Here is a 134,178-nt window from a genome sequence, read left to right as displayed (position 1 = left end):
ACCACATCTGTTCTCTTTCTTCTTGGCCAGTCTGATGGAGTTCATTCCTTTTGAAAAAGACAAGTGCTTGCACCTTTTTATAATTCAAAATCCTTTTGTTTATGCCTGTTACAACATTTGACTTGACCTTGATCTAGAATAGGTCTTATTTGCGTGGCACTTCACAATTAGCATTTCTTCTCCTCTACAGAAGACTGGCTTTTACAGTATATGGTTTTGAGGAATTAAAATGGTAAAAATCAATTGGTGGTGGTAGTAGTAGTATGGTTTCATTTTTGCTAACCAACCGTAACAGCAGGCACAAGTGCAGTTTTAACCACTAACTGCATTTGAATGTAGCAATGGCTTTGAGTGTACCTCAAGGGCTATACATGTATATTGATGAATTATCTCTGCAAGCATGTGGCTGTTTGTGCCAGCCTGCTAGCAGCTCAGTGTGTTCTTGAGGATCTGAAGTACCTCCCACTGAGACAGGCTAATTTCCTTCCCCAGGGAGCCACTTCTTGTGTAGCTTTGTTTACTTCCCAATCCTTGGGATTTGTTGCTTGGGCAGTTTGTTTCCCTGACGGAATCCTGCAGAGCCCCGGTAATGTTTACAGGTTCTGTATTGAGTTCAGTGGGTTTGCTAGACTTGCACTTAGATTTAAGAATCTTCTTTTAGTAAAGCGATCAAATTTGAAGGTTCCTTGGATTTGACCAATTTAAGAGGTGTAAGATGCATTGCAATGTTTTACTTCCTTTATCAGCTCTTGTGTGGTAATATTCCTAGGCACCAGCACACTTACCATAGTCCTTTATTGAAATATTTACAGACAGTGCTGTTTTGCTTTTCTGAATATTCCTTCTTGACTGAATCTGTGATCTTTAATTTAGGCTCCATGTTCAGTCTTTATTCAGAAAGGTAGTGACTATCCCTTAAATGTGCAGGGAGGAGACTGGGTGTTATGGTACTAAACAGGTTACTTGCAGTCCTTCCATGAAGGGAAAAATTGCATCTTATTTTAACTTCAGCACCCTAAATAGATGATATGGGAAACATCAATAGTGGACATAATTTCCTGGTTAAAAGGGAAAACTATTGCTGCAGGTGCTCTTTAAGTACATGAGCTATTGAAACCACAGATGTGGACAAAAGGCCAATTCTCTAAAATGGGCATCTTAAATGCCTAAGGAGGAGAGCTCTTTCTGTCCTATCCAGTTCCACTGGATGTGAACATGCATCTTTTATTCAAATGTGAATGAACAAAAGCTTAGAGAATCATTGTGGCTAATGAATCACATCCTTTTTGTTTAGTTAAATGTATGACATGTATTAAGTCTTTTGTCCTGGCTAACTTGCCAGTGAAGTGTTGACGCATGACATGGCCACCAAGAAAAAGGGTTACATATTTGTCACTTTAAATTAATACATTTTATAATTATAGAGCTTAATATAAATAGTGGGTACCTAGTTTTTCCTCAACTTGAGTTCAATTGAAATATTGGATTTATTCTTTCAGGCTTAATTCTATTACTATTAAGTTTGTTATTATAAAGTCCTTTTTCTTCCTTACAGGAGTGAAAAGCAGTACTGCTGGAACAGTGCAAGTGTGGTATCGGATATCATGCATGCATTACTAATTGCAACTCCTTTTGCAGAAAATGCAGAATTGATGTCTTTAGATGCCTGCAAAATAACCTGTTAGTCAGCATTTCGATGCCAGTATCCAGGAGGAACTGGGCAGCTATAAACTATTGGTTCCTTTCCTTCCCTCCACCTTTTAATCTTGGCTTTTGCCTTTCCTAGCCTTCACTCCAGTTGAACCAAACTAACCAGTGTACTTGATAAATTATGAAGGCCATCGAGGAGGTTTTAACCCATCAGGCTCATTTGGTTTCAGGTCTGTTTAGTCTCATGGACATTACTGGGTCCATCCCTTCTCTTGAAAAGCATTTTTTGAGCTGCCAATCTAATTGACCCTGAATATGCAAACTCCACGCTAGTACTTGACCCTGGAGTGGCAAGGTATTGGTGTTGAGCACAACCCTGTACTGCCCTGTATATAGTGAGCATCAGGAAATGCACTTCTTATACATGTGCTTCTGGGGAAAAACTGTATTTCCTTTGAGGGAATCCTAGAAGTTTAGTTGCAGGCTGCTGGAACTCAAGCCCAGTGGAAAAACAATTATCCAATATCCTAGCAGCACGTGACCAACAGACCAATTGACAGGGTGGTCCAAGTGCAGTGGTCTAGGCAGGAGTGACTAGTTGCTGTAGATCTATATAGTGTTTGGTGGCAACCTGACTGCAGGGTACCACTCTGATCAGGTCCTGGGAGTCTTGCTTGCTCCCTTTTCTGTGGGCTCGTGATGCTGCAGTATTCCAATGGCTGTGAATTGCCCTGCTCAATATCCCCGAGCTTCATTTAACAAGTACAATGGGATTTGTCATACAGGGCTCAGTAAGCACTGACATTTAAGGCATGGCTTTGGCATTGTTTAACTGAACAATATAAATTCTCAATCTGAACTTGTTGTATTGCTTTAATGATTATGTGGGGGGCTCTTACTTTGGTGTGGAGTGGCCATCCTGCTGGGCTTCTGATAAGAATCCTGCTGTATGGAAGGTGTGTTAAGGTTAGAGACATGATCAAAATAACCCCTACAGAGACTCTTAAAATTAAATGGTGTATTAGCTGAAGCATGGGAGGTCCTTCTGACATTTATTCCCCTGTAAATGTAAAGAAAAATGTACTTTGTACTAAGGTAGGTTTTCATTGCAGTTCTTGGGCTTTGTCCTGGAGTTCTCTTTAAAATGCATTTTTTGTTTTATATGTAGTTTACCATTCCTTTGTACTGTATGTTAAGTGAACACTCGTCAGCACTTTAATTCCTTGCTTCATGCCTTGTGTTGGAGACCAACAGCTGGCTGGTGTATTAAAATGGGGTACATTGTTAAAGCTTAAAGGTGCATTTAACCAACTATAAAGATGACGTTGTCAAACTTCCCATTCTTGTACTCTTATACTGGAGTCCTTTAGTTTCCGAGCTCCCTAGAGAACTATGGAAGATGCAAAGGTTTGATGTGTGATTCCAAAATGGATATTGAAAATGCAAGGTGGCTTAGAATAAGCTGGTAACATCCCGAAACTCTGACCATAGTGAAATAAACCCTAGTGCTATCCAATGCATCTTTCCACAGCCACTACAAAAATGCTTATGCTAAAATTTTTAACATTGCATTGATGCAGAATGGAGTTTGGGGGGGGGGGGGGTGGTTTAAACTGCTGAGGTGATGACTGATCTTGGGATCCTCTCACTGTTGCAGAAATGTCTCTTACTGCCTTCACAACCAGCTGTAGTTGAAGTCCCTCCCCCTGTTCTGAAATTGTCAATAACATTTCTAGTTCTATTGTTTCCTTGACCTATATTTTATTGTACCTGAAAGTGTCAAGTTCTCTGAATGCATGGATTTGGCCACTTTGCGCATGAGTGCATAATTCAGGTGTTATGGAATTTAATTCCTGTTTGTCATATACTTAAAGATGTGCATTGAACAGGGGAAACTGGCCTCTTTTCCTGCTTGCCAGTCAGCTTTGTTACATATTTGCATGTTGAAAAATCCTTGACCATGAGTTATAGCCTTTTTTTCCTTGTGCCATTACAGCAGAAATTCATGGTCGTGAAAGGTAAAGTTCAAAATGCCACATTAGCAGAAAATCCTTTATCTCCAGCATTTTTTTTTAATGTCCTGCCAGTGCTTAAAATAGCATTTTATTTAAGTCTCCATAAAAGGCCAGCTCAGAAAATTTACTTTTTATCAGTCTTGGCTTATGTTTTATGTGCCATATAAACAGCTACTACAAGAGCTAATTTATGTCCAGAGCTTTAGATCTGCCCCAGCCTTATGGGATACCCCCTTCTAGCCTTTACATGGTTATCTATGTGGAGCATAGTTTTTTGTCCTGAAACTTAAAATAAAAAACAGCCAGCAGTTTATACCAGGTCCTAGTTCTTTTTGCTTAGAAAAGCATCTTAAGTGAATTCTTTTTAGTGCTTCTGGATTTAGGTCAAATATTACATCTTGTAGTGCTGTCACATTACGGTTCAACTAAAGGCAAAATACTATACCTTGTACTTCAGACTGCTGAGCAAAGAATTATGGGCATAAATACACACCTTTTCACCATTCCTCTTGCCCCATTTGTAATGGTCACTTGATTTTCTGTTGGCATGCAAAATACCTATTCTTTTTACCACAAGAAGTGTTGCCCTCTGCTTAATGTGGAATGTGCACTTAACTACTGTCAATTTAGGCAGTAACTTTTCTTTTTGAGTTTATAGTGCTCAAAAAGCATATTAACTGATTATGGATCACTTATAAAATGTAGATGCATGTTTGGCAATAGATGCCTTACAAAAACATATTAATAGGTTCAGGGACATCACTTATGTGGGTTGACTAAACCTACAAAATAAATGCCAAATAGATTATGCACATTTTTATCTGGTCTTTTCAAGAACAGTCTTGCATGATCTCTTGCTCAGATACTTCTAGTCTGTTTAACTATTGAGAGATTTAAAGATCTTCAATACAAGCTGCAATGCCTTAACATCTGCATATAGGTAGATGTGCTGTGTTTTTTTTTTAATGCTTCTTGAAAACACCATCCTGCGACACTTTCTGGAATAACCAGAATGAATCCTGTTTATACTGTGTGTATGAGTAGCTTAAGGTCTGGAAAGGTGTTAGTATTTAGTCGATAATGTTATGGTGGTAACTGCCATTTAACACTCAAATAAAGCTGAATGTTATTGCCTGTGGTGGACCTGAAAATGTCTGTAAGATCCATTTTATCCAATACAGGGTTGTGTGGGAGCCAGAGTCTAGCCTGGCAAGCAATGGGTTCAAGGCCGCATTCACCCCGGATGGGATGCCAGTCCATGATAGGGCACACTCGCACCAACCCATTTGTGTTTCTAGTTAACTAAGCCACCAGTCTATTTATAGACTGTGGATGGAAACCATTGTGAACATGGTGAGGAAGTGCTGGGGCCTCTGTGTGGAGTTTTCACAGTGAGGCAGAAATGCAAACCACTGTACCATCATGCATCCTATAGATCTGTGACATCTCATTACTCCTTCAGTACCTACATTTCTTGAAGATGCTGAATATTGAATGGGCATTCACCACACAGATATTTAGTTGCTCTATACTGTAAGACCACACTTGCACCACTGATTCATCCCCCAACATTCAAGTTGGAGTGGTGCTTACCCATCTTGTACTGGTGACTGTCCTGCCAGAATCAATTTTCAGAACTAGTATTGTTGCCATCCCTTGGGATTAGACTTCCTGTAATTGTCCATTGTGGACAACTCATGGGGGGTGATATGGTTTTTGTATCCTCATCATACAAAGGTGAGCCTGCAGGCACCTCGAGAGTCCCATGCTGGTGCTAAACAATCGGTTTCTATTTGTGGATTCCTGGTTATGGCTGGCTGGTGACAAGACACAATCTTATACTCAATGACCCAGATATCATGAGTTCAACTTGCACTCAGAGGGCATGTCTTTACAGACTTGGGTCATAAGTGGCTTATTAGCTGATTCAAGGGAGTACATAACCAAATGTAAGGGTGAAATACTGTAGTTGAGAAATGTCCTAAATTCTCTCAAGTAGTACTTTTGCTGTAGCATGTTTTTTGTGATGGTGCTAGATTACTTTATTTCCCTGTTAAAAACTGATCCCATTTATATATGCAGAAGCTTGCTCAGTGTCTGGGTTTTATGTGCATTTTGTAGCAGTGCTTTTACCCTTTCAGAAAAGGAGTTGCAGAATAAAGTATTTATCCAAAGAGCCATGATCCGCCCCTGCCACCTACCCACCCACACACCCGTTTCATATTACTGCGCAGTATGGGCTTGTGCACTGTGATGAATGTGCCTTCATATTCTTGTTCTTTTAGGTACGAACTCTCTTTGTCAGCGGCCTGCCAGTTGACATCAAACCACGGGAACTCTACCTGCTATTCAGACCATTCAAGGTAAACAAGTCTTCAAGTGATACTATTGTAGGTCAAGTGGGTTTACATGAGGACTGCAGAGTAACACTGCCTCTCAGCAATGTTTTTGCCATCCTGGTTCAGAATGTGTCCGTGGTAGTGATCCCTTGTTTTTATTCTGCTATTGTCTCCAATCCTTACCACAAACGGGAAACCCAAACTGAAAGCAGTATTCTTGCTCAGGATTATGTAAACTGTTTTTCTAAAACAATGTAAGTGATTTACTATATTCTCTGTTGAAATACTGAAGTTATCGCCCAAGCAAAACCGCTGAACCTACCTTTGCTTATGGTAGTTGTTTTCTATTGCACACTTCACTGCCATTCATAACTGAAGTATATTAAATGAAAACTACTTTTCTGGTCTTTTTAAAACCCCACTGAAGAACTGAAGGTAAGGATGTTCATATTGAAGTGGCTGATCCTAAACTTGATATCCCTCATCAGTTTGTGGACTTCTGTGGTTACACTGGTTTTAGTGTTGTGCCAAAAGCTACAGTGTTGGTAAAAGTCCTTATTGCAAGGTGTAAACATTGCTGGCAAGTGTTTGAGGTGCTTATTGGGAAAAATTGCACCAGGAAGAGCTATTCTTTTGTGAAATCCATTTTTTTTTGTTGTGGGGGGGAAAGGAAGAAATGGGATGAGCTGGATTTTACGGTGATCATTAGATAACGGGGTAATCTGAACTGCAATCACTGTGAGCACTGGTCATATCCGGCATTGCTCAAGATTCTGTTAATGGCCTAGTTTCCTTAACCTGTTATCATTGGATGTCATCAACATAGAAACAAAGCTGATGCCAAAAAGAGTAACTGGAAGTTCTTGACATGAAACCAAGACTGCATAGATGTTGCAACCAGATTGAATAATTCTTACAGTACATCTGGACTTGGGCAAGATTAAAGTTGATTTGACTTAACTCCACTTTCATTTTGCCATTAATGGTCCCAAAATCTGTTCAAGAATTTGGGTGGAAAAACCACCCCAGGATTCTTCATCTGAGGCTCATTAAGTTACACGTATGAAGACCTCATCCAGTGTGAATTGCAATTTGAAGGGATGTGTATGGATGCTGCTTAGCTAATGCATGCTTTACCATTTTCTGTCTTGATGCTCTTACTGTAGAACTTGCTGGTGCATCCAAACTGTTTTAGCCTGTTCAAGACTTGGCTTCTTGGTCTAGAGCAATTTATGATCTGTTTTAGCTTCCTTGCACTGGTTCACTGTGGATTCTGTTGTAATGGCTTGAACAGTGTGACTCCCTACTACAACAGTGAAGTAATCCATTTACATCTACTGTACATAGTTCATGCTTTTTGACTTCTGGAGGGATTGGCAACTGAAAAAAGGCTCAATAGTGGGGAAAATCTTGTTGCTTTAGGACCGTGGAATGATCTTCAGATCCATTCAATCTTAAGCTGGTAACTCTGATCTTAAATTTCTTTTAGCTTTCAATTTCCATTTTGGTGGACACCTTAATGTGTTGTGAAAGATGACGCAAAAAAAAGTCCAGGCTGCGTAATTAGAACTTGATGTGATTTGTATTCAAGTGCTCCTGTTTTTAATGATTCTAACATTTTAGACATACAGTGGGACTTTCTATTTAAGCTGAATGAAATTGCAATTTGCTTTTGAAATGTGATCAATCAATTTACTTGCAGATTTTCTATAGTGTGGTTAAGCATCTGTGGTGGTGTTGAAAGCATAGGACTAAATTATCTAAATCTGCACTGCAATGTAAATCCCCATTTACCAGAATTGTGGACTTTATCCTGTGCTCACTTCAGTTTTTTTACATTTTTCCTATCTTGCTCACCTTCATCTTCATTTATTGTATACTGCTTTAGATTATATCTGCCCTAGGGTCCCACTTAACATTGAAATAAGCAAATTAAAGCTTTCACATCTTGGCTCAAATGTAACCGTCCTGATGACCTATAATATACAGGCACCCTAAAGATATTAGAACTTTCCCCTGTGTTGTGTATTGGAGGAAATTACTCCATAGTCTATTACCGTTTGAGTCCCAGTCAAGATGTCCTGATGTTAATGACATGGGGAACTTTAACCATTATTTTGGTATGGAGTCTGAAATTGGTAGAACACTGTACAATTGACTTTTTTTGAAGGTTTGGGTATAAAATCCAATTTTTGTATAGAGAGTTGTCTAGTGAGGTGTTTAATAGCTGTTAATAACATGTATTTTGCTTTTACAGGGTTATGAAGGTTCACTGATTAAGTTAACATCCAAGCAGGTAGGCCACTTTTTTTCCCCAAGTAAAATTATCTAAATTTTTTCACATCAAACCCATTTTCTCCTGTTTTATCCCACAACTAATGCATCAATCTTTCTAAACTTTGAAAATGCTGAAATATTCTATAGAATTGCTGTATTAACCAAAATGTTCTTAAGTTGTACCACCTAAGGTTATAGAATTGCATACAAACTTGTCATCCATATATAGACACCTCATCGGCCTGTTGTATGTTAATGTTAAGTGTCCAGTTGGGCACTTGGATTTAATATTGCTCGCTAGGCTCAAGTTTTAACCAACAAAGATTCCTCCTTCAGCAGTACGATTGGGTAGTCTACCGGAGAACATGAGTTTGGAGTCGACAATCTGTGGGTTACTGGTTGTGGTCTTTATGGCAGATTTTTTGCTAATGGATGGCAGGCTGTCAAACTATAAACCCTTGAGGTCCTGCAAATGTCCCGAGCAGTGAGTTTAATGCTCCAGGCCTCCTTCGCCAGGTAGAAATGTTGAGTAAAATGCTGACTGCTATGATCCACCCACCTTTTAAATCTAACCTGGGTCCTCTGAGGACTGTTTCTTGCTTTTCCACTTGGCTCCTAATCACGGAGACAATTCATTTTATTTTAAATTCCATGCTTTGGAGAGTAGCAAAATGTGGAATACAGTAATTATGAATTATTGTAAATAGTCTTTGAGCAGTAGAACTTGAACTGAAATAGCTGCCTTCTGCATGGATCTGGATGGCTTCTGTCATCAATACATCAGGAGGGTGTTCATTCTCTGACGGCAATGAACAGGCCAACCAAAATTATTGGGAAATCAGTCTCCTCTTGTACTTCATGCTGTTTTGACCTTTTTTAGTTGGTCATAATTCCGTGACTGTGCAGATGTTGGTGTCAATTAGTTTGATTATGTGGCATTCAGCTATATGCGGTTTCTTTAAACTTTAGGTTTAAAAGTCTAGATTGCTTTTGGTGCTTGTGCATATTGCATTTTAAAATAAGTGAGTTAAGAACTATACATCAGATGTGCATTTGGGGTTCTGTAAATGTTTAATCTACACGTTGCTGCTCAAGAGGCAGTCTCTGCCATTCCACATCCCCAATATAAACTGTTGGGCTTTTAAAAGTTTCTCTGTGGAAGACTGAATTCCAGATGGAGTCTTGTAAAATTGCTCTTAGTGCAACATGTAAACTGGGAAGCAACTGATCCAAATGGGTTTAAACACATGTGACAGATGGGTATTTTTATTGCCTCTTTCCCCCCCTATCTAGTATCTCTTTAGTCTTGCACTGATTTTGTTCATTTTGATTAGAAACGAGGAGGGGGTCAATGTTAATTCCCTGTTTGCTGTTAATGGCTCTTAATTGTAGGATCTAGCAAGGTCTGGTAAGAACTATTACTAAACCTTTCTCTCTTTCTTCCAGCCTGTTGGGTTTGTTACCTTTGACAGCCGTTCTGGTGCTGAAGCGGCAAAAAATGCATTAAATGTAAGCACCCATCCGGCAGTAACACGACGCGAAGGAACCTCTGAATTATTGAGTGGGAGCTTGTCCACATCTTGCTAGGATTGAAAAAGAAAAGATTAAGATGGAACATGTGAGGTTCTTCTGAATGATGCTGGCTTTTTGAAGAAACTTCAGACTGGGGAACTGGTCTCCACACTGATACTACAGAGAAATAAGAAGCCAACAAATTCCTTGCATAGAGTTAGCCTTCTCTCCTTACCAGTGGCTTGGATTTATTTGGATCAAGCAGGCTTCGTGGTGAACTCTGAAACCTCACCCAGGCTTTACTTTGTTAGTATTTCATTTGAATAGTCAAAGGAGGAATGCTGCCATCTTAGATTCTAAGACTTCCCCTCCTTGCTATCCGTTTTAGCCTTATGACCACCTATTCTGTTAATTGAATACCTGTTCTCTATTGAAATGTTACTCCTTAATTTGCCTTCTAGTCTACTTGAAAAGTAGACCTAAAATGAAAGAATAGAAGGTGACTTCTGACTCATTCACAAAGCACAACTCCCTCCCCCTTTCCCACGCACACGTGTGCACTTTTTAAATGTGTAGCTTTGAATGCTGTGGAATGAATCTGAATTGTACAATTTCAAGCAATTATGATGGCGCTTTTAATTTGTTCCTACTAGCTAAATGGCCCATAAGACCAGATTCTTTCTAGCTGCTAAAGTGAGAATACTAAAGCTGTCTGTTCAGATGGACATCCAGGATGCTGTTAAGGGAAATCTATCTAAACAGCAGTTTATCATCCCCATGACCAAACACTGTCCAGACAAGATTTGGGCATTCACTGCCAATAAATGTGTGCATGCATGCAGGCACAAATCAAGGGCACCATTCACATCGGGGTCTGCCAAGGCTGGCTCTGCCCACTTCCTTCATTTTGTCCCTTTCTTCCCAGGGAATTCGCTTTGACCCAGAAAGCCCACAGACCCTGCGGTTAGAGTTTGCAAAAGCCAATACGAAGATGGCAAAGAGTAAGCTGATGGCTACACCGAACCCCACAAATATCCACCCAGCTCTAGGAGCACACTTCATTGCACGGGACCCATGTAAGTGTACAGCTGCACACGGAGCTCACTCTTGCACCGCGGTCCGAGTCGTGCCCTCGGGGCCTGTAACGAGGTCAAACGGATTCACTCCCACGTGCATGTCTTTGGCTGCAGGAGGCCTTTGCTTCATCGGTACAAAACCTCTAGTCACATTTAACACTGACACATGACGGAGCAACTGGCTTGAAGTGGAACAGGGGCTACTGGGTATTCCTCATGTGAAGATCTAGCACGATCTGCTTTCTGAATCTAGGGGGACTCTAGAGGAAAAGGAAATTTGCAGCACCAGCTCTGATTCTTGCAAACTGTCTCAAGGGACCCCCCCTTCCTTCAGGATATTACGGTTTAGTGCTGCTGTAGCATTTGCAGGCTCTCGGATGCCCTGCTGGTTGCCGACTCCTCTGAGAAGCTGGAATTGAATCAACCGATTCGGCAGGAAAACTCCACATCTTTTAAGGGGGTTCAAAGAAGTGGTTGAGTGGGGAAACCGAAGGCCTTGTTGGCGTGGTGGCTAGTTATAAATCTAGAGGTTATGAGCCAGGCGTGAGTGATGGGGTGGGGGTGAAGGTGGGTCGCCAGCTGGGGTTACCGTCCCTCTCCGCTTGACGATGGGGGAATCTGGCTGCCGACTGACCGGGGAGCTTTTGTTTGCAGATGACTTGACAGGAGCAGCACTCATCCCTGCCTCTCCGGAGGCGTGGGCCCCCTATCCCCTGTACACCACGGAGCTGACCCCTGGCATCCCTCATGCCGCCTTCACCTACCCCGCGGCGGCGGCGGCGGCTGCAGCCCTTCACGCCCAGGTGAGGCCAGGTCCCCGTGTGCGCGCACTTGCTCGCTGCTGCGGACCCCCGTCTGGCTGGGAGCGGGCAGCCTCTCATCTTGAGGCCGGGTTATGTGCTGATGGCTGTTGCTGATTATTATCTTGCTACTGATGAACAACTTCTAGTTAGGATAGGAAGCAGATTGGTTTACCAGCAGACTCCAGTAAATGTTCTCCAGTAGCAATATTAACCTAAAGAGCTTTTTAAAAAAAACTTAAGGGTAAATTCATTCAGCTAGAAAAGTATGGCTTTAGTCCTGGGTGTTTGCTCCATTTTCTGGGAAACTCTAGAAGAATTTCCTGAACATGGTAAGTTACTCATGCCCATTTATTTGTCTGTATTGCACACTTCAATCTCAGAAGTTCATTTTTTTTTACTTCTAAATACAGGTTCATTTTTAATGAAGATGCATAGAATGAAATGTACCACATGCATGGAAGTTATGGCTTCTTTCCATGCAAATTGCACCCACTGTTTGATCTAAGGCTACGAAGCCTCAAATAAGGTCTTCCTGCAGCAGTCTCGGCTGAATTAATATTTAATGCTGCTCACTTTAAAGAGTTAATCAAAGGTGACTGGCTATGCAAGAGCAGGCCTGTGAGCTATAAAGATTGATCGACCAGTCAGTTTGAAATTGTTGCCTTGGCAATGACCTATAAAAAGCAAAAGGTCAAAGATGAAAAGGGTTGACCAAGCATTGCCTTAACGGCGTGTCTTAACATGGGGAGGGATTTTCCACCCCACTGCATTATTTCTGTGCAGCTCCAATACTGTATATTTAGAAATGTTAGCTTAACATCTTTGGGAATTTACAGACTACACCAGTAGATGCCTTCCACCCACAACATCACTGTGGGCTGATAGTGGGTAAACTGCAGAACTAAGATCTTCAGTCTGATTTTAGTTTTGACATTTCCCTCTTGTAGGCAAATGTGAAGAAAAGCTATTTTTTCTCTAGCTTGTCTGCTTAAGGCTCCATTACAGTGCCTTGCAAAAGTATTCAGACATTCCTATTGTGTATACTTGAATATGGTCTTCAAAACCTGAAAGCTCAAGTTGAAGACTAAGGGACAATAAGTCAGTTAGCAGAAACTGAGATGTTTGACCAAGCATTTGTACCTGTGGCACCTTGGGCAGCAGTTTTTGTTGGTTATGTCACTGTCTTTAGACAAAAAGTGCAATAGGCCAGCGTGCATTATTCTTGGCCGATTAATTTGGGAGTTGCTTATGGACGACTGTTTCTTTCCGCAGCTTCTCAGGATTTAAGTCGGGGTGTTGACTGGGTCACTCGAGGCCATTTAGTCTTATTCTTAAGCTGCTACAATGCACTTTTTGATCTTGTACTTGTATAGCTGTTGAAAATTGAATTGTCCCTTTTATTTTATCCCCTTTAAAGAGGAAAACCAGTTGAGAATTGCCCTACTTTTTCATCCATGTCCCCATCGGTCTTGACAAGTTTCCCAGCCCCGGGTAATGAGAGAGAACTATAACAATCCTGCCATCACCTTGCTTTAACTGCAAGGCTGGTGTTGACTGGGAGAGGTTGCATCTGATCATATCTTCTGCCACACTTCTTACAGGATGGGATCATGGGTGCTTTGTTGCAAACCCCATGTGATATTTGAGATGGGGGGGGGGTCTCCACTTTACCATACAGGCCAGGATTGCAGTGACCAAGAAATTTGAAGTTTTTTTTTTGTCCCCTTCTCCTGATCAGGGCCTTTCAATTGCTTTATACCTGATTTTTGCCTTGAAGTCTCTTTGGTCTTCATGGTGAACTCTTGCTTGAAATTTAATTTCCTAACCAAAGAATCTCAGACCATGATTTCAAAATAAGAACTTCTATTAATGCACATCTACAGAGACCATAAACTAGGTGCTCAAAATTCTTAGGCCATAGGATAAAATTTTGGTTTGCCATCTTATCACAGCTTAAAGATTATCACTTTTAAATTTTTCATTTGTATCATCCATGTGCTTTTTTGCTTTGAGTGGAGTAGGTTAGATATAAACCTTGTTGCCACTTTAAAACAAAATGTGAAAACCAGACGTTTGTATCCTTTTGCAGAGCACTGTAGATATGTTATAGTTTCACAAATCCAGGCATTGTACCTACAGAATGACTACTGTATCTTAGCTGTGGTCATCCTTTTAAATTGTGAATTGGCACTTTCTCACTTTTACTGTACTGTAGGTGTTCTTGCGAGTGCTTAACCTGTTGCAAGTGATTTTTAAAGTAACATGATGCTTAATATGCAGTTTAAAACAAGAGTCAGTCTTCCTGCAAGAAACAACACTGAAGCACAATTCTTTAGAAAATACTCTTGGATCTTTCTTGATCCCCTGAGGAAGGCTGTCACTACAGTGTGCAAGTCTACTTCTGTGAACCTACAATCTTCTTGCTTAGCTGGCTGTAAGGCTTATGGTTCTGCATGAATGACTAATTGGGAATGGTCTGGAGGAGCTGGTTTTTTAATAAGGCTGTGGTCTTGAGTTTTAGCGTGTAACCCCCTAGCTACAATAATGTCTTATTGGAAATGTATTATGGAGAATACTTGAGCATGATGTAGAAAACTTAATTGTTAAATGATCTGGTTTCTACTTAATCTGTTTTGCTTGTATAACATTAACAGATCTTGTAATCAGGGTTCTAAAAGGACAATAGGTGCCTTGACAATGCTACATGTTTAAAGGAAGTTCTTAAATAAGTAGATCCAGTGCCCAGTGTTCTGAACTGAATGTGACATCTCTTTGGGGGGGGAATGCTTTGTCTTGCTCAAGTACCAGTTATTGTACAGCAATTTCCCATGTCCTTAAATGGACAAGATCGGTCTTAAGAAGTGATGGAGAATGCAAGTCTCGTAATTTGAATTTAGTGAGATTCAGAAACTGGGAAGAGCCATCAAAACCATACAGTGCTCCTCCCATCTCTGTCCACATAATCTTCTGATGCCACAAAGGTCATTATCTCCCCCACTTGTTCTTACACAGAATTCCTTCATGTCCTCGTACCGCTGGTCCAAGCCTTAAGTGTTCTCTTCCAGTGCTGATTAGTGATACTCAACCAGCCTGTACTGGAAGGGAATCATTTTTGCTATAAGTGCAGCAAATTATGGTGTTAACTTCATAGCACTTCACTATAAATAACTTTTCAATGTAGTTTTTCTGACATGTTGATTTTGTCTTCAGTCATTACTTGGTGAGATTCATATAGGTATCACTGGTATAGGCAGCACAATGTTCTGTAGTCTGAAACCTAAGTGACAAAAGGACTGATCCTCAAAGCAGGATGCATGTTCTAGGGTCCTAAATATTGTAATAGGATGTTCCTGGCCAGGAGCCCGATCTGATAATGGGATCTGCTCACGTCTTGTGGGTGCACTGGCTGCTTGACTCTTTGAACAGGGCTGACAAATGTAGTTTCCATGGCCATGTTCCTGGGGAAGTTAAGACCCAATTCAAACCAGATGTTATAGTGGAATGGAGGGCAGGGGGTTGAGGTTTTAACTCCCAAGTTTTTAAATCTGTTGCCATGACATCTTCCTTGACTCAGCCTTTGAGGCATCACTTTAAGAGGCAGTATCTGAAGATCAAGTTGCCTTCCAAGATGCATGCTTGAACTTTGGAATCGTAGGATCTCACTTTTTCTCAACCCCCCCCAAATCTTTTCAGATGCGCTGGTACCCTTCCCCCTCTGAAGCAACCCAGCAAGGATGGAAATCCCGTCAGTTTTGTTAAGTATTTAGTAAGTATTCCCATCCCTCTTTTTTTTTTTAAATCAATGTTCTGGTTTACAAAATGTAATCGGGGAGTCCTGTGTTTAACAGTAAATGAAGTGCTATACAAAGACAGTACCTCTGTCTTAAGGCACGGTTAAGATGCAGTGTAGGCGTTTCAACCATGTGTTTTGTACAAGCTTTATATAACTTTCTTCATAACCTTAAGCCTCTTATGGAACTTTCTTTAAATTGTTTTGATGCATCTTCCTTTTGAAAAATAAGCGTAAAAGTGTTCTTGGCTTTTTAGCTCTGCCTTTTCAGAATGTCACTGGCACCAACTGATTTTTTTTTTCTTCTCCCCCTTTGAATTGCAGATACCATTCAGTACCTGAGTTTTTTCTGTGGAGTGAAGTGACAGGATGTACGGAGCTCTGCGTTAATTTAATCAGGTTTATTTAATGGACAAAGGTGCATTATGGACTTTTTTCTTTTCCTTCAGATCTTTCTGAAGGTGTTTTGAACTGAAACCATCTTGTGGACTACAAAAAATGAAGCTGAGGCCTATCTGGCTAATTACTACGGTACAAACTTTGCACTTAAAACCCTGTGCAAGGCCACGTTACTGCAGAAATGGACCTGTTTTGCTGACAAAAATGATATAGCTGCTCTTCTGGGGGGGATGTGAGACAATCATTGTGCATGTTAAAGTATCTGGCATGAATTAGAATGCAAAGTTGTGTATCCTTGTTTTATAGTGCTTGTGTTGCCTTAGCAACAGGTCTCGGCCTAGTCAACTGACCCTTTGTTTTCTGTATCTTAGGCTTGCTTCTGTGAAGGTTTTTGGCTTGAGTTGCTTAAGATGTTACTTGCAAGATAGAGGCCAATTTCTAGTTAGTTTTTTTTTGTTCAATGTGGACAACTTATGCACTGGGTATTTTTCTTTTACAATATCAACAGTCAAACGTGTCCAGGATGGGCAACTACTTCAATGACCCAGCTTCTACAGACAATATGAATGCATCTTCATTTGACAAAACCTGGTCTTGCCAAAATATCAGACAGCTGTTTGGAGTATATTTGAACAAAAGTAGTACAAGTATTTTTGTACTTTTGTGTAATTAATAAATATTTATGCATTTTGTGCAATTAAGTAATCTGTATAAGTTAATGTTTAGACTTTTTTTGAAAAATGCTGATTCTATCTATATCCTGTTTGAAGTAGTTAAGTGCAATTGTATTTTTTTTTGGGCTTGGTGTTAAATAAGTATTGACAGTGGCTGAACTGTTGGATTTAAAAGGACTGCTGACATGAGATTGCTGTAAAATTGCTGATCAGAGAATGTGAAACTGGATAATAAACAGATAAACCTAAAATGCTTTATTTTTGGGGGGGAGGGAGGGTTATTTGGTTGCAATCCAAAAGGATTTTTACTTTTAGCAACATTTTAGTATAGAAGGAACCTGCCAGGCCGCCAAAATTCGTTTAGTTTAAAACGAATTGGTTGGATTTCCCCCACCCATGGGTGAGTATTGCTCGGAGGTTTAGTTTTGGAATCCCAAGTTCAGCATTCCGATGTAGGGGTTGCTTAGTGGTTTAAAGAAATTAAAAGGTTTAAATGATGAGCTCTAATCAATTTACATGCTGAAAAGTGGCATCTTAAATTTGATAGTCTATATGATGATGCTTGCTGATGCTAAGCCTTATTGGTAGGAGAGTATAAAAATTGATCCATCATATACTCTAGAATTTCATAAAAGTTAAAAGGCAGCCCTCTGCACATTAAGGAGCTGAAAGCAAGGGGTTAAAATTAAGCCAAATTATGCAATAGGTTTAAGTGTATTAATGGACAGTTCTGGTAAAACTAGTATGTGGGTCCCCATTGTAATACTGTAGGTAGAATACTTGGATTATGTAATGAAGTATTTAAAGGAGAAACACTGACAGTTTTCACTTGGGGTATAATAAACCAGTGTGAGCTGCTGAGGTGCAGCTAGTTGTATGTGCCCTAAGGAGGAAGCATTGGCTCTATCAGTATAAAATTCACTGTCTCTGTATGTAGAGTAAATGGAGAAACCCAAATGGAAAGTAGTTTAAACAGAAGGGAGAGTCTAGTACTAAACATTCTTAAAATGCAGCTCTTTAAGGAACATCTATTCTTGATTTAGTTTACAGCTTTGACTATCACTATAATTTAGTCTGAGTGATTATGCCCAGTTAAACTTGCACTGTAGAATATCATATGTGGCTTAAATGTAAAGGAATGATTACAGAATCACCTTTGCCATATTTATAATTATAATAATTGCTTACACTTATAGTGCTTTTCTGGACACTCCACTCAAAGCGCTTTACAGGTAATGGGGATCCCCTCCACCACCACCACCAATGTGCAGCAACGGCAGCCATAGTGCAGCAGAACGCTCCCCACACATCAGCTATTAGTGGGGAGTAGAGCAGAGTAATGAAGCCAGTTCATAGATGGGGATTATTAAGAGGCCATGATTAGTAAGGGCCAATGGGAAATTTGGCCAGGATGCTGGGGTTACACCCCTACTCTTTTCGAGAAACACCCTGGGATTTTTAATGACCACAGGAGTCAGGACCTCAGTTTTACATCTCATCCGAAGGACAGCACCTGTTTACAGTATAGTGTCCCCATCACTATACTGGGACCCATGTGGACCACAGGGTGAGTGCCCCCTGCTGGCCCCACTAACACCTCTTCCAGCAGCAACCTTAGTTTTTCCTAGGAGGTCTCTCATCCAGGTACTGACCAGGCTCACACCTGCTCATACTGCTTAGCTTCAGTGGGTTGCCAGTTGTGAGTTACAGGGTGATATGGCTGCTGGCCGTTTATCTTGAAGGGGAAGTAAATGGTTAAACCCATCTGTTTTAATTTTTTTTTTCTCCTGTGTCATGTTTTCTCAAATTAACCTAACGGAATGAGTCTGGTTCCAGAACTTTTGTTCTACGGTGATTCTGCTGTGAGATGTTACTGTATGTAAAAGGATTAAAAAAAAAAGTTTGCATCAGTTTTCTAGTGGATAAGCCTGCCATGCCTTGGAATTGTTAGAGATACTGTATGCTGAGATAGTTGTACTGTTGTCCACCTTAGAAGCAGTATCGTCTGTTATAGCTTAGGTTGTTTTCAACCGAGTTAATGGAACATCTGTTAGAAATAAGTGCGGTCACTGGGCCTCCCCTTTTCTTGAGGATTTGAGCTTTTAGCAGTTACACAATTAATGTGGCTGATAGTGTGCACACTGCATAAGTCATCCAACCTAATTCTTAAACATTAGGATTCCTAAAAAGGTAATGTGAGGTTATGTGCTGAATGTTCTTAGCCTGCCTGCCACATTATGCTATCCAGAGATAAACTGTGAGAGGATCTTATTACTTGTTGCACTAAAAAGGGGCTTTCGTCTCATTGGTGAGTGCTGAGAGCATATTTTCCAAATTGCAGAATGTAGAGGTGATTTGCTTTTAATTTCAGTAAGGCACTGCAGGCTGTAATCGGATAACCTGCTTTGTTGAAGACCATTTTTGGTGATCAGAAAGATAAGCATGCTCTAATTAAATTATTTAAATTTTTAAATGAAGATTAAGAACAAGACTGTAGCCATTTAATCAAGTGGTTTGCCTGTCTGATTTTAATGGTGTTGGATATACTTGATAGGCATTGCTTAAAGTTTAGTGTGTCTGCCCTGTAAGAACATTGGTATGTTCTTTGGAGATCCTTTATTTTCTAGATGTGTGACTGACATTACTGTGCTGCCTGTAAATGTAAAAATGTCTTAAGTGTTTTGCTTTACATTTGCAAGTTACTCTATTTTTTAAAATATGCCCCTTGACCCTGGCAAATGGTACTACAGATTTTTTTTAATCTTGTGGTAATATTCAAAATTAGGGATGTCAGTTTTCATAGACAACCCTGTCCTGTATACAACTCTAATATAGAATACAGCATCCTATCTACTGTAATAGTGTATGGGCTGGTAAACAATTCCACCCAGCCCTTCACAGAGGCCAGTACCACAATTATGTATTTTAAAACTGTTAAGAGGGCATCAGGCCAGACATTGACCAATGTGATATGTTGTCAATATTAAAACCTTGAGAATGTTCTTTTTAAATATATCCAGGGATTCCTGGGGCCTATTATGGTTAAAAGGTAGTGTTCCCTCGGGTCTGTCATTGTTGATGTTCTTTGGCCCTATGTTTTGCTCTTTTATTTTGCAGTTCTGTAATTCTCAAAATAGTTTAACAGTACACTGACACTGATTTATCCTTTTCTTTTCTTTTTTTAAAGGGTGAGAGGTCTGGAAAGACATGGACAGGGCAAGTAGTAATCACACTTTAGACATTAGTTACAATTTTTTCTTTGCTAAAAGATTCCTTTTATCAGTTTTTTTTAGAGCTTTTCTAAAGATTTCCCAAACAGTCATTTACATGAACATCTCATTTATAGCCATTGTGATTTTGTGTGCTTCTTGTGGACCAGAAGCACACTTTACACTAATTAGAAGGAATAACAAAGGCCTTGTTCTCTGGCTCATTTCTGTCAAAACCCATTTCAGAGTTTCACAACCGCTAAATCAGCAGCTCAATTTTATCCTTAAAAGGTCAAGATGCATGCGATTTTTCCCTTATTCTAACTATAGCAATGCTGCATTGAATTTTAATAACTCCACTGCACAGAAGAAAACCTTGATTGCTATCCTGGTTTGGTTTAGATGTTTTCATGTGTGAATAAATCGTGTTTTGGCAGAAAGTGTGGACCTTTACTGGTGGATGATGTGCAAATACTGTAAGTCTTCACTTAGACTATAAGCAATGCCATTTCCTAAATGGGGCAATTCCCAAAAACTTTTTTAAATCATTTCTTGTACAAGATATCCCAAGCCTGTGTCTGATTGGGGGGGAGGCACATCTACTTCTGCAAGCTTTCATAACACAATATGTAATATAACATTACTTTGTTATAGGGATATATAATTATCAATACATATTTTATTGTGCTGTAAATAGGATAATTGCAGATTGAATGCTAACATTTTATTTCACATTTCACAAACTTTGAGTCAGACATGTTCCTTGTTTATTACTTATTTTTAGTTCTCCAGATAATTACCCTTCTTTATACAGTAGGTGATGTGTATTGAATGAGAACAAAAACAACAAATGGAGCTCTGACTGTACTTTTATTATTTGTGATTGAGAGGTTCCAAAATAAGTTAATGAAGTACTGTATAAAAAATACTTTAGCTTTGCGAGACATAATCCATCTGTTATAAAACTGAAGTGACAATGAAAAGTTTAAACTTTTTATTGTGACATAGATGCCGGAAAATATTTTAATTTTACTTTGCAGCATAGAATTAGATAAGAGATTAATTAATCCCCTATACCACCAAGAACTCCAAAATAGAGATGAAAGTGAAGATTTTTTTCAGAAGTGCCCCTTTTTTGGACATTTCACAGCTGATTTGTTAGTTAATTCAACTCCGTTCTAGAAACTAGAAGTGTTATTTGGCAGGTTGTGGTCATGTTGCATTTTCCTTCTTTTCAAATTGTTCTGTCTTTACCCTTCACACTTTTTACCCACAAAAGCCCGAAGTCGTGTCTCATGTATATTTCGAGGACAAGATCAAATACAGGCCTGGGCTTTCGTTGTTTTTCCGGAACCATCTTGTAGTAGCATACTGTGTTCAGTGGCGCCCTGCCAATGTAATCGTCAGCAAAAAGAAGAGATCCTTTTCTGCTTCACAGTTTGCCCTTGCACTTTGTTCTGTGTTTAAAAAACTTCTTCATAATCATTTAAATCGAAGGATATAGTGTACAGTGTTCTTGTAGATATTATAAAAATAACTTTCCTCCCCTCTTAATACAGATAATAAGGGGCATCCTAACTGAGTCCCCCAACAGCAGCTGAGATTTCTCAGACGGACAGGAGCATGACTCCACAAAGAACATGCAAACTCCACACCCTGGCCCGACTGGCACCAGGGTCCAGAATGAAACTCAACCCAAGACCTGAGAGGCATTACTGCCGAACAGCATGCTACAGTGCAACCCTAAGTGAACTTCATGATGCCAGGAATCCCTTCTTATTAAAACCGTCTGAAAACACTCCTGTTTTTTATGATAAAGCATACTCCATGTTCCTCCATGCTGGATAATCCATTGAACATCATACCACTACTGTATGTAGATGTGTTTTGAGAGGGAGATATTGTTTGCCATGGCTAACATCTAACAGTTTAGCACATACATATGCATATCGTATCAAAGCTTCATGATAAAACTAGCCTCTTTTCCATTGTCAACTTTTTTTTTGAAAAATAGAAATCCAAGTCCCTGGCCAAATTAATGATTAAATACATGATTATGAATTATATATCCTTATCATTCCCGCATGAGCGACTGTTGCATTAACTGTAGGGCTGAAGAGTGTTCACTGGCCTCTTAGACACTGAAACATTCCTGCTCAGCGGAGCGCATACCCCATTCAGAGACTCCTTAAAGCTTTTATTTTCAATGGGGCCAGCTGCCTAATTAAAGTGTCTGATAAAATATTTGTGGTCGTTCTCTGCAAACTGTCAGAGCCCATTTAAATCAACAGGGCTTAATTGAAGTCAGTTGTCTGACGGTATGGAGGAAAGGATTTGCCGCTGAAGATGGCCTAGCTTATACAGTATGTACTGTAAGTGTTTTGCTTTTGTGGGGCGATCACCATGGTGACAGACAGGACCAACCTCACGTACTGTACAATAAAAGCACTACAAGCTTTAGAATGAGGGGCACTCGCAGGTACACAGAACACACCACAACTTTTTGTTCTGCACGTTAGGCAGTTAAATGCTAGAAAAAGCTTTGGTATAAGGATGGCATGCTGGATAACGAACACAGCGTCACACCTTTGAAAATCTCCCTATTTTTTCAAGAGTGTCCAAACATTTGATTTATATTTTAAAAGTGAAATTGTTTCCATTTTCCCAGGAACTGAAATATTTTCTGAACGCACTGTAGGGATGGGAGTAGACACAGAGCAGTTCAGTGAAGGTTTGAAAAGTGATGTGTTCTGTAACAGAGAGGCCTGGAGATCAAACTGACTTTGAGTATTTTTCTCTCCCTGTCTGATCTGCATACCATTGTTCATTACCACTTTGTATACTCCAAAACATCTCCCTTTAATTGCCCTAAATGGCATCTAGAAAAGCACACATTTTAGTACCAGTATATTTAAAGACAACGGCACTCAGCCGAGCTCTTATGTTCATTTGTGAATACAACAGGTTTCTATACAGCAGGTCTGGCCCACAAGAAATTTCTACACACTAAAATCATAGAAATCTACAAGATCCTCAGTAGTGTTCTGTGTTTACATGCAGTCTTTCTCCCTTAATTAAATTATTTTACAAAGTAAAATGCACATACATGAATAGTCTTGAAATGTTTCAGAAAACAGAAATGTGACAGGAACAATTGAGAAAGGTTCTGGATGGAATAAAGGGTCTTACTGTGTAAATTAAGAACCAGCATGTTTATTGAAATCAGCAACAGATCCAGTGAAGCAAAATAGGCCAAATACTGTACATACTGTACGATATCAACAGATTCGTCTTGCCTGGTAGGCTGTTACTTGGGAACTTTTTAAACTAAGATTTTGGATCCTCTGGCTGAACTTTTTTAAATCACAAACTTAGTTTTGATCTTAATGACTCGCTGACCTAGAAGAATCTATTTGGAATGCCACTTAGTATTGTGCAGGTTCCTGGGAGGGAAGATGAAGACCCACCTTTCCCCATTTACAAGAACCGCGTGCACGGATTGACTTCAGAAGAATATTGCGAGACACTGGGTGATTTTCGATCTCGTGTTTTATCATGGAAAACCTTAGAACTTGGTTAAACTGCATGCTGGAACATACTGTTCTTTTCTCCTCTGAAAATCTATTGCATGTTCCCTTTTACTGTTTCATATTCACTGAACTGCATATGTGCAACTTAGGATTTAAGAGCACAGTTAAAAAAAACATGCTGACAAATTCAACAGGAACAGTAAAAATACAAATAAAAACTAATTTCTGTGAGCATTTTTACAAAGGCCTCATAGCTTGAAAGTGATTTTTTTCCCTTATAATCACTAAAATGAATTAGGATCCTTTATTCACGATGATACAAAATATTTGGTTGTTTCTTTTTAAGTGCCAGATGTGTGAAAAGCAGAAGCACAGCAGGTTTGGTATACAATATGTTTTTATGTTCGTGAAAAGCTAAGAGTACATTTAATTTAACTCAGGGGAGATGTTCTGTATTTTAACCATCATATTAGACCTAATTAATCTATACATTCTGGAGGCAAGGCCATATACACCCAGCTGTAACCCATAGCTCTTGGCACAGGGGTTCAGTCCTGTGCTGGAGCACACTCTGTGTGGAGTCTGCATGTTCTCTCAAGATCTATGTGAGGTTTTTTTCCTCTTCTTCTCCAGAGGCATACTCTGTCTCTTAATTGGTCATTTGCACTTGTACAGTATGTGTGTGAGTCCCTGAAAAATATTCTGAGAAATTCACTGTGTTACCAGGGAGGGATCGTTATAATAATTAATAATAATTGCATACACTTATATAACGCTTTTCTGGACACTCCACTCAAAGTGCTTTACAGGTAATGGGGATCCCCTCCACCACCACCAGTGTGCAGCTTCACCTGGATGATGCGACAACAGCCAGAGTGCACCAGTACGTTCAACACTCATCAGCTCTCAGTGAGGAGGAGAGCAGAGTGATGAAGCCACTTCAAAGATGGGGATTATTAGGAGGCCATTATTGGTAAGAGCCAATGGGAAATTTGGCCAGGACAGCGGGGTTACACCCCAACTCCTTTCGAGAAACACCCTGGGATTTTTAATGACCACAGAGAGTCAGGAACTCCATTTTACGCCTCATTCGAAGGACGGCGCCTTTTTACAGTATAGCGTCCCCATCACTATACTGGGGCATTAGGACCCACTTGGACTGCAGGGTGAGCGCCCCCTGCTGGTCCCACTAACACCTCTTCCAGCAGCCGCCTTAGTTTTTCCCAGGAGTCTCCTATCCAGGTACTGACCAGGCTCACACCTGCTGAGCTTCAGTGGGCTGCCAGATGTGAGTTGCAGAGTGATATGGCTGCTGGTATAAATAATAAGACCCATAAATAATAATAAATAAGTTTAAATAATAAGAAATTGTTATCATGGATAGATTAAAGAAGCTCATGGTGAATTGCAGGTAACTATCAAAACTCTATTGTCTATCGCCACCATTCCGAACAGGTGGACATTTAGATTTAGACCACAATTGAAATGGCTTTCCCTGGAAAAAATGTACTCCTGAACTACTTCCGCTTCTGAAACCAAAGGTAGTGAATTGGAACATAGACAATGTAGTCATGATATAGAATCGACTACATACAGGACCTTACTGTTTCTACATGGAATACCATTCGAGCAAGGAAAAACAATTATGCCTTATTTACAGGGTGTTCTCTCTTGAGGAGCTTTGCCAACATTTTTCTTCTCTAGTCTTATTCATGCCGACAGCCTTTTGTGCTCTTCAGGTACTTTTTAATGATACTTTTTAATATCTGCGGCAAAGGACATAGCAATTTGCATACATTATTGTTACAAACAATTAGGAAACAGGAAAAAGGAGAAAAACAGAAAATTACCAAGCAGATAAATCAATAAGTAAATAACCATAGCCCTTTGCTTGTAAATGATTTATCCAGGAATATACTGAAGCACTTAGTATAGTTAGAGGAACGTGGTTTCTTAGTTTTCTGGCACAGATTTGGTGAAAAGAGTAATAACTCAGGCAACTAGGTTGACAAATATTTATTAAAAATTACAATACACACTTAACTACACACAACATAAACATGCAACATACAAGTAACACTATATAAAATGTACAAATGAGACATCCCAGAGGCCTTCTTTCTAACCAACCAGAAAAACCCCAGACTGTTACCAAGTATTCCACTTTAAATAGCTCCTACAAAGGCCAAAATAAGAGGTAAGCTGCCATCTAAACTAAATAGAATACAACCTGCTGTTAAATCTCTTTCTGTTAACCACATGAATGGGAATATTTCCATATTTAAAAATGCACCCACAGGAAATCAGAGTTTGTCAGAGTCTGTCAGTTGATACTTAATAATAATCACTTATAACTCAATAATAATAATAGTTGCTTTTACTTATATAGCACTTTTCTGGACACTCTACTCAAAGTGCTTTACAGGTAATGGGGATCCCCTCCACCACCACCAGTGTGCAGCCCCACCTGGATGATGCGACAGCAGCCAGAGTGCACCAATACTATCCCCACACAGCAGCTCTCAGTGGGGAGGAGAAAAGAGTGATGAAGCCACTCATGGGGATTATTAGGAGGCCATGATTGGTAAGGGCCAATGGGAAATTTGGCCAGCACACCCCTACTCTTTTCAAAAAACACCCTGGGATTTTTAATGACCACAGAGAGTCAGGAACTCGATTTTACGTCTCATCCGAAGGACGGGGCCTTTTTACAGTACAGTGTCCCCGTTTCTATACTGGGGTATTAGGATCAAAACAGACCACAGGTTGAGCGCCCCCTGCTGGCCCCACTAACAACCCCTTCCAGCAGCAACCTTAGTTTTTCCCTGGAGGTCTCCCATCCAGGTACTGACCAGGCTCACACCTGTTGAGCTTCAGTAGACTGCCAGCTGTGAGCTGTGAGCTGCAGGGTGATATAGCTACTGGCTAACTTAATTAAGGTAAACCAAGATAAACATTAGGGCAACATCCCTTTGCTTTGAAGCTGGAAATGTTGACACAAGGCAGGTGATACCCATTTGTATCTAGATTCTTAGAGACACTTTCATAGTCACCTTTAACTGTAACAATATGAATAAAGGTTTACTGAAAAGAAAGATAGTAAACACACCCTGTGCCTTGCACATTATATCTAAGGTCCAATCAAGACAGGTTGTGTGTTCTTTGTGATTTCCTGACCAATATATGGTAGGTTAATGAATAACAGCTTTTTTTTCTTTTTAACTTGTAAAGTCAGCATTTAAAACCACTATACACATTTCAGGAAAACATTCTGAAAAAGTTTCACATGCTCCACGTGCTTGGCCTGGCTCACTGTGCTACAAGACACCATACAGAAGGGGAACAAAGGACAGAGGTTGTTTTCACTTGGTGGAGGTGGAAATTGAAGCCCCTTTTCCTCCCTAGATGTTGAATAGTGCCAAAATCTGTCATATATTGTGTCTGCATGTGGACAGGTGGAAGAAGAGCTTTTCACCTGCTGTCACCTTTTTGAGTGTTGAACCCTTCTCCCATCTCTTTAGATGACCGTCCGGGCCTGATAGAGGGTCTCGACCCCTGGACACCCACTGGAGCTGTCCTTTCATCTGGCCTTGTTCAAACCCTCAGCCCGGAGACTGGTGAGCTTTGACTGTGCACATCAAACTCTTCACATTTCCATTGATGCAGCCTGCTATAAAAAGGCACCCAGTGGCTCATAAAACCAAAGCCAAACAAAGAGTATAAGCACAGATTTATATTTAAAATAGCACTTTATACAGTAGTACAGTAATTCCAAATCAACTGTCAGATTGCATATACCCATAAACACATTTACACCATATGAGCATGTTTAACAAATAAGAGTTAGAGACATTTCAAGGAGTGTTATTAACCTTTATTTTATTTATATTGTAAAGTGCACTGCATACAAAGAGCTTTCTGATGAAAACAACACTGTACTACTTTACAATGTTACTAGAAGGTATTATTTAAAACAAAATAATGTGAGGATTGTCTCAGCTATGGGGAGTCATAATGAGAGCCTAGTGCTCATAACCACAGGCTGGACAGGTCAACAGATCGCTGCTGATCTCAGCAGCTGAGGGTGGCGGGTTTAACAGTCTACCAGGAATGGCTGAGCTCATCTCACTGAGCGCATTCAAGCAACAGGAGAAATAATTTTATGGAACAAGCCTGCCCCCTGGTGGGGAAAACAAGGTACTTCAGCGACACCTGAAAAATTCTCCACAGCCGAAATGTTTTCCCTTTTCCTTTCAGCATGGAATAAACCTTTACCTGCTTCTTTCCCGCCTATGCATGCAGATGCAGCTACCTCCTCGAGCTACTTCAGAGAAATACTAGATCAGTATAAGGAATTATACTCATCAAGAGCTGTTTCAGCTCTTTAGAATGTACTCATAGAGAACACAGTGGCATGGTGGGTAGTGCTACTGTACTGCTTCTTTGGTAGTGAGTTTCAGCCCAGAATGTGGATCCTTCTGTGTAGAGTCTGTGTGTTCTCCATGTATTCACATGGATTTTCTCTGCATTGCTCGGGTTTTTTCCTGATTTCCAAAGATATGCTGGCCGGTTTAATCGCTCTGCTTTTAATCGACTGGTATCCCATCCTGATGTGTTCCATCCGTGTGTTCTACGCATCTAGGCTAGGCTCCAAAGTGCCATAACTCTTCCCAAAAAACAGCAGCTTTCTGACAGTGAATACAAGATCCAATTCACCATCTAATTCAAATACACGACCAATATCATCCAGATCAGTTACCTACAGATAACATAACCTAATAAAACCAAATAAATCACCTTTTTCTCTTCCTTCCTTTCTGCCCTGCACTGCCACTCTCCATCAGACCAGGAAAGAAGGTTAATTAGCAGCGTTTGTACTCAATCATACTTATAGTATTTGATGTTTCGTGATGACTGGCAACTTTTTTTTTCTTGTATGTAATTCTTGTATATCAGAAAAAGGAAAACTAATAAAATACAAGTAAAAGAATGTGGGATCCATATTAATCCCTCACAAGAACCAATGTTGTACTGAAGCTGTGATTTTTGTTCGCTAATGTAAAATATTCAGATAATAAATTCCCAAAAGCTTTCAGAATACAGAGTTGAATTTGCCCTGCTTATTTACAGTCCTCCCAAGTGTTTGTAAAATGGCACTGACGGTGTTTGGGAAATTGAGGAACATTGTGTGGAGTCTGTATGTTCTCCTCATTCCAAAAGTCCAAAGACACACTGGTAGGGTAATTGTCTTCTGGGAAACTGGCCCTGCTGTGAGTGAGTGTGAGTGTTTGTGTCTGTGTCTGTATGTGCCCTGTGACGGACTGGAGTCCTTTTTGGGATGTAACCTGCCTTGTGCTCATCGTTTGTCTGTATGGGCTCTGGGTCCCTTGCCTGAATTGGACAAAGCCAGTAGAAAATGGATGGGTGAATGTTTCTGTGTGGTAAAAGAGGCTTTGCTAAAACTGTTTCACATGCTATCCAGTTCCATGGAATTTATACAGACCTCCCAGAAACAGTGCTATTTTTATTTGACTGAAAAAAAAATGTCAGTGAAAAGCGCTTCTGGAAAACATTTTTAGTAGGCATGCAGGGAATAGACATCTTCACTGGCAAGTGAAATCTTATCTTCACACTTCAAACATTCTTCGGATTCTCACTTTGAGACGTGTTCTGTGACACACTTCTTCGCTGTGGATGCAGCAGGTCTATTTGAAGCTGCCTTGCTGCTTAACTGCTTCCCGTTCAGCAAATGGAGCTGTTTAGCTCTTACAGAGGGAGTACCGCAGTGCACCTGGAAAGGCAGAATTTACTTCTGTTCCAATGCCAAAGAAATGTCTCTTCTGTACTGTTGGAGGAAAGCACGCTGTATCCTTTGATGCACTGTAAAGCAGAATTTAATATTTGTGTCAGTGCTTCAGAATGAGCTTTAATCCTTTACATAAATTTAAGGGAACCAAAACCTTATTATGCACACTGCATTAACTCTTTGGTATTTCCTTATCCCGCCATTCCTAATCCATTAAAGTGGGTTCAACAAAGGACAAAGGACACACATACTGTATATGAATATACTGTATATAGAACACAAAACTATAATTGAGAAAATTATTTCTGGCTGCTGTTATGATCAGTAATTGATTATAACTGCATTTTACAATCACCAGTTTAATAACAAAGGGGCTTTTGTAACTGAACACAAGATACGTGTCCCTATCAGGTCAAGCTGCTTTGAGGATTCACTGTATAATGCTATCTGTGTGATGACTGCAATTAAAGCAGTAACATACTGTAAAGCTTCCATCTGGTTTCATTATCAATGTTAAAATGAGCATTTCCCAGATGTTTCTACAGCATGTACCGCATTAGTCATGCTTAATTTGTAAAAATTGTATAAGTACAATTTCAACCTCTATTATTGTCCAAAATGGGAACATTGTGAACAAGTAACATTTCGCAACTTACACAACATTTCGCAAAGGTTTCTGTCAATCGCAAGGCAAAGAGAAATATTTCAATGAGGGTTTATTAAGGTTTCTGGAAACAGATTCTAAGTTTCTGTCAAGTTTTGTCAGCTCCTTGACATTTCTCAAATCTAAATTAAGTCTTGATTTTCTTTACAGATGAGATGCGTTTTAATATGTGTGTTTGAATGGTGGGTTACGAATGAAGGGTTCTTTAAAAATCCCCCTTTCCGAAATGAAATATATTGCAATATACCAGAAAAAAATGTGTAGACATAACTTTCAATACAATGTAAAATATATTTAGTTCAAATTGTATTTTCTTAGATTATACGTGCAATATACAGTAATTAAAATATATTTTCAATAACATATTTTAACAAGCATATATCCAATTATTCCACAATATACTGCTCATAACATATGCAATATACTGTGTTGAATCTCAGATATTTTCCTTATCTATGCATTTATCTGGGAAGAGATCACACAGTCTTCCATATGAATCCACTTTTTTAATTCCATGTAATTCATTAATGTTGAATACATCTAATTAGGTGGGTGTGTAGAACATTTAAGACGTTTTATTTGATTTAGAGCCTTAGATCTCTTTATTGCAGGTACAGTATCTATGCAAGTTTGTTCAGGAAGATTTTGTGTGGAAATTTCATTTTTCAAAGCAATTAATACAAGATTCCAATCAATTTTTGGACATTTACATTTATTGCAGCATTTTCAGGGAGCGTATCCATAGGTATCTGATGCTTGGATATCCAGTAATGATCCTGGAGAGAACAAATTATTTTCAGAACAAATTCTTTGTTATCAACAAAGCAAATGAATTGTTAATTTGTTTTAAAAATAATTTGCAAATAACAACTGAATACCCTCCTTCTCTCAATTGTAGTCTCAAGTCTCAACAGAAAAAATACTTTTGACAGCTTCTAAAATTTACATACAGGTAATATACAGTGATTTGCAATCCAGGATGTCATTTGATTATTAAAACTTTATTTAAAACGTTATTTTGATATTACTGGTGAATGTGAACCTTTAAAGCATCAGTCTGCTTGTTTTGAAATACAATCAATATTTATGCTTACAAAATATTGTTACATTCTCGTTGTTCAAACGTCAATGGTTACCAGATCTTTTCCAAGTAATGTTGCAGATAAGATTAAGCTATATTAAATCATTAAAATACATATAAGTGTGTATTTTATCTGTCCCCCAGCTGGCTGAAGGATACGGTCAGGTTAAAAACGATGACATGCCCTTTAAGAACTTTGCCCTGCACCTTGTTTACGCACGACAGCTCAACGAGAGAAAAGACAGCTGTTTACACAAATACAGTATGTGCACGAAGGTCGATCAAAACAGATTATGGACAGATTAAAAAAAAACGTTTCCTTTTTGCGGTGGTTCAGAAAACAAGGCGTCTCAGCTGAGAACGAAATTGGGGCATCCATATCTTGTCACATGACCGCAGCATCACCGGGGATCGGTACAGTTGATCACAGCTATAGGAAATCGCTGTTAGTGCGCCTTTAAGAAGAGCCCCGATCTCTGCTCTAAATCTCCATCATTGTATTCCGTACGAAAGCTGTAGCTATGTCTGCCAGCTCTGCCTACAATGATGAAAAGGGGGGTTCCTCTAGCCTCGGGGAACCCGAGTACGGGCACGATCCCGCCAGCGGAGGGATTTTCTCCTCCGATTATAAAAGGTAAAGGCGAAAATCCGCGACTTGCAGCGTTACTGTTATTATTTTATTTTCTGATATGGAAAATCAAGGAAAGCCGGTGGGGGAGGTGCGCGGGGCATGCAATTTCCTGCTAGTGAAGGTGGAGAGCCGGCAGAGACTGCGGGGGTTTGATTGGGCGGGGGTTGCCTCCGAATAAACATTCAATCATTTATTATTACAATTGTTAAGCGGCGGGTATTTAATTGATGGCGCTTTGCTAGTGGAAACTGTCCGGCAATTCGGGGGAAGAAAATGCAGCCCAGTGGGCCAGACCAGTTCTCACAACCACTGCGATTCGATGTTTCATCTTGTGAAGAATATATGCACGCGTCAGTGCACGTACCGTTTGTCCCAGAAAATATTGAGAGATTGGGTTTACACATGATACAGCATATGCGGAGACCGGCAAACCCTGATAAGTCAGTTTCCCAACCGCCGCGATGAAATAAAGTCCGTGCATAAAACACTGAGCATTGAGCTAAAAAAGCATGGAAGTCAGTACAATCGAGCCTTGTGAAACACATCTCCCTAAAGCTGAGCTCGCCTCTTTGTGGGAAAGAGGTCTCGGCATGCTGCTCGTTTGGGAAGTGTTTTCAGAACTGGCGGCTGGACAGCGCAGTGGTGCTGCAAGCAGACGGAGCTGCGCTAGGACTCTGCCGCGGGGAACCATTGAATAGATGCTGCCCGCTTTAGAAACGTTTGAACACACGCAAATATTGACGTGTTCCGTCAGCGTCCCGAAGCTTGTTTCACTGACAAAGGCGCATGGACACTGTTTTTCATCCCGTCTCTTTTGAGCTTGAACGATGTGATGTTTTACAAACCGGATTTCGTTTAAATGCTCTCCCCGATTACACATTTAGCTCCACGCTCCACGCCTAGAAACTCGCTCTGCAATCTGCCCTTATTGTAGTGTGTTCAGTAAAAGTGCTAGAAATGTCCATTTCGAATAAATGTATCTGTTAAGGCACATTTTAGGAAGGATTGTGTACATGAAAAATATTTTTTACAATAGTTATGTGGTTTGTATAGTAAAAAGATATCCTGCATGACATGATTATAATTTAGCATAATAGCAATAAGTGAACCTTATATATACGTGGGAACAAGTAATAGGTGTATTCCATGCTGAAATAACACCTAAAGAAGGCTCCAAAGCCAAAACGTTGTGTTTCCTTTCTTCTCTTTTCAGCAGGAATAAACCTTTACTTGTTCCTTTGCAGCCTACGCACGCTGACGCAACTCCCCACCTAAACTACTTATATATACATAACCCTAATAGGTTAACACATTCCCAAATAACCCAGCATTTTAGGATTCTTGTTATTTTAAATCTTTTAGTTATTGATCGTGAAAGGGTGGAGCAGTGGGGTGGCTCTGTGGCTACGGATCTGTGCCTGTGGCTGGAAGGTTGCCAGTTCAATCCCGTGGCCGGCAGAGGAATCCTACTCTGTTGGGCCCCTGAGCAAGGCCCTTAACCCTACCTGCTCCAGGGGCTCTGTGTGAAATGGCTGACCCCGTGCTCTGACCCCAAGCTTCTCTCCCTGTCTGTGTGTCTCATGGAGAGCAAGTTGGGGTCTGCAAAAAGACAAATTCCTACTGCAATAAATTGTATAGGGCAAAGAAAGTGATCTAAAGATCTAATCTAAATTAAATACAATGCACAACATGTAGGACCATACAGGAAAGACTATACCTTAAAATATTAAAGATAACTGATGTACCTCTGTAAAATTTGTCAGTTGGAAAGTGGTTATATCTACTTGATAAAATACAGTACACATGTATGCAGATAAATGTAGTGTCAGTACAACAGATGCACCTACTAAAACACTGTAATAATATTGTCATTTTAATACATCACACATTATTTAAATGTTAGTGTTTTTATGTCCTGCTCCTCTACACATTCATCATATTATATGGGAGCATTTCAAGTTATATGAGACCTTATCGGTCTGTGAAGTTCTACGACTGTAGTAAATTCAGTGACTCTCTCATGACCACACATATCCTCCCAGTTGTCAGAACACTGAAAACAAAGAGAACCAAGTACAATGAGTATTCCAGAACTGCCAGGTACCTTGAGATATTTGCATTACAGTTTAGCTGTTCTGTGGCAGAAAATAAATGTAATAAGGAATAACAGCACTCGAGAATGAGATGCGCTGAGTATACAGTATTTCTTGTCAGGTGGCATGGTGCCGCAGTGGATTGCATTGCTGCCCCACAGCACTGGGGCCCTGGGTTTAATTCCTGGAGTGCTGTCTGCATGACATTTGTATGTTCTCCCCCTCTTTGCATTCCCATTCCAGAAACCTACTTGTAGGTTACTTGGCTTCTGGGCAGATTGGTTCTGTTGTGAGTGTGTGTGTGCCCTGCAATGGACTGGTGTCCCATCCAGGGTGTATCCTGCCTTGCACCTGTTGCTTTCCAGGATAGCCAGCACTCCCCTGTGGCCCCATATTGAGTTTTTCTTAGAAGATGGATAGAGATGTGGTTAAACTCACTCAGCTGTGGCCCAGCCTACCTGACCATAGGAGGCGGGGTCCCCCATTCAGAGTGAGGAGTTGACCAAGAGGTTACTGCAGATATAGAGTGGAGTTGGGGTGCATGAGACAAAAAGAGTGGGATTTGAATGTGTTATATAGAGCTTTAGAGAAATTAGGTCTCCAATGATGATGATTGAGAAGACATGTAGATGAGAGTGGCTTGGTTGTTCACATGCCACTCTCATGCACATGATCATCAGTGAAGATCTTATATCTCAAAAACACAGAACCAGACAGAGGAGGTTGATTACATTGTGAGGCTGTATCAGAAAGTAGTACATTTTGTACCAAGAAAGCAGATGGATTTGACCAGTTCTAGCTAAAACTAAAAAGTTTTATAAATGAGAGCAAATCCATGGGCTGTTGAGTGTGCCACACTGTGTTACACCGCGCTCCCGAAGGACTTGTCATTCCACCTCGCATTCCAGCACACTTCCCAATTAGCACATTTACCCCAGACTATTAAATGCTGCTTCACACTCTCCCCTGTGCTCAGTATGAGGGTTTTCCTGGCTAGAGCTACTTCCATTTTCGCTGTGACTTACTGCTTGGTTTTTGGCTTCCCGACCCTGGTTTGTTCTCCGACCACGTCTCCTGGTTTTGGTTTTGTTACTTTGGTTATCATTCTGGTTTCGACTCTCGGCTTCCGGCTTCACTTCTGTTTTTGCACTTTTGCACCGCCTTGTTTACCTATGGCTTTCGGAGCTCAGATTGCTATATCGACTGCGCCTCTGGAGATTACGCCTCATTACTATTTCCTAACACACTGTGCCAGCTGCAAAGCTGTGTGAGACAGCTTCTAGACCCATCCCTTCAGATGAACAAGATATCAGATGCAGTTTCCCAATAATATATCAATGTAAATGTGAGCCAGAGGGCAAACAGCTGTGTATTGCTCAATATGCCCTTCTAGTATTAAATATCTCAAATAATTCAAAACAGTAGTTACCTGTGAATCAAAGCTGTTAATAAGAAAGTTTTCTACAGTCAGGATATGGACATGAAATCTGAACTACATGGTATTCAAATTTGATTTTTGTGTGTCTGAATGTTCACTGCAATACGTTAGTTCAAGTCAGCTTAATAAAATACTGTGTCATGTGTATGATGCAGATGTCAAATTGAACCACTGGCTTTAATTCTTATTTTGACATACCGTACACTGTCATTCTGGAGAGGATTGGTTTGAAATATGGCATAATAAACATATTATAAGTACTGCTAATGGTCTATGAGCAAGACAAAGTGGAAACAGACTATCTGTACTAGTGCATAACAGAATAGGTATAATATAATGATTTTCATAATAAATCTTTTATGTTACTACTCCATACTGTATATCCCTTTTGGTAGAGAGAAAGCGATTGCACATAAAAAGAAAGGAGTCTCTCATATTTTAAAAAGAAAGGGATCACCTCACTAGTTTTGTTTCTGTGCTATTAACCTCAACCACCTGGAGGGTGAATTATCAACACACTGCTAGTAGGAGGTTTGAGCTTCACCTGAGGTGTTGCTTTCTTATGTGTTTGATTATGGAAATATTATTTATTGACATTTGTTACGGATATCTATATACGGTGAATTTGTGTGGTGCTGCTGCATAGTATTTTTCATAAATTCACTAGTGTATATTTCTACATTTTAAAAAGTTGTGGTTTGCTTTTTTAAATATAAGGAGGAAGAATAACCACATTCCTTTACTATTAACAATACTTCTGTTATTAGACTAAGACGTATCAATAACATTTTTTATCATTTCATTTGTATTTAAACCTAGGATTGTGATATTGGCTCAATAGAACACTTTGTCTGGAGTTAATGGGTTAATAATTATTGGGACTGTTATTTTTAGAAACTGCTATATATGGATTCCTGTGAAAATCTTTATGCATCAAAAATGCATGAAATTGTTTCATTGCACACCCACAGAAAAGACCTTTTGAATTGTTTCAAATTTTTTTTGAAAGTCCTTTTTAAATGCGGGTCATTAAATATTCTTAAATATGTACTGTATAAAACAAATGCTGATATAGTTTATTAATAACTGTATCATTTTGTTTTGTTTATTTAACTGATTTAATTAAGATTAAGATTGTTATTTTTGGGATGACAGATATTACATATTTTATAAGTAGTTCAGGTGGGCAGCTGCTTCAGCATGTGTAGGCTGCAAAGAAGAACACCTGAAGAAGGCTTCACAGCCGAAACGTTGTGTTTTCTCTCTTCTCTTTTCAGCAGGGAATAAACCTGTTACTTGTTCCTGTTACATATTCTGTTTCTCTATACAGTGTCAAAGTAATTGTTCATGGCTGTCACTTGGCAACTTAATTTCTAACCTCATTTTAGTTTTTGAAGGTGGTTTTGATGCCTGTCACCTGGGATCCTTCCTTTAACTTTAACTTTAGTACTATTTAACAAGTATGCCTACTGTCTGATTTTGCTTTTGTCTCCCTAACAAATGAAAATAAATTGACAGATCCATATGATAGTGAGTGTTTATCGAGTGTTTCGACAGGCAAGTCAGTTGGTCTCCAGCAGTGCAGTTAGGTTATTGGTCTGCTGGTACAATGAGATGCATTTGCAGTAAAAATCAGTATCAGTGTTCACAGAGCGGCCAATTTCAATTTTAACGATTCATTCTGCAGCTCATTTTCAGCACTCAGAAACTTGTGCCGTGCTAATTTACAAAAAATGTCCTGCCAAATTTGAAATACACGCAGAACATTGGACATGTCATATTCAAAACCATGATGAATAATCAGTTTCATATTGCAGTGTATAATGTTTTTGGCAGATAAATCAGGATAATTCAAGCCCTAGATCTCTTTCTTTGACTAGTCTTTTCCCAGTCTAATGTAGAGTTGTTATGACAGATAAATGCTATACTGCATATCTCAACCCCAAGTATCATTGAAGGCATTATTCCAGGTTCAGAACCCTGCAAGTTTTATATCTAATATGTACATCTTCATCTTCTTCATGTGACTTGGAAATAATGTTTGAAATTAAATAGGAATTGGAAAATCCAACACTATAAATCCAGAACCAATTCAAACATAATTCCAAACCTGGCATGGACTTTCCCATGAATAGGCAAGTTTTATTAATTTTGTATTAATGTCATTAATAAGCAGTAATGACACGGGTTGTGGAAATGCATGTGCTTTCAAGATGTGCTGCAATGATTCGTATTAATTAGTGACATTGTGGAGATACAGGGTGTCGGCTACCAAGACACGTACAATTCATATTTGCCAACATCATAGTGTTGTTAAATAAAACCAGGTTAACAGTGAGAATACGAGCTGCATATCAACATTTTTATATAATCCATGATGGATTGTTTGCTGTTTTAACATAGCATGTTAATAATTTAGTTGATTATTAAAAATATATCAAAACTTTTTTTCAACATTGTACTTTGTAACTATCATTCATTAAAACAATATTTAAAAACTACAATTATTTGTTTGTAGATTGTGCAGAGGAGTGTTTTATGTGTAGTTATAGATCAAAACATGAAGATTCTTTACAGTTTAAAGTTCATATAGTATCTCCATGTAATTTTGCGTGGCATACTGTACATTTAAAAGGCTGGAACAGAAGGTGGCAGTAGTCTCCTTCACTGTACAAGTGAAATAGGGTAAATTAGAGTAGTACAGCATATAGTTATAATTAATATTTCAGATAACTCTTCAACTTAAAACCAATGAAAATAAGCAATTGCAAAGTATACGAGTTTACTCATTGATGATATTTTAGTGACCGGTTGAGCAAGAAATGGAAGAAATGCTAAAACTGTATGTTACTGTGACACGATTAAATTCCTGACATGTTTTGGTTTTGTCTGTTCTCTGTGATTTCAGAGCTGCTGGACAGATAGCTTTAACATGACAGAGTTAACATGGTTAAGCTGTCATTAAAGCAGATTAATCATAACAAATGTAATCAGAAGCAGAACTTAGTTGCAATAACAAACCTTTAAATGGGCTGCATTTTATGATTTTAAAAAGTGTTTTTAAGCTTCATTATTTATGGAAAACTAAATAGATTTCACACAATAATTCTTAACAGAGTCTCTTTAATAAAATGACCAATTTATGACAAGCTTGCTTTCTAGTTTGGCTTTGTCTGCTTTAGACTGTTTTGTAAGACTTCCTAGGGCAGTAACCTTTATTTGAATACATTATGAATATACTAGAAAGTGATTTTAAACCATCTCTCAAAATCAGACTCTAGGTGTTTGCTTAATGGTAAGAAACGGCTAAGAGACTAGAAATGGCTGTAACCAGTGGTGTTGTGTTGCCACACAGACAGAAGAGGGCACCCACAATCAGTTATAACAATAAGCAAGCCATAGGTGTCTTCAGAATGCTTGAAACCACAAGTAAATGTACACCAGTGGTTTGTTGCAAGTTATTTTTTTAACCAGAAGAGTCCATGCAATTAAACATTTACATTATTAATCTACTTGCTGACACTTCATTATATCACCAGCTTTGAACATTGGACATTGTAAAAATGTTATTTTATTTTGTGCTTTTGACTTGGATAGATTGTAAAGAGTTAATCTGAGTCTTGTACGTCTGTATAGTAAATGTATTTTGTTTTGGAGTTTCTAATTTGACAGTAAGAAGAGAAATAAACCTGATCTCTGCCTGCAAAATCATCACTGAGGAGGAGATTGAAAAGAAGGGGAACATGATATGATTAGAAAATAAATCATGGTCATAAGAACCTAAATACGTTGCTAAAATTTGAGAGTAAGATCTGTGTTCGATCAGTTTCTTACCAGTTGGTCGCTTTTTTATGTTGTCTTAAATTGGTGAGTTAAACAGTGCAGCTTCCTTGACCTACCAGTGCTTTTACACAGTTTCCTTGGAAACCTGTCTTTACAGACAAAGGGAGAATCACCATATAATGTAGGTATAGGGAATGTAAAGTAAAATACAGAGGGTATCTATTAAGCATCTATATTTCATCCAAGAGGGACTGCATTTCCAATAGCCTGGCTTCAAAAATATACTCTGATCCATTAATCTGTATTTTTCCCTCAAAAGTATTGAATGGCAAATTAAAAATCACTGATTTTTTTCTCATTTTATATGGGATATACAGTATGAATATACAGTATATCTCACATGTAATGAAATGTGAATAATATCGGTTACAGTTTTTAACTGCTCTTAGCACTTTTCGGTTAAAATGCTAGTTACAAATATAGCTCTAATGTGGCTTTTTAAATTATTATTAAGTTAAATACTACAATACTGCACATACTGTATCTACTGCAACAGTTGTTCTGTTCCGGCAAGTCAATCTGAAGTGTCAACATTCCAGCAAGATGTGTTATTAAGTATTTTGTTAAAAGTAAAAGTATTAAATTAAACATAAGTGTATGATTTGATACAAGTACCCATTTTGCTTAATCTTAATTCAAGTGTGTAATTCTAAGAAATTGTGAAATAGGTGTTACTGTCACAAATAAATTTGTCAGAACCAGTGAGATATGCTGGATCTGGAACTGGTTTGTTTAAGTGTTTCTTGTAGTGTAGCTTGGTTAACAAGCCTGAATACAGAGCTGCACTTAAACATTGGTAAAAGCCTAAATGCTTTAGGGCTAGTGGTTTGAAATACATTGTTTTTGCAAAATAGTGAGCAAGTGCCTGGATTATTGGTTTGGAACCACCAAGTGTCCGTGTTATCAAATCTCCTGAGACACCAAGCTAGAGCTGTTTTCATTTTTTGGCAGACTCATTCCACAATGATAGTGTTTTCGGGTGTATAAGCAAGATTAGCACTTTTCTTTTTCAAGTGGGCGGTTTCTCTAAATTCTGAATGAAAACTTAGGTTTGGTATGGTATACAGTATGACAGTACTTTAGGTTCTCCATCTGTTTGTTTTCTGCTGCTTTCAGTTGCACGTAAGTGTGAATAGAAACTATGCTTGAAGCTTAGCGTTTGTACTGTTGATAGCTGTATGACATAGTTCCAGGCACCCCTGTGAGAAATGTTTAAGTGAGCTGAATAAACAAGGGGGCTGATGTTTGTTCTGGCAAATTAAAACAAATATCAGCAGGATACTGTAACCAAAACCTAAGAGATAAATGAGACACTAGGCAGTGTTTAAAAGACTGTGGACTTCAAATATTCTGCCATTTAGATTGTAATGCAGAGTGGGAAAGGCATTGTTTTGACCAGAGGTTTGACCCAGAAGACAATAAGAGTCCATTAATCCTACTTACTCTTGTGTCCCTAATTTCTGTTTCAAATTTTAGTTTAAATACGACTATAGCAAAATGAATGTGTGGAAATGGTCTAAGTTTGCAATTACATTGACTATGTGCAGTTCAAGAGACATAAAGCTCTCTTTAAGTAGCCCAGCAGCCCCCTAACTAACACAGTGAGAATAGCGTGCATAATTGAGTCAATGTCCCCTTGTGTCACACATTTAAAATCGAAAAGCACCCTCAGGCAGTACTGGAGTTCAGAAGGTCAAGAGCAGGGAGTTTGAAGCATGCAATAGTCAGTCAATGAGCTGGTCTTACCTCAAAGCACTATAACCCAATTAAGCCTGCCAGGGCTGAATGGCTCTGTGTTATCCAGGGTCTGCTCTTTGCTGCTCTCATTGAAATCTGATGGTTTGCCAGTACAGCAGCTCAGATCTGAAAAAACTGCTCATCTCTACCTGCTCGTGAGGATATCAGAGCAGCCTATGTGGTGTAAGGTTTCCTCAGGCAGGTGTTGTATGTCAGTGGACAGCTGGAAGAGACGATAGCTTTTTTCTTGGAAAGGGGGAGAGTGTCAGGGTACCACCGCTACAGCACTGGCCTGAAAGCTGAGTCATATCAGGCAAACTGCAGGGAGCGAGAGAGAGAATCGAGAGAGAGAGAGAAACGGGGAGGGGAGGGGGAGTGCGAACGTGGCTGAGGGAGTGGGCTGTGCCGTCTTCACACAATAAAGACAAGCATTAGAAGCTGAGCTGTCAGCCTTGAGCAGGGTGAAACCAAGGCAGATGGAGCGAGCTCCCCAGAGAGGAAAAGGAGAAGAGACTGAGTGGACAGGGTGTGTGCAGAGAGGAGACTGACGTCGCCACGCTTTGCTTCCGCACAACCAATCAACACTCAGAATTCAAATTATAGCCATTGGCTTGTCATTTCTTTCCATCAGGCTGTTGGGCTCTGAAGAAACCTTCCTCTTCCAAGTGGATATCTGTGTCTTTCTTTTCCTTTCCTCACATATGGAATTGCTTTGTATCCCTGCTGGATTCTGAGTGTCTGTGCTGTGCAATTGGGAGGATATTGGTGGGTTTTCCATTTTGCCTCGTGCTAGCCACTGGTTTGGATATTTTTTGGGTGGTAATATTGACTCAAGTGGGTTACAGGATGAAGCCTATGCAGAGGTTGTTGCAGCTGCCAGTGAATGCGGTGAACTTGGTCAAAACCGCTCAAACACAGGAAGAGGCCAAGAGCCCAGTTTTGACACCAGACAGTGGACAGCAAACATGGTACAATGCGGTGCAACCAGACGAGCTGCGACTCCTGAAGTCCTCCGGAGAGCAGGAAGACCGAGGACCAGAAGAGACCACAACAAACAGCGCCCAGACACAGCCTCTGCGGTAGGGCATACACCACCCGGTTAGCCTGTAACAGCCAAGAAACAGATTTCTGAAGGAAGTCAAGAAACATGGCAAATTGTTTCCTACGTGTGGGTCTACAATAGCTGGTTTGATTTGTCCTTGGTACAATATAGAGTAGTAGGCATATTTTACTCTTTTTATAGGATGAAATTAAAGTATGAAGAAAACTTTAGACTCATTTCTCTTTTGATTGATTTATAATTTCTAAAAGACGTCCTCAATTGATTTAAGTGGTTGTATTAATTTTGATGGTTTTCCTCTTGTTTTTATGTTCACTGGTTCTTTACGTAATCAATAATGACTTATAAGTGTTTTATGTGCTGTGCCATTTCAAAGTGTCTAGACCCTAACTAAATGTTAGAGTTAGACACTGCCAAATGTCCACGATCATCATCCTGATAAAGGGCTTCTTATCCTATTGGATTCAAAAAATCTTTTTGATTTGTACAGTATTTAGAAGAACTCAGAAACTTAAAACCTGGAAAATATGAAAATACACTTAGAAAATGAAAGTTATATTACAGGTTGCAGACATTACATGAATTAGGGATATTAGGTTAGAGTTTGTTTTTCTAAATGTATATTCTCCTAACTTAAAGCCCTCTGTTCCAGTGCAAAGGTTTTATTCCAAATTTCTCAACAGAAAAACGATGCCCCGTTTCTGTTTAACTTCAATGTCTGTATTGTAAGAGCAAAGGTCTTTACCTTTGCTTACAAAGGTCTTTACTAAGCTTATGTAAAGCTTTTAAAGTTGAAATTGAAAGTATGCATTTAACCCAGGCTGGCAAAGAAATAAAGTTGACAAAGTTAGTTTACTTAATATGTCTTAGTCTGGATACAAGATAAACAGCATGCTCACACACTGAATTTATGTGCTGTATTTCGAAATATCAGCAATATTGTAACATTTTCACATGATTACCTGATAATAATTGTATGCTTATTTATGTATTTATGTTTTTATGTTTAAACTGCCAGTTTTTCAAAACTGAAGGCAAAGAAGACCATAAAATGAATGAGGTGGAAGAGGGAGGAGATTGAAAGAATTCAGTGATCTGTTTCATTCAAACAGAAGGGACCAAAGTTTGCAGCTGTCAATGAGCTCAGCCAATGAAAGGGCAGAACTACAAGTACGTGGGTCAGTGTGACCTACAGTAAATTGTGATAACCCTGTAAGACTGGTGCCATGGAGCTTACTTGATCGTAGGTTACAGAGTGCTTCCCAAGCTGGAGGTGTAAAAAACAAGTGTAGCACAAGTTTAATAATAAACTTTATTTTATATAGCCCCTTTAAAGGTGGCTTCTCAAAGCGCTTTACAGGATGACAATAACAATAAATAAGAAGAATACAACAATAAATAAGGAGAATACTCAAGATAAGACACAATAACAATATATAGAGGAGACCGTGGATGGTGGCACTAAGAAGAGCAGAGGGGTGAAGAATGGAACCAGTTAAGTAAAGGCTTTTCTGAAGAAGAGGGTTTTGAGCCTGGATTTGAAGGAGTTTAGAGAAGGTTACTCTCTGATATCCTTGGGCAAAGAGTTCCAGAGCTTGGGGGCATAACAGGAGAAGGCCCTGTCACCCACACAATGTAGACGGGCTTGGGGGACAGTAAGGAGGACAGAATTTGAAGAGCAGAGGTTACGAGGTGGGGAGTAGGGCGATAATAGTTCAGACAGGTACTGAGGTGCCAAGCCATGCAGAGCCTTATAGGTGAACATGAGGATTTTAAAGTCTACACGGAATTTGACCGGAAGCCAGTGCAAGGACTCCAGGACAGGAGTCATGTGAACACTTGCTCTAGACCTGGTCAGGATTCTGGCTGCTGAATTATGGACATACTGCAGTTTGTTCAGAGTAGATTTAGATACCCCAGCGAGTAGAGCATTACAGTAGTCAATTCGAGAGAATACAAATGTGAATACAAATTGAACACAGTGAAGGGAAATGCTTCCTTTTGAGATGGCCATACAAAGACAGAAATGTGTGTGATCCTATCCTAAATCTCTCTTGTGGAAGAATAGACACTACCGAGTTTTTTTCTCACCCTGGTGTTTGTTAGTTACCCTGTGGTATAGAAATCTAGGTGGGATTTGAGCCGTTTATTTTTCCTACATCTGCACCTACATCATAGCATTAGCACAAGGTCACATGCGTTCTTTGTGTTTACCTGTGCGTATTGCTGGAGAAAGGCAATGCCTTGTGTTTGGCTGAGTATGAGAACGGGAATAAAGCCCGCCAAAACATTTTTCTGATCTTTTAATTCTATTAAGAGTCCAAAAAGTCAAGAATATTGTGAGATGTGCACCAGTGGAAATAGTATTTGAAGCAAGGTGAGTTCTGGTTATTTATAAGCCTTCTTTTGGGATCAATCTATGCATTAGACTGCTTTATGTATTTTTTTCTCAGATTCGCAGATGGGAGAATGCACTCATGCAGAGCTGTTTTGATGTGTTGTTAAAAGCAGTTTATATTTGAACCTCGTTTTTTCACAAGTTGTGTATTAAATAACATAATCACACATAAAGAAAAAATGCCTAGTCTGATACTTAATGGCACAAGAGGTCGATGAAAAAAAGTGAGGTCTCTATATCTATGTCATCAGTTTCCCTGCTATCCTGAACTGAAATACAGATGAGCGCACATTATCTACTGTATGCTGCCAACACTAAGAAGTAAGTGTTTTGCAAAATTGAGCATTAAAAACACTGACACACTTAACAAATGGATGACCAGGTTTTTTGTACTAATTTCATGGTTTATCGTTTGAATTCAAAAATGGTCATCCACTGAACCAATTCCCAGTGCTCCAGTAATCCTGATTTTCCACCTCGTCATTCCACAGTTTATTTGCTGTCTGCAGTTCCCAAACTCAGTCCACACCAGTCTCCATGGGATTTTTTTCAAAAGTTTTTGCATTTTTGTTCACAGTTTGCTATGAAACACTTTGCCTCCCAAAGACAGTGGAATAGTAAAGCCATCAGAGAACGCTGGAGAAAGGCAATGTCTTGTGTTTGGCTGAGTATGAGAATGGGAAATAATCCCGCCAAAACATTCTTCTGATCTTTTAATTCTATTAAGAGTCTACAAAGTCAAGAATATTGTGAGATGTGCACCAGTGGAAATAGTATTTGAAGCAAGATGAGTTCTGGTTATTTATAAGCCGTCTTTTGGGATCAATCTAGAGAACGCGTGACACTTCTGTGCAGGCTAAGGCACAAGCAGATGTGAAGCCATAAAGAGTTACACTGAGTTTGTTCATGTTGTGGCAACCGTTTCTCCAGCGTGACTTTCCTGTTGTCTTATTAAGGTAAATGGGTAAGTTAAATAACTACTGTATGGCTCCTGTAGATCGTTGATTAGGTCCTGCTGAAATCATGAATGGAAGGCATGAGTGCATAAACATTGGGAGAACCTGTGATTCAGTCAGTCTTTTTTTTCTGTCCACTAAGCATATTACAGATGAGATATCATCCCATCATAACCAAGACAGCGTAGAACTGTGCTGGATCTGCAAGACCTGGTCTTCTACTGTTTTCTGCTGTCTAGGGAGTGGTGCTGTTTACACTCTGAGCCCACAAGCAACCATGATTGAATCCCTGCATGGACAGAGCAGAGCAACATGCGGATAACATTGTTATTTCTCTACTAGGTTATGCCCACGTTGGGTTTGAGATCTTTTTTTCTAGCAATCATTTAACCCATCTCAAGATCTGATGATCTGATGTTTTTGTGTCTCATGATCTTATCTAATTTCTAAATGCTTATTTCAGTACAGGACTGCTTATGTAATTCTGGACGCTATCTCTGGACATGAAAATCACCATGACTACTCTTATAACTAGTCAGCATTGAGATATACTGTGGTCCAGCATGTTCACAATGAGTGGGTCGTTGTACAAGCTTCAGCTGTAGCTTTCAAGCCTCTCGGGTTCTCCTGACTAAGCATGTTATAAGCATTTCATTGGGCAGAATGTTCTCTGATCTCTAGGTGTCAGTTCTTACTTGGTGCCTCAATCTCTTGTGAGGTCTCCATGATGCTATTGCCCTTCGCTAGCATGCTAGCATGAATTGTGACTTATTTGCTGCACAAAATTTGAACAGGTTAGATTTGTATTGTACTATTATTATATAATTTGTTACACTGTGTCTGTGTTGTCTGTGTTAAGCTGCTGTTGCACTGCAATTTCCCTCACGGGATCAATAAAGTATCTATCATCTATCTATCTATTTGCTCTGAATTGCCTCACCTCATCACTGTCCTGTCTCCTGATATTTAGCGTTTTAATGTAGCAGTGCGCTTGTGTTATGTAATAGTAGAATAATAGAAGCTGCGGTAGTTTTTCAAATGTCCGTGGAGGGATTTTAAATTGGACTAAAATGGCTTTTAACAATAAAAAAAGTACACAAGATAATGGATTGAATACATTCAGACTATGTAAAATAACACTTTGGAGAATGATTAGGAAATAGATATTTCCAAATAATTCAAATATATTGTGTTTCTGATGTAGGTTTGTTTTATAGTAATATTAGTGATTATGCTGCACCTGTTGCTTAAAACACAGAACACTAACTTTTTTTTGCCATTTTGCATCTTGTAACTCTGTGCTGGTGGAGGTAATAATTGAAATACTGTAGGTGGATCAATAGACAGATGGTCTTGCAAGGTTCACCAGGCAGGTTTATTTACCACAGCAGGACAGGAAGATTAAATCTTCCAGCTGTGACCCAGAACCCTGGCTGACAGAGGCCACCTGATTGTTATTTGTTGTCAGAAAAATTCTAAAATGACACAAAGCTGTGTTCATTTAAATTGGCCCCCTTCCACGCCGAAGAGGATGCAGGAATGTTACTGTGTACGGCTGGTTGCTGGGGCAACTACTGTATATCGCCTATGGCAGAATATCAGAGGGAGCTGCGACTTCATTATTATTAGAACAGAATAGTGCGTGGAGAAGCCACATTGTGCTGTTGTACTCCTGAGAAGGGTGTCAATTAATTGTGCAACACCCTGCCCTTCTCTCATTGGTCCACACCCTTCACTGTATTCCTAATTTCATTTAAACCATCATTAATGCTTCAGTGTCCATGTTTTAATGTGCTCATGCACTTATAGTCAGGAAACGTAGGGGGAGGGTGGGCTTTAACAGGAATTATGAAGAATGATTTCTTCCTGAACGATGACTGTACTTTCATACTGTAGGTGAGTGTAGTGCTTTCCCTTTATTCAGTTTTGTTATTTGTTAATGTTTAAAGCATTGTTTTTACGTCGAACATAAGGTCTTTTCTCTTTGGTCTCCATGTGTATGCAAAGTACTAAACGCTGCCTTCCACTTTGAATTCTAGACATTATTGCTTCATATAACTAGTAGAAAGCATCCAGCTTCAGTCCCCTGCATGGTGCTGAAGTAAAAAAAGAAAGCGTACAGTAACACATACATACTGTACCCTTGTTCCTTCTGCTCTACTTTGGGTAGAACAGTTAAGGTATCGGCCCCTGTACCAGGAACTAAGGCATAATATTTCAAGAAGGTAGGATCTGCCTGCATTCTGACATCCTTGTGTTAGTTTTGGTAATCCTGCTGATGTTTCTGCACGCCACAGAGAGCTGGTAACTGTAAGCACAGGCCTGATTACATATTATTCCTAAGTCTTTCGGGGCTGACAAAGTCTTTTGGAGACAGAAAAAGCATCCTCATTCAGGATTCAGGTTGCTCTTTATGTGAAATGTGGTCGGTGGGTGAAAGTGTAGAGCAAGGAAACTCCGTTGCTGTTGTCCTCTTCTCCCGGTCTTTCTCCTTCTGTTTTGTACGAATACATGGCAGTAAACTTCCTTAGTCAACTGTTCCCAATGATTCACTTCCCCTTGGCCGCAGTGGTGGGGTTCCCAGTTTCTTCAAGCACACTGTTTGATTCCTTTTCTTTCCCAAAACTGACCTGACTGTTTTGTTGTTGGCAAAACACTGTATATATAAGCTGCTCATCGTAATGCTGATTGATTCCAGGAATTCTTAAATGACCTGCAATTGTAGTAAAGTGTTAGAGTTCCCCTCACAACTGTTCAGGGTACCGTGACTCAACCATTAGCTTCATTTAATTATCATCTGAAATAGCCAACAAGAAGCAGTATTGATCTTCTTTATTTTTAATCAGCACAAATCTATACCACTCACAACATAATATTTGCAGGCTCATTGAGTGTTATAGTGTATCTGCAGTGTTCTCAAGACTGCACTTTATACAGAGTGCTTGTGGAATTCTGGTGCTATATATGTGCAAGCAAAATGCACTTAGATGTAATTGTGGGTTGTGAGAATAGGCTGTCTTTTATTCAATGAGGAATTTGGCTTTATAATGCAACATTTTGTTCTTAATGCAAAGTTAAATTATATGTTTTACACTAATGGTTGTCATACAAATTATATAGTGTGCTTTATATATTTAATAAATAAATATATTTCTTTAAAAGCTTTATTTCTTTTGAGGCTCTCAGCCAGGGTAGGCAAGTGTTAGCTGTTCTGATTTTGTTTTTCAATAAATCTTAAGAATTTGTAATACTGAAAAGACCTATAGCTATAGAATTGTAACACTGGCACATTTGCACTTAACATACTGTAACAACATCACTTTATTGGCCCTATACAATTTCTTACATTAGGAATTCATCTTTTCACATACCCCAGCTTGCTCTCCATGAGACACAGACAGAGAGAGAAGCTTGGGATCAGAGTGCAGGGTCAGCCATTTATACGGCACCCCTGGAGCAGTTGGGGTGAAGGGCCTTGCTCAGGGGCCCAATGGAGTAGGATTCCTCTGCCAGCTGTGGGATTTGAACCAGCAACCTTCCAGCCACAGGCGCAGATCCTTAGCCACATAATTTGTGCTAGATCTAATTTGAGACAATGTCAGATCTCATCTTCTTGAATGTAAACTTACACCCACACATGTATTAGTCAGTTTGAATCGCAGTAATTGTTGGTGAAAGAAGTGAACTTATTTTATATGCAAATGCCATTAATAGCTAAATCATGTTTTTCAATGGTCTTCTTGCGAAATAAAATGTTTGCCCAGGAAAAATACATAACACAGGGTACTTTTTGAACTGTTTGTGCCAATGTGAGCAGGCATGGTCAAAAACTGTATCGCATGCCTGAAAGCTGTGATGCAAAACATACCTAGATATTTAGTAAGCAAACCGTGCCAGTGTAGTGAAGTGGCTGGGATGCATTTGTCCATTGTGAATATTAGAGAGTGGACCGAGAGTGTCATGGAGGGATGTCTTCACATTTCTTAGGAACACAAATCTAAACAAGATTCAAACCAGTTTTGATCCTCAATGAAGAACCAAACCAAACCTGATACCAGCTGACATTTTAAATGACCTTTTTTAAGGGTAGCTTTATTTATTTACATGATAAATGTTTGAATTTTGTCATGGCCTAAACTTCGATATCACACATTCAAAGTGTGTGGGCACTGCTGTAGCTTACTGACAACAATCTGTATATGTGTGTAATTGAAACCACCAGACAATTGCAGTGGTATCTCTTATACACGTTACAGTCGACATTTTCATTACAGGGAAGCGAAATGCCCTTTCACTATATTAGCTGTTGGATTTTGTTGCCCAGAGCATTTGATACAATCGTGTTCCTGCAGAATCATTTCTCTCACTGTGACTGCCCTCATCACCGGTATCACCTCACAGCTGGCAAACCATTACAAATTGCCAGGAGCTAGAGGTATATTTTGTGGGTGATGAGCAACCTGAGAGTCATCTGTGGATTTGTCCTGAAGCAGAATAATCTGGAATTCCATTGGCATTTATTAGTTCTGGCTGAAAGAGAATCTCACTAATGGCCCCATGTTGTCATTGATTAGCAGGCTGTTTAAATAAAGAGACACAGTTTTTGAATCATTGGCCATTTCCATAGCAACGTGCCTTTTTCTGTAACAGGGGAGAGATGATGTGGTCCATTTCAGTTAGCAGTACAGGAACATTTTTTTAACCAGAGCCTAGTCATGCTTAAGTAAACACATCATAGAAACATTGTGTCATCAAAGGCTCTTGATATCAGGTTTAGTGAAGCACGACATGTTCTGTGTTTTAAACAGTAGATTGGAACAGTCTAAAACATAGAAATTTAAAGAAAATTAACACAGCCCTTAACGTTATATACTGTATGTACTTTAGTGAAGGTTTGTGCCTTTTTATTATTTTTCTGCAATGTACGAAACAGTTGAATAATATATTAAACTCTAAACACTAAAATCATCGACTGAGTACTTGAAAGAATATGCACGAATCAGGATAAACTCCATATACTGTCTGGTATTAGAATGTGTTTACTGAGAATAACAGACATTATATCTACCACAGGTAAGAGTATACACAAATGAAGAAGTTTGAAAGGATAGAAGTCCATCCGTTTTCTTAACTCTTTATCCAATACAGGATTGTGGAGGAGCCAGAGTAATCTCTCCTGGCAAGTATTAGGCGGATACAGGCAGGAAACATCCTGGATGGGATGCTAGTCGAACTCAGGGAGCACACAGACACAAACACACACACTCATACTCACAGCAGGGCCTTTTTCCCAGAAGGCAATTAACCTACCAATATGTCTTTGGACTGTGGGGGGAAACTGGAGCACCTGGAGGAAACCCACACAATCACAGGGGGAGCATGGAACTCCATGCAGGGGATAATGATCACAACTACATAAAGATGGAAGATTTAGACAGCTGGTCAGCCTGATATGATCACTCACAAAAGTAAAGACAAAGTGTTTGTCCATTTAAGTGTCAGTTTCTGGTGAGCAACAGAGTTTAGTTCAAAATCTCTTGCAAGGAAATGGAAAAATATGTCATTTACAATAAATTTATATTTGCAAAACGTGCTTCTGCGGAAGAAAACATTCGGTTTATAAACAGCAAAGTAGATAACTGGTGAGCATTCTACTTACATTTTATTAGTGTACTGTACATCCTAGTGCATATGTTCTGTTCATATTTTTGCCAGCCTAACTCATCATTCCTGTAAAAATATATTTTCAAAGGCTTCTGAAACTGGATTGGTGTAATTGAGATGAGGATGCACAATACAGAAGTGTAGCACTGCCTTCAGTGTGTGGTTCTTCAAGTGTTATGGTCTGCTAGTGTCTTTGACAAGCAATCTTAGAACTCAAGAAAGTTCACAGAAGAGCACATTGGGTCAGTTTGCTTGTTAGTAGGGTTTCTATCCGAGGTTCTTGTCTAGCAGTTTCTTGAAGAAGCCAAGCATGTGAACCTCAAAAATGTTCCTAGCTCCCACAACCTTTATAAGAACTTTATGCTAGCCTGGTAAGCGTGTGCAAAAACAAATAAATGCATCTGAAATGAAGCAGGTAAATGAAATGACCTGGCTCATGAGCTGAGGCATTCCCGTGTTTCTGTCATGCATGATCAAGTCCATGCTGGCAGTACCTGATGCCTCCAGTCCCTCTCATCAGTTAGTTCAATTTCTCTACTACTGTACATGAAATGGGAAACATTTTTATAGAAAAGAGTGATTAGTTTTATTTTCATATCTTAACAAGGCATAGACCTGATAACAATAAAATGTGGCACAGCCCATAAAGATTTCTCGAAAAAATGAGATTGAAATGAAGGTAATTACACACTTACAAAAAAATATCAATAATGCCTTGCGGCTTCTGAAACTGCTCACCTTAAACCTCAAGCAGTTCACACCTGAATAAAGCAGCACCTGACAGCTGTGTCCTCATGGATTCATGGATTTTTATGGAAAATAGATAAGAGGTTTATAAATGACGGTTGCAGCCATTAAAGCAACAAAACCTCTTGGGACTCTTTTCAAACTGATGGAAAAACGTGATTAACACACACAGTAATGGTATAATTTCCATTAGCATCATTCATAACCTCAATTTCAAAATACACAAAAAGATAGCTCATTTTCCCCTGCTTTATGTAAACCGTGTAGGCTTTCCTATGGGATTGATTGCTTTCTTTTACAGTGTGTTTAAGTAATGAAATGCAGCGAAAACAACAGTCCCAGGTCCAGAGTTTGAAGGGAGATAATTGACCTGGATTTCATAGTATTGAGTGGTAGGTTTGACATGGATGAATTCATCAACAGATGTCTAAGCCAAAAATGTAGAAATCCATACAGTAATTATTGTTTGTGCCATATTGAGAATTCTGAGATATTTGGATATTTAAAAAAAGATGCAATGCAGTTTTCCAATCATATGAAAGCACTATAGATTACTGGGGAATTTTTCATCCCTCCTGATCTGATAGACAGAACACTCTCATGACTTACAACAGCTATAACTTTCTTCTACATTTAGTTTTAAGGCACCGGACACTTTGAGGTGAGTTCTGTGTTTTGTCACAGGTTGAAGGCCAACTTTTGAAAAATATGCTTTCTTCGTTAGAGATCTTCGAATCATCACACACTACGATCAGAATTGTGTTAATCTCTACCGTTATGTTCTGTTATGTCACACAGTTCATGCTGTATTATTCTGACTGGATCTGGGCCAGCACATCCTCTTCTCTCCAGATCTTCCTTAAATGAGACAATGTTGTTTCTTTGAGAGTTTCTGGTCCTTGAAATGTGATTAATGCTATGACTAATTCTCCCACTGGACTTACAGTAATATAAAACCTCATGATTTGTTTTTTGTTTTTTAGGCACGATGACCTGAAAGAAATGCTGGACAGTAACAAGGATTCTCTGAAACTGGAGGCGATGAAGCGAATTGTTGCAGTAAGTAGTCCTTGAGTTTTAGTTTTCAAATAACAATTTTTAGGTCTAATACCCCAGACAAGCTCATCATTTCTAATCTTTGGTGATTTCCTTTATTCTCAAAGGGCATTGCAAAAACCATTTTACAAAATGATATTGTAACTCCCATAAGAAAGGTGACAAAGAGAGGAAGCCCGTCAGTCCAACTAAGCCCAGTGGTTCTCAAAGTTCCGAGGACAACTTACACCAAGTTGCAGATGCGGTGAGACCACCTATGCCTACGTCCACTTCTTACCCTGTAAAAATCATCACCTATTAATGTACTAATAATAATTAAATATTGAATAACATTTTATGAAAGTGCTAATAGTTGTATGACCAAATTTGCATATTTTGCAAATGCTTTTATTACTTAAAAAGCTGATGTGAAGAATGGAGCTGCTTAGACTTGATTTAAGAGAGATGACCAGGTCAGTCCACAGACCACCTGGCACATGCTTGCAGACCACCAGTGGTCTGCGGACCACACTTTGAGAACCACTGAACTTGCCCGTTTGGTAGTTAGCAGTTAATTCACCCAAGAGTCTCATCCAGCTGTTTCTTGAAAGAAACCAGGGTATCAGCAACAACATGTTCCATACTCCCTCGACCGCTTGGATAAAGAAAAAAAGAATCAGAAAGATAAGTTTGTTCAGTTGATCCTAAAGATTCACCAAAATATGTACAGCTTTATAAGAAGACTGTGAAGTGCCCTATAAAAAATGCTAACATACTGTATGTTTCAAATAAAGTCCCTATTTGACTCATAACCAATGTAAAGATTTAAAGTAATTAGATGACTCCTCAAAACTACTCAAATGGAAGAGAGAATTTATGCAACAATATTTTTAACTGTTGAATTGTGTAGATCTGGTGGTATGAATCTGAATTCTGTGTAATCCCGGAGTTCTGTTTTGATTTTGTTCTGTACTCAATCAATAATTCAAATGGCTGCAGCAATTTCCCATTTGCTGTATTTCTATAACTTTTACATTCCAGTTTTTCAGTTCTAAATAGTTTATTAAGTTTATTGTATAGTGGTTTCAATGCAAGTCATTTTTCTCTTTCACCATAATTAAATGATTCTCCCCCACTGTTTAGTATATTCACTGCGTGGCTCTGCTTCACACAAAGGAACAGTATAAGAGAAGAAAATTCTTATCAATATAAGGAATAATTAATTCATTTTTAATCTGTTTAAAATCAATGATTAGAAAATAAACATTTATTGTTTTTGATCTAAAATATTTACAACCGCAGCTAAGCATGTGCTGTTAATTATCTAGATACATTTATCAGTGCCACTATATGCAGATTTTACAGTAGTGGTCCTACAAAAAGTATTCTTAATTAACTCTTACTATTTCCAATAATTGTATTACAAGCTCCACTACTTTTATGTACACATTCAGTAAATAATTTTTGAAGTATAAACATACCTTACATACCATACCTATTTTCCTACAGGACTAAAATGTAATTTGAACAATTCGTACAGCAAAAACTACACGGATGCAAAACCATGTCTCTGTTTTCTAAGAACCTGAAGATTGAGTTACAGCAGTTGTTTCCACACAAACTTTATTTTATCAGTCAGCGGCTTTACCTTGTCAAAGTGTTCTATTCTGAACCCCCCGTTTCTTTTTCATTTGAACTGAAGTCTTTTGCATTTGAAAGCAGGCATTCAGACATAATGGTGATCATCTGTTTAAAAAGCTGGTATCTGTCAAATGTTAGGAAGTCTAAATGTAATTCAAAAGGCATTTGACATTTTGTGGTTCATATCCATAATTTAAAAGGTTTGTATTGAAATATGCATGAAATCAAAGGTCTTCCAAAAAGCTTAATGTAACCAGCCCTTTTATTTACACAATATTTTCAGATATAAAATGAATTGCTAATCCTACATTGCGTGAATCAGAGTCGTTTATTATGTATGCTCAGCCAACCTGTTATGTTATGTGTTCTGCTGAAGACAAATCCTCTTAGAGAAGGCCTGTCTGAGATGTTAGGCCATGAAACTCTGTTGCTAAGGAGAGATCAGGTTTTATGGTCTCTGCAACTTGTGTTTACTGGGACAGAAGTAAGTGAAAGAGAATGCACAGCCAGGTGTTAAATATTCATTAGCAGTGTCAGTTTCAGAGCTTTGTAGAAGGGCAGCCAGGACTAAATTATTTATCACAAAAAAAAACGTAGCGAACTTGAGTCATGTTCCATCTGTACACCAATGAGGCAGCAACTGTAGTAATTAGGAAGACATTATTTTTAATTTCTATCACCATAGCTACAAAAGACAGGCAAATGTGTATTTTTTTCCACGGAGTGCATTTTGTTACCCCAAGTTGCAAATAATGACTTTACTAAAATTCTCCTTGGGTCTGCATTCATATTTTTTTTGTTTGTATACAGTAGGACACTGTGAGACCCTTTTAGGGATAGCTGAGCCCTTTGTTTCAAAGTTTGTTTTCTCTGGAGTTTTTTAAATCTGTCAATTTGTATGCATTTTGTATTGCATTTCAAATGACTCAAATAACTGGTAGGGTTAGAGCACCTTGTTGGAAAGGAGTTGTGTGCCTGCTGCTTATTACCCAGGTGGGTGCTGCTCTTGGAACCTCTGAGAAACAGGCACAATAAAACTGTAAGGAATTATTCTAATAATAATTTTCAGCATCAGGTCGCTGACCTCTGTGAAATATATTACACATGGAGCTAGTGGCTTTTTTTCCGCATGATATGATAATAACAGCTGTTTATGAACAAACACTAAAAGGCCTTTTGTCCTGTTTAGTGTTTTAAACAAGAATATTAATGTTTTGATAGCAGCGGAAGGGTGATAAGATTGTGATCATCACGGCAGTGTAAAAACTACCCACAGGCTGTAGTTTTCAAACTCTCCTTAAGCCTCCCCTTACTATGGGTGACCCTGGTTGTTGATGGATGTGTCTTTGTTTTCTAGATGATCGCCAGAGGAAAGAATGCTTCAGACTTATTCCCCGCAGTAGTCAAGAATGTGGCATGTAAGAACATTGAGGTGAGTTCAGTGACCCCAGTGAAAGTATCCCACAGAGCTCCTTTGTTCAAGAATAATTGAAAACACTTCCTTGCACTGAAAGCAAGCTTCTATCATTGACATTAACAGTGCAAAATGAAGTTTAAAAACTTAACAAATTATGATAAATGATTTTAGAGGCATAATCAGTTATATAGCATCATATTGGGATGTATGAAATTGTATCCCAGCTGCTTATTCTTTAATACAAATCTATGTACAAGATAAAATTGATTATGATCACATCTTTGACACCTCCCAGGGGAATGTTTTTTAGTATAAGGTTTAAGCAAATCATTAAGCAAAACTATTAGTGTAGTCAAATACAACTTATTTTTTCATTTTATTTGTCATATGCTTTCACCCAAGGTGACTTGGATCTGTTCGAGATGCAGAGTCCAGATAGCTCATTATTTTTATTTTAATGTTATGTAATACAGCTTTTTTCCCATGCCTCTCTATTGTATGTGTTTTTCAATCATTTTTTAACAATACTGGTTTTAAAAGGTTCCCAGAATGACACTATTCTTTTTCTATAAGGAGATTTTTTTTCTACCATGTCCGTAAGGCTGCATCTTATTCCATCCCATTAATTTTCATATCCTGCTCTGTCCTTTTATATCGGCCTGAGAAAAAGTGGCTGAACATGTTGAAGTCACAGTTTCCACACGCAAGGATAGGTACTACCAATGAACACAGAACAGCACAGATATGGAGTACACTGCAGAATCATTTTTTTCACTACTTGAAGTTTGCTGGCCTATTTTAACAAGAATTCTCTACACAGGTGAAGAAGTTAGTGTATGTGTACCTGGTTAGATATGCAGAAGAACAACAAGACTTGGCTTTGCTCTCCATTTCGACCTTCCAGAGGGGGTTAAAGGTCAGTGGTCACAGGAAGTTCTTCGACAGGAGGATTAATAAAACCGGGATGCTATGATTCAACCATGTCTTGGGTCTGGCTACTCCGTAGAGTGCAATTGTACTTGTTACCTTTTCATCCAGTAATCTCACAAAAGGCCGGTGTTCAAAAAGTTTCTAGCCTTCCCTCAATCATAATTAAAAGAATGCAAAATCAGAGATTGAAGGGGTTTAGTTCATTTGGGGGGAATAGCAAAGATTGTTGTAACACTGCATATATCTGAAATACTGCAATTTTAATATGGAAGAATGTCTGCTTATTAAATGTGAAATGATTAAGCCATCAGTCTACCATGTATCTGCCTCTGTTGTTTTTGTTTCCCCTAACTACTCTTATTTTACTGTAGCTGCTCAGTTCCTAAGTATTATTAGGCTCTGTTGAAAGGGGCTTTCAGAATGCCAAGTTTTTCAGCAACACCAGACAAATCTTTTTGTATCCCTGGCGTGTTTAATTCTGCGATTGCAGCCTTCCTGTGTAAGTGCAGTACTGTCTGCGCTCAGGCCACTTGATTGCCTGTGTGAAATGAAACAATGATTGATTTCAGAGGTTCCAGCCCTTTTCTATCCTCTTCCAGCAAATCCGTGTACTTTAAGTGCCATTGGTACTGACTGCTCTGTGTGTGGCAGTTAATACAGATGGTCCTTTCCCTTAAGTCAGCTGAGCGCACAGTGGGAAAATGATCAATACTCTGTCCCAGGGAGAGGGCTTTTTTAGAAGTGCTGTGTCATTTCTGTATATCATTAATTGGCCAAGTGCCATTACAGGCTGGGTTTAATTCACTATCACGTCACTGTGATCCCAGAGCTGTTAAGCACCAAAACAATGGTTTTGAAGCTATTAAAATTGCATTGTAAGGTTAAATTTCAGTTATAGAAATCTTATGGCTCCAGATTCAAAAAATAAATTCTCCATTAATTCAGGTTGCACAGTACAAAAGGACCACTGATTTAAGCCACAGCATCTGGTGAAAATGTACCCATGTATTCAAGAATTAAGTTAACTCGGTACAAATAAAATAATCATTGGATTTGCCTTTTAACACCCTTGAAAAAAATGTTTTCACTGGAATTGTGAGTCAGCTTATCGCCCCCCCAATAAAATCTGATTGAAATCTTAGATATATCTGATTATAGTGTTGGCCAGAGCATTTATTATGCAATAATGAAAACCAGTCTCATAGACAGGTGTTCTCTTAGAATTTAGCCTATAATCCCAAATTTTATTGGTCGTTAATAATTAATGAACAGAATGATCTTCCAAGTCTTGTCAGTTTCCTGTGAGGCACCAGGGAATAAATACATGGTATGAAATGCGCAGTGGGTCAGGGACAGAGTCAGGGTTAGATGGCCTGTGACAGGCAGAAGAGTTTCTAACCTTTGACTTTGTTATTGGGCTTGACTGCAGCATCCATAAACCGTATTGCCTTTGCCCTTGTGAGCCTTGGGCTGCCCTGGAGAAGTATGGTACCTGAAACCTTTTTTTTATGTTTCTCTTTGAAGGATCCCAACCAGCTGATCCGCGCCAGTGCGCTGCGTGTGCTCTCCAGCATCAGGGTCACCATCATCGTGCCCATCATGATGCTGGCCATCAAAGAGGCGGCGTCGGACATGTCCCCTTACGTGCGCAAGACAGCCGCTCATGCCATCCCCAAACTCTACAGGTACCAGGCTGTGGGGATCAGTATGGATCAGCACTGTACATGACGATAGTAATAGTGTTAGTTTGGGGATCTGCAGCTGTCAAACATGTTAAAACATACATATTGCATGAACAACGTGAGCTATGCAATGAAGGCATTGGTAGTTTGGCAACTGGCTGTGTTACAATATATAGTCATGGACCAGAACCACTGGCTTGCTTAATTTGCTTCTCATCTTAGTGAGATCAGCCTGAAATCAGTATAACTTTGTGGAGTTTAGCTCAAGGTAAGAGCAATGCAGCACATCTTCTCCTCCTAATTACTGTGTTTGATTCTTTTAATTAGTCTGGATCCGGACCAGAAGGACCAGTTGATCGAGGTTATTGAAAAGCTTTTGGCTGACAAAACCACGGTAAGACAATATTGTGATCATCCATTTATTTGTCAGGTGCTTATATCCAGAGCATCTTACAGAGGTTACAGTTATGTAACATGCCAGTGTTGGTACCCATTTACACAACTAGGGCCAATGGAGAAATCAGGGTAAGTTGACTTCACAGGTGTTGAACAGTGTTCCCACCTGGGATTTAAGCACATGCCCCTGCAGTCTTGAGCCCTAACCACTTCTCTGACACACAACTGCCAGGACAGCAGTGTAAATTAGAATTCCATGGTGGTTTGTGTCATTAAAAGTTTCCACATCTGAGTTTACGTTAAAAGCATTCCAGGAAATTATTGTTTGATATGGATGTCGTTTTCACAAAGTATCCAGAGCAATTTGGCCTCTGGGTATTGTTCCCAGTTTATATAAAGGGAATTATTTTACATAACATCATTAGTTTTCTGTTGTAATTTTATGAGGCAAATTAGGCAAAGCAATCTGCAGTCTACCTTCTTGTTTATATACCACATGTATCCATTAGAGCTTTTATTGTTGGTATGTGGGTCGTATATCAATTTTGCTAATTCTATTTTGTGTAGAGAAAAAAGGAGGTAAATCTCAAAATTTTTAAGTCAAAGCACATTTTTGTCTTTATCTATTCTGTCTGTGATGTACCTCATGATTATTACTTCAGCTCAGAGCCTCGGGCATTTAATTACAAGAGAACAAAAAGAACACAGAAACGGTTATGCATCTCTGCAATGATACACAAGAAGATTGATGCTGCCTGGTATAGAGTCATTTGATGTCAGAGTGGTTTCATTTCACTACAACTTAAATCGATCCATAATTGTAGGGCATCATGTATAGATCAAAGGAGGCCTGTCATCCCGTAGTGCTTTGAGGTGCAGGCTGTGTTTGCTGAACAGCTGTCCCTCCCTGCCTCCCTGTGTCCAGCTGGTGGCAGGCAGCGTGGTGATGGCGTTTGAGGAGGTCTGTCCCGAGCGCATCGACCTGATTCACAAGAACTACAGAAAGCTGTGCAACCTGCTGATCGACGTGGAGGAGTGGGGCCAGGTCGTCATCATCAACATGCTCACCCGTTACGCCCGGACGCAGTTCCTCAACCCCAACCAAAATGTGAGTGCTCCTCTCGGCGACGTCCTCCTCCTGAAACACAGGAGGGTGCCACACCCTCCATCATCGACGAGGCCTTCGAAACGTCAACAACGTCCCACCTAAGCCTCACCCCACCCACTGCCATCCCTTTCAAGTTAAAATATTGTCCGCTCACCTCCATCCAGTCTTCCTGAGATAACGCTCAGCCCTTAAAAAGTGTCCATGTCTGGGGCCCCTGTATATTTGCCACAGTTTCACACTCATCACGGCCCTGACTAGCTCTGTTGGTAGAGCATGAGACTCATAATCTGAGGGTAGTAGGTTCGTGTCCCACATCGGGCACCAAGTCCTCCATGTTGGAGGTTGGGCCCGAGGCTAACAACCCTGTCCCATAAAAAACTATGTTACAGTAACATTGCCAGTAGGCATAACAGGCAGCAATCAATCCATCATCACACTCATAGGTGCAGAACACGATAGAAGTGGAAAGCCTGCAAAGGGCGTGGCAGTGTTCTAGCTGTTAGAATAATCAAAACTCCCCCTCATGGTTTTTGTCGCGCCGCAGCCTGTTGGAGATACTAATACCGTGATGTCATGTGGTCTGACCGCTGTGTGTGCCGCAGGAGTCTCTCCTGGAGGAGAGCGCGGAGAAGGCCTTCTACGGCTCCGATGAGGACGAGGGCAAGGACGAGAAGGCCGAGGCAGCTGCCCTGCCCAGGAGGAAGCCATACGTGATGGACCCCGACCACCGGCTCCTCCTGCGCAACACCAAGCCGTTGCTGCAGAGCCGCAACGCTGCGGTCAGTGCCGGCTGCAGGGTGGCTGTCATCGCAAAGAGGGCCAGAGCCTGAGTGAGAGGGAGGGAGGGTTCATCGCGGCCCGGAGTGACCGAGGAAGAGGGAGGGGGCAGAGTGCTGTGGGACAGCCTTGGATGGAGAGAACGCGGGAAGCTGGAAGTCATGACTTTGTTTGTTAGGAGATCTGTGAATTCTCTTCCTGGGTCGCCACGTATAACGGGGAACGGTGGTGGTGTGTCTGTGTGCAGGGGATCCTTGTAAAGGCATGCTTCGTCTCTGTGCAGGTAGTCATGGCTGTGGCACAGCTCTACTTCCATCTGGCCCCCAAGGCTGAGGTGGGCGTCATTGCGAAGGCCTTGGTGCGCCTCATGAGGAGTCACAGGTAGGGCTGCTTTTCCTTACATCACCCCACACTTACACATTATAATAAGAAAACTGTATTCTATACTATGCATCCGAACTATACAATTTCTCTCTTCTTCTTCTTCTTCTTCTTCTTCTTCTTCTTCTTCTTCTTCTTCTTCTTCTTCTTCTTCTTCTTCTTTTTCCTATTCTTATTCCTATTCCTATTCCTATTCCTATTCCTATTCTTATTCTTATTCCTATTATGTCTGGTATAAAATCAAGTTGAAGATCCTTTTTTACATTATTTGTCTTCCTGGGATGCATAGACTTTTCGAAAAGAGTTTTCAATTTGCCCAGCTATGGTCACCCATCCATTGCAGGTCCCAGTTTTTTCAATTCTTTCATCTGCAGACACCACATGACTTTGGCCTTCTCGCTGCCTGTAGAAAGCCCGATGTTAATGGGGCATCAGTTTCTGCCACGTAAATGTCACCATGAAATGACAGTGCCCTGTGGTCATGGAGGAACCTATGGTTGTGTCAGCTGCCTTTGATGTCTTTTGTAACTAAAACAGTTTGTGTGAAATGGAGTGAGACGACTTTCAAAGGATACTCTCTCTGAGATTAAACAAACAGCCAGTGGAGTCATTTAAAAAGCCAACTGTTTTTATCTTGGTAGCTTTAACAATGACACTAAAGTATTTCACCACCCCTGATTAAAGTATTTTGTCAGCATAGACAGGGAAGAATTTAAGTTAAGTGTATCCCTTAAACTTCTGTTAAAAATGAGAGCTGGTTAGGCCATGTTTTAGTTTTTTAACATGTACTACTTTATCTCTCGATAGCCATCCATGTAACAAAAAAGACCTACACTATATTGTATATTGTATACTGTATGTTATTATGTTATTCTGAAGTACCTACAGACGTGGTTAATGATTAAAAGCCTTCTCTTTTATATTATGACAACTAAAAAAATAAAATGAGCTTAATTGTGCTTTGCTAATAAGCTGTAAAAACAGGACAAAAATAAAATACCTTCTTCCATTTTTAAAAGCTATAAACAACTACTGTATATTAAATGGCTTTTTTATTCTAGGAAATGTAAAGTGCTGTTTCTTTAAAATACTAAGATTTTCAACTTTCCTAAGCTTTTCTGCACAATTAAAGTGAAATTTCATTGTGGTGAATGTAAAATATTCTAAAAAGTTGATTAGACTTTGTGTCTAAAATCAACTAAAACTTATTGTAAAAATCTGACTCACAGACCAGTCTTCTGTATTTCTCTCTGCAGTGAAGTCCAGTATGTTGTATTGCAGAATGTGGCAACAATGTCTATCAAACGCAGGGTGAGTTTTTAAATAAATGTTTCCTTTTTATAATTGTATTGTTTTTTGCATTTTCCCTCTGCTAGAGAAAGAACAAAAAGTTAATTATATTTAGTTAATTATAAAAATAATTATATTTAGTAGACTTGTTGTAGAATTTTGTAGTCTTACTTACAGTATATGTCTGGTGTTCCTACAGTACATCTCACTTGTCAATTGAAAAACTATTGACTGAGAACATAAATAACTCTACTTTTCTTAGGCTTTAAATGTAAAGGTCCTTACATTTAACTTTTACTTTTTTCATGTTTATGAAATGTAATCATTAATATTTAGACATCATTCAAAAATACCAAAAACAAATAGAAGGGCACATTGCTGAGCATTTTCCTAGCTGTTAATATAAAAAGGGCCTTGGATGGTGAAATGAGTTCAAGGCTATATTTGTATGTCCTATTTCAGGGAATGTTTGAACCTTACCTAAAGAGCTTCTACATCCGATCTACAGACCCCACCCAGATCAAAGTCCTAAAGGTGTGTTGTGGTCATCCCTAAGTTTTGAACCCAAAGATTTACACGTTCTTCCATGTGTGTACAAATAAGTGTTTGAATCACTAATCATTTGAATGTGAGTGATGTGAATGTGATGTGTGTCACTAAGAAACAGTCGTCTAACTGAAATGAGAGTTGGGTGCAGGTTTGTTCTGATTAACATTGCTTTTATTTCGTTTGCAGTTAGAGGTTTTGACCAATTTGGCAAATGAGACCAACATATCTACCATTTTGAGGGAATTTCAGGTAACGTAATCTAAATTTCTACCAGAAACAAGGTCAAGTTTGATTGCTTTTAACTGGTGAGCATGTATTAATGCACTAATCTGGTTCTGTGATCCCTTATAGGAAATCTTCTAAAATTTCTTCTGTAGGTCATGGATTACTCAAGTAGTGCACATGTAGCTTTATTTACTGTAGGAACATGTGCAATATGATTTTGTATTTTGTACATATCAGACCTACATCAAAAGCATGGACAAGGACTTTGTAGCTGCCACAATCCAAGCCATTGGTCGCTGTGCCACCAATATTGGAGAGGTGAGAGACACCTGTCTGAATGGCCTGGTCCAGCTGCTGTCCAACCGTGATGGTGAGTGTGCGCCCATCCAGGGCTCAGCTCTCCCAGTGAACCTGCATGCAGCTTCTGAAGGAGAGGACGTTGTAGTTCCGGGTCTTAGAAGTTTTCTTTGTGCCCTTTGACAGTGACCACAGTAAAACCCCATGCAGAGATGACAACAGTGAACCCTGTGTACTTAGAGTGCAAACACGAGAATGTAAAACAGAAAAGGAGACAAGTCAAGAGCACAAAGGAGATTCTGATCACAATCCTTTTAAATTGCAATTCCTTCTTGAAGAAAACAGATTAGATTTGAAAATCTAGTCATGTAATCCAACTCAGCTGTACATGTCTTTTGTATCATAGAGTAACGATTCACTGGGATTTTATTTATTTTTTTTATATTTCAGCTTACTGAAGATATCCCTTCAGGGTAAATTCAGCATTGAATCTAAAATCTTGGTTTTTGTGCTGTACCTCTCTTTATGACTTGTTCCCAGTTCTAACCAGTTCCGACACCCACAGCTCTGCATTAGCTGCCATTTCTTTTGCTGTGCCCTGAAGTACCGCGTGTGACCTGTATTCCAGAGCTTGTCGTGGCCGAGTCAGTCGTCGTGATAAAGAAGCTGTTACAGATGCAGCCGGCGCAGCACAGCGACATCATCAAGCACATGGCGAAACTCACCGACAACATCCAGGTGCTTTTCTTGCCCTCTGTGTGACTGCAGGGCCGAGGAAGCTAATGAAATTGACCAGTCATCTTACCTGCCTTTAAGTTTACGGTACCATGTGATTAAAACTAAATCTGACCACATTGGTAAAAACCCTCCTTGATATCATGCCCGATAATATTACACTTCCTGGAATTAAATGAAAATTAATTGCACAGAACATTAGATCGATCATCAGTAGACTGTTGCTTTCAAGAGACTGACTTTTACCACAGTGATGAGTCAGTCAGTTACGATTAGAATCAGTAGTCTTGTTATCAATCCAATGCACTGTGACAATGACATCCAGTTTCTGTCCTTCCTGTGGGCAGGTTCCCATGGCCCGAGCCAGTATTCTGTGGCTGATTGGTGAGTACTGTGAACATGTCCCCAAAATAGCTCCTGACGTGCTGAGGAAGATGGCAAAGTCCTTCACCAGTGAAGAGGATATTGTCAAACTGCAGATTATCAACCTGGCAGCCAAACTGTACCTGACCAACTCCAAACAGGTACCAAAGTAAAGCTACAATGATTTCTTCCATTCTGAGAACAGTTGTATTGTTCTCTCAGAATGCTTTGTAAATTTGCATGTGTGTGAGACATTTTTATTCTTTTTGCCAAAATCTAGTAGGAAGAAACATCCTGTCATAAGCCTGTAGTTGCCATACTTTTGGTCCTTTGTTCCTTTCCTGTATGCAGTAGTTTGGTGGGATTAAAAGATGCCATATCATTATACCATGTAAATTCCCCTCCCAAATGTATCCAAACAGACAGCATACCTGCACAGCTAGTGAATGTTTGTTTCATAGACCTTTATAACAAAAGAACCAAACACCTGAAGGAAAATGAATCTGATTTTTTATATCTAATAGTCTTTAATCCCTTAACTGAGATGTAATGCTTAATGACCTTTTGGAGCCCTTGTAGTTTTGTATCTTCTTCATCTTAGTTGCTTCCGATCTGTTATCAGTAACATCCACTTAAAAATATGCTACATTAAATTTGGGGAAGTCAATTCCAGAAGCAGTCGTGTTTATTGATTCATTGCAATTGAATAATGTTGGTCTTCCTGGGAAGCTACAGTATAGTGCTGCTGACATTCTGTCATTTTATTGTGCTCAGAATAATGTGCATTCTCTTTCCTGTTGCAATGGAGTGTTAAAGCTTGGTGCATGACTAGGCTACGATGGAAACCAATGCTAATTAAAAAGGCTGCAGTCAAAGAACATTTAAGAGTCTGGAAGAACAAACACAGCAAAGTGCAATAATTTTATCTCTTTGTGTTTGTACAGCAAACAGAGATTTTTGGTCATTTCTCTGCTGCTGTGATCATTATCATTCATTTTTCATCATCTGGGCAGTTAGTTGCTAAAAAAACATCATTTATCATCAATAGTCTTAACAGAAAAAAACAAAAAAGTTTATACTGCCTTGAACAGCATCAGTTATTAATTATCTTAATCTCAAAGGAGCAGAGTTTCTAGCTTGTGAATCCTGATGCTTTATTAAAGATGCCGATTCCCTCTCTGTTTAGGACTTACTGCCTTTGAAAACCCTTGTCATAACAGGACACTGTCCAGGGTGCTGAAACACTCTAAGTCAATCTATAATACACAACAGAGAACCAAACAGGGTTTTAAGATTATAGGCTGATCTTTTTTTATAGAAAAACTGTGGCGTGACCTACTTGGGGTATTCTGAGACAGAGTGAAGTATCTGTGTCATTGTTACATCAACAATAATTTAGGCCCTTTTAGGGGTTGTCATTACCAGGGGCATTAATGCTGTGGCACAAAAGTAATGGAGCTTGTCCCTTCAGAAACAGCCTTCTTTATCTTTGGCTGAATTTAAGATTCAGGTCAATTCACAGCATGTTAAAAACCAGGATTTTAAAACCAAAGTATAAAACCTAATACAAAATTATTTTTTGTTCTTCATGACTCACTGTCTCCCTCCAGTTAATAGTCTGCTCCCTCTCTGACCCTCTGACCCATCAGACCAAACTGCTCACCCAGTATGTCCTCAACCTGGCAAAGTATGACCAGAACTATGACATCAGAGACCGGGCTCGCTTCATCCGCCAGCTGATTGTCCCCACTGATAAGAGCGGTGCACTCAGCAAACATGCCAAGAAGCTGTTCCTCGCCCTCAAGCCCGCCCCAGTCCTGGAATCTCCCTTCAAAGGTACCAGAGGCCAGAGGCAGACATTACTGTGCGCTGAGAGAGAAGAGAGGCCAGATCGTTCCATATCGATTTCCATGCAAATGACACTGTTGAGGCTGCTACTATTTCTCAGATCTGACGACAGTTTCTGTCATTGGATAAAGACCCATGATAGCAAAAAAATGTATTCTAAATTTGTCTTAACTGGGCATTTCTGTCCCAAAAATGCATGTTTTATGATTGTTAATCAATCTTAATTTAAACTCATTTTGATTTATGTCTGTATGTTATCTTTACCTTACTCACCCAGGGAATGAGACAATATTAATAGGTGCCACCCTGTGTGCTCGTCTGCTTTGCGTTTGCATGGTCAATGTTCTCTTTGTGCTGAACGAGGAACTGCTCTGTGTTGCAGACCGGGACCACTTCCAGCTTGGCTCTCTCTCCCACTTGCTCAATGCCAAGGCTGTGGGCTACCAGGAGCTGCCTGAGTGGCCAGAAGCGGCCCCCGACCCTTCAGTGCGCAACGTGGAGGTGAAGGAGGCTGTGCGTGCAGTGGAATCAGTACTAGATGGAGATAAGGGGCAAACAGGAGAATCTGTTGGCGATCCTGTAGATGTGCAGTGTTGAAAGAGAGGCAGAGAAAAGGCTCGGCCTGTAAACCATTGTTTTACCATTCATCAGCATAACACCAAGTTCATTGTCATTGCCCTGTCAGTATGCACTGTACTTATTGTGTTACCAGTTCCAGTGGGTCATTTTCCAATCATCCCTCCATTATCCAGCATAGTCATACTGCGGATGACGCGCAGGACATCTGAAAGAGCTTTGGCATCTGCCACATGTAGAGTCAGTAAGTGAAAATGGTCTCTCTCAAGTGAAAGGCCTTTTCTCACCCTGTGAGTATTGAGATGCTCCCCATGTGTGGAATCAAGCAAGATTGATTGGTTGGTTCCTACATCCTTGATCACAACAAAACAGGGTATTGCCACATTTTCATTTAAAAGGGAATCTTTTCAGGATTGTAGTCATTGAATTTGCTTGGCCGTGTTGGAAAAGTATATCCCAGATATTTAGTGATTGAAAACTGGGATCCCAAAGTAAATATAAGACATTTAGCATCACTAAGACAACTGTGATGTGAAAACAATTTTATGACATACAGATATATACAGTACCAGATGGAGTCAGTAATTGCATACTTCCTTACAGCTTTTAAGAATGTTGTTATGCTAATGAGAGGTGAGAAAATGTTGAATTTGGGTCCCTGGATATCAAAATAGAACTTAATCCCTGATGATTTGGTTTAAATTTATGCTAAAAGGTTTCGAAAATTTGAACACTGGATGTTCTTGCTTATTCCAGAACATTCGGCTTCACCAAGCCTCTCCCATATAAAACTTCACAGAGGTCACTATGGGAAAGCGCCTTCAGAAACATCCTCTCATCTTATGTGCTTGTAACGTTTATGAAAATGACACAAGGTACAAGCCGGAGAACTCCACCTGAGAGGTTTGTCTGGGTTGCTGTACCTTGTGACATTTCATCACCGGGATCTTGCCGTTAGTCAAATCTGTATTTTTATGTTTTAATTGGAACAGTTTAGTCCATCTTTGAAGGTTGTTACCTCGTCTTGTGCAGATTCCTTCAGGGATGGAGTGGAGTGGCAGAATTCCTTTACAGGATGGAAGTGCTGTTTTTTTTTAATTTCGCCTAAAGCCTCAGCCTTCCTGGTGCCGTAGCTCTGACGGTCTTTCTCTTTGCCCTGGTCTGCAGCTGGAGGAAGTGATTTCTCCGAGCGAGGGGCGGATCGGCTTGCTAGGAGACTGGCGAGAGGTGCTCCTCTGAGTGCGGCCTGCTGTGCAGTGTGTTTCTCTGTCTCTGCTCCTGTTGCCACACAGTGCTTGGGTAGCCACTGCCTTCCTGCTGTATTGAAAGTGGAGGCACAAGCAAGGTTATACAAACACAAATACTGAAGACAGGAAGAGCCCGAGCCAGAAGGCACCAAGGAATAAGCAAATACTCGCACCCTCATATGAAATGCAGTCTTAGGGAGCTCACGTCTGACATGCTGGCATAGCAACCAGCTATAATTGGAGCTGACAGACTTAAGAGCAGACTTGTGGAGGAGCAAGAGTGATCTTTTTAGAAAACAACAATAACAAAATCAATTTAGGATTCACTAATTGATAATGATGCTGTATTATCCAGTGGCAGGTTTCACGTTTTTCTGTCAATTGTTTGGAGTTGTGCCAGTTGTATACAGGGCTTTGAGCTCTTATCTTTGGGTTTAGTTGTTTGACACAAACCCTGTAGCTCCTGGTGGGTGTTTGTCCATCTCATAGGTCCCTGTGTGCACAGTTGAGAACAAGTATTGGCACAACCTGTTCTTTTAGTTTCAATCCCCAGCATAATTTACATCATGGTAATATTATAACCAAACAGGAAAAACTATATATAAGTATATACTGTATGCTTTATAAATAGAAACTCCCCTTAGCACCTCAACTTGGCTCAATTATATTAGTTCCAAGAGCTGCTCATAAGTCCAAAAGAACGATAATATCAAAGTGATTATCCAGGATTAGCTGAATTCAAGGAAGAGAATGCTATTAAGTATTTATAGATTTTTCTAGATTGACAGAAAAACCTTAAGATTTTTCTAGCCAAAATACTGTTTTTACCTTATCTGTGAAATCTTTAAAAGGCTTGAATTTCAGCTGGCTCAGTTTTCTCTTATCTTTCTCAGGGATCTTATTTGGCATGACTAGTGCCTATAGAGTTTCGGTTAGTGGAGGGTTCAGAATGAAAAGGGTGTGAGTGACGATGTCTTCACGTGGAAAGATCCCCTCTTTGCCATGTGGAGCCAGTGTCCAACAATGGAGCACATTCTGTTACTCTGTGTTCTGTTCCAGCTGAACAAATATGGAAAAAAATAATTGGCCATCTTGAAATTGCAAGATTATATCCTTGCTAGAAATGAATATTTCAGTGAGTGTTTGAGGCAATTGTTTTAAATCAGTTGTCAAAATAGTGTGTATACACACCAGACCATATTCCTCACACCTTACTATCATAAATAATTTTGTGACTGTTGGCTCTGGCTAGCAGGTGGTCTGTGTCTGAGGGAGCCTGGTTTGTATTTTTACTACATTCTTCAGAGTGGATCTGCTGAAGAATGTAACTCAAGTCCCTCTCTCAGCTTCAAGTATCCCAGTGAAAGTCATCTCACCCTCATGTCATTCTTTTCTTTCCCATTCATCTGGGAATACTCCTGCATGCTGGGGACATGTCTTTACCATGCGAGCCAGTTAGTGACAAAGTGCTGTACCTTTAGCACTACGACACAGCTACAGTATGTTGGAAACGGATGTAATCATCTTACTCTACAAAGGCCATTAGGGACGTCTGGGTATCTTTTACACCGTATCTTTTTCTGCTGTGAAAGAAAGTGCTGTGCCTTCCTTCTTTTCAGCTAAGGAAATTTAATTGCTGCAGATTTTCTATAAGAGTTCATGGTCTTTTTAATTAACAACTCATGTAAGCTACAGTGTCTTGCATATTGGTCTCTATACTTATATACAGATGTTAAAAAAGAGGAAAAGGTTGTGTCTAGTGGTATTTTCTTTGTTATACATTTAGTTTGAGTCTGACTTAATTATGAAAAAACAGAATCTGAAAACAAGTAAGAAAACATTAAATACATTTCAAGAGAGCCATTGCTTTACTAAATGGTACCTGCTGAAAAAATACATAACTTGGTCGTGCATACTTCATCTTTTAATTGCCTCCAGGCGCTCCTTCATGCCTGCCTTTCCCAGTTTATGTTAGTGATTGAAACTGTGACGCAGCTGTTGCTGCACAATGGAGAAGGGATGAAAAACTCAATTTGCAACAGAGGACCTCAGCAGTCCTGCTTCAGAACCAAGGAAGAACCATTTGCATGTTTAAATCCTCTCCTGGTAGGGTTAAGTATCTTATGGTTTCTGAAAGTCTGTTTCAGACTTGATGTTTTCTTCTCTGATATTTTTACCTTCAGTTTTTTCTGCAAAGTGCCCATCACAACAGCACGATAATTGAAAGTGAAACCTGTTGAGGAAATTAAAAGTACTAACTAAGGTGATGCACGCATGACCAATGTATCTTCCAACTGTTTCTGTCAACTTGCCCTCTGGTCCCTCGATATGACTGTGCCTACTTTATCCCTGCAGGTTCCTGAATGGACCAAGTGTAGCAGTCGTGAGAAGAGAAAGGAGAAGGTGGAGAAGCCGTTCTACTCTGATTCTGAAGGGGAATCTGGGCCAACTGAGTCCGCAGACAGTGGTAACATGTCCTGTGTTGTGTCAAAATGACAGAGCGCTGCTGTTTCCCAGAAGGACAGTAGTACAGTGTATTGGCTAAAGCCTCACAAGGCTTTCCTGCTGTGAGCTGTGAGAGATACTCTCCTCATGTCCACCCCAGCACCCACTGTGCAGAGCAGCTCAGCTGCCTTTTTGTGTGTGCCTGGCTGTGTGGAGTGCATTGTGGTGATTACAGTTGGCCGGTGTGACGGGTGAAAAAGTAAGTCAATGGACAGTTCAAAAGTCTCTTGAGGATTTTTAGTCATTTGGGGCACCTTAGTGGAACAAAACTGCTTTGTTTTTGGTAAAGAAATTAAGAAAAATGTTTTATCAAATCACACAGTTGAAGCCAGTTTCTGTGAATGGAACATGAATGCCCAGGCTAGAATGTTTTCATAGCTAATTAAGGAACAGCTATGAGGAAAGATTCTTATGGATCAGTTTTGTCAACAGTCATTTTAAATTTGGAAATGCTACATTCATTTACTAATATACTTATATCTCGTTACTCTATAATGCCCAGGGAGCTCACTGGAATTGTATATATTGTGTAAATGCTTTCTCCTTCGTTCTTATAATGTCTGCTTACAAATCTCACTGCTATACAGAGTCTGAAATGGGCAGCGAGTCGGAGACTGGCAGCGAAGAGAGAGGCACTGGATCAGAGAGTGAGGAGAGCGAAGAGGAATCTGGATCGGAGAAGGAAAAGAAAAAGAAGAAAACCGAGAAAAGCAGGACCAAGAAAATCGTACGGGAGAGCGCGGAGAGGTGTGGTTTTATCGCTCATTATCTGTCCTGATGTATATCCATCTCTGATAGGAAAAAAGCCCTGAAATGGTCTATGGGTGTCATAAAAATGTGTAATTTCACAGCTCTTTGAGGGATTTCTTGCTGGATTCCCTGTTTGAGATGGTTTAACTTGTTTGAAGGCCATCCTTTATCAAAATTTAATTTGAAGCATTCACATTGATTGAACTTCCCTTTTCAGCCTTATTAAACGTATATCATCTATGTGAAAAGAAAATTATGTAGCTGTTAAAGTGTTAAAAACATGCAGACCTTAATAGACATAAGTATCCCTTTGAATTTTCCATCCATCCTTTTTCTAACGGCCTTATCTAGTACTGGGTTGTGGGAAAGCTGGAGCCTATCCCAGCAAGCAACATGTACAAGGCAGGGTACACCCTGGATGGGACATCAGTCCATTGCAGGGCACACACAGACACACACACAGTCAACTGTTCCAGAAATCAATTAACCTACAGATATGTCTTTGGACAGCGGGAGGAAGCTGGTGCACCTGGAGCAAACCTACATGAACACAGGGAGAACATGTAAACTCCAGACAGACAGCACCTCGGGTCAGGAATTGAAACCAGGGCCCCAGCCCTTTGAGGCAGCAATGCTAGACACTGCGTCCATTTTAACAATTGTTATAAAAATGTTATACAGTGTACCTATCAAAAAGTTTAGTGCAATTTCTGATTTATGTTTAGATCTCTCTAATATAGCCTGTAGACATTTATTGAAAAACTAGCTGCGTTTCCTTTCTGACTGCTACCTGCTAGCTGTCTAACAGTGCATGGCAAACCAGAGAATTGTATTGGAAATCTCACAAGCAGGAATAAACCTGTCGTGGTTACGGTGCCTGGGTATGTTTTGTACGAACCGATTTGTGTCCTGATGCAGCGAGGAGAGCACAGGGGAGGAGAGGAAGAGTGAGAAGAAGAAGAAGAAAGAGGCTCGGGAGAGTTCCGAATCTTCATCTGAAGAAGAGGAGGACAGCACATCCGAAAGCAGCACCTCCGAGTCAGAATCTGAAGAGGAATCTGAGTCTGATACAGAGACAAAGAAGAAGAAAAAGGTGAGGAGCTCACGACACAAAGAAACCGTTGAAAACAGACAACTCAGAAAGTGAAAAGTATCATGTAGGAAAATGATTCTGTGTGTGTGTGGTGCGCTTCTCTTCCAGGTCTCCAGCTCCAAACCAGTTCCAAAAGAGCCCAGAAAGGAAAAACAAGAAATATCTCTTCTTGACCTGGATGACTGTAAGTCAATTAATTCCTTCATTATTCAGTATATAGATAATATGATTAGCATCACAATGAATAAATCAAAGCTGTATCATGGTAGGGTAAGAGTAATGAAAAGCAGAGCTGCCTGAAAGATATTTTTGAAAAAGTTAACCCTTATCCTGGAAAGTGTTTTTGTAGAATATAGCCGAAATTTAAAATTTGCAAGTTTATTAGGAGACATCCTGAACCCTTGCTTTCTGAATGACCCTTCAGTGTAAACTTTTAAAACATGAATGCCCTATTTCAAATACATACTGTAGCTACATTGGTTCTGCTTGGATGCTGTTGACTGTTCCAGTAATATTCTCTTTACTCTTTCTTTTGTCTGGTGTATAAGTTGCTCCCTCGCCTTCGCCTCAGGTTACCCCTGTCAACAACATTGTGTCCAATAGCCTGGTCACTGACTTGGAAGGGCTGTCTTTGACAGACACAGCTCTGTCCCCAACGGTGAGTGATACCTAATGATGTCCTGGAAACTAAGATTGATGAAGAAAATATCATTTTGCCTGAGGAAGAGAGGGAAGAAGGGAAGAGATCATTACAGTACAGTACATCATTAGTAGACGCTAATGTTCCTACCTCATTATGACTCTTATAGCAGGTTAGATTTGGTACATGTTTGCATTTCATTTGTATTGCATGCAGACAGTAGGTGCCATCTACCATCCTAAGAGTTTCAATCTCAGTTGTGCTTCATTTGATTTCCTGTTTTATTTTGTTCAAACCAGGTTACTGCATTAGGTTTCTGCCATGTAATTCCATGATCTAGCCTAATCTGAGGCTGCAACATGCTTTGCCTCCCACAGACAATCAGCCCCACCTTCAGCTCGGTGAAAACCCATGAGCTGCTGCACCGCATCACCGGAGAGGGTCTGTCGGTGGAGTACTGCTTCAGCCGGCAGCCTTTCAGTCCCGACGCCCACATGGTTGCCGTCCAGATCCAGTTCACCAACAACACGGACTCGGAGGCCAAAAACATCCGCGTCCAAGAGCCCAAACTGCTCTCTGGGATGAGGATCAAGGAGTTTCCAGAGATAGGTCAGTCATGGTAATGAACCTGCATCCAAGACCCCTGGATGATGTGAGCTTTTGTCTTGCAGCAAAACTATTGACTTGATTCACATATTACAGAAGATAATTAAGACATGTTCAGTTTTTCTAATCACAAAACGTATATCCCCTACAAAAATCTTTAAAACTCAGGCTCCCAGGTGCTTGTCCAACGCTCAGGTTGAGCTCTGTGAGCCAAAGGTTGTGGGTTCGAGCAGAAACGGTTGGGATTACTTGGCCTGGGTTCCCTAAGATCCCAGGATATCAGTGACCCCTTGTGGGCTTTGGGGTTGTTTCTCTAAAACAAGGCACAAAGACACATTCACCGATTTCAGATTAGGTGGGTATGCATTTGGAGATTCTACATTGACAAGAAAAAAGAAAAAAATTCTAGGACTCAGCACTCAACCACACAAGTTGATATCAACAATTACAAATGCTACACTTTTACTTTCTCTTTTACACTGATATTGTAACTTATTTCAAGTAAATTTTCCTGCCTAATATGTAGTGAGGAGAATACACATGCAGTGCAACGTATCCATGTGTGAATTTATTTGTATGATATTGTACCTCAACAACTACATCATAATCAATGGATAATTGATTTTGACATATTTAAATTTAGTATAAGTATATAATATATAAGATACTGTACAGGGCAAGATTTAAGGACTTTTAATAAAAATGCACGAGAAGGTTCTGAAAATGCATACTGTATGTTTGTTTTTTGTGTGATATTGTTTTTGTTACAGAGACTTTGGCTCCAGGAGAGACAGTGACAGTGGTTATGGGAATTGATTTCTGTGATTCTACACAGGCAGCCAACTTCCAACTCTGGTGAGGCCAGAACTCTAATCCGTAGAATTTAAGTATAAAATACAATATTTACTAATATATTTTAGTATGAGATGCTGAACATGCTTTACTGGCTTCATATGAACAATACTTATGTGAGAGATAATCCTCACCTCTCCAAGCAGGTATCCAGAAACTGAGAGCATTGAAAACTGCATATAGATATTGTTGAAAATAAATATTGTGACACAGCCTGTGTAACTGGTATCAGACAGCTCTGCTGGTGCTTTGATTGCATACCCATGATCTTAGAGGCTTCCCTAGTCTTAGAGCAATTGTGGTATGTTGTCTGTGGATAAAATAAAATGTAAACAATAAATCATGTTTGTGTTAGGTATGAGCTCTGTCCTCAGCCTTCACAGAAAAAGAATGCATTGTACAGTACTGATCTCCCTTGACGGGTTCATTATCATTGTCTACAGCGCTTTCATTCATAAGGAGGCAATGATTATATGTACTGAGAAACTGATGTATTCAGCAAACCAGAGAGCTTATTAGGAGAGAATTAGCACAGCTGTTTCGACCCCTGTATTTCTGTGCACTATACAGTATGTTTCTGAACAGAATAAAATAAACATCACTCCCTAAGAGTGATCACCTCCCTTTAGAAACATGCATTTGCCCTGACCTGCAGAAATGCCGTGCAGGGAGGTGGAATAAAGTACATGGTATTTGGTACTGTCCTTGCATGCAAGGTCTTCAGTGAATAAGCTCATTTTCTGCTTCCTTCTCCTTCAGCACTCACACCCGGAAGTTCTTCGTGTCTATCCAGCCACCTGTAGGGGAGCTTATGACTCCAGTCTTCATGAGTGAGAACGAGTTCAAGAGGGAGCAAGGTGAGAGCTGCTGTGCACCTGTCTGTAGGTTAAACTGGAGGTTACCTCTGCAGAAGGGAAATGAGGGATTTTTTTAAGACTCATTTAATTTTGATGAGAGCAGCAAAGGCTGAGCAGCTCAGGGTAACGAAGAAGAGTCCTTCTAAAGGATGTAAAAGCAAACACAAGCAAACAAAACACAGGAGGGAAGGAAACTTTAGAAATCAGTTTACCAGGAAGTCACAGAGGATGGCTACATCATTTTCTTTGTCTTTGTCATTGCTGAACACCGATGTTACCAGCTTGTAGCCTGACCTTGTCAGAGATCAGAAACTAAATAAGGCTGGTCCTGGTCACTACTGGGACAGGAGACTTGTAGGGATATTCAGATTGCTGCTGTAAGTGCTGTTTGTAGACCAGTAGGTGTCACTCTTCCATCTGGGCCTGGGCTTCCACAGGATGGTGACTGTGGATATTGTGCAGTAGGTGAGACATTGTACTGAGGTCCTGCCTACTTGGCTATTAAGGCAATATTCATTAGAATTGAAGTGATTTCCCCTTTAATTCCACTTTGGTCTTGCGCCAAGCCCCCCCTGGTTTTAGATAAGTCATTTCTCATGTCCCCACCCGATCTGCTGTGCAGAAGAATAAATTGGCTGTCACTCATCACTCAGGTGGCCACTGCACATCAGTGGGAGGCGAAGTGGGTTCTACATGTGAAGAACATTGGAGTCTTTCAGGAAAAGCACGAGATAAATACAAGAAATTCTTTAGAAAGTTTAGAGACTACAGGTTTTTATTTCCTCCCAAGGGTGCTCTGCTTGACACCCCTTAACTTGGGCCACATGGAGAGAGAGTGGGGGTCCTACCTGGTCCTACAGTTCCTCCGTTTCTCCAATCTGTCATTCCGCAGCAGAGGAAAATATGTCTAAACCCATCTTGTATTGGATTTTGCTCAATTCATATAATGAAAAAATAAAGGGAGAGCACATAGACCATTAAAAGAAAAGTCTTGACAACAGGGCTAACATTCAGGCTACAATTGCTATGTAAAAATGAGCAGCTAAAGTCAATTTAGATGGTATACTGTAATGTGTACAAATGGTACACATAATCACTCATACAAGGCAAGGCATTACATGAATTAATTATCAAGAGCTGACATACAGTACATCACTGCTTCCACAAATCTGTCTTACAAGGCTGGAACCCAACATATCGTTAAATCCATAAGGTTGCATTCTTTTACAGACATGATTCTTATGGAAAAATGTACAACCAGGTTACACTAAGCCAGATCAAAGTCTTTATCGTCTTACACAAACACTTCCTCCTATCTACAAAATCTACTCCTTTCCACCCTTTATTTTTCTTTTACCTTTTATTTTTTATCTAGAATGTTGCCGTGGAACTAGTCTTTTACATTGCATTTGTGCACATTTGTGTTCCTTCATAAAATGTATTCAGGGAGATAGCTGATAAGTCATCTTCCCTCCACCATCTTTGAGCCCCACAGTAGGAACCACAGATTCTAAATCGTGCTAGATTTTATGTAGGTCATATGTCAGTTTCTATAAAGGTAATATTTGTGTTGCCTGGGAGACCCGAAACTTCAAAGTGGGACTTCAGAGGCCCACAAGATCAAAATATATATTTTTTTAAACATCAATATGCTGTGAAATAATCACCAAAGAAATCACATTGTTAAGTGTTATCTGCTTCTCCTGAGTAAACAATACGTTTGAGCTGTCTTTCAGTTTCTACTTTCGCTCATCTACTGTATATAGAGCTGTTTTGAATTTACCTTTGTTTCCCCTCTTTGCTTTCACCATGGTGGTAACTACAATGTACTTAGAGTATATAATACCAAATACTCTGCAATAGTCTAATATACAGTTTCTGCTATGAAGAGTTTTCATATATTTATGTATTTTGCTTCTTTTTGTGAATAGACTGAAGCCAAAGCCTATGAGGTGCCTGTTCTTTTGCCATTTAATAATTGTATTCTTTAGTTGCTCAGGGTCCTCATCATTGAACGGGCCACACTAGATTCCCCTACGTAATTGTGAAAATATGCATTCACATTTGATTTAGTCGTGACTCGGTCTTAGCAACGTGAGCAGTGTTTTCTGAATCACTCTGAAAGTTGTTGCAGTTAAATATTTGTCATATCCTTCATTCTTTTTCTGTACTCTGTCAACTCCCATAGAGAAGCTATTACGATTCCAAACAGGTAAGTTCTTCTGATAGATTCGTTCTTCTCAGTTGTCTGTGTGTCACTTGTCTCACTTCCCCTCAGAGTTTCCCTAGTGTGCTCAGTGACTTTTAGCTGAACCGGCAGTCTCAGTGCATTGATTTTGTGTATGGTGTGTTTACTGCTCACAGAATGTCAGGTTTATTGACCTGCATCAAAACACTTTGCACAGATCTGTAGATAAAGACCACAATTGTTCAGAAAGCCTCTTAGTCCTGACTGTTCTGAAATGCTACTCACAGATGCTGGATTGCAATTGGCACTACTGTACATTCAAGCTTTAATTAAGAACTGCACATAGATATTTGTTTTCTGTTAAAACTGTTTTTGTCATTGAAGTATGACTTGATCTGTTTGTGTCCAGATGTTCCTGTCTCCAAAGTCAGTCTGTGCTAAAGGAGTAGCAATCAAAGATATTTGTACTGCTTGGGGTCCTGTAATTAGTTAAGCAAGTGTTTAATGTGACCTATTGAATTGGTTGTTCATTAGAAACCTGGAGGTCAAACAGGCCACAGTGATCAATTGTGAGTGCCCACCCTGTGAAAACAGGCTTAACTGATTTTCTGATTTTCGGGTCAGTATCAGTTTTGAAAACATCAGGTTATTACATACAGTATAGGGAAAAGTAGGCCTGGCTATATAAGGAGACACGGGAGTGGGGACAGTTACTTACTGCTCATCCTCTTGGATTTTGAGTGGGTTGCTGCAGCATAGTGGAATTCTTCTTCTTGCATAATTAAAACAGGACAGAAAAAAGCTTTCTAAAGCTTTCTAAAGGCCTCTGGCAATATTGGAATATAATTGATTACAATTTATTTAATAACACAAGAAAGTTCTGTTGATAAGACCATAACAAAAAATGCAAAACATATTTTTAGATTTCCAACTTGTTCCTTATCAGATTATTTCTCAGGAAGGAATGCGACTATGTTTGGATCATTTATCTTCTAGTTAGCTAACAGGAAGTGCCATGGACAAAACCTCTGCTGTTCAAAAGGCTTGTTTGGTTTGAATCCGGTCTGGGCCTCTCGGCAGGTCAGCTAATGGGAATGAACGAGATCACGGAGAAACTGACTCTAGGAGAGAAATGCTGGAGTGACCACGTCATTGTCCAAAGGGTCACCTCTGCTGCCAACCTCAGCCGCGTGCCCTGTGGGTCAGAGAAGGAGTACAGGTGAGCAAGTGTGTAGTGCACACATCCGAAAAGGTCCACAGATGTTTGTAGTGGTGTACCCCTGTAGTTAGACCTCTGGGCTTTGTATGATAGAGTGTACAAATCATCAGAGATACTACCACAGAGACACACCACATGACCTCTGTTTTGCCATGGTTGTCCTTGGTTGGTCCTTTGCAATATTATACTTCTCTTTAACATACCATGCTTTTTACTGGACTTCACTATGCTTTAATGTGATATACACTATTTGTATAGTAAACGTTTATTAGACTTGCCAAGGGAACTGTTAAATGTTTGCCTCTGAAATTCTTTGTTTTTTGTCAGGTTAGTACTCTATATCTGTACTTATGAAGGACTTTTCAGATGTCCTGACAGGTTAGGCATAAAAACTTAAAAGATGTCTTTCAAAGTTGTTGTTTTTTTGCAGTGCTTGTTTTGCTCTGATTTTCTGCCTCCAAATGAACTTAATCTTACCACATTTAAAAGTAAAACATGTCAATTTCTCTTTTCCATACCAACCCTACATACTCCCTAGTTTCTGGCACTTAATCTATTACAATCCTCAAGAAAGAGTTAAATTTTCCAAAAACTTTGAAAATCAGAGCTTAAGGCAGCTGAATGTAGTTGCTGTGTCTTCTTTCTTTAGAACTTGAGCATAAGAAATTGAATCCAGACAAAAAACATGCTTATCCACCCACTTGGATTGTTTTTCTATTTAATATATAAAATGTATATTCTGCTTATTTTCAGATTCGCTGCAAAGACTGTAACCAGTGGTAGCCTGGTGCTGGTAACCGTGGTGACAAGAGATGAAAAGGCCTCCCAGCTCACTGTGAACTGTGAGAAGATGGTGATAGGCACTATGTTGGTGAAAGACATTCTTCAGGCCCTGTCACAGTGATGGACCACCAATTTGCTGTTACATCCCTTACTCCCTTTCTCTGGATTGCACCAGTTCTCTGTAACTCACACAGTCACTCTCCTGCCTTTTCTCAATTCTCTCCTTCAGCTCCAATGCTCAGCCTGTCTATTGCCTTTTAAAACACAAAACCACGTTTTAAATGAATCTTGATTTCTTCACTACTTTTCATAACCATTAAGCTTGTAAACCAGCAATTCTAATTTGGACCCAATTTACATCTGGCCACTCATAGCTAAGCTAAGCATGTACAAAAATATATTTCCTTTCCCCCCTCAACCCCCTCAAACCCTACTGTCTACATTTCTGAATAGCTGATGGGTAATCTAGTTAGACTGATTTGACAGGTGAGATCTGCTGTACTCATGCATCACAGTGTCCATCAGTTGCAGGACCTTCTCATATCCTTCTAGACATGTTTAGTGAACGTGGGGAAGCAAGGAGTATCTTATGGAATCAAACAGCAAGTTTAACATTCCCTTAAAACACAGAAAACCATTGCAAAATCTTTTATTACAAGGCTTGATATACCTATGTGATGTGAGAAGGATGCCAGGGCACAAAAAGATTGATCAAATCTCCACCAGTACGTGTTGTTGAGGGTCTTAACATTAAGTTGTTTAGCTTTACATTTTAATTTTACATTTACATTTTAATCTGTACAAATAAAGCTCATCAAATATTAATGGCTGGGTTGGTAGATTTTCCAAAACGCTATGCAGTCATGCAGACTAATGTTGCTGGAGGGATCAAGCCCTTTCAATAAGGCCAGGTTTGACACCAGACACTGCTGTTACCATCCTGAGTGTTTGGAGCACCTTCTCACAAGGCAGCTCTATTCTAATAAGTGGCAGTCGTTCTGGCAGCCTTGTCTGAACCACGTTCCGGTCTAGTTCAGTCTCCTGTCACTTTGTAGTGATCCTGCCATGCTTGCAGTCTCTCTCTTTAGGACAACGGACGGTCAGTGTCCACCTTGAAGATCTACCTGACTGTCATTTCTGTGTGCCATGTCAATCTATTTCGGGGTCTCATTTCTTGACTGCTCAGGTCCTTAAGGACACCAGACACCTCCTGCTATTTCAGGATGTTTCCCCCACAGCTGACCTGCCTGACCTGTCCCACTGGCTGGTGGCTGTTTATTAAAGCCTAATGGAACATTTGGTTGCTTCTGTAGCACTGGTTCTCTGAAAGCCCTATACCCCCTCAGGGGAGGAGTGGGAGTTAGGGTTAGGGTAGACACACTCCTGACTGTCTTGTCAATAGAGTTGGTATTAATGCTCTATCCACCACCCCTGAGGGCAGTAGGGTTGATAGCTATTCTTCTCTTTCGGCGAACCAGGATTACAGGAGTAACCTAATAGCTTCTCTTCATCTTTGGAGTGGTCAGGAGAACATCACCTAGATGCAAGCAGAAGTCAAGCTTAGGAGTTCATTAGCTTTAAAATTTGCTGATCAGCTTCATGGGGGTTGAGAATAATTGTACTTGGAAGGAAGATCCGAGTTCACAAAAACTGTTCACATGACTTCCCACACTGTGTGATATCCATCTGATAAAGCTCGAATTGGACTTCTGAAATTTGTGTGTGCATACAAGAGACAGCTGTGGAAATAACATAATGCAAAATGTTATATCGTGGAACAACTTATGACAATCAAGCATATGCTAAAATTAAGAAGATGTTACAAAAACTGTGTTTATTACATTAATTTTTACAAGCTTTGTTTCAAGAAAAATGTATTCTTTCTAAATTTTGTTTCTGTAAATCAGGGGCTGAAGGAGAGGTTGCCTGCATAATGTAATGGCTACAAAAAGATCATTATAGTAACTACTTCATTTCTGTGTAGCGTGAATGTAGCATGTGGCCTCTAGTGTACTTTGTTAGGGATAGACTGGTATCACAAACTGTCTTTGAATCTTGGAAATAGTACAGTTTTACATTATTTTGGAAGCATGTTTACACATTTATGAGGTCACAATCATTTTGTTACTGGTACCACTTGTTTTAGGCCTTTATTTACTGAATGTGTTAAACTGAATCTGTTGTAGTTTGTTAAGTGATTTTTATTTATCTCTCTCCCAAATGTACATCATTATTACTGTTTTTGCTCTGCTTTAGATAAACAGCTTTCGAGAGTGTCAAATGTTCGTGTGTATTGAGTCTTTATCTGTTCATTTTAATTAGCCCTTGATAGTATACAAGACATGCTCCCCAAAACATGTAGGCTTTCTGAATTACAAGGCCCTTGTTGAAAGAGAGAGATTTCATTCCAAATAGACAAAAACACACCATATAATAGTGCTTGCTCTCTATTGCCTATAAACATGTACTATTATAAACTTGTTTCCTTGAATTATTATGTGTTGTGCATTTGCAGAGAGCTGTAAGACATGGGTCCTTTTAAATATAATATTATAATCACTATGACAGTAAAAGAGGTAATAAAAGCAAATTTTGTTTTTGAAACAATGTATTTTTTTTTGTTTTGGAAACTTAAAATTATTTAGCAAGTAACCTGCTAATAAGGGGTAAATCTGAAACAGGGGTATTTCACTTAAGGCATGATTTACTGTACACAAATGTCAGTAAAGTTAAGGGAGCAGATGCCCACGACCATGCAAAACTGGGCTGGTTTGTCAGCAGGTTTTCTAGGTCTGTTGAAGCAGTGTCACCTGCAGAGCGGGGAGAATGGGTTATAGTTGTGCCCATTAGGCCCATTAGACCCATAACCTTATTCAGGTCATTAGGATCTGAGCTAGAATGAAAACCTGCAGACAGACTGGTCTTCCAGAAGCATGGTTGGACACCCCTGCACTATATGAATCCTTTATACTGTAGCTGTCTTTCATCCCAAGATTGCAAAGCAATTAGCATGTTCTGTTATACCAACAAATGAAGTGGTGCTGGCAGTTTCCTGACCACACAGTACTGTGGCAGTGCACTGAGATACACAATAATGTTGCATAAGACAGAAATCTAGCATTGGGAAAGCTTTTCATTTCTCAGGCACACAGATGGGTGACCTCTGAAGAAAACTAATTGTAGTATCTTGCCTATTTTATAAACATGATAACAAAGTAAAAAAATTAAAGTTTACATTTCAAAAATGCAAAATGCTGTTTTACTTTACTATATTACTTGATGTGTCTGAAATTACCTCTGTGTGAATGATTATACCTTATGACTATGTTTTCTCTTAGTATTTGATGTTTTTTCTGGCCTAATTTTAAAGCTACGTTGTCCTCCATGGTTTAATCTTATTTTAAAAATGTATACGAATGTGGCCTTTAAATTGTTCTGTTTACGCTGTAATGTGTATTTTTAACTGCTAATCAAAATTTTAAAATCTTGAAGACAGAAAAAAGTGCAAAGAAGGAACTACTGAACTTCTTGATAAATAATGGTTTGATGCACATCTTTGATCCAGCATCCTTGATAAATGTATTTGCTCTGTATTCTTTGTCAGTACGTGTTGCTATTTACTGTACTATTATTTTTAGGAAAAATGTTCATTTCTGTAGAAAACTGAGACAATACACTATTACTATAAAAAGAATAATGCCTACTCTTTCATCCTATCATCTTCCTGAGACATGAAAACACTGGCCTTTTATTGACTCATTCTTTGTCCTTATTTATTTAGCTTGTGTGAGCCACAATACACTCAGCACACAGAGAGACACTGTGTTGGGTATCAGTCTACCCCTTTTTCACTGTTTGGTTGTGAAATATGATGTGTTGCTTGAATATGACAGCTTTATTTATTATACAAAAAAGAAAACTATCAATAAAAAAGCTGAAGACATAAAAGATCACTGCATTATTGTGTGTACTGTATATAAGTGTGCCGGTGTGCATTTCCTATTTTTGAGTGTGTTTGGAACTCTCATGACTTAGATAAAATGTGGGCATGTGGAAAATAGTCTTTCAGGTGCTTTGTCTGCAGAGCTCTGTGTCAAAGCTTTTTGAATGCCACAGTGAAATGCTATAATGAACTTAACTCCACCCTCAGACTGAAGTGCAATACAGCCCCTTATATAAATGTACTGTACATCATTGTACACATGTAGGTGTAAATCACTGTGTCCTTTGAAGTAACTTCTACTGTAGAATATAGGGATTCATTTATGAAGATAAATTACCTTCCTAAACTATGCTGTCTCCTTGGCAAGACTCAAAGAGAAGAAGACACTTTGTGTCTTTACCCATTATTTAGGCTTATAGGTACAGTATTTTAATTGCCAACAGCATCTGTGCAACAACATCCAGAAGCACTGAATCAGAAATTGTGAATATCATCATTATTTCCAGGCTTCCTTTCTTTTTAACTAGATGGAAAATAGAGATGTCACTTGTCAGATCAGGTCCTCTTGTGTAGTCTCCTTTGAAAGTGTCGTTTCAAATAAATACGACAGAACAGTTAGGTTCAAGCGGCCACAAAAACTCAAAAACTCACACTCTATTTTGGTGTAAAAAACCTGGCCCAGCTATTTTAGTATTTAGTGTTTGATAAATACATATACAAAAGAAAATTCAAAATGAGCACGCTGTAATAAAATAAAAATGTGAAAATTACAAACCTAAATTTATGCTTAAACAAAAGAATATTTCAACATATCTTCAAACAAATATTTAAGAATAATAAAAATGTGTTTTTTAAACAAGGCAAACCAGGTTAGAATTATATAATGTATTAGACCGGAGCTTTGTTTTGAGTCTTGGTCACCACTCAACAATGATACTGCTGCTCTAGTGGTTGCCAAAGGAGAGCATGTGGACCGATTCCTGGTCTGAAGGAAATGCCAAATTATATACAAAACAAAAATTACTGTGGGCTTGATTCAGATATTCTTCGTAAATGCCTGAAAAGCATTAACCAAGTCAACTTACAGAGACTCAAAAATCATTCAGGAACACGGGATACAGAGGAAAATAAGTTTAGGTCCATTTTTGTCTGAAAAGAGGAGACAGTGAAGAAGTTGACTCAGCAACTCAGCAGATGCAGAAGTTTAAATGAAATCTTAGCATTGCTGATTGCTTTAAGATGCAGAGAAATCCATTTATTTTACAAAACTGGTGTAAGCAAGAACTAAACAAACTTTGGTTCAGTACTTTTGATAATCCATGCTCAACTTTTGTTTTCAGTAACATACTGTATATTGATTTGTCGAGTCATAGCTAACATCCATCTGTTTTCTAAATTTCTTGATCCAGTACAATGTCACAGCCAGAGCCTATCCCAGCAAGCAATGGGTGAAAGGCAGGGTACACCCTGGATGGGACACCAGTCTATCGCAAGACACATGCAGACACAAACGCACACATTCACACCAGGGCCAATATTACAGAATCCACTCAACCAATTAACCTATGTCGCTTGACTGCAGGAGGAAACTGGAGCACCTGAAGGAAACCCGTGCAAACGTGAGGAGAACATACAAACTCCGTGCAAATAGCACACCAGGAATGGGACCCACGGTCCTTGCACTACGAATCAGCAATGCTAACCACTGTGCCACACGCCCATACCTAACAAAATATAGCTTTATGCAAATAAGATGCCTGAGCAATGATTCGTTAAAATTCAGACTTCAACAACTGTTCGATCCAGAATTTATTATGCTGTCTATATGCGAGTGTAGTCTGTGCATGCGTGCTTTTGATAAGTCAATTTCCCAAAACAAATACTTTAACAGCAGCAACAGCTACTCTTGCGAAACTGTCGAATGATAATTCCAACAACAAAACGTTAATAAACAGTGAACTGCTCTTCGTGAAATAGCGCTTCTTGCTTCCCCTTTAAAGAAACGATTAGACGTTGAAGCTACTGGTCAGCTGACGCACATTTGGTCAATCAGATTTCTGTATTTTAATTTGGAGGGTATAAGTAGAAGTCAGACGGTTATCGCAAACACCGTTTAAAGAAACTTCTCATTGTGGGTTCTCGAATAGAAACCTTTGTTTTATCATGGCTTTTTCTTTGGTAAGTGTTTGCGGTGTAGTCTCCCTGTAGCTCCTGTGGTTTTGCGTTAACTGCTGTCCGTGATTTTATCGTGTGTTTTTCACGATTTTGCCAGACACTACGCCTCGGCGTTTAAAAGTGGAATGCTATTTTTTTTTTGGTGTGGTAATTATTTTCCAGAATGCAATTCTGAAACTCAAACCAGCCACCCAACAAAAGTAGTGTGCACGTCGCTTATTAAAGTAACAATTTACGAAATGTGCGCAAACGCAAACGGTGCGCTTTTTTCCGACACGCCTAGCGACAGACGACGTAACTCGTGGTGTGAGAAACTCCGGCGAGTGTTTTCTCGGCCTGCTTGATGCGAGTTCAGGTCCGCGAGTTGAGACGTGTTGCTGATGTTGGTCTGTACGTGTTTGAAGTCGCCGCAGAATGCGCTCATAAGTCGGTAACTGTAATAAACCAGCAATACCGCCATCATTAGTTGTTACCGCCGAAGTAGCACGTAATGTAACGCTTCAAACAGCGTTTAACTTTAAGCATTACGTTGACCTCCGTCAGCAGTTATTTCGCAGTTCTGTAACGAAGTAGTATTGTATTAGCGGAATGGTGTAGTTTGCTCTTTGTGTATATCGCTTGATGCAAGGGCCTGTCACTTGAATAATGGAAGAGTGAATGTTTTTGACTTACAGGATTAAGTGGTTTATGGCTGTCTTGAGCGGTCAACTAAGGAATAACCGTTGACTTCAACGAAGTCGCAATAACATTCCTTTTCCGTGCCTATCTCTAGATTTTCCACAAGTTCCCAAATTTCTTTACACGGTACGCATGCCCAAAGCGTTTTTCCATTGCAGGTGATGGTAGGCTATGAATTTTGCTCTGCATACGAAGCTTTTTTTTTTTTAAACCAATTAAAGTGTTTAAGGTCTAAACGATTTAGTGATCCCAAAAACGTTTCTAAAAACTATACTGAAGCTTTCCTTTTTTCTATGTAGTAGATGAATATAAAATAATATTCCATCCTAAGGAAAGTTTTTTTTTTTCATTCGTTTTGAAAGGGACTTGCAAGCTATCAAATATTGAACTGCAATTGCAACTGCTAGTCCCGTTAGTAATTTAAGAGCATATCTTAATTCACAATTCCACATAGCATTTATTAATCTGTAAGTAAAACTGAATTGTTTTTAGTGCGTGTTGTATGGTGGTCATTTTTCTTGTGGTTTCCACAGAAGGAAGATCTGACCAGAGCTCATGATCACTGGGACTCTGAGGCTCCAGCCTTGTCAACATGCAGTAATGCGGATATCTTTCGTAAAATGAACACCATGCTGGGGAACTCGCTGGATTTTACTGGGGTGTGCACTACACCCATCACCAAGACAAAGCGTGACAACCTCAGTGGTAAACTCTTCTGTTCCATGAAGGACTGGAAATGTGGTGGGGGGAGCAAGGGTTTTCATTCTAAGACGCTTAGCATTTTATTGACCTTAAGGAGTTTGCGAATATCATTTTTAAAGTAAAGTGAAATGTGAGTTGGGGTGGTGGAATTGGAAGGCTAGAAAACTAACTTATTGCAATCTTGTAATATTCCAGTGCAGCCCTCAAGGAGGTTTGAAAGCTGAAGAGGTTCTAAGGATTAGAAAGATGAAACTTGAGTTTAACTTTACAATGAATCTTTCAAGAGCTCTGTTCCCTTTCCTCTAGGTTGTGTTAAGAGTAAACTGGGATAATCTAGACCAATTTTTGTGGTCTATCATCTGAAGTTTTCCTTAATTGAAGTTTCAGATGTCTGTAGCATCCATTAATCCTTGCAGTTGTGCAGAACATTAAAGCCATCTGACAAAATGCATGTTCAGATCATGATCCAGCGAGATATTTGAAGTGCCTTACATTTTTGATGATTGTCATTTGAAAACCCTTCTTAAGTCTTTTTGTATCTTGTGGGTTCCTTTCTCTTAATGTCTGTAGTGGAGTTTTGCCTTAATCCCTCAAGCACAGTTCATAGGTCACCCTGATCCTGGAGTGTAACTCGTTTGTTTTGGTTTACCCATTGAGTGGGTCTTTCATTTGATGTTGATCAAAACATCCTGACGGATTTTTGCCAGAATTGAAATGTATAATGTAAGACTAAGCTTGTAAACTATAGCTAATGGCCAAAAGATATAATGAGTGTAATGAACAGCATCCACTAAATGTGGTTTTAGGGTGGAGGCAGTGATGGCCAATTGGATTTCAAAAGGAGTTGCATTGTTCTGAAAAATTAAAAACATTAGTCATGAATTGAGTTGGTTTGAGGTCAAATGTTTGACAGTCCTTTGTGGGGTTTCAGTTGTTCCACAAGACAAAGACTTGAGCATGTTTTCTTAATTTTGGTTTCATAAGTGCTTGCAGAACCAGTCTGCTTAACATTTGGGCTGGTAAATCTTAAGCCTCCAAAAGCAAACCAATTTTGTCCAGATTGGAAACTAGGAACAGTGAATCCTAATTTTACTTCCAAGTCCAAAGCAGAACATTCCCATTGCATTGACATGTTGACTAATGTTGTCATGTGTTTGTAAATATAGCTGAGTGTTTTCTGTTTTCTGCGTAAATGAAGGTTTGAAATCCGCTTATTGGATGGTAGAACACTTTGTACTTGTTCATTTATTTTCTTCTCAAGGTAACTTTGATAGGCTCAGTACTGGAATCATCCCATTGCTTCTGAATTTCCTTATTTGCGTCAAAATGGCAGGCTTGGCAGGCACTCTGAAATAAAGGCTTGCTTTGTCGGCCACCTATTACAGCTGATTCATGCTGCGCTGTCTTGTCTGCAGCAAGTGCTGTTACTGTAATGGGTCCAAAAAGAGAAGGCAACCAGTTTTGAACTTTAAGGATTCAAGTTTTGCCTCTCTTGATGTTTTTGACCTTTTTTCTACTTTTTAGATGTAATTTCTTGCAGCCCCTGTATTAGAATTTAGGTTACCTAGAGAAAGTCTTAAAAGAAAGTGCTTAAAAGGATTTGCATATACAGTATAGCAGAAATGATGTTCATAACCTGCTAGAACAAATACATGAAAAGTATGTGACGAACATGCAAGCTTGTCATGTGGAATGGTAAGGGTAAATGGATGGTAGGCAAACATGTAATACTCCCCCCCCCCCCCCCCCCCCCCAACAACAACAAACATTTATGCCATTTCCACTGCTTTGTGAGCCCACTGGGGAAAGGGTTGCCATCCTTGGTGCACTTGGAAATGCTTTAGGAGTCTCACAAGCTCTTGCAGGAGGTTTGTTACAACTGTTAGCATGGTGGACTGACATGCATTAATCTCTAGGTTAAGTTCTAGTTTTTTGCCTTCTGATCACCACGTCGGGCGTTTTATAGTTATTGTTGTGCCCCAGTAGTCGATAATTCAGAAGACTGTCTAATATCTGGTAAACAATGCAGTGCCAGATGGGCAGTGACATCCAAGTTGAAGCAAAGTGATTATGTGAGCAGATTTGTTCTTCTCGGACTGGAGTTGCTGAATCAGGGCTGTAGCCAGCAATTGGAGACAGTCCAGCTCTGAAGAGCGATGGGGAGCTGGCAGGGCAAATAGCTCGTTCTCCAACTTCTGATCAGACGGCAGCAGCTGACTGCCTGTGCTGCTGGCAGGCTGGAGCCAGCACAATACAGCAGGGAGATCTCCTTTATTTCCCAGCTGTCGCTGCTTCTGGAGCTGCGCACGGAATGGAAAAGTAGGCTAGACAGCGCTGGAGCTTCAGAGCACACTGCGTGATTCTCGGTCTGGGAGTGAAATTTCTAAGGAATTTCATTTGTTATTGCATGCTGTTGCAAGTGGAAAGGAGGGGGTGATGTCATTAGCAGGAGTGTGCGAGTGCATCAGCACCCGGGTCACATGCTAGGTGGGTCAGTGATGCAGACGGAGATGCATGGCAGCCACACCAGGCACAGTTGCAGGTTAGCTACTCTAGTTTCTGGCAGACCTGAGGGAGAGTAGCTGCCTGTTTTTTTTTTTTGTTGTTTTTACAAATAGGATTTTTCTTCTCTGCTTAATTTCCGAGCTGGTGCTTGAACACTGTTCTCTCCACACTCGCAGACCTGCAGGACTCGGACGTATCTGCAGTTGGTAGCAGGATGCTTTTCCCCAGCACAACACAGGAATCCTCTCGGGTCCTACCTGATGTCAACGACCTGGGTTTAGGCCTTCAGTCCCTCAGCTTGTCCGGGTGGGACCGTCCATGGAGCAACCCAGATGCTGAAAGCTCGGCCCAGACCAGCAGTCCCTCTAGTAAGTACAAATCTGGTAAATGGGCTTTCGTGATGTGGCGGTTTTAACTGATACTATTTGCTTAAGGTGCCTTTCTGAGATTCAGGGAAGTGACGATTTTTTTTTCGGAATAGCATAAGCTGTGAATGGTCTGCTCTGAGCAGTTTGAGGTTTATGGTACAGTTTGTGAAATTCAGTAGCTGAATTGCTGCTCTGGCTAGCTCCCTGACAGATGTGGGTTGTGCAGAGATTTGCATCGACAGACCTATTTCTGTGACGCTCTTTCTAGAAAGAACTGTGCTTAGCCTGTAAGTTCCCACGGTCCAAAGTGAGCAGCATCCCTGCTTGGTGTATTTTTAACTTTCTGAAAGACTCTTCCCCCTTATTGTACAGTAGGTTCAAGCAGCATCCTAATGTCACAAGGTTAAATGCATCCCTGCTAGCTTTGATGGGCTGTAAAAAGCAATCTCATTACCTCCATCGCTCTGTGTAGATTTGTGTAGTAACTTGACTTTAAAGATGGGTACAGGACCAATTGAAGATGCTTCACTTGGTACTCATCTCTGCTCTTGAAAGTGGCTCTGATTTAGGCCGTCTTCGGCCTGAGGAATATTGTTCCTTTAACTCACTGTAGCACTCAGTGCAGGTCCTGGTGGTAAAATACAGGTTACTACTCTCGGAAGTGAATTCTGTAACTCTCCCTTAATTACTAGGTAGTTTCGGTGTCCTGCCAGTACCTTTTGTGATTTCTGTATCTCAAATGGTGGTTTCAGCTTCAGAAACTTGTTCTGTAGGGGGTGGGGGCATACCAGGCCTCTTAGGCTGGCCACTAGCAATTGAAATTCATGAAATGGCTTTCCAGGTAGTGACTCGATGTCATCTGATTTTTGTGTAACACGTTTAAAACCCTGTCTCCGCTGTAGCTGAGTCATGCACTGTTGCAATAAGAATCCCTATTCTAAAAGTCCCAAGACGCATAGGGAGGTTTGTTAGATGTCTTTATAGCAAAGACTCGGTGTTCTTAATCTTGATGCAAATAGTTTAAAAATGTAAAAAAGTGCTATGTGTTCAGTACTGTAAAATAAGAACATTGTTTCAAGAAACCAATTCAATAGGGACTTGTACGAAGATAAATTTCTTAATTTATTCACTCAGCTTATTGTTTACAATGCTTTGTTTCGGGTTTAACATCTCAATCGGCATCCAATCATGTGAACTGGTAACAGCTTGTGGAAGTCTGGTACAGCCCATTTGAAGTTTTAGTCCAAATGCTGTTTTTGAGTGAGTTATTTAAATGTGCTATTTAAAACGTGTACAACTGTCTGTGGCATACATCTTGCTCTGAATCATCCTTTCACTAAGTTGACAGAGTCTTCTATAATCTGCTTCCATTATTTTTAAATATACAGGATGCTTTTAACCCATTATCCTTTGTTAAATGGTCCGATTTAGAATTGGAACAGTAGAATGCACTGTCAGATATTAAAACAAGCTAGCCTTTCAACAAGGAAATGGTTGGTCAAGTGATATGAATTTGGCTATCTTAATTATGAAATCTGCCTCCATTTACAATGTTTTGACAGTCTTGGTATAATTTTGGTCTGTGGGCTTAGCTGCTTGCATCTGAATATTAGGGGTTTTTCAGAGGTGTTAAGTATTGCATACCTCTGAGGTATTAGCCTTTTTAGCTAGTCTGTAGGATTTTTTTAATTTAGCCAGTTCTCAGGGGTATAAAAAAGCTGTGTACATGAATGTAATTTGAAAAATGTCCCCTTAAAACTCCTGCGTTTCTGTAATGGCCAGGTTCATGCAGCTGACATTTTACTTGAGTTTAAAAAATTGATAGGTTTGTTTTAAGGGCTTCTACAATTGGTAACTTGTAAACTGATGCTTGATGCCTGTTGTACAGGGGTTAAGTTCTCGGTTTAATATAGGAGCATTTGGAGTGGGTGTTGACAGGCGGTGCCATTTTGCCTTGTGACTGAAACTATATTAAATGACTGGATTAGCCCATGGCCTGGCAGATTTTTTGGGGGATAGTTTAGGTTACTGTAAGTTTCAAAACTACTGTTGCGTAATCCTTTGTCTGTTCATAGAGGATCTATCCAGGAAAACTTGCGGAACTGAACAGATGCCTGTTAATCACTTTTGGTCCCTGGTTCCATTTGTCTTCCCCCCCAGTGTTAGGCATGCTGAACAGCCCTCTTGGCAACATACTGGGCAAACCCCTTGGCTTACCACCCTTGGATCCCATTGGAACCGACTTTCTGGATCGGTTTCCAGGCATGGCCCCCCGGAACTCGCGCCTGGAGTCGCGGTCTCTGCTCGACTCGCGCTCCAGCAGCCCAGCGGACTCGGAGCTGAGTGGCTTCAGCTCTGGGTCAGACCATCTTTGTGACCTGCTTGTAAGTGGAGTTCTCGGAGGACATTAGCTGTTCCTTTTCTGGTTCCAAGATAACCTGGGTCTCAAGTCTTGTTCTGTTATTATTGGTGGCTTTTTTTCCATTCAAGTAATTTGATTTGACATGTTCAGGTTCTTGAAACCATGTTAGGGGTAGGTGGGGTACTTGGAATTAAAATTTCTCTGCCAAAGTCATTTGGGATTTAAAGCTGTTATTTTCTACAGTCCTCCCTGAGGATCTCCCCTCCCTTGCCTTTCCTGATGGGGAACATGCAGAAAGACCCCCTGAAGCTGGATGGGGGTTCTCGTCTTGACCAGGACCAACTCTCCCTGGCTTCTGCTGCCAATGTAACCACCCCCACCAGTCTGGCTAAGCGATGGCCTGGGGCATCGGTGTGGCCCAGCTGGGACCTGTTGGACAGTCCGGATGGTCCTTTCAGCATTGAGAGAGAGGCCAGGTTGCACAGGCAGGCTGCAGGTAAAGTCCACTTGGGTTTGTCATGGTTTCACTGATGCATCCCTGTCAGAATAGCAGCCCTGAATCTATTTGTTGCCTAGCAGAAAATGGTTCCCTGTTTTTTCATAACCTTGTAACATTTGCTTCAGTGCATTACATTTCTGAGGACTGGCATGGCGTTTGTAAATTTGGAAATCCAAAGTGGTATGCTGGTGTGATAACTTTTGTGACGGGTTTTTGCTCTATACTGTGATGTTCCTCAGCTGTGAATGAAGCCACCTTCACCTGGAGTGGACAGCTGCCTCCAAGAAACTACAAGAACCCTCTGTATTCTTGTAAGGTCTTCCTTGGTGGAGTACCTTGGGATATCACTGAAGGTAGTTCCTCTGCTTACCTATCCAAATGGCTTGGTCTTAAAGTTAATGAAGGGCAAAATAAAGCACTAAAGCTTTTAGAACATACCTTTTATGCTGAATTAGTTTGGGTTGGCTTTGCGGTGAACCTGTCACGTTGTGACATCCACTTAGTTATAATGGAACTCGGGTGTAAACCTGTGCAGCATCATTGCCTTGATTGCCTGTTAACCGAGGCTGAACGTCTGCTCTACAGCTGGACTGATCAGCACGTTTCGTGTGTTCGGGCCCCTGAGTGTTGAGTGGCCTGGTAAGGATGGCAAGCACCCTCGTTGCCCACCGAAAGGTAATATGCCAAAAGGTAATAAAATGTAGGTAGGTCTTAATTTTCTTAAGCACTCCAAGGGGACCGTCTGAGGTGACACTTGGGTGAAAAGATGGCTACCTGCACGGACTAATAAAGGCAGTACTGTAGATGTGTGGGAAGGTGGGTACCTGCATGGACTACTAATGGCAACACTGAAAATATGAAAGCAACATCCTCTTCAGATTTGCTGCTTTGGCTAAATGTATCCAAAGAAACAGTTTTACATCTGCTCATGTGCAGTACTAGGAAATGCATAAATCTTTTTTTTCTTTTACAAAAATGTTTTCATCATTGCTGCCAAGTGCCTAAAGGACATTGGACTAGTTTCCCTTTTGAATTTGTATAATGACTTCAAGAATGTTTTTTTCACCCTCTGGAACATGCAAACATTGTTCTGTTGAAAATCCCCTGCCACATCTTCACACTATGCGGAGGATGTGTGCAGCAGCAGGTCTATGCAGTGGATGGAGGGGGGGTTTCGGGGCTCTGAAGTGACTGCGTGCTGTCTGACAGGGTACGTATACCTGGTGTTTGAGTCGGAGAAGTCTGTACGTGCTCTGCTCCAGGCCTGCACTCAGGACCTGCTCAACCCAGATGACCTAAGCGAGTACTTCTTCAAGATGTCCAGCCGAAGGATGCGCTGCAAGGATGTAAGTGGGATTGAATCCAGTTTCTCTCATCGCTCCCACTGTCTTGAACATCTTGACCTGCTCTTTATTCCAGTGGTTCTTAAGTGGTAGCTCAAAACCCCTCAATGCACATGTTTTTAAACTCGTCTGAGAGAATCCATCTTGCAAGGAACTTGCCTTGCACATTTGGCTTTGGTGGAGAAGGTTGTTGGAGTTTGTTCCAAATTTCCCCACCACGTTGAAGACAATTTCCTGGCTTCTTCCAGGATACACCTGGGATTAATTAACTACTAAATACCAGATGTGCTAAATGGGGCTGAAGGGCCTCTTGTTTGCATCCATTAGTCCAGCACAATTTACAAAAAAATTACATTGACCCCAACGTCAATTGGGGATGACTCCTCTACAACTTAAAACTATACTCCGTTTGCGAGCTGTTTCAATCATCCCTGAGCATGTCAATATTTTAGTTTGGGGGGGAGAAGCCTCTTGTGAAGATGTGCTGTTGGTCTTCCTGTGCTCTGCAGGTGCAGGTTATTCCATGGGTCATCTCGGACAGTAATTTTGCACGCTGCTCTTCTCAACGGCTGGACCCCAGCAAGACTGTGTTTGTAGGGGCTCTGCATGGGATGCTCAATGCAGAGGCTCTAGCCACCATCATGAATGACTTGTTTGGAGGAGTGATATATGCTGGGATTGATACCGACAAGCACAAATATCCAATAGGTAAAGATGAATTCCGTCTGTCTACAAGGTTAGCTATATTCACCCACCCAAATAGTACCAGGGACCATTCCTGGGTCCTTATATAACCAACTAAGCCAATCGGAACAAGTGTCTTTGGTCATCTTAAAATCCAGTTGCTTCCTAAACTGCTCATTTGGTTCTATTGGTTTGGTTGATCTGTTAAGTGTACAGCACCTCAACCTGTAGGTGGCAAGCTGACTTGCGTTGAAACAGTGCCTTGTTGCAGTGGAAGTGATGTGCAGCTCCCTTGAATCTGAACCCCTTAAGGCAGTCTTCCTTTTTCTCTTCACTGCAAATTGTCAACCTGATAGACTGCTTTAAGTTTGAGTCCTTCAGTGGAACCTAAACTTTCTTTTTCTGCAATCAGGCTCTGGGCGTGTGACGTTTAACAGCCAGCGTAGTTACCTGAAGGCAGTTAGTGCAGCTTTTGTGGAGATCAAAACTTCCAAGTTCACAAAGAAGGTAAGGATGCATCTTTTTTTTTTGTATTTGTTTGGCCTAACGTGTGAACAGAAGCTCATGAGTTGAGTTCCATGGGGAATTAAAACAAATATTTTGTGTTCCTCAGGTTCAGATCGATCCATACCTAGAAGACTCAATGTGCCAAGTGTGCAATCGCCAGCCAGGTCCATTCTTCTGCAGAGATCAGGTGAAGGAACATTTGGCCTTTATCCCACGTGACTGAATGGAGACGGTTGAGCTGTATAAAAGGAAGCTGATTCTTTGTGGGGAAAGTGATGTGAAGTACACTTTTAAGGGGGTTGACCATGTTTTGGTATGTGGTCTGTACTCAATCTGGTAGTTTCCCCAAGAGAATTACGTGAATCTTGAGGGGGGGGGGGGGGGACAATAAGCTGGTTTTAGCCATGTCCTCATGAGTGTTTTTCTTGTGTTCCCCAGGCATGCTTTAAGTACTACTGTCGCTCCTGCTGGCACTGGCAGCACTCGATGGACATCCTCAGTAACCATCGCCCGCTGATGCGCAACCAAAAGAACCGTGACTCCAGTTAAGCTGAAGCATGGATGCTGTAGTTTCTGCTGTAGAAGGGGTTTCTGTGGAACCCAGCGTGGAGAGAGTGCTGGTTCCTCGACCGGGGGGACAGCATTTCTAGGAGGACTTCCCAAGAGAATACTGTAGAAAGTTCACTTGCACTTGCTACTTTTTTGCTGTTTACTTATTCACAATGGCACTGTGCACAGTGACATTTTCGGGTGACAGGGGCCCATCATTATGCAGTTCCCAGACTCGTCGCCACAGCTGGAGAGATCCAGGCCAGGGTTCAGGTGTTGATGCAAACGCCTTCTCCTTGATTTTTAACAAGCTTCTTTTTTTTTTCTCTCATACCTTGCATATTGATGAACAATAATGCAAGTATCATTGCCTTTCACTTTGGCAGTTGCCATACAGTGCCTTTAAATTTTTTTCTCTCCATCTGGTCTGCTGTTTTCATGTGCAGCCAGCTGGTGTTTTTTACTTTGGAAGATGAGAGTTGGGATTAATTTAACCAGTTGCATTTCAGAAATTTTTACGCCGTTTTTTACCAGTTCTTTTTACACAACAGTTTTAAGTCGTGACAACATGGGGAGAATCTGAAAAGGAAATCTACCTGGCGGCTTTTAAATTATTTTTTCCCCTCCCCCATGCGTGTCTGGGGCTGTTGGTAGAATATCAGTTTTTTTTTCAATTCAAATGATTAGATTTATGGAAATGAAACTGGACTGGATATTGACTTGGATTTCTGTATATAGTTTTAATCAAGTTTCACTTTTTAATTTGCACTTGAGAGGGGTAGATTTAGTGGTTTTTAATCACTTTTCTTTTTGTACATCCGCAGAAGGGCAGGTGTTATTATGACCATGACCCCTTTTTTTTTTGAGATGTTGCTTGTTTACTGTTGAATGTAGAGAACTTTTAGATTCCCTAGAATGTACTAGGAGCTAGAGTTGACCTAATGCAGCTTTTGTTCCCCCTCCCACCCCTCCCTTTTAGGTTAATCTGAAGCAGTGTGCCAAAGATCTTTTTTTTTATTTTTTTTTCTCCTGCTGAGCTTGTTGCGATGTTGCCTAGCCCAGCTGCTTTTTAGTGTTCTAAGGTCTCTACCTCATTGTGGTCTGCAAACTTTGCTGCGGTTACCTACAGATGTGGAGTATGATGTTCTACTGATGTTGGGCACAAATAAAGGTGTTGAAGCATTACTTGATTGTACTGGTTTGTAAAATGCACCCACATGACATGTCAAGTTGACACTTGGATTCTCCAGTTGTATCTGGGGATTCCCAGAACTGCAGTTCCTAACCTGTACTTCAGCAGACAAGGTTCTTTTTCCACCAAGATTGGATGCTACCTTTTTTTGTCATGTACTGATTGATGGAGCTGGGGCAGTTCAATTTTGTCAATTGCAGTTTATTAACCGGGAAGCACTAAATCTGTGAAGCTCAAGTTTAAAAACTGGTGCTCTTGGCATGATTGGTATTAAAAACTACAAGTACAGAGCCTTCATAACTCGTGTATGTTAGTAGAAAAGTGAAGGTTCAAAGAACTTGAAAAGCTGGCCAAAGCCATTAAGCTTATGGATGCAGCATCCTTAAGATTAAGCACCAAACAATTGGCATTAGGAGTCTATGCCTCTTTTGTTCAGTCTCCTAGGTTTAACGGCCTACAATGTTACAGAAGTGTAAGGTCTAGAAGCAATTTGCAGTTGCAATTCCTTCTCTTAAGCCATGGTCATGATGTTCTCATTGCTGCAAAAGCTTGGCCAATGATCCATTTTATTCTTGGCATAACCTTTCTCCTTCCTGGCTTTCTGGTTGAATATGCATTTTATTTTCCTCCTTTAAGGAATTACTTTTTGCAAGCTGAAAGGTGGGTAGCCAAAAGTATGAAGTGCAGCAACATTTAAATTGGTGATGTCAATTACAACATTTTGCATTTTCATCATATGAATTTCCCTGTAAATTGGAACATTTACTGTACCTGAGATTGAAAATGACCATCTGATAGCTTTTCAGAGTAAAGACTAAATGCTATTGCTGTTGTGAAGAAACCTGATGCTTGCCAGATGGGTGGACTATTGCGGATACCTGCCAGCATTCTCTTGCTTTTTAGGTTGTATTTCTGGGACTAATTGAATATCACTTTTTTGCAAAGTATGCTTGCAAGCAATCTTATTAAACCACTATGCAATTGGAGGACCTGAGTATTGCTAAGATATTAAACCATTCACAATTACATTCCATAAATGTAATTACCTGTAATGTAATCTACAGGTTGAATAGATTTGAGGCTCAGAATGGAACCTAAAAATGTCAAATTGTTGCAGGTTCCTTTAAAAAAACATTTGCATATGTTAGAAACCTTAATTTGTAAGTGGATTTTTAGAATGGCTTCAGATATACCAATTTCTAATTCTTGATTCTGAATATTGAGTTACTGGTTTGACCTTGGCAAATAAATAACCCATAATTTCCCATTCTAGGATGGAGCTTTTTTTTCCAAAAGTAGTTAAAGCCAAAATACAAATAAAACAAGTTTTATTACAGAATACAAAACCTACAGTATAAAGCAAAGGGTCCAGGTGTTTTTACTGAAGGCAAAAGTCTGAAGTCAAGGGTTGCAGGTTCTTGGTCTTCATGTGAGCTCTGTTTGTAGGGTCCGAGGCAGCAGTATTGCTGAAAGTCCTCCACTGAATAAGAGAGCTGCCACCAGCAGGATTGGAATAGCACAGCTGGTGTCCAAGAGTTGACCAAACACCAGGTTGCCGAGAATGGCTGCCACTCGGCCCACACCGGTGAAGAACCCAAGAGCTGAAGACCTGAAAGGTAAGAGAAGACCCTTCAGCTAGAGGTTTTTGAACAAGCATCTGCAATCTTGGGGCTGCAAGAGAAGCACGTTATACCATTCTTATATCATTTTTTTATAAGCCATTTAAACTGAATCCTTCCAGACCTGGGATAAGTGCCAGAGTACAAGTTAATTTAAGGCCTGAAACTAAAAGTATCAAATGAAGATGGTTTGTTGCCTGTTGTTTGGGCAATGGTAAAAGGGAAGAAAAGAATTAGGGTACTAACTCACACATTTAATGTAAAAGATATGAGGCCTCACATTTTCATTCACTACAAGTTAAGGGTTTTGATTTCTGTACATGAGACATTTTGCAATTCAGCAAGAACTGGCCCCTTTTGTCTCTGCTGCAATCTTGGGTTTTTGAAAAGGAACAGAACCAGTTGTGAATCGGTTTGATAGCAGGGCAAGACAGTCTCCTCTGCTTGTTGGTCAATATCCTGAGGGATTTATCTTTTTAGCAGCTGAAAAAAGCCTGAAAAACTGAAAACCCTCCTGCAACTTGTTGGGAGAAATTTTTCCCCGCTTCCCCTTAAAAGACAGTCAGGAGTTTGTCTCAGAAGTTAAAATGTTTTTATTTCATGCACATGCGAGTGAAACACTTTCTGGAGGAAAAGTATGTACAAAGTTCACAGTTCTCAACAAACTAAAAACAAAAAGCCGTCTCAGAAACCGATCTTCGCTCACCTCAGCTGTGTGGGGTAGAGCTCCACACCAATGACATCCAGCGCATTCCATGAGATGACGGAGACAGCGCTGAACAAACACGACATGGCCAGGCTCTGCAGCTTGGTCTTCACCAACCAGATGAAGAAGACACTAACTCCTGACACCAGCAGGCTAAAGGCTATAACCAGGACAGACCCAATGACACATACCAATACAAAGCAATAGGATATTAAAACCAGCCATCCGTTAACTCCAAAAAAGCCCTTGCTGTCACAGCCCACTCTACTTATCAAAACGTCTAGGGTTAAGGAGGTCTTAGATATTCATAGTGATTGCTGAAAAAAATGACATTTCACCAACATGTATGTTGTTGCGGACTTACCAGGTTCTATAGTAAAAACGTGATCAAACCCTTCTATTTTCTAACGTACTTCACAGTGATGTTGAATTGACCATTTTAAAACGGTCCCTCAGCATACAGTTAAACCATTTATGACAGTGTCATGGGAAAACCTTGAATTCAGGTTGATCTTTCCCAATACTCACAAATTAAGACCTTTCCTCCCACACTGTCCATTAGCAGGATGGTAAGGATGTTGCCTGGCAGATTGGCAGCAGCTGTGACAAAGCCCTCCATATACACTGTAAATAAACAGAAGACCAGCCAATAAACTGACCAGCCAATCAATGATACTGCTCCTGATTCCTCCCTTCACCCCGTTCAGAACATACAACAACGTCTTTCTGCTGTGTAACAATGGAATTGTTGTATGAATTAATTAACAGTTTTATAGAATTACTAGAAAGAACCACTGAAAACAGACAATTTCAAATGCAGCAAGGCCGTGTGACAGTGTAAGAGGCCACAGCTATATATTTGTTCGAGACATGGTCAACTCAGTGGCGAGCACGCCCACCTGCAGTTTGGACAGGATAACAGGTATGGTTCTCAGGGTGAACACTGGAGGAACGGGACACGTTGGAGCAAGGGGAGCCTCCATCCTCTGTCCTCTTGAACAGCTCTGGAAACCACATCCAGAGGCCGTAATACCTACCCAGGCAAGGCAAGACAGTGAGCCAAATGCTGAGCTGCTAATTTATATGAACGCATTGGTGTCATGGCGGAGATCCTTGTCTACTTTCCAGTGCGATCTGATCTAGTTTCCCTTAAAGTGAAAGGCTATATGTAACAAGTTACCCTTTTTTAATTTAAACTATAAATTAAAAAACATACTATTTAAAAAAAAAAAACTTTCCTCAATATCTTCAATCTTTGGTCATTGCAATTTCTTTGCACTTTGTTCATTTGGTTTTCTGATGGAGTATTTGACCACAATTGCATAATAACTTATCATTTATACAGGTTAACAGCTACACCACACAAACATGCCATTAAAACTATTTCAGTTCTTAAATGTACCTCCAAAGCCACATTCACATACAGAATGGAGAAAATGCCACCATAAAGACCTGTAAAATATACTGTGTGTCAAAAGAATACAACAGCAAGAAGTGCACAGCATTCTCAGAAAAATTACAATTTCTATAGCAAGTTCAAGTTCAAAATATGCTGATAATATCATGTACAGGAACGATCAACAGGAGGGTTCTACTGTGAAAGTCACAACTTGGAAGTCACCATTGGAAGTCAATACGAGCTTTTCATCGGTGATGCATGTTTAACACTGGGAGAGCAAATTCAGTCCTGTGATAAGTGCTCAGTCCTGTTCTACTTCACCTCAATAAGCATGTATGAGTTCACTGCTCTATGAGGAAAGGCAGCAGTTGAGGATCCGGGACGTAATCAATGCAGCAGCATGCAGTCAGGTGGCCATCTAGTCTAGAGCATCACACTTGTACCTCCCCATTGATGGGTCTGTTTTACACAACACTTTGCTTAGCGCTCTGCATGTCTGCATCAGACTCGCTGATGTCCATCAGGGTGGTCTACGAAAATCTGATTCACTGCTTAAAGAGGATTTGACCCCACTGCTAGACCCACCTGCGCACCTGAGGTTTTGCTGAGTGATGCATTAATGTTAATGCTCTGTGTACAAAGAATAATTCGCCACTCAGAACTGTAAAATAAAAGATAACTGGTTCAAAGCAAAAAAGGAACACAGTTGAGTGTACAGAGTAGGCCTGCAAACATACCCAAATGATATGCTGAAGAATATGACAAAGAGAATGACACTCCGTGATGTTAGTGGGGTAGTAAAGAGTTTGCCAATGGGACTCAAGCCCTGAAAGACAAATAAAAGCAGTTAGTTCAGTAGTAGAACACAGCTCTTCTTTCTCTCAACAGTCCTTTCTTAGAAAGGAAACGAACTCCGAATCTGACTGGTACAGTGCAAAAAATTCAATGATGTTTTTTTATGTCTCTTCCAAAGCTGAAGTAAAGGGGAGCCTGTAATTTAAAATATGTTTTTTTAAAAGCCTATGCTAGTCTGAAAACAGGGTGAAAAGACTGGCTAAAAGCATACTGCAATTAGCCCCTGGATACAACCACAAATGCAAGCATTTCTGACTTCTCGCATTCAGCTCAGTAAACAATTTACCTCTTTAAGTGTGTGGATGAGCCTGCGTAGTTTTGTGTTGGGCACTACGTGTTCTTTATGAGATCCAGAAACAATGCGTAATCCTGATATCTGTGGGAGAGAAAAACAACAAATTAGTTACAACCATAGAACTGCCTCCATTAATGCCTCCCATAGTTCCTGTGTGTGTTTTAGTAATTATCTTCCAGACACTTAGTGCTAGGACTGCAATCTTCATTGAAAATAAATCATTGCATTACTTATTTTGTTTAAGATGCTAACACAATTAATTAAAAAATGACAAATGTATTTAAATCACCCTTTTTAAACAGTGTTTTGAGCTTTCTGTAATTATTTCTTGAGGCTGTTAACTGCAGACATTTAGAAACTTAAAATTATTGAAGGCAATCTTAAACATGTAAAATGTGACATTTTGTCCATTGTTGAAAGAAGCAACAAGGCCCATTCTTATCCATTTACTGGCTGATCTAGAAGAATGCTGGTTGGTCTCTTTAGATGGGATTAAAATAACTGACAGGCATAGCCAGGTTTTATGTCAACAGAAAACAATAAAAGCCAGAAGCTGTAATATTTAGAACCACTTGTGCATAACTACTGTCTTAACTTTATGCCCCTGGATTCATACAAACCATACCTCTGCTGGTCTTTAAACCAGAGAGCTCCTGAAGGAAGGGAGTGACTACCTCATTAGATACAGGGACTCACCAAACATTTTTTTAGAAAATCAGTAACAATGTTGAAAAAAGTAAAATGAAAGAAGAATAAACAACATCAGCTATGAAGCCATCTTCAGGTTCTTCTATACAGAGTCAGAGAGGCTTAACAAGGCTGCTGTTGGTCAGCGCCAGGATGAGAGCCCTCTAAGAAAGCGTGCTTCACTGTAAGTGGTTGCTGTTGGACCAGCGTGGCACTCTTCAGTCTGAACCAGAACTGCCAAACCAAGGCCCCAGTATGATAACTAGGAACTCTGCACTGTAACCTGAAGTTAACCTGAGGTCCTGAGTACCGGCACATGAATGATCCCATAGCACCATCTACAGGGCAGAGCAGGGGTGTTAGGCCCGGTGTCCTCAGAAAAATAAAATTCTGGGCTTGCTCTACCTGGCCTACCTGAAGTTCCCCTTCATTTAGCTAGGCGTTTTTCTCCTAACCTGCAATGTAGTAAGGCAGTGAGTGCCTGATGACTGCCACGAGTCACCCTCAGAAGATGCTGCTCTGCAGCAGTGTGTCGAAAGGGTCCTTTTCTAGACCATTTCATCAGAAAAGAAGAACCCACCCCACCACCAGCCTCCAGAATAGGTTTTCCTACTGTACCTCAAGGGGAAGCTCCATCTGCTGCAATACCAAAGAATGCCACTAGAGGGTAGAAAGTAGTAAGAGAGAGAAGCAGAAGCCAGTTTTCCGAGAGAAGCCGATAGATCAGCACTGCCCGTTTTAAAGTCCTGTCATGCAGCCAAGCAAGAGAATATATTACAGGTCTGAAAAAGATTAAAACCACCTAAATTCTGTCATTAATCTTTATTTCACATCCAATACATCACGGAACATAATATAAGGTATATGTGTCCTCTGTTCTTAAAACACTGACAATCAGAATCTCCGTTCTACCTCCTTTTAGATATAAGAGGCTGGGTATTTAATTAATAAGTGCCTGTTTTATATCCCTTCCCAAGCTCAAGAGATCTAGACATCCAAAGAGCTGGCAAAAATGAAGGTCTTACACGTTGTAATCAAAAAGTTGAAACATCTGACTCTTGATTCAGAGCAGGTAATGAACTTTGTTCAGTCTATTAAAATTATCCTGATGTTCTAAACCGCTTGGTGCACATGCACGATGCCAACAGCAACGCAACAATTCTGGGCATTACATCTTTCTGGATTCCTGTGCTTAATTAGGCTTGCCTTGGCTTTTAAAAGGAATTTGTGCAACACAGCATTTTAGATGCAGGAAATGTGCCATGCAACTTAGCAAAGAAAAGGCCGAAATAAAAATAGCATAGCAAGATAAACAGTAAAAGCTCTTTAAAAAATGAGAACAGAGTGGTGAAAGAAATACATCTCTCTCTTTCTATGGAGCAAGAAGAATGTGATGTTCTTTTATGAGCCATTGGCTGTCCCAGAACAAAATACTGTATTTTGCTGACTAAATAATTAATAGAATCTATGATTAGATAAACAACATTAGGGGTCACCATCAGTGACGTTTTAATGTACATGTGCCAGAATATTTTTTTTCTTTTTATGGATTTTTGGAACACTATTCAAATTATTCTTTTAATTTTTTTTACCTGAACCAGGAGACCAAACGTTGGTAATTTGACTTTTTTATTCCTTTACATCAGCATTCTGCATAATTTTTGAATAAGCAGCCAATAGTAATGGCACTACAGAAATGCCATTCTCCACAGTTCATGTTGAAGATTTTTGCCATGTTCCTTGCATATGTGTTTTTATAAATGTGGTTTACCTCATGGAAAAGCTCCTCCCATATAAACTGAACTGGTGTGAGAAACTTGTGCACTAATCTGATCATTATTAAAAAAACAGTTAGCAGCAAAACCAAACTGCTTACCGGAAAAGGCTTGGTATCGCCTCTGTGATTGAACATAAACATCTTCTGAAAGACTGCGATGGCTTCAGCTTCTCGTCCAGCCTGTGCAATAATGTACAAGGAACGTCAACAGCAGACCTGAACTTGTTCAAAACAGAAAGAAGTATCTACACCCTTCACACTGCCATTATAAAAATGTGTTCTAAGTCTGCCTATCTCATTGTTCAGGGGGAGTATCAACCAGAGGACAATGTACTTTTCACACCTGCAGTTCTGCCTTTAACATTTTATAATAGATATTTGCGATATTTAAAGGCTTCAATTTAAAATTATGCGTAGATCAAGGACACATATGAGGAGGGATATCTTAAAAGGGTGTCTTTCACCAAAAGAAGCTGAAAACCTCTGGTTCTGGTGTTTTGCTGTGTTTATTAATACATTCAAGCACAACGACTTCATATCAAGAGCTTTTAAGGAGAAGGTACAGCAGGGAAGCATTTTAGTGTCATATATTTATATAAATCCCGGTAGTGAATCAAAGCACTTCCATGCATCACATTCACACTGTGAACCTTAAACATATTTATAGAAAGTTCAGGTGGGTAGCTGCGTCAGCATGCGTAGGCTGCAAAGGAACAAGTAATAGGTTTATTCCATGCTGGAAAGAGAAGAAAGAAAACACAACGTTTCGGCTGTGGAGCCTTCTTCAGGTGTCACACACATAACCCCCAACCATCATCCCTGCAGTGGAAGACACAGAAGCACATCCCAATGGAAAGCAATTCATCTTTCTAATCTCCATTGTTTGCTTTCTCACAGAATACAGCACAGACGAATGTCCAGAATTGACACCTGAAGAAGGCTCCACGGCCGAAATGTGTGTTTTCTTTCTTCTTTTTTTCAGCATGGAATAAACCTATATTTATAGAAATTTCACTTTTAACAAAACGGAGTGTGTGTGGGGGGGACAGTAAGTACGATCATGTTAATTTATCTTTACAAACTCATGAATTAAGAGTCACCTATGAGACATGCTGGGCTGCGCTTCTCCAGGTCTGATCTTGGCCACCCCATCATATGGAATGACTAGGAAGTTCACACAAGCTGCAACAGATATGGCTAGGAATCTCAAGAGAGCTCCATCCACTTCAAGGGTTCTAGGGTTAAGCAACGTCTGCTTGTATTGGATTGATCAGATGTTATGGTGATTTGGATAGGACATAACTGATGTATGGACTTAATTACAGCCCCTAGCTAGGAGGGGGAAATGATGATAGACAAAAGCTTTGCTCAATTTCAGTTCCGTACCTCCATAAGGAACTTGGGACTCTCCGGCATAACCAGTCCAAACACAAGAGCCGAGGAGAGGCTGGGGATGGAGCACAGCACCACAAACAACCTCCAGCTCTGGAACTGCAGAGACCCCAGCTGGAAACTCAGGGAAGTGCTTGGAATCACCAGCCAAGCCAAGCCTGTGATGACAGCTCACAGTTAAGGGCAAAATATCCCATCTTCCACAGGCACAGACTTTGACAAGACGTTGAACAGACTTCATCTACTTCTAGTTCAATAAATAGCATGGATCTTGTGCATATCCTTATGATTAATGAATTAAGTTGAAAAAGAATGGAACAAAAGAAACAGTTTTTGTTAAAACTGATATACAGGTGGGAAAAAATGTTTCGATTGTTCTTTTTTCTAATTTGCTGACTGTGTCTGACACACCATATTTTTTTGTGCTTCTCTCAAATTACTTTTGTACTATTCACCTTGAATAATGTCATGCAGTTAAACAACGAGTGCAATATGTGACCTGAATTCTGTAAGAGCTGCCTAAGTGTTCATTTGTCCTTCAGCTCACATTGATCACAATGGTCAATATGTTCTAACTGAAGTAAAAACAGAAGCTGTTCGGCATTTCAACCTAAATCGATAGCCTAATGAAGCACATCTATGCAGAGCTGTACTACAGATCCCAGGGCACTCATTGAACAAGAAAAGCCTGTAAATGCCATTGCATACCAGAGAAATCCAACTTGCCTGGATTCTTCCCCCTGTCCAGTTTCACTGTTACAAAGCTTTAGCTCCTTTCTATTTTGGGAAGCTTAAGGGGGAACCTTTCTTTAGACTATGGTTTCTGACACAGTAATAAACTGTAACAAGATGTTACAAGATGGGTACTAATATCTTCAACAGTCATTCAGTATTCTTTCATGGATCAACCAGTGACTAAATGATCACAGACTAGTGTGCATGTTAACATACATACGGCAACAACATACTGAGAGGGTACATTTGGTAATTAATAAATACCCACTACAGTCCAGTGTTCAGCTTCCAGAGCAATTGTTACCTTAATCTTTTAAAAACACTTATTTTCTTCAATTACTCCTGTTAACAGGTTACAAAGAGGAGATGACTGGAGTACTCCCGATCCGATACCTGCTGCTAGTATGTTTCCGGCCATCCAGAAAGTGGCTAAGGCGCTGATCATAACTCCTCTCCGGGTGCGTGCCTGGAACTCGGAGAAGTAGGAGAAGATGACTGGAATGGAGCCTCCAACCCTGCAGGGGAAAAAGGCCAGCATGAGCACGGAGAACACAGACAATTGTGGAGTTTTAACTGGATAATAGTACTTCATAGTATGCTTTTCATGGCTTCCTTTCTCTTAGTCAGGGGCACATTCGTGAGCCTTAAGCTCACGCAAAATCCTGCAGAAGTGCATGAGAGGCAATGAGCTATATGCACGATGTCGAAACTGTCCCAACAGCTTATTTTCTAGAATCTCCAAGGCAATCCTGCAGGTTAGACAATCAACAGATCTCCAGTTTGCATTTGACATTGCTGGATAATGATTATTTATTCATTTTCAAATCTCTAGAATGCTGTAAAATGAAGAAAAACAGCAGTATGATTCCTTGACAGTAGAAGTGAGTTTTAATGGAACTGTAGCATGTATTATTAGCATGTAGAAAGAGACAGAACATCCTAAGCCTTCCTTAGACAGCAGTGCTGAAATTCTACAGTGTATTAAAGGGGTTCATGGGTATTTGGTAAAGGTTAGGACCCTGAGCCGCCACAGCCAGGAACAAGCTTTCATCATTGACAGAAACAGACCCACATCAAGACCCAGAACCACCATGATAAGCCCCTATCTTGTTCACTAGCTCACCGATTCTGACACAGACACTTACCCAACACCACTGACGAAACGCAGCAGAAGAAACAGCCAAAACATAGGAGCCAGACTTGCCAGTGCTCCAAAAACACCATTCACAGTCAGTGAGAGAACGAGGACTCTGCGGCGCCCCCTTTGGTCAGCCAGGTAGCCCCACACATAACCCCCAACCATCATCCCTGCAGTGGAAGACACAGAAGCACATCCCAGTGGAAAGCAATTCATCTTTCATATCTTCATTGTTTGCTTTCTCACAGAATACAGCGCAGACAAACTCCAAGCTCCATTCAGTTTCTTGAGTTTCAAGTTTTACTTAACAGGATTAATGTCCAGAATTTTCAGAGGCAATACTCTAAAGAGCTTTTTTTTTTTTTTTAATATGAAATGAGGATTTACACAAGTGCCACTTTCTTGTATAATTTAGCTGTTACAAGTAGTTGAAAGTCTTCTAGTGTATTAAAAAGGAGTGCATGAGGACAGAGTTTTTCCCTCTCCCATTTGTTGTTTCCACATATGTGAGTTTACGTATTGTGGGAGGGGAGTAAGATTCCCTAAAAATTCACCTTAAATAAGATGAAAGATATTATTAAGAAGATCGTTATTGAGTGATTTCATCTTTTCATTTGGAATATCTGATCTAGCATAGGTTGCATGGGTCTGCAGTTCACTGTGCAATTGAAATGTTTTTTGTTTGTTATGGAGAGCAGAATAGCCCTGGCTTCAGAAGGTGGCATTGCTTTTACTACTAAGAAATGTGCCTCTGGATCTCTAATATTTTTCACAATTCACAGTAAGGAATTTTGCCGATACAGCAAATACAATATTCACAAGCCTGTAATAGCATGCCATATACACATTAAACTGAAAGTACCCCCCTGGAGTCTGGAAATACAAACCTATACGTAACGTTATCATTTGCCTAAGAATATAGAGCACACACATATATTGCCAACAGCTGTAAACACGAGGCAAACACAAGCACAGGTGCAAACAAACAGCAGCCCCTCAGATTCAGCAGTGTGTACCTAGAAAGATGCTGGCCGTGAGCAGCCCCATGTCGGAGGAGCTGAGCAGCAGGTCGCAGCGTGCCGTAGGCAACAGGAAAGAAACGCAAAGGATCTCCACTGCATCACTGGCATTGGCCCATCCGCACACTACCAACAGAGCACCGTGGAACAGACCAAACCCTGCCGTGGGAGGAGGAGGGAAAGATGGAAAAAAGCACCATAATAATGTTCAGATTAAACACGTGTAATAGCTTCTGCCAAGATGAAATAAGGCCCCTTAAACAGGGCATATGAAGTTTAAAGGGAATGTGAGTATGGACTTAAAAACACTTTTACAAGATACTGTCATATCTGCTGTTGAAAAGGCCTTCCTCTGAAAAGACAAGCATACAGTAGGTGTTAAAGCATCTGAAGAGACTGGGAGACACTGGAACAAAGCAACCCTTGTGAAGTGAAGACACTGTTTCTGCAGGATTTCCCCTGGTCACTGCGTGAAACTGCGCGACGTGCCGTAAGTAATTGTTCAGCACATAAAAAGAATATGATCCCCTACAACCACATGGGTCCAGCCTAACTGCATTAATCTAGTTTAACACTACATTTGTAGGAACACGGACAAGAACAATCCCCCAAGGCTTGGCGATAGCCATTACACAATACCGTTTATTGGCTCTTCTGATATTTTTACAATTCACAGTAAGGAATTTGCTGATACAGTAAATAAAATATTTGCAAAGCTGTAATAGTACATGCCATATACATATTAAACTGAAAGTAGACCCCTAGACTTTGGAAATGTTAACCAGTATTTAATAATTTTCCAAAAATATAGAGCACTCATATATTACCTCTCTCTTATATCTATTTTTTCCTCATTGAACATTTAATTAAAAACCTAAAAGAAGATCAAAGGCATTAGTGGACGTTAGAAACAAGTATTTGGTTTTTTTTTTCCCCATTGATTCCAGTGTACTCTGGATATGTAAACTCCACCTAACTGTTCAAGTGAAGAAGTTACCTTCTCAATCCCTTGATTTTTTCTTTCTAAAAATGTCTTGATAGCTTAATACATGAGGAGGAAGAACAATAAAAGACCTGTGAAGAGGAACCAAAGTTTGAACGGTTAAACGGTTTGTTTTTCATAAGAGTTTGCCATTTCGTTTAAATGACACTGCTGTTTTGCCGCCTGCTAGTAATATTTAAGCCTGAGCATTCGTAAACAAAAAAGCCATCGTTAACTGTACAAGATCTCAATTAGTACCCTTTATTTTATTGTGTTTAGTGTTTCTATTATATTTATCCATACAGTACCCCCAAAGTAGTCTGACTGGTCTTTAAGTATGCTGCTTGTATTTCTCGTACCTGTTTCTTCAACCGCTTCTTCATAGGAGAATCTGGTTTGCCCATCTTCTTCATCAAAATTCCTCCCATTCTTCCCTGCAAAACACATTTTGACATCTAGTGAAACAGGAATGTCCTTTCATTGCAACATTTATCCGTCCATTTTCTAACTGCTTTATCCAATACATGGTCATGGGAGAGCTAGCAACAGGCACAAGGCAGGGTACACCCTGGATGGTAAATAGAAATCTAGAAATAAAAAGCAAAAAATGAATCTTGTCCTTGATTCCTGGAAGTCCAAAATATTGAGTTTACTGCACTGTTTGGGTTTTTGGCCATAAAATGCTTAACAAAGTAGAAATCAAGTCAGACATATACGTGACATGTTAATAAACATTAAAATTTACACTTTTGCCTGTATGCATATTATTTCCCTTTTCACCTTAAAGGTTTTTTCATCAAATCATATCATTTATTTAAACACGTAAATTAAGTTTATTGCAACAACAAACACAAACTGCTTAAGAAAACAATTGATACTGATACTGTATTTCTGCTCCAGGTTACAAGTAAAATCACAGTGCCATCAAACCCATGATAATTTTGAGTATTTTGTCCAACAATAAAACGAAACAAACTAACAATAATCATGCAAATACTGTTACAGAGATTAATACAGCTCATCCCTTTATAACACACGGGTGTTGCTGTGAATTTTTAATCCAGATGTGGATAGAATCTTCCGTGGCAAAATAATATTCCCATTTCCTAGAGCCTGCAGTTTCTTCTACAGTATGCCCGACTTACGGACTGAGGCGTCCGGGTTTCCAAGCAATGGCTGTCGGGCTGTATTTCCAAGCCCTTCCTCCAAGACGCTTTCAGTCATTTTAAATTCAGAGCCGTGCTTCTCGGAAACATTTTCTGGCAAACGCGATCGCGGTCGTATGGGACACAGTGACGCGAAATGTTTCTGTTTAGGGAAAGATTAAAGCACTACGGACCGCAACAAGGGACAGCAGGTACTGTGTAGTTATTGTAACGTCCGCAAGCTGCTGCGGCAGGAGGCTGTGGAAATCTGCTTTTTTCTGCTGATAGGGGCTTCATTTAACCGCTGAGCAATAACGAAACTCTTTGAGGAAAAATATATAAACCTCTTCTTCTATACGTCACTCAATATTGAGAACTTTTAGCCTCCCGGAGTCGTATTGCAGTGTAATTTACACTATTGCTTATTCTCACAGTTTCGCTCCCCGAAGTCTTACGGAACTCCTCTAACCGTCAGGAGCCTTAGCACACTGTTGTGTATCCGTCCGTCAAAAACAAGAAACGTTGCTTTAAGTTGCCTGCCACCCAAACTTCAGGTGTTCAACTTTTTTGCAACCCCTAGACAAAATATGCGACAACGTGGCGTAAGGCACGAAAACAATACACAGTAGAGCTTAGGACCCAGTAGCGATAACAATTTGCAGTAGCTACACTTTCATAACCATGTCAATAACAAACAGAACAGGGGGGAAGTAACCAGTTATCATTAATTTGCAAAACGTTGTTCCCGTCTTTTCCTGTAAACTGCTTTACGAAGATACCACCTTGCGTCTTGGCAGAGGCAACATCGACAGTGACCAGTTTCTGGACTAAACGCATATACACATCTACTGCTACATCTGTTCTCTTTCTTTTTCTTTTTCCCGTTTACAACCACTTTTGTGCAATATATGCCAGGGACCTGTGCAATACATTTACATCTATATTTATATCTATATCTATATTACATCTATATTTATATTCATATGTGTGATACGATTTTTCTGTGTACTGTTCTGTTCTGGTGTGTTCTTTGTGTGTCCGGACTGTGAGTAACTCTTCTTAGTGCACCCCTCACTGTACTGATTGTATTATATGTATTGTATTATTATTATTGTATCATTCGTTACACTGTGCTGTGTTATCTGTGTTAAGCTGCTGTCGCCCTGCAGTTTCCCTCACGGGATCAATAAAGTATCTATCTATCTTTTAAAGGCGCTATATACATTTAAACTACATAATTGCATTATTATTATTATTATTATTATTATTATTATTATTATTATTATTATTATTATTTACCTAAGATACAGGAAGAAAAAACTTAAACGTTGTTTCATTATCCGGTATCTGAATATCTATAACAGCATCCTTTGAAGTGAGTACTGCTTGGCCACTGAAACAGTTATAATACTTTACGTTGGTAGTGGTGGAGGGGAGTCCCCATTGCCTGTAAAGCGCTTTGAGTGGAGTGTCCAGAAAAGCGCTATATAAATGTAAGCAATTATTATTATTATTATTATTATTATTATTATTATTATTATTATTATTATTATTATTATTATTATTATTATTATTATTACGTATGAGTATGTATCCATCTCCGTGTTTAATTCAATTCCGCTCATGTTATACTGGGCATAATCACTATACAAATATGTATAGAGAGCTTATTTGCACAATATTATTATATGTAGAGTGCAGGTGTGTTATATGCATTATATCGCCGTACTGTTTTACTTTCTCAAAGCTGGCGTTCAACCCTACAAGTAGCTATATACTGGACGTGTGACGCCTCTTTTTTTTTGCAGGAGTTAAGACGACCATTGTCCGCTACCACCAGCAGGTGTCGTTGTACTTGTTCTCGGCCCCTTTTGGAGATTTTTTCTCCCCCTCTCTTTCTCTCTCAGTGTGTGCGTCTCCAATAAAGTTTTGTGATGCTCGCCGTCTCCTGTTTGCTGTGGAGTAAAAATGGCGACCAGCTCGGAGCGGAGTCCCCCTCCCTTCCCGGAGTCCGAGGACCCGGAGCCGGAGCCCGCCGCGGGGGACGGGGACAGCGACGAGGGCGAGGATATTTTCACTGGCCTTGTGAGCGAGGGGTCGATGTGGGCGCTGCGGATTCACGGGGGAGGTTAAGAGAGAGGGCGAACATTTTTTTTTTTGACAGGTTTCCTTCATCCGGAGAGGAACCTGAGCAGGAAAAAAAAAGTTCTGCCAGTGTTAACGGTTAGGCCCCCCACAAAAAAAATCGGGATTCCCCGTCAGGTCTGAACGAAGAATTGGAAATTATCGTGGTTGGCTGTGCGGTGTGATTTGTTATTTGCTTAATTTTTGTATTCGTTGTTGTACAATACAAACACGAAGGCTTCTGCATGGGTACAGGTACAGAGGGTGGCTGCATTGACGGATCCGTGTATGGAAGGTTTTTGCAATCGTGTTGGAATTTCGTCTTGGACGGATTTAGATATTGATGCCTTCAAATTCACATCTACTACATAACGGCTGAACCGGGGCTGGGTTACTCCCGATTAACGTCTGTGTAGAGCATTGGGCTTGTAGACTTTGACTCAAGCCTGTTGACAGCTGAACGTCTCGCCTCCTGAATGCACCGCTCCTCTCTGCTGGCCTGTGATTTTGTTACTGTTGCAACAGGACGGCTCGGCCGGGCGATAGCGTTATCGCAGGCATGGCGCAACGGCTGTTTTTGTGGTCAAAACTCAGCTTTGAAGTGTAACACGTCCCAAGAACAGCAGACTGAATTCTGGTAACTGATGCATTCGTTTAAAAATAGGAGATCTCCTGAAAACGTGGGATTACTTGTGCAGTTTTCTTTTTACAGTAATAAAACTGTTGTAATAAAAAGTATTTTTAGATCCCAGGATTAAGGGGTGACCAACTTAGTTCAGTGTATAGAAAGTGTTTTTACATAATACCCCGAAGAAAGCAACTAATAGAAGATTTAGTAGTTATCCTTGGAGAAGTCGAACTTTTCTAAACAAACTATTTGGCTGTTTTCGGAAGGGGAGCAGAAGAGAATGTAAATAGAAGGTTAGGTTGATTTTTTTTAAAGTAAAATTGTCTAGAGTTTTGCAATAGTCTTGCGCAATTTTGTAAAACACCTGACATGCCAAGTAATATTGCATTAGCCGTACCTGTAGCTTCATAGTTGTAATTGCTCGGCACATGAGCTTCGGAATCTAGCTGAAAACTCAAGACTATTTTGACGTTTTGAACTGAGCTTGGTGTTAACTTGAAGCCACTTCTAACCCTGAACAAACCGTTCAGGCGAAGATAAGACTAAAAAACGTTTCCTAAACACAAAGCCCTCTATTGTAAGGCGCATAACTCTTTGTATGTGCTTATTGTATGGGGTTTTCTAATCTTACTCGTTCCTAATACTGCTGAGGTAAAAAGAGATGGCGTCTATGATTACAAAATACTGCCAAAGACACCTTTTTACAGTTTTTTTTGTTAGGTTACACTCTATTGCTCTGCTGGGTCTTTCACTTTGCATCAAGTGCCTGCTCTCAGAACGCTCCTGCCTGAAACCTGTCAGGTGTTGGAAAAGTATTTTTAAAAAACCCGATTTGAGCAAAGTAGCAGCTGGTCTAAGTGTTTGAATCCGAAAATAAATGTGAACTGTGCTGTGGTGCCACGAGCTGTTTTTTAACGGAGATGAGTCAAAGTCTTGGTTTGACAGACTGTGATTTGACTTTTGTTTTTGTGCAGAGCTCAACAGCTCTAATATGTTAATATTATGCATATATTTCCAGCAGTGGCAAGTACTTTTTATTTGATACTTCACTTTAAATGAATAAAACTTCCCTCTTTCCACAATAAATACGTTTCTGTGGCCTAAAATACAATTCCTCTTGAATGCATTGTGAGCGTTTTTTTTTAAGAGTGCTTCCTCTTTCTGAAAGTTAGTCTGTAAGCCTCTCTTTGTGCAGCTGGGCTTGGTGCTCTGGTGTTAAGGTTCAGTGCAGAGGTGGTTACATGCAGGCCCTACTCTCCCCCATGCTTCAGGCTGGAAAAGCTGACAGCTGGTACAGTTGTGATCGAGAAAAAACTGTAGGTATTCTGGCCTGGCCTAAGGCCTTGTAAACGGTTTCACAGTATAACCAGTGCTATGATTGAGCTCATTAAGGCCCCATGAACTGGCCTGCTTTTCGTCCAGTCTGGCTGTGCTGAACTTGGTTGTGTTCTTCAGTTGTGAATGATGAGTGACACCTTTTTTGCTTTCATTTACAGCTCATGGGCTGTTAAGCTTACTGTGACGATCTTGCAGTGCAGTAGTCCCCACTGTTTAGGGTAATGCAATATTTGGAAGATAATTAGGGTAATATTTTACCCTAATTTCAAGTAAATTTGAAATAGCCTATTTGATCACTTGATACGGTCTACAATTCAAACCATTAAAAAGGCCTTCATGTTGGCATTTTTCTGCCAGTGTCTGTGGTATTTGTAGTACTTATATTGCACCTTTTTGATTATGTGCGCATGAACATTGAGTCTTATTATTGCCACAGAATTGGTGAGATGTTTGTTCTGTGGGTGGGGCGTTTGTTTTATTGGGTGTATATCTAACGACCAAATTTATTGGGACTCAAGGTCTTGAAGCGTTTGTCCCTTACTAAGGGCGAGATTGATTTCCACCGATGCCCCGCTGTCTGCTGGCATGGCTCAGCGGCTTTGCAGGATGTGACTGCTCATGCAGAAGCTGTGTCTTGCGTCTGTGAGTCACCCTGCCTTTCCAGGCTGGATCTGGGGGCAGCCCTTGTGCAGTGGATGCTCGTGCAGTGAAGCAGAGTAATGGGCTTGTTTTCAACTTCTAAATCTGCTATCCTCAACAGGTCATGCACACAAAAACAATACAGCTGTTTTCAAAGGTACAGTGCCTTTCAGACATACCAGGACAGCACTTCAAAGCTCATTTCTGCTTTATGGTCAAGCAGTTTGTATTTACAATCATCCAATTAATATTAATTGGAAAAAAAGTATGGTATGCATTTTATTTCAGAGAGATGCCATGCATACCTTCGATCACATTAGAGGAAAAGCATACTTTGTGTTCGGGCCAGTGAGTGAAGTGATGAGTTTTGGGAGACATACAGTTTAAAGTACATTTCAGTATTTGGTTGCATATAGGTTTGAGATGATAAATGCATGATGTTAGTGATCCATTGAACTTGCCAGATTCATTGTGCAAGTATTTAAGAGGCTGTGTTACTGGCACTCTGGGTTCTTCTCTGTTCGTTTTCATCTTCAGCAAATGGGTTTAAATGTAGAGTCTGCCTTAGTCTGAGATTTTCCCGTTTTTTTCTTCTGCTGAACGTCTTGGTTGTATTTGACTCATTGTCGTACTGCATGGCCCAGTCAGAATGAGCTAAGGTAATGTTTCTGTAAACATCATTCCATCATTACCTTCCACAGCAGGGTGGAGGTAATGTCATGTGGTAAGGGGGGTCATATGGAGGTAATGAGCATGCATGTCCTTCCATGGAAGCCATGCACTGAGCCCTGTGCAACACCGAAGTATGTCCCCACTTCACTTCCTGCCATTCAGCCTTGAGAAGTTATTTGCTTGAATTCTTTAGAATGGGAAATAAATCTAAAAGGGGGCAGTAAGGACTCTGGAGTGGCTGAACTGAGAAATATGCTCACCTGAGCATAAATTGAGCCCTGTTATCCTGGCATCACAGGTTTGAGTCTGGGACAAGGCACTAGCCGCCTGGGACCAGAATCCTGCAAGTGGTGGCACACAAGTGGCTGAGCACCAACACGAGTAGGCTGGGTTGAGCCTGCCAGTACTTTCTCCGTTCCGAGTGCTCCAGAAACCCCTGGTGTTTCAGGCTTGCAGTGCTGTCAGTGAAGGCTGCACCACTCCTATTGGCTGTAAACCTCGGGTGCTGTCAGGCCGTGCTGCCTGTGAGGGGTGATGGGGTGAGTGGCGCGGAGGTGAAGGTGTTGGAGGTGTATGTAAAAAAGCCCCATCCCCCCCCCCCTGAGAGAGTTACTAAGAGCACTTGGGATGTGGTATGTGATTATATTGAAAATGCAGCAGTTATGCAGTGTTGTATACATAAATACTTGCACTTCATGCAATGTGTATCTACTCGTGTCTAAATATGCTTTGTTTTGTCTTCTGCGTCCAGAGCAAAGTGTCGGAACCCAAGACGGATCCCCTACCCCAGAGCAGCAATATCTTCACTACAAACAACACCACAACTGGAACTACAGCCAGCAACACAGTCACCAGTACCAAGACTAATGGGCTGCATTCAGATGATGAAGAACAGGATATATTTGCAGGTATCTTACTTAAGATCTTTAATGTCTTAATAAAATCTACAGGACTTATCTTGTGAATTATTTTTTCCATGCAAATGTCATTTGGTTAGCCGAGCAGAAAATGTACTCCAGCATTTCCAGAAAAGGCTCCAATTTGGACAGGCTTATAGTTATGCTTGGACTCTCTACCTCCTCCCTCAATGGGGTTAGAGTTGTCCCAATATTTGTGGGAAAGGGGTTTGACATAAAGGACTTTGTCAAGCTACAGGATTAGAGCTTGAAAATGAGATCAGCTTGTTAATTGCATCTTATTACCTGCATTACACTTTTACTAGAACTTCCTAAGCTGAGAGTTACAGTAGCACAGAAAAGTCAGAACAATCAGGTTTCCTAGCTTCTAGCCAGTGACTGTGTTAATGTAGGGACTGGCTGCCTCACATGTTTGAGGGCTTCGAGGGCACTGCTTAAAAGAGACTTCTCTGAGCTGGATCACTTCTACTGATATAACCTATCACTTCATTACCTCGGTCTCTAGTGTGGCAAAAGATTCCTGTGTAGCTGATATTGCTGGTTCTGCACGTATCTCTCCAGCAACAATGGGCTCACTGTGAACAAGTTCCATGCTGAATCATCTTCTGGGAGTCTTTTTAGATTTTAGGAGTTTCTTTAGATCAGATGCAGGAACTTAACCTAAAACAGAAGAATAGACCAGCTAATTTTCCAAACTGCACAGAACTTAATTGTGTTTTATGGATTACATTGCTGATCAGCAGCAGAAAAGGACAAAAGACCATGGAACGTGTCCCTTAGAGAGAGCTGTGCTGTTCTGTGAGCTTGTCAATATCTCATGAGCACTAGGCTAATTCTGGGTCTAACTGGAGCATTTGTATTCTGTTGTTAGGTAAGTATATTTTCACAGTGTCCTAATTGCAGAGGGGCAAAAAAATCTTTAAATAGCATCCCAGGAAAACCACAAGCATCTGTTGCAGTTTCAGGTAATCAACATGCATGTGTAATGTTTACTGAGCGAGTCATCTCTCGGAAAGCTTGATCTGTAGACATTCTGCCAATGGTGGTAAGTTAGCATTAGCATTTCCATTAAAGACATCTTCCCGGGTTCTACCTTGGTTGCAATGTTGTCATTTTGCATTTGTGATGCAGAATTTATTTTGCCAGTGTGTTGTCCTAGGAGCGGTGTTAGAAATGAAAGATCTACACTTGCATATAAATAAAGGGATCAAAGAAACACAGAAACAAGCATGCAGCTATCATTAATTATGATTGAATTCAGAATTTTCCTATCAAGGGTACACAATGTATACAAATCCATGCATCAATTTCTTTTGCAACAATTCCTATCCCTCCAAGAAAGGAACATATTTTTCCTCTTTTTTTTTTTTGAGAGTATGCCAGATAGGCTCAATGATGTTTAACCGTGTTGAACTCCTTCCCTCTTTCCTCGCAGAAGCCACCGTTGAGCTGTCATTGGACAGTCCTCGCAGTGACAGGAAGAAGGAACCAGCCAAGCCCTCTGTGCCGGCTCCTGCTCTCGGTGTCACTCCAAGCACTTCCAAGACACAGCCGAAAACTCTGGAAGAGGTGGGTGCTGCCTGCTCGCTCTTCACCACAGGGCTGGCAGTGTGAAGCATGCTGCAGAAGGCAGACCACTGCATTTCACCCCAATACAGGGAGATGTCGGAGAACAGCAGGGATTGCTTCCTCTCAATCCAGTTGGAAGCTAATAGTCCAGAGCTTAATACCTCCCTTTATATATTTAGTATAAACTTTTATTAGGATGTTTTTTCTTCCAGCCATAAATACTTATCAAGAATATATATATAAAGTGTAGATCTTTTAGTGACTAGGTTCAAAATTATTAAATTGTTTTAAATTAAATTATGGAGAATTTGTAAATATGGGTGTCTGTCAGGGACTGTCCAGTTTTTTTAACCACGTGTGTGTATAACTCTAATGGATGGCGTGGCTGTGTTTGGGCAAAGGCGATGTTTCACCAGCATGACTGTTACAACCGTTTGTTGTAGCTGGAAGAAGAGGAGAGCGAGGACAAGTTTGAGCTGAATATTGCGGTTACCCATCCTGAAAAAATCGGTGAGCTTGTATTTCATTTTGTTCTTTTTATTGAACCAAAGCGAACCGAGAAAGTGTTTGTCCCATATTCCTTTTGCATTTCTTGACTGATGAGAGTTTTTAAAGGCTAGGTCATGGGGGAGCCATAGCCTGTTCAAGTAAGAGATATGATCACTTTATTGGCCCTATACAATTTCTTGTATTAGGAATTGTGTCTTTTCGCAGACCCCGGCTTGGGGAGAAGCTGGGGTCAGAGCGCAGGGTCAGCCATTTATACGGCACCCCTGAGCAGTTGGGGTGAAGGGCCTTGCTCAGGGGCCCAACGGAGTAGGATTCCTCTGCCGGCTGCGGGATTTGAACCGGCAACCTTCCAGCCACAGGCGCAGATCCTGAGCCACAGAGCCACCGCACAAGCGCTGGGCACAAGGCAGGCGTACACCTCTGGCAGAACGCCAGTCCAATGGCAGGACACACTCACACCAGGGCCAATCTTCCCAAAAGTAAATTAATTTTCCCATATGTCTTTGGACTGTGGGAAGAAACCCACGTGAACGCAGGAAGAATATACAAGCTCCAGGCTGTTAGCACCCCAGGAATTGAACGCAGGACCTCAGTGCTGTGAGGCAGCGGTGCTAACCACTGTGCTGGATAAAGTGGTGACAAAATGGATAGATAGTGTTGTATTAGACCTTTGCTCTAATTGTGACTCCTGCCTTCTATTGATTTGATAGCACAACCTTTAACAAAGAGGGGGAAAATCAGGGGGATTTTTCTTGTTGCCAGTAATTATTTTTAATTTCTCCGTTTTCTTTATTTCAGGGGATGGCATGAATGCTTATATGGTTTACAAAGTGTCTACACAGGTATGTTAAAAGATCACAGATCTTGCTTCTGCAGTAGCTTTGTTTGCAGAACAATTGTGGGCATTCTTGACTTCCTAAAGATGCAGCTGTACCTTCACGTACATTACAATGAAAATAACATTTTTATTTTTCAATGTGTTAAGATTTAATTATTATTAACATCTCACCTCAGAAGCAGAGATAATGCTTTCATATACTATATGTAGAAGATGTGGCATAGTCATATGTCTCTAAAATTCTGAAACTAGTTAGTTTCAATTTGAGATCTTTACAGTTTGGATATTGGCCCAGCGCAGTTCTTTTCTTTTAACTTTGGTGCGTCATGGAAATACGGATTGTCGTGGAATTTTATCAAAGAAGAGCCAGGAGAGGTGTTCTCATTCGCTCAGTAAGGTCTTTATTCAGATTGCAATATGGGGAAGAAGCCATTACCCATCTGTGCAGAGAAGTGAAGGCCGATTCAAAAGCAAGCAGGGAGAGCCCTTGTTTTATATCTTTTTTAAGCTGATGCAACACTTCAAGGACAGGCAAAGCAGTACTTTTCCATTCCTTATAGGTTTTTGCTTTAAGCAAAGAAGAGCAGTTATTCAAATAGTTTCTCATACTCCTTTCTTCAAGCAGCAGAGATAAACTTTAGTAAAACATCCAGCTGCTTCTGCAGCATAGCTCTGCCCGTAAACAACATTTTTAGGATAAAACACTTTTTCTCAATAATTTTCCATTACAGGATTCACGGTAGAAGAGACTTTATTTTATTTTTTCCTTGTTGACTTGCTTTCCAGACCACTTTGCCCATGTTCAAGAGCAAGACCTTCACTGTGAAGCGGAGGTTCAGTGATTTCTTGGGGCTCTACGAGAAGCTTTCTGAGAAGCACTCTCAGAACGGATACATTGTACCTCCACCTCCAGAAAAGAGCATACTTGGCAAGTGCAGTTTTTTCTCCTTGTTTCTGTTACGGTTCGGGAACTTTATTAGATGAGCAGTGCATTCCTCTTATGTTGTCTCGTTAATCCTTGCCCTTTCCTGTCTGTAAAGAAGTACATCACTGTTGCTAGAGATTTCCTATTCCAAATGCTTCAATCTGATTGAGTAGGAACGAGTCCTGTATTAGGAGATTTATTGGTTGGTAGTAGCCTTTAACCGCACTCCTTAAACAGTCCTTTTTCTTACAAAGTCCAGTCGTTTTAGCGTTATCGAATGCTTTTCTAGAACAATACTGCAAGTGCGATCCAACTTTTAGCAGAGACTATTCCGTCTGAACTTGGCCTTATATTTCTTCTCCTGTCTTTACAGGGATGACCAAAGTTAAAGTGGGGAAAGAAGACTCGTCCTCGGCAGAGTTTGTAGAAAGGCGGCGCGCAGCCTTAGAAAGGTGAGATACGGGTGCACAAGATGCATTTCACTCCTTTAAGACTGCAAAAAAGAGTAAAAAAAAAAGTTCGGTAAAAAACTTGACCTGCACCATTCCCGTTTCATTTCTCATTCTCATTTGCTGTGTATATTCATTTCTGTTTGCACTTTGCTAGCCGTGAAGTGGCTGCAGGTGACCTCATTCCCTCTTCTTTCAGGTATCTTCAGAGAGTAGTCAACCATCCATCGTTGTTACAAGACCCAGACGTCCGGGAATTCCTGGAAAAAGATGAGGTAGATTACCCTTTTTATGGTTTCCTGGTTTTGGTCCTGTGTAGGATAACTACAATTTAAAGTGGCAGTTATTTTAATTCTGCTGTATTTTAAAGCAGTACTTCTGAGGCAGTTCATTTGTGTATTAAAAGCGTATGTGGTTGTTTTCACCCAGTCTAATTCCTTCTCATATTTTCTTCTGTCTTGTGTTTTTTCCCTTCCCAGGCCTAGTTGGACTTGATTAGTTAGGTGTATAGCAGGTGTGAGTAAAGGGTGGTTAATTTCCATTCACAAGCCAATTGAATGGTTCCTCATAAGTTTAGCAGTCCATTTGTTTGAGCTGACTGAGCCATATTCCTTCCTTCAGTAATGAGTGCCTGTGTTTGTCAGTTACCCCGAGCGACGGGCACCCAGGCGCTGAGTGGGGCCGGATTCCTGAAGATGCTAAACAGGGCGACGGACGCTGTGAACAAGATGACCATCAAGATGAACGAGTCCGATGTTGTAAGTCATGCAGACACCCTCCCGAATCTACAGAGCTCAGACGCATAAAATCACAGCATTCATTCAGTCATATGATTGAATCATGAGTGAAGAAGTGCACTGATGCATGTCTGCAGTCTGGGCTTCCAGTTCGATCTACATAAGCATGGTTCAGGTGGAATGGAGGCTAGATGTTTGTGACCATCTGTCCCACTACAGTGTGCACTCCAGGGCCTTAACAAATACTTAATAGGCAGCAGCACAGTTTTTTTGTCTCCCATCTGCCTCGGTTGTTATCCCGCTGGTCATTGCACCTTCCTTCCGTACCTTTCAGTGGTTCGAAGAGAAGCTGCAGGAGGTGGAGAGTGAAGAGCAGCAGTTGAGAAAGCTGCATGCTGTGGTAGAGGCGTTGGTCAACCACAGGAAAGGTGAGGACTCAAGCCACCGTCATAGCCAGTTGAAAAGTTTTCATGTTTTTGTATTTGAAATGTCCCGGGTTGTTTTTTAATTAATTGTTTTATTTGTACTGCCGTGACTCCCGTATCTGTGCCGAGGCCTTTCTCGGAGCCTCGGGAGGGGGTCGTGTTTTAGAGGCCGCTCGCTGCGGCCGCCCACCTGAATGCTGCTCTGCTGCGTTTCCCCGGCAGAGCTCTCCGGCAATACTGCGGTCTTCGCCAAGAGCGTGGCCATGCTGGGCAGCTCGGAGGACAACACGGCGCTGTCGCGCGCGCTGTCCCAGCTGGCCGAGGTGGAGGACAAGATCGAGCAGCTCCACCAGGAGCAGGCCGGCAACGACTTCTTCATCTTCGCGGAGCTGCTGAGCGACTACGTCCGCCTGCTGGGCGCCGTCAGGGTACCGGCCTCCCCCTCAGCACCACACTTGTCCATAGCCAAGACTCCCCATGCATGTTTACCAGGATGTTGCCCGTTCACAAGCTAACTTCTGCTGGGATTGCCCATGACTGTGAGAGTGCCAAAGGGACATGGTGGGCATTAGCAGGCCAGGTTTCTACTGTTCCTTCTTTCGGCACTAACTCTGCTGTTGTGGGCTGTGGAGCTCCAGCTTGTTAAAAGATGAAAGGCTAGCAGACTTATTGGCGGGGCATGCCCATCTCTCAGAGCTGTAGCTATGTGTTTAATCTGAGAAAATTGGCATTTCCCCTTTTGGGTGGGTATACTGTATAATTGACAATTTCACATTTTGTTTAAAATACTGTATATTTGCAGCATTTGTATATTTTATTACAAACTAAAACGGGCGCTTCAGTGCGAAATCCATTGATTGTAGCTCATAGAGTCACAGTATCGCACAACCCCCTACACAGGTGTAGCCTATGCTATCTCAATCTGCTGAACGGCTCGAGCGTCGAAATGCGCCGTGTTGTTGTCCCGAATGACCCGGGACGCCCGCTCTTCTCTGCCGTTCCTCCCTTCCAGGGCTGCTTTGACCAGCGAATGAAGACCTGGCAGCGGTGGCAGGACGCCCAGACGACGCTCCAGAAGAAACGCGAGACCGAAGCCAAGCTGCTGTGGGCCAACAAGCCGGACAAACTGCAGCAAGCGAAGGACGAGATCTCGGAGGTAACGGCAGAGGGGGAGAGCGGGTCATCCTCCGGACAAGCGCAGCTGTTGAGGGGAAGCTGGTCTGCTAACATCCTCCTGCCTCCTCTTAGTTCTCAGATCACAGATTAAAGGATCTCAGAATCGGCGGTGATGGTACTTATTTCACGTGGACGTCATGTGTTTTTTTGGATGATAATATGACTGCAGAAAATATAGACCACGGTTTCCTAGCTCCAGTCCTTGGGGTCCAGAATCCTGCTGATTTTCTTGTCTTTTTTTTTAATTTATCAAAGAATCTGAAAACGGTTCATTGGCTACACTTAACCCTTAGTTGAATCAATTTTACCATTCACTGTAGTGTGTGGCTGTTTCTAACTTGGAGATAACCGGAAGTATTCTGGACCTCAACGATTGGAATTGGGAACTGTTTTCCCAGAGTTAAGGCAACTTTTTTTTTTTCCAGTGAATCATACATGCCACTGGTTAAATACGAGTTGGGTAGCCGCATGCTTGCAGATTGTGTGGACACTGCCCTTGTTCTGAGCTGCACGCTGAAGTTAGTGGGTAGATGGAGTTTCCTTCACCGTGACTTTTTTGTCCAGTATTAGCCCTTGAGCAACAGGCAGTGTAAAAAATGTGGGCATCTGTTAACATGTTCTTTGTTCCTTTGATTTTATTTTTAGTGGGAGTCCAGAGTAACGCAGTATGAGAGGGATTTTGAGAGAATTTCTGCGACGGTTCGCAAAGAGGTACTCAGGTTTGAGGTAGGTGGTTCTCTGTTTTTAAATTAAAATCTTCCCCGTCTTGTAGCCCAGAGACAGGACTCTGTATGAAGCAGAAAGCCAAGGGTCTCTTGGCCACGTCTGTTTGACCTAGTGAGGAATATCCTGTTGTGTCTTTGCAGAAAGAGAAGGCCAGAGACCTTAAGACCCAGCTAGTGAAATATCTTGAGACACTTCTACATACACAGCAACAGGTATGGAGAATTTGTTTTTAATAAAGGCAATTTTACTTAAACTATTTTAAAATGAAATGCTCAAGAAGTGCTCTGAAACATATCGCTGTAAAGACTGAGACCTCTTTATTGAATTTTAGAGTTCCTGGGTGTAAATTTGGACAATGTCCTAGAGTACTGTTGGCATGAAGGTAGAATTTTGTATCCTACAATGGTTGGATTTTGTATTCCAATGAATAGGTGGAATGGTTTTTAGTTCTGTAGTTACCTTACCCCCAGTCAAAATATATAATTACACACATGATGCAAGTCCAATGGTATGGATAATGTCACGATTGATTTGCACCACACAAAGGTTACTATTTAGCATATTCTTCTCTTTCAGCTTATAAAATACTGGGAAGCCTTCCTACCAGAAGCAAAAGCAATCGCATGATGGGAAGCAGGGAAGTGGAGCGTATCTCTTGAAAGTCTGCCTTTTTTTATACACTTTACCTCTCGCCTAGAAACCAAGAAACAAGATGCGCTGCAAAGGGAAGATCTAATCCATTTTTTAATTATAATAAAGTATAGCTCTTCATCTTAACTATTATATTAACAATTGTATATTTCTCATTTAACTTCCATATATATTTTCTTAATGAAAATCTCTACTGGGAATGAAAGCTTGGTGGCAATGTGTTATTTTTTTTTATACCTGTATGTAAATGTACTGTGTGGGGGGAGGCTTAGGTGTCAGAGAGAGTGTTGATAGTCACTTTAGAAAACCAGTCCATATTGTACCACTATTGGCTTACTTATGTCTTTATTTGCACTTCTGCACCAGCAGATTAGCCAATTCATGGGTTTGTATATGAGCTTGCTTCTCCTTTACTACAGAGGCCCTGTCCCTTGATTGGTGAGGTTCTGAAGCCATTTCATGGAATCATTTAAATTTCCTCGGCACAGGTGTCTGTACTGCAAAGAGCCAAGCTTGGCAGAGCAGTTATTCATTTACAGTTGGAGTAAATTTTCTTTCCTGTAGCCATTGCTCGGGAGTTTAGGGGGATTGTTGGGTGCCTGTACATAAGGGGACCCATTGATCTAATGGAAGTCTTCTGAGGATGAAAGTCCCAGATCTATCTGGTTTTATTCTGGGGAAAGTGCTGGCAGCCTGATCTTGGTCTGAGTCGACTGCAATGTTTCCAGCCGTTTCCACAATATAAAAATGGGTAGGAACCATCTGTACCTGGTTCTTTGAGCCTCAAACCTATTTCAGAGCCTTTTGTAGTCCATTTGGCATGGAGCTAATTTGAAATGCCTAGACTTAGTGATTTGCATCCCAGCAGGGTGTGTGGGGTGGAGGGCCGGGGGGACAAATTTAGATCATTTCCAAAACTTTTAAGCATGGAGGAATAAAAATTATTGGTTCATGAAAACATGCCACTTGCTTCCATTTAGTCTTTTGATTATGAACGTGTCTAGATGCACTGTGATTTGGAATGTAAATGTAGCCATAGGATGAATCAGTGGAAAGGCATCAGTCAAAATTTAAGCAAACAGTTTAATAATAAACTTGGTGTAAAACAGAATCGGAACACCAGAAAACTGACTCGGATGTTGCTTAATTGAAAATAATTCTGCTATTTCCAGCCTGCAGCAGTGGGTTCCATTTGAGGCAGCAGGAGGCTGCTGTATTAGCTGGGATTTCAAAAACGGCATCCTTGAGGTCTTTTGAATGTCTGAATTAGTCATGTGTACACTTAGCTCCTTCTGAGTCTGGCTTCATGATTCTCTTTATGTACCCAAGAGGTGCGCCCCTAATCCCTGTGGTGACGCACACAGTCACTTTTCAAGAAAAACATTTGTAAGTTTACATCAGTATTTTATTACTGCTGAATAATAGTAATTTGTGATTGTGTTGAGTGACTGGTATACAGTGTAAAACGGGGGAAGAGCAACAGGTAAAACACAACAGTGTAAGAACACTTACTAAGTGAGAGGAGGAATTTTGGCCTTTCTAGTTCGTTTAGAGACTAATTGCTCTTCGGATTTTATTTAGCCCTCTTGCGAAGGAAACCATGGTTTCAGCTTCAACAGTATGACTGGGATCAGCTTGGCTTATTCCAGACTCCTGCAAGACATTGTGGAGAAAAGGTGCCTCTGGTTTTCTGTTTAAATGCACATCCCCGTAGTTTCCACTTGTGTCCTGTAATGTTTGTGTGGCTTCTGAAGAAGTAGATTGGATTGACTTTGACTGTGCCCTGGAGAATTTTGAATGCTTGAATCAGGACCCCTAATAGTGTTCTGTGTCCAAGACTGTTTAGTTTTTTCCACATCTGTGTAAGACATTTCCGTGAGCCCCAGATGGCAACTGGTTGCTTTTCTCTGGATTTATTCCAGAGCAGTAATATCCTTTTATCTGTCACAATCACCAAAATTGTGCACAGTGTTCTAAATGTGGTCTTGCTAGAGCATTGTACAGTTTTAACAACATCCCTTGATTTAAATTGTATACATTTAATGATACATCTCAACATTGTTTGATTTGCCAGTGTTTGTGCTGAAAATGTTGCTAAACTCACGTCTTTTGGAACTAGCCTCATCAAACTCGGTGTTTCCTCTTTTATTTTTATGCTTTTTTTTGCTACTTGCATAATTAGCAGCCTGCTTTTGTCTACATTAAAAGTTATTTTGCCATCTGCCAGGTGTTTGCCTAGTCCTGAATTTATGCCAAATCTTTTGGAATCTCTTTTGCAGCTTCTGCAGTGTTTGCTAATCTTCCCTTCCTAATGAGGTAGTATGTGCAAACATGACTAATTTGCCAGTTATGCCAGCTGTGTTGAGCAGGGATCCCCAGTCCTGGTCTTACAGGGCCAGTGTCTATAGGCTTGCAGTGAACTGGGTTTGTAACGACCTGCATGAGCACGTTGGCTTCTTTGGATCAGTTCAACAGCTTCTCCTTGCTCTTGAGATCCTGGTGCTTTAAAAATACATGGAACATCTTCAGAGACCCTCAAGAACAAGGATTGGGGGCCCTTGTACCCTCTGTTTCCAGTCTGTTAACCAGTTCATGGTTGATCCAAGTATATATAGTACCTTAAAAGCCTACCATCTGCAGTTTGAGAAGTAATCTTTTATAATATGATCAAAAGCTTTCTGAAAATCTAAATATACCAGATGTCTGGTTGCTTGTTCATAGAACTCTAGCAAGTTAACTAAGATCTAGTTTTTCTAATCACTGCTAACTATCCCCTTGAAACCCATTACCTCAGGGTTTTTAAGTGCTTCCTGTACTTGTAACCCATCTGCCTGTTCTTTTTGTATTGGCTCAGTTTGAGGCTGTTTGTCTTTTCCTTGCTTAGTAAACATCTGAAAGATAATACATTAGCCAGTTCTCTTTCATCTTAGTTTCCCATTTTACTTCTGTATTGTTCTTCGGTCAAAGCTATACTGAAATATGTGCTGTCTCCCTGGGTGTTTCAAATATCTTTTGTAATCTTTGCTTGTGTTTTGTTTTCCTCATTTTCCTTACCTGGATTAATTTAAGACTTTATACAGTGCTTTATTTCTCCTTAACTGTTTGATTTATCCATTTAAGCCATTGATTTCCTGACTGATCTACTGGTGGGATGAATCAGTTTTGTGCTCTAAGCTCAATATCTTCAACTTGCAGCCACAAAACATAACAGTTCCAAAATATTCATGTGGAACGTTTTTATTAGGATATATTCTGCTGATGCCCAGGTAAGGATTGACTGTACAGCAAAGTTTACGTTTTTATTTCTAAATTTGTAAGTTAAAAGGGTAGCCTGAGAGATGAGAGAGAACTCAATTTTGTTCTTCCTGGAGTTTTTTTTTTTAACTAGCACATAACTGCATGGGCATTCCGCTTTGGATTGATAACATCATATATTTTACATGTGGGGAGAGTATAGGTGATTGGTGTTCATTAGGGCAGATGGCGTCTGCTGGCCTGGGCCTAGTGGCTCCAGTCATACCTACTTGTAATGGACCCCAGTCTGAGCCTTACCCATGATGCAGCACTCAAGGAGCAGAAGAAAAAAATGTGATTCTGCCACACTTTCTTCAATTTAAACACCTTTAATGTTTTCAAAGTGTGTCCACACTAAAGTCCTCGGTCTTTGGCAGCAGCGTAATGAATGCTTTGTATTAGTTTCCCTTTGTTTTCCAGTTGAGTAACTCGCATGTTAATAATTGTCTTCAATGAGAATTTCATTGAAATGACAGGTCTTAGTGCTTGTCCAGCAGGTGTCTGATGAAGAATAACAAGTGTTTCAATCTGTCAGGGCATCCATCAACCTTTGGGCGACCACAATCAGTGCTTTGGATGAACAGTTCCCAAGCTTTTAAAACGAGCAATCATGTACCTGTCCAGTGAACGTGTGTTAACCTTATTGTCAGGAGCCCACAATGCAATCAGTCAGCTTTATAACCAGAACTGGCTTTGCTAATCCACCATTCTTGATTCAGACAAGCTGCTAAACAATTTAGCCAGTTTTAATTAACCATGTTTTCTCTTCCTCTGATGGAGAGTTGGGCATCACCTGAAATCATAAACCTTTCATTGCTGGATTGCTCTTTTATTTCTCACACTTACACGATGCATTCCCTGACATGACCATTGCAATGCTTTGCTCTTTTCTGTGATGCTGTTGGTTGATGATCTTATGTGTGAATGGGTTGGAAAAGGAATGAAACTTCATAAACAGAAGAGATCCAGTATGGAAAATCTTTGGTCTTCAAAAGCATTATATGAAAGGTTAATACTGATGTTAAAGGTTAAAACAGATGCAGAATGGCCACTGGTTTCCTTTTTTTTCAAGTTTCAATGAAGACCGAAGCCCATTATTGTTCAGTGTTTTATGTTTACAACATGTAACCCTATCCCAGCCTGCAGAAAGCAGCAGACATTTTTGTAATGTTTTAACATGTGAGAATGGCAAATTATAAACATTTGTAGGCAACCTACTGATATGTTTAGAATATGCCCTTTAACTGTGCTCAGAAAGCAATTGCTTTAGTTGCCATAAATTATTGAAAATAAATTTGTTTAATAAAATTGTTGTGACTTTTTTTCTACCTTCAACCCTTGAATCAGTTTACATTACTCCAGCAGAACATTAACAAGCTGTTCACTATAGTTCATCCAATTATGTAAGCATTTGATAAATTATGGGCAGATTTTTTATCTAGATTTAAAACAATAGTTGAGCGTTTTCTTTGTATTAGTTTTTACATTCAGTGCTTAAATTATATCCAAACCACTGTACTGTGATCTGTTCAGAAAATTGTAAGTTGTACCGCTGGGTTTGCTCCATTATTCTTGGATGTAAATTCTTAATTTCTTATCCCTCATTACTAGTTCTTTCAAAATCACTCATCTTTCAGAATATCCGTTGGTCTAATTAGTGATGAGAGAACCTTCAATGCGTTTTAATGAAAACCTTCTGTTTGATACTCAAGATTAACAGGATTCCTTTGTGGCATTTCATAATAGCATAAATATAAATTGTTTTAAAACTATTTTTTAAACTGTTTAAACCTTTTTCATATTCTTGTGTTTTTCATGTAAAACATACAGCATGGTCATTGAGATTACTGAAAAGTACTGAAAATATGTTTTAGTTTGTCACTTAAACAGAACACTGGATCTAAGTATTATTTCTAAATGGCTAACACTAAACTAAGCATTTCCGGAGGACTTGGAGAAGGAATTAAGTGCAACAACTTATTTTGCAGATTGTGTATAGTAAATGTGACCTATTTAGATCAGTTTTTTGGAGGAAGAGAGGAACTCCTTGAAGCTTAAGTTCAAATGTGTTGTGGTTCCAGTTACTTGTAAAAGATGATTATTCCAGAAGAAGAAATTTCCAAATCCGGCAAAATAACTTAGATTTCTGCAAGTGTTACTATTTAAGCAAATGTAAGATGTTTCTGATGGAAACACAAGAAAATGAACTACACACAAAGCTGTGAAGACCTTTAAATGCTGCACTGCACTTGGATTCATCTCCCCAAAAACGCTTTTTATATCCAGTCTTCTTAGAATGTCTGTTTTTATTTTAAAAGATGGTCATCTGAATGGAGAACCACATAAAAGTCATCAGAATTACCAGGGAAGTGAAGGTGTTTTGAATTACTCTGAAAAGCGATTCAGTGGAGTGGTGCAGGGTTTTCAAACTCTGTAACCAGAACTGTTTGACTGTGGGTTCCAGTCCTGGGTGGAACGCTACTATCAGTACCTTCTAGTACCTTAAGCAAGGTGCTTCAGTAAAAGAGCCAGCTGTATGAATGCAAGATATTCAGCCTAATTAATAGTATGCTTATAAAACCACATTATGGCATTACCCACAATGTGGGAGTGTGACCCTTAAGGACCAGAGCTGAGTATCAGTGTTATAAAGAATTGCCTTTCCTTTCAGCTCAGGCATGATGATGATTTCTCTTTGCTTTTTCCAAAGAACTTATAGTTTCCATTTCATTCTGGTGCAGGCAACACGTCTGGGCCTGACTTGTTACCCGTCTCCGTTACAGCCTGTCTCAACCCAGGAGCATTTCCTATTACTGCACACCTGCAGGTGGGTGTTCTTCTGGGATGTGCAATTAGGGAATTTGTGGCATCTGTTAAGACCTTATCTGGCATCATAATTCCTGCAGTCATGCCACAAAAAATAAGTGTGGAAACAGTCCTCCTTTATGTCCATTTATCTTTCACAGAACGTGGTTTCTCTCTCTTCGGTAAAAAGGTTTTTGTTTTAATTTTTTCTTGATTGATCAAGGTGTAGATCAAGCCCAGGGTAGTGTTTTGCAGGCATGAAAGTGTCCTGCACACAACCCTGTGAATGGAGAAATAAATATGTCCTGCTACTGTTTGCTGGTTCCACTTGTCCCTCCTAATGACACACCCCCTGCCATCTTTACTGGTCACTGGATAAAACTAGTCAAGCCTTTTTGGTTTCAGTATCTGTTTGAGGAACAAGGTATTGTTATTTCTCGCATTACAGGAGTGTTATACAGCTTAACAATAACTGTTTGCTATTTTCAATTTGTAATAATAATATTGTGAGCCTGGTCAGTACCTGGATGGGAGACTCCTGGGAAAAACTTAAGGTTGCTGCTGGAAGAGGTTTTAGTGGGACCAGTAGGGGATGCTCACCTCATGGTCTGTGTGGGTCCTAATGCCCCAGTATAGTGACGGGGACACCACACTGTAAAAAGGTGCCATTCTTCGGTTGAGATGTAAAACCAAGGTCCTGACTCTCGGTGAAATCCCAGGGTGTTTCTCAAAGAGTAGGGATGTTACCCTGGCGTCCTGGCCAAATTTCTCATTGGCCTTTACCAATTGTGGCCTCCTTATAATCCACATCTCTGAATTGGCTTCATCACTCTGTTCTCCTGTTCACTCTGTGTGGTGAGTGTACTGGTGCACTAAGGCTGCTCTTGCATCATCTAAGTGGGGGATGCACATTGGTAGTGGTAGTTTTACATTTCCTGTAAAAGCACTTTGAGTGGAGTTTCTAGAAAGGTGCTATACAAGTATAAGTAATTATTATTTATTAATAAATTATTCTAATCATTTGATAGAATTGTCCCTACCAACCTGGTACATCAGCGTGGTACATCAATGTTTGTAACAAGATTTACAGTACGGCAATGTAGCATGATACTGTTGAGCTCCTCACAAACTGCATATATAAGTTCCCTTTTCGGGTATGCCATCGACTGATTTTTAAAAAGCGGTTTTGATCAATTTCTACTTTTTGTGACTCATATTGTGTCCTTTTTATATTAAAAAAATATTCAACCTTTTTAGCCCTGGCTGACACTGCTATGGTTCTCCATTTTAAGGGAAAAGCACAGTTTTGGTTTCCAGTTCTTTCTTTTTTCCCTTCGTTCTGCATATTTCTGGAGAAAGAGCATTCAAGTCCCAACAAGACTGTAGCTGGAAGGTATTTTTTTCTTCTTCAGATAAGCCAACTGTTTCCCAGCACTATTGTTTTCTGTATTGGGTTTCAGAGATTTTTGAAGCTTATGAAAAGATGCTGTGTCTGATGCCAAACATTTGTGATTCTCTTGAAATCCTGTTTATGGATGTGCTACAGCCAGTCATCCCGTCGTCCTGGAGTTTGCATTAATTTCAAACCTTGTGTACTTCCAGAAAGTGTTGAAATTATCAGGCCCGGTTGTGGTACATGTAGGATTATGGGATGTATGAGTACCCTGTGTGTTTTCCCGAGCACCTGAGGTTAGAAGTGGACATGGAGAGGTAAATTCAGTACCATTAAGCCAAAGCAGAAACTGATGGCTTGGAGCATGCTGGTCTCGTGACCACAATCCACTGGGCTCATACTGTAGTTCAACATTGTCAACATTGAAATGACTGCTGAAGTATCTTGTTTAACTCTTAATTCTGGCAGCCCTTTTCTGTCCCCGGGCTTGGCAAGAAGCCATTTCGTTAGGAGCTTTTTTTGAAAGTATAATTTTGACCAAAACGGACCAGGGCTATTTTTATTTATTGTTTTTCTATGTTTAGTAATTGAGTGGCTTCATTAAAACCACTAGCTAAAAGAACTTTCCTGTCTCACAGATCTGCTTCTCGTCATGCGCAGTGCTGAAAATAACTGAAAAAAGAACGTCTTAAAAAGTTTCGTTTGTCAGCTATCATTCAGGCATTTAATTGCAATAGAAGACACGTTCATTAAAAAAATGCCAAAAAAATACAAATAGGTTTTTACAGTGACCTTTATTTTCTTCATGTAGGAAATTATTTTCCTGTGTTTTACAATTATAGTTAAAGTTTTGTCTTTCCCTCTAGTTGTTTAAATACATTACCGAGCACTTTATCCCTACTTGGACAGTTCATTACTGACACATCGTTCCCCTTCCCCCCCTTCTCTTCCACTTTCATACTTTCACAGATAAAACCACGCTTAGTTATAACAGGCCAACAGTGGAAAGCCTCGTTGTCATGGAGTTGTCTTAGTAAACCTTATTAGGCCGTTTGTCTCTGGGGCAGCACCCCAGACCATCTCCATGTATAATTTTCCTCTGATCTAGCAATTTATTTTCCACACTGTTAGCTTATTCCTTAAAAGTAGTTTGTGTAATCTGTATTTAACTAATGCCTATTCGCCATTACTTAACTCCTGGGCATGTATTTGTTTTCATAATTCTTCAATCTGTTGCTGGTATTATTTATGAAAATAATTTTCTGATTAAAAAATTAATTAACTGTTCTGAAACTACAACTACATTTCCTGGAGTGGATGTGATGGAAGGAAATTAACGCTGCAACCATCTGAAGGCTAGCAGTGCAATGTTCTGTGCTTTAGTGATGGCGGACTGTATTCAATCGCAATTCGCAATACACAATTTTCATCATCTGTAATCGGATAATTTATCATCCCACCCCAGAGCTGAACCAGAATCCCTCTTTTCCAGACGTAGGAAAACCTCACTTTTTCTGGAGAGAAAGCTCCCTGGCGTTGAGTTTTAGTACTTTTATACATATGCTTTGTAGTTCAAGTAGGTAGCTGCTTCAGTGTGCGTACGCAGCAAAGGAACAGGACTCAACTGAAGAAGGCTGTACAGCCTCTGTGTCTCTTTTCTTTTCAACATGGAATACACCTTTACCTGTTCCTGTGCCCTCGTGTAGACAGTACAGTCACCTTCA

General features: G+C 40.2%; 5 protein-coding genes across 14 annotated transcripts in view; 4 read left to right on the top strand and 1 right to left on the bottom strand.

Annotated features, from left to right (window-relative positions):
• The window catches only part of rbpms2a (RNA binding protein, mRNA processing factor 2a), a 20,094-nt gene extending 3,308 nt beyond the window's left edge, over positions 1-16,786 (top strand). Inside the window, exons 2-8 of the mRNA XM_006628942.3 lie at positions 5,951-6,028; positions 8,262-8,300; positions 9,728-9,790; positions 10,719-10,869; positions 11,524-11,672; positions 15,366-15,438; positions 15,787-16,786. Coding sequence (XP_006629005.1) covers positions 5,951-6,028; positions 8,262-8,300; positions 9,728-9,790; positions 10,719-10,869; positions 11,524-11,672; positions 15,366-15,431 — 546 coding nt within the window. The 3' untranslated portion in view covers positions 15,432-15,438; positions 15,787-16,786. The remainder of the gene's footprint in view (positions 1-5,950; positions 6,029-8,261; positions 8,301-9,727; positions 9,791-10,718; positions 10,870-11,523; positions 11,673-15,365; positions 15,439-15,786) is intronic.
• A 14,472-nt stretch (positions 16,787-31,258) lies between these two features.
• On the top strand, positions 31,259-83,332 carry LOC102696698 (adaptor related protein complex 3 subunit beta 2). 7 transcript variants are annotated; one of them, XM_069190769.1, is made up of 28 exons: positions 31,259-31,459; positions 52,376-52,451; positions 55,426-55,500; positions 56,306-56,401; positions 57,940-58,100; positions 58,425-58,491; positions 59,419-59,601; positions 60,204-60,380; positions 60,662-60,759; positions 62,016-62,070; positions 62,512-62,583; positions 62,785-62,847; positions 63,061-63,193; positions 63,749-63,858; positions 64,203-64,379; positions 65,868-66,054; positions 66,449-66,567; positions 70,245-70,356; positions 70,982-71,141; positions 72,063-72,237; positions 72,346-72,421; positions 72,786-72,895; positions 73,255-73,486; positions 74,254-74,338; positions 75,095-75,192; positions 77,381-77,404; positions 78,461-78,599; positions 79,353-83,332. In XM_069190769.1, exons 1-28 carry the CDS (start codon positions 31,347-31,349, stop codon positions 79,501-79,503), a joined length of 3,324 nt encoding a protein of 1,107 aa, XP_069046870.1. In that variant the 5' UTR covers positions 31,259-31,346; the 3' UTR covers positions 79,504-83,332. The 7 variants fall into 7 exon arrangements, with proteins under 7 accessions (XP_069046870.1, XP_069046869.1, XP_069046871.1 ...); XM_069190768.1 differs by having other exon boundaries at positions 66,449-66,579; XM_069190766.1 differs by lacking the exon at positions 31,259-31,459 and adding an exon at positions 41,013-41,646.
• Positions 83,333-85,418: 2,086 nt separating this feature from the next.
• On the top strand, positions 85,419-96,882 carry cpeb1a (cytoplasmic polyadenylation element binding protein 1a). Of its 3 annotated transcripts, none has more exons than XM_006628938.3 (12): positions 85,419-85,503; positions 86,712-86,883; positions 89,562-89,753; positions 91,914-92,137; positions 92,359-92,611; positions 92,854-92,967; positions 93,200-93,289; positions 93,824-93,960; positions 94,467-94,665; positions 95,054-95,148; positions 95,255-95,335; positions 95,587-96,882. In XM_006628938.3, exons 1-12 carry the CDS (start codon positions 85,489-85,491, stop codon positions 95,695-95,697), a joined length of 1,683 nt encoding a protein of 560 aa, XP_006629001.2. In that variant the 5' UTR covers positions 85,419-85,488; the 3' UTR covers positions 95,698-96,882. The 3 variants fall into 3 exon arrangements, with proteins under 3 accessions (XP_006629001.2, XP_006628999.2, XP_015198889.1); XM_006628936.3 differs by having other exon boundaries at positions 93,200-93,304; XM_015343403.2 differs by lacking the exons at positions 85,419-85,503; positions 86,712-86,883 and adding an exon at positions 89,068-89,422 and having other exon boundaries at positions 93,200-93,304.
• A 1,318-nt stretch (positions 96,883-98,200) lies between these two features.
• Positions 98,201-111,094, bottom strand: sv2 (synaptic vesicle glycoprotein 2). 2 transcript variants are annotated; one of them, XM_015343791.2, is made up of 14 exons: positions 110,639-111,094; positions 109,853-109,927; positions 108,509-108,670; positions 107,500-107,662; positions 106,748-106,869; positions 105,614-105,777; positions 104,327-104,407; positions 103,069-103,110; positions 101,755-101,844; positions 101,351-101,439; positions 100,114-100,247; positions 99,743-99,838; positions 99,215-99,374; positions 98,201-98,498 (listed from the first exon to the last, which is right to left on the bottom strand). In XM_015343791.2, the coding sequence occupies exons 1-14, from the start codon at positions 110,715-110,717 to the stop codon at positions 98,315-98,317; spliced, it is 1,641 nt and encodes a 546-aa protein (XP_015199277.2). In that variant the 5' UTR covers positions 110,718-111,094; the 3' UTR covers positions 98,201-98,314. The 2 variants fall into 2 exon arrangements, with proteins under 2 accessions (XP_015199277.2, XP_015199278.2); XM_015343792.2 differs by lacking the exon at positions 103,069-103,110 and having other exon boundaries at positions 110,639-111,087.
• A 1,382-nt stretch (positions 111,095-112,476) lies between these two features.
• Positions 112,477-129,564, top strand: snx1a (sorting nexin 1a). The gene is made up of 15 exons (XM_006629072.3): positions 112,477-112,723; positions 116,791-116,947; positions 118,392-118,525; positions 118,969-119,035; positions 119,834-119,877; positions 120,660-120,801; positions 121,172-121,250; positions 121,447-121,522; positions 121,892-122,005; positions 122,319-122,412; positions 122,632-122,837; positions 123,422-123,565; positions 124,231-124,311; positions 124,452-124,523; positions 124,888-129,564. The coding sequence occupies exons 1-15, from the start codon at positions 112,607-112,609 to the stop codon at positions 124,936-124,938; spliced, it is 1,578 nt and encodes a 525-aa protein (XP_006629135.1). The 5' UTR covers positions 112,477-112,606; the 3' UTR covers positions 124,939-129,564.
• The last annotated feature ends 4,614 nt before the right edge of the window (positions 129,565-134,178 follow it).

Source organism: Lepisosteus oculatus, chromosome 5 (assembly GCF_040954835.1).
Source record: "Lepisosteus oculatus isolate fLepOcu1 chromosome 5, fLepOcu1.hap2, whole genome shotgun sequence".
In the NCBI taxonomy this organism is placed as follows: domain Eukaryota; kingdom Metazoa; phylum Chordata; class Actinopteri; order Semionotiformes; family Lepisosteidae; genus Lepisosteus; species Lepisosteus oculatus.
This window is presented reverse-complemented; position numbering and strand designations above follow the sequence as displayed.

Bases quoted from the DNA above. Each gene is read 5' to 3' on its own strand.
- sv2 (XM_015343791.2), bottom strand. From the start codon at position 110,717: ATGACTGAAAGCGTCTTGGAGGAAGGGCTTGGAAATACAGCCCGACAG. The intron at 109,928-110,638 runs GTAAGTCGGGCA...TGTGTTTTGCAG, and splicing joins AAACCCGGACGCCTCAGTCC to GGAAGAATGGGAGGAATTTT. The intron at 100,248-101,350 runs GTATGTTTGCAG...TTGCCTGGGTAG, and splicing joins TTCTTCAGCATATCATTTGG to GTATTACGGCCTCTGGATGT.
- snx1a (XM_006629072.3), top strand. From the start codon at position 112,607: ATGGCGACCAGCTCGGAGCGGAGTCCCCCTCCCTTCCCGGAGTCCGAG. The intron at 116,948-118,391 runs GTATCTTACTTA...CTTTCCTCGCAG, and splicing joins AGAACAGGATATATTTGCAG to AAGCCACCGTTGAGCTGTCA. The intron at 121,523-121,891 runs GTAGATTACCCT...TGTGTTTGTCAG, and splicing joins AATTCCTGGAAAAAGATGAG to TTACCCCGAGCGACGGGCAC.
- cpeb1a (XM_006628936.3), top strand. The intron at 89,754-91,913 runs GTAAGTACAAAT...CTTCCCCCCCAG, and splicing joins CCAGACCAGCAGTCCCTCTA to TGTTAGGCATGCTGAACAGC. The intron at 95,336-95,586 runs GTGAAGGAACAT...TGTGTTCCCCAG, and splicing joins CATTCTTCTGCAGAGATCAG to GCATGCTTTAAGTACTACTG.
- LOC102696698 (XM_069190765.1), top strand. From the start codon at position 41,414: ATGAAGCCTATGCAGAGGTTGTTGCAGCTGCCAGTGAATGCGGTGAAC. The intron at 58,492-59,418 runs GTAAGACAATAT...CCCTGTGTCCAG, and splicing joins TTTTGGCTGACAAAACCACG to CTGGTGGCAGGCAGCGTGGT. The intron at 60,381-60,661 runs GTCAGTGCCGGC...GTCTCTGTGCAG, and splicing joins TGCAGAGCCGCAACGCTGCG to GTAGTCATGGCTGTGGCACA.